Below are 144,179 nucleotides of genomic sequence, written 5' to 3'. Positions count from 1 at the left end.
ACTTTGAAACCGTACTTTTTTGCCCTGACGGCGTTATCTGCCAGTCACCGTTCACTTTGGGTCATTGAAAGCCTGATGATGATGCCACCGCCATGCATACATAACATGCTAACATATTACCATGATTAGCATGATGGTTTACTAGCATGTGCAGACATGAAATATGGCGTTTTTCAAATGCTTTTCAATATTCACTGTGCAAAATAATGCACTTTTCAGGCTTATCTTTCCATGCCATAATAAACTTTACATTTTTAGTTATGCATGCATGGTGGCGGCGGCATCATCATCAGGCTTTCAATGACCCGAAGTGAAGAGGTCTGCTGGGGTAAAAATTTACAAAAATTTGGTTTGAAAATCTTACATGAAAATAAATGTAATGAAAGTACATCAGTTTGTACAGTGAAATGTTGAAAAAAAAATTAAGAATATTGTATTTCATGTCTGCACTTGCTGGTAAAGCATCACAGTAACGTGTTAGTAGGTTACACATGCATGGTGTTGGCATCATCATCAGGCTTTCAGTGACCCAAAGTGAACACTAACTGGCAGAACGCCTGTCGGGGTAAAAGTTTGGTGTGAAATTCTTACATAAAAACAAATATGGCATTGACAGAAAATTAAAAAAAACGTGTGTAAGTTGGATAAACTGTGCAGAAACAAGCTGGAGATCATGTTGAACCAACCTGAAGCTTCCACACCAAAAACCCAACGAAGAGTCCATACACGCAGCTCTTGATAATCACAACAACGTAGGAGAGTTTGGCACCTTGTGTGATATTCAAATATTCCCCTGCAGAAAAATGAAGGAATAATTAAACTCAAATGTGCTTTGTGGAGACAGAATGTAGCGGCTATAAACTGTGGAATAACCTATTCACCTCTTGTTATGCCTCCTCCTTTGCCTGATAGAAAAACAGGAAGTGATTAGAAGAGAACAGATGATTGTTTACATGTATTTACACCAGAACTAGGATCAGTTTCCTGAAGAACAAACCTTTAACATCAAGTGTGTCATTGCGATAGATGGTTGTGTCTCCATCAAAGAAGCTGACGATGCACACAAAGGAATTATCTTGGTTTTCCCAAAGTGTAGCACTGATCTTTAACCTGCTGGTGATTCTGTAGGACTTGTCGACTGGTGTGGCAGCGCTGTCCGTCGCCACGCCAGTAGAAACGTCCTCACCGTTGAGTTTCCAGGAGACTGTAACATGGTCGGGGTAGAAATCAGAAGCCACACAGACCAAGGTCTTCTTTCTTTGCTCCTCTTTTTGGTTTTTGCACTCCTTTGGTGAAGGTCGAAAGATTTTTACTTTGGGTGGGGTGATTTGGCGATCTGGATCTGCAAGGATGAAGCACAAAAAGTACAACTTCACATGAGGCACCTTAACACCACGATTTAGACGGGAACAAAAAGACACACTAGAACTTTAACACCAAATGCAACATAATTACTGCAGGTTACAGAACTTTTAAATTATCGATCTTACCAAGAACTGTGAGTTTGATTCCTTCTCCAAAATAAGCAGGATAAGTGCCAGAGCACACTGATACCTCTCAGGCACAAAAACTATCAAACTGTCTTCTATAGTCACTATGGTGCAAGTTTTACCTTCAGTTTTTTTTAATGCAAAGAAAGCAAATACAACATTTTAGCAGCTGCTGGTTGTCAACTATTCTTAAAGATAAATTAACCTTTTTTCCTTTTAGCTCTCATAAGGATATTTGAACTTAGAGATTTTTTGCAACAGAACAGAGAATTTAGTCACAGTCTGTCATGAATTTTAAAGTTTTGAGTGAAAATGGGTAAACCAAGACTTTAAAATGGCAGATTTTTAAAACTTAGCATTAATTTTCAGTTTTAAATTCATAAAAAATAAACACTTATGTTCATATTTTTTCATTTTCTTACCCAAAACTGTCAGTTTGGTTCCTTTGCCAAAGTAAGCAGGACTGTAGTCGTTCACACTGATACAAGGCTGCAGGAAAAACTGCTCTAGTTTTCAGTACTGACACCTGTAGACTGACTTTGTGCTCTGTTTTAGATAAACCGAACAACTTTTGCACACAAAGCTACTTGCAAAACACACATTTACAGCCTAAGACTTACAAAAAACCAACAATGCATACATACTTTTACCAGTACATATGCGGTTCAATTTATTAGTAAATTTTTATTTATTTACTTAATTAACCATCAAAGTAGTTTCTAAAGTAGAACAAAGTCTTATCTCTGCACCAAATGTTGCAGATCTTATGTGAAATTTAGGCAACATGCCGACAGAGTGAACAAGACATTAAACCACATTAGTTACTGAACAATAATTTGTTTAATTTTTCATAATGTTGATTAAAAATGGAATTTTTCTCATTTTCTTACCCAAAACCGTCAGTTTGGTTCCTTTGCCAAAGTAAGCAGGTTCGTAGTTGGTCACACTGATACAAGGCTGCAGAAAAAACTGCTCAAGCTTCTGTCTTTCATGCACTTTTTCAGATAAACTAATCTACGTTTTCCCACAAACTATGCTCAATAAACACATTTAAGTTGAATTAAATTGGGCATTTATGACATTTAACTACTGATTTAAGGTCAATTTTAGAGCCTAAAGTTTAAGAAAATGCAATTATTGACAGTTTTGTTACTGCTACTAGCACAGATATAGTTCATTGTATTTTGTTTTTAAGTTCTTTTCTCCTCTATCACTTCAGTTTCAGTGTAAAATACATATTTTACTGCTTTAACTGAATGAATTACCTATTACAATGATTTATTAAGTTGAATCAAACATTGCTTTTCTACTGAATTGACAGATTTCTTACTTTCTACAATATATTTGACATTTTTCTCTACAGTATTGACTTCAAACCCACTCAACAATCATTGATTCAAATATTTAAACAAATTTACTGAACAGTTTTTTAGATTTACAGTAAGTAAGGCTCATAAAATCATATTTTTTAGAATTTTCTTACCCAGAACTGTCAGTTTGGTTCCTTTGCCAAAGTAAGCAGGATCGTAGTTGTTCACACTGATACAAGGCTGCAGAAAAACTGCTCTAGTTTTCAGGTCTGACACCTGTAGACTGTTTTTGTGCCGTTTTTATCAGATAAACTGAAGGTTTTTCCTCACGCGTGTAAAAATAAGAGACTGAAATTTTGCACTAGCAGCAATAAAGTTCAGATATAAGGTTAAATTATGTAGTTGGGATGAAAACCAATAAGTTTGCAAATACTTCCTGATGGGTATGAATTTTTTTTTTGGTGTTTTCTTACCTAAAACTGTGAGTTTAGTTCCAGCTCCAAAGTAAGCTTCGCTGGTGGAGCACAGAGACTTTAACTGGAACAAAAACTCGTCCTGCTGCCTCCTTTCTTCTAATTTTCTCTCTTTTTAAAACCTTTAGCCTGAAATTTACAAAATCCCTCAAAGTTTATTCTCACAGTTTAAACATGTATTACTGCTTTTGTTAACTATTATAACCAAAGATTATTTAATCTAGTCACAATTACAACCATGAGAGATTGTCTGTGTCCTGTAGATATCAAAACAAAACATTTCTCAACCATATTTAATGGACTTGAAAATGTTTTCTTACCTAAAACGGTTAATTTAGTTCCTCCACCAAAGTAAGCTTCACTACCACCAGAGTCACAGTGCAGCTGATCAGAGTAAAAACTGCTGAGATGCTGCTTTTACTTGGCTTGTTTGCTTTTTAGTTTTGTAATAAGTATAATTTCCCTTCAAAACTAACAACTGCAGCCTGTTTTTACAACATATTTGCAAAACAAACCTTTAAGTTAAGAGGTTTATTGAACGCTATTTTAACTTTTAAAAAGTCAGTTTGGTCCTTTGACCAAAATAAGCTTCATTCTTACAGTTTTTAATATTGTTTTTCATTTGTTTTAGTGTCTTACCTAAAACAGTTAGTTTAGTTCCTCCACCGAAGTAAGCTTCTGCAGCATTGGAGTCACAGTGCAGCTGATCAGAGTAAAAACAGGCTGGGATTCTACCTTTACTTCGCTGCTTTCCATTTTAGTTTTCGAATAAGTGTCATTTTCCTCCAAAACCAACAACTGCAGCTTGTTTTTCCAAAATATCTACAAAACAAACATCCATTAGCAGTTTGATAAATTTCATACTAGTTTGGTTCTTTGCCTAGAATAAGCTTCGTTCTGACACAGTTTTTAAGAACATGAAGCAATAAGCTGCATTTGAGCTGAATTTAGGAGTCAGAAACTCTCAGATTACAACCCTGTTTGTCATTTACCCAAAAACGGTTAATTTAGTTCCTCCACCAAAGTAAGCTTCAGAGCCAAAACCAGAGTCACAGTGCAGCTGATCAATGCTCAAAACTGCCCAAATAATGTAAATGGAATAAAGTAATTTTCCTTCAAATCCAACACCTGCAGCCTGTTTATATAAAATATCTGCAATACAAACCTCCATGATAAGCTTCATGAACTTCATTTTAACCGTTTAAGAATATTGAATTTGCTCCTTTTGCCAGAAGAAGCTTCATTCTCACACAATTTTTAAGAACATAGAACAATAAGCTGAACTCAGACTTGATTTAAGAGCTTCAAACACTCAGATTACATTTCTGTTTGTCATTTATTTTAGTGTCTTACCTAAAACGGTTAATTTAGTTCCTCCACCGAAGTAAGCTTCATAAGAACCACTGGAGTCACAGTGCAGCTGATCAGTGTAAAAACAGCCTGAGGTGCTGCTTTTACTGTCCTTCTTTGCTATTGAGCTTTCTAATACATGGACATTTTCTTTTAAACCATCAGCTGCAGCCTGTTTTGTAGCAAATGTCTGCAATACAAACTTCTCAACTAATGGGCTTATTATTAATTTTACCTTAAAAACCAACAGTTGGTTTGGTCTTTAGGCTGAAATAAGCTTCATTTTTTGAGTTTTTAGGAGCAAAACATTTCAGATCAACTCTCTGGTTACACAGCAGATTTTCATAGTGTTTAGTTCTTACCTAAAACTGTTAATTTAGTTCCTCCACCGAAGTAAGCTTCATTACCACCAAAGCCAGAGTGCAGCTCATCAATGCTAAAAACAGCCTGAGATTCTACCTTTACTTTGCTTCTTTTGCTTCTCCAATAAAACCACCATATTTTTACAAAATATCTGCAACACAAACCTCTCAGCTAATGAACCGTTATTCATTTTACCTTAAAAACAACAGTCAGTTTGTGTTTGTTTGACTGAAAAAAGCTCCATTCTTACACTTTTTAGGAGCAAAACACAATGAACAGAACCTAAACTGGATTTAAAAGCTAGAGACACTCCATTTCCAGTGAGGTTTGTCATATGTTTTATTTTCTTACCTAAAACGGTTAATTTAGTTCCTCCACCAAAGTAAGCTTCTGCACCACCACCAGAGTCACAGTGCAGCTGATCAGTGCTTAAAACAGCCTGACATTCTGCTTTTGCTTTGCTTCCTTGCTCTATAGTTTAGTGATAAATGTACTTTTTCTTTCAAATTAATGACTTAAGCCTGCTTTTGCAAAATATCTCCAATACAAACCTCAATTCGCAGCTGGTTACACTTCATTTTAACAGTTTTTTTTAATGCATTTACAAAGAATTGAGCTGAATTTAAACTAGATGATTGCTGCATGTTTAGTAAAGAAACTCAACAACTTCAAGTCTGTTTGTCATTTATTTTAGTTTCTTACCTAAAACGGTTAATTTAGTTCCTCCACCGAAGAAAGCTTCTCCACCACCAGTGGCACAGTGAAGCCATCAGTGTAAAAACTGCTCCACATTCTGCTTTTACTTCTGGTTTCTTTAAGATTCAGTCTCTTGTATTAATTATCCAACATCCAAATCCAACGTTTACTTCATTAGTGACTGATTTTTACAAGTTTAACATAAAATAATAGATTTATTCCCTTCAACAGATTTGCTTTTACTAGTTTTGCTTTTACAGATTCACTCATTAGAAGAAGTTTAGATGTTTTACTCACCGAGAACAGTCAGTTTAGTTCCCTGGCCGAAATAAGCTTCGTTCTGACACAGTGTTTGAGCTTCACGACAAAAAGCTCTGAGCTGGAGCTATGAAGAGCTTTAAGTTTGTCAAAGAGCTGCTCCAGTTTAAAGCTTTGTTTTCTCACCAGAGAGCCTTTTACAGACTGTTAAATAATATATTTCTTACCTAAAACTGTTAATCTTGTTCCTCCACCAAAGTGAGCTTCATAACCAGAGTCACAGTGCAGCTGATCAGAGTAAAAACATCCTGATGCTGCTTTAGCTCCACTTTATTAGATTTGGTTGGTTTTCGATCGTTTACTGTAATAAATATTACTTTTTCCTACATTTTAAACAACAATTGCTGCACTAAAGTTTGGATTTTATTCAAAAAATGATACTTTTCCCCCTTAAAGGACTGATTTAGTTTGTTGTATTTGTTTAAGAGCTGAAATAATCAGGAGAAAGTTCTACTCACCGAGAACAGTCAGTTTAGTTCCCTGGCCGAAATAAGCTTCATAGTTGGCACAGCGCTGAGGCTTAATAGCAAAAAGTACTGAGCTGAATATTAAATCAGGAATACCTAAATACTTACAGTAACTTTCTGCACTGCTTCAGCTACAGATTTTCTTACATTAGTTTAGTTTTAATGGTTTTTTTCTTACCTAAAACCGTCAGTTTGGTTCCTTTTCCAAAGTACGCTTCGTTGGCGTCACAGTACAAAAACACTGAACAGGAAACTGGTTCTCTGGCAGAATTTTCATTTTTAAGTTTTTACTCATTGTTTTGTCAACACTGAGGCTCCAAACTAAAGTACAGTCCATAGAAACATAGAATTAAAGTGAGATACTTACCTAAAACTGTCAGTTTGGTTCCTTTTCCAAAGTAAGCAGGCTGAGTAGAGCTCACAGTGCAAAAACACTGAACATGAAACAGTTTCTGTCTTTTAAAAGGCTTTTTACCATTTTTTTTATGTCAATGCTGAGGCTCAAAAAGAAATAGAATCCATCAAAACACAGAATTAAAGTGAAATATTTACCTAAAACTGTAAGTTTGGTTCCGTCTCCAAAGTAAGCAGGATCAGTGTTGGTCACGGTGCAAAAACACTGAACATGAAACTGCACTTTGAAACTCTTTTTAAACTTTTTTTTAACCAATTCTTCTGTCAATACTGGGACTCTAAACAGATGTAGAACTCTTTAAAATGCAGAATTAAAGTGAAATATTTACCTAAAACCGTCAGTTTGGTTCCGTCTCCAAAGTAAGCAGGTTGACCCTGGGTCACGGTGCAAAAACACTGAACATGAAACTGGTTTTCTGGTAGAATTTTCATTTTTAAGTTTTTACTGATTCTTCAATCATCACTGAGACTCTAAACTAAAGTAGAATCCATCAGAACACAGAATTTAAATGTAATATTTACCTAAAACCGTCAGTTTGGTTCCTTTTCCAAAGTAAGCAGGATCAGTGTAGGTCACAGTGCTCTGAATCAGTTAAATATTTCAGCTTTGTCATTAAAAACTGATTTCTCTTCAACTCTCACACCAACATTTCCTCTATTTGAAGTCGGATGCAGTGAAGTGAAGCTGTGAAGCTCCAACTTACCTAAAACTGTGAGTTTTGTTCCTTTTCCAAAGTAAGCTTCACTTCCAGTGTCACACTGAGGGCCTCCTTCAGCAAAAAGTCCCTAAACTTTCCATAATGCTGCTGTTCAGACACAGCTCAATAATCCAGAGGATGAAGACGCTTTAAACCTGCAGGCTGAGCTTCATTATGTCCACATTAGTTTGAGCTTTTTGAAGAAAAGTGAAGCAAGTTTTTGAAGGTTCCAACTTTGAACTGAAAGGTTTTAAAAACTTTTTTCATCATAATTTCTGCTTCTAAAGTAACTTTTCGGTGCCAAAGTGTGCCGGCATCCCTCCTGCCTTCAGATTGTTGATTTTTCTGCTCTCCACAGTGTTTTTAGCTGCAAGCAGCCGTCGACACAATGGAAGTGAATGGAGGAGGTTTTTGTACGACGGCTCTATGGAGTTGTATCACCGTGGCCCCCTGTCCCCACGGTGAAAAAGCCTCATACAAAAACCTGGTGCACTTTTCTCTCTGTGCCGTCTCCTTCCCCCACCCACAGCCTCCATATCTCAGCCTCCATCTCTGCGGCAGCAGCTGTGCAGCTCTGACGCCTCAAACCGACGGCTGCTATTTCTGTTAGAGCTAAGAAAAGACGCAAGAAGGAAGAGAAAGCTGCTTTTAGTTTGTAGCTGCTCAGAGGAGGAGACGTCTGTGCTGGTCACAGATCTTTATCCAATCAGATACCAGCAGAGAAACTCACTGTTACTGACTGACGGGACTGATGCTGCAGGTGATGATGTTCCTTCAAATCTGAGCGAACAAATGTCTTTAAAATGCAGTCGCATAAAGCAAATAATTCTATGGTCAGCAAATATGTGTGACAGTAAGACACATTTTTTGCCAATTAAATATCTGATGAAAAGCAGATAAAGTGTCATAGGAGGTATTTTATCATGCTGTATGTTATCTTTATGCATAAAAAGTAAACAATAATGTCACACGACTCAACTTCTGTGGCAAAGAAAAATCATGTCAGAGTTCACTCATGACCCAACAGGTTCTAATTCATGTCACTATTTATTTTACAATAATATAGCTACTACCATACAGTAGTAGGCCCTCGTGAAATATGATGGAATAGAAACCAGCAAGTAAAAATAATTATCTTTCTATACGGAATGTCTAAACCAAATGTAAAGGTGCTACAAGAGGGGAAAAAAACATTAAAGAAGGCAATACAACACATTAGAAAAGATATTTTAATTGTGCGAGACAACAATAAACCATCAGAAAAACATATTAAAAATGCAGGATCAGGCAATAAAACATCAGAAAAAGCATAAAAACATCTAGGCAATCCATTAAAGCCATCAAAAGATAATAAACCATTTGGAAAAAATCAAAAACATCCAATAAGGCATTAGACAAGGCATCTGAAACATTACAAAAGAGAAAAAAACCATTAGAAAGAATAAGATCTGACGATAAAAACCCATCAGAGAATACATTCTAAACATCAAAAATGCCAATAAACCATCAGAAACATTATAAATAATAGTTAAGGCAAAAAAAAAAAAACCCATCAGAGAAGACAAAAACATCAGAAAAAGCAACAAGCATTAGAAAGACATTAAAAACATCATAGGATACATTATAAACATCAGAAAAGCCAATAAATCAGTGAAAAACAAATGTTAAACACATCTAAAAAAAAAAAAAAAGCAATGAAAAGACATCTTAAACATCAGAGAAGACAATAAGTCATCAGAAGAGATAAGATCAGACAAACAGAAAATACATTCAAAGCATAAGAAAAGACGACGAACCATTAAACATGAAAAGCATTAGATAAGCAGGAAACGTTATAAAATACAACAAAAACATCAGATAAAGTAATAAATCATCTGAAAATACATTAAAAACATGAGATAAAGCAGTAAAAACATAAGACCATTAGAAAAGACAATTGGCATGCTCTTACTTTTAAATTCCATTTAATGTCTACTAAACTGGTCCAAACTAGAGGCTTTTCTATGACAGAATAATAGTTGCTCTGCAGAGGAGATGTTATGTGGAAATTGTACCTTATTTGGATTAAATCTTTTGTATAATTATTTTCAGTCTGACTCCCAACAAGCACAAGCTGTTTTTTTTTATAATTTTTTTTATTTGAATGTAGTCTCACATCAACCCAGCAGAGGTCAGTGTGTGATGACTCTTAAATTTGATCTTCATCTTATCGAGCTGGATGCAGAATTACAGCAAAAATCAAGACTGAAGCAGATGAGAAGCTGTTCATGACAGTAAAACTGCAAGAAACACAAAACCTCCACTGTGCTACTGACACCTGCTCACTTATCTGAACAGATCAGCTTTGTGGTGCTGCAGGAATGTGACTGAACCGTATAGAGGCAGTTCTTCTCAGGGGTGAAAGTAGTTTTAAATTCTTGCCAGAACGTTCCGGCTTACTTTCACCCCATTCCGTCGATGCTAACCATTGTAAATCCTGTTGAAAGTTTTTCAGCCAATCACAAGAACGTGTGGAATTTCACGTGTAATTTATTGCTCGTCCCAGTGCAATAAATCAAGCGCACCTATTTGCTATTGGCTGCTACTGGCCAAAACAATCGCTATGTTACGGAAGTAGACACACATGCGCACTCACGTACTGCTGAGTGAACTCCGGTCGATATCTATGAATAGCAGGCAGGCCGGGCGGCGTACCGGCGTACCCATAGATACCGGTGGAAGAGCGGCGTACCGCCAGCAGATCTTTTCCCGGAACTGTGTTCCGCCACCAGATCTTTTGCCGGTACGCAGTTCCGGACTGTTCCGGCTTACTTTCTCCCCTGGTTCTTCTACCTTTAAACAAATCAATAAATGTTTAATATTAGTATTTTACAATAAAGGTTTTTTCTCGTTTTAATGTCAGCTTAAAGAGTTTGCACACTTTAACCTTCTTCTTTCATTTCTCGTCCTCATGTTCACTTCCTGGTTTTCTCTTCAGGTTGTTGTTCAGCTACTGAAGGTTTCTGAGCCATTGTGGTCCTGTAGATGCACAATAATAAACAGCCGAGTCTTCAGCCTCCACTGGGTGAATCTGCAGGCTGGTATCAAGCAAAGAAGGCCGGGACATGGTGTACTTTTGTCCGGTTTTGGCGCTTCTCATCTCTAGTATGTTGTGGGACACTCATTGAGACTATCTGAGCCGGTCAGTGTGGGGCAAAAGCACATTAGGGTGGACTTTGACGCGGGGGGCCAGCTGCTCCATACTTTTCACTAGCCGAGCTGCTAGCTGAGCTGCTAAGCTGCCTGCCTGGCTAAATACTGGAGCTATGTCAAAAATTCATTTCTCCATCACTCACATGTATGAAATTACATATGGAAACAGACCCCAGGTTGAAAAAAAACGAAGTTCTGCTTTAAGTACAATTTTTGGCTACTCTTCCCACCTCTGATCCCTGCATTAGAATATAAAGCAGTTATATAATTTGGTGTGTTTCAAATCTGGTATGCAGTTAATATATAACTGAAATTCCAAGTATTCTTTTGCAAATTATAATATTTTTGAGAACTATTGCAATAAGATATTTTCTTCTTAATCAGTTCATCCATGAAAAAGGTCAAAAGGTCAGATTTCTGTGAGTCCAGCTTCTTCAAACTGAATATTATTTTGCTTCTTTGCTCCTCTATCACAGTAAACTGGATTAAACTGAATATATTTGTGTTGTGGACAAAATAAGACCTTTGGGAAAACACGGATTTATATTTTCCACCATTCAAGAAAAGTCCTTAACACCAAAAATAATCCGTAATCACACTTAATAAACAGCAGAACATCTTCAACTCTGTCATGCTTCAAGCCACCAGCAGCTGCCATTGGTTTGCTGTAGCAGGTTTTTGGTGAAGCGGTGGTATTAAACCACATCACTGTGTGCTTGCAGCGCAGAAATACACTGCCGAGTCTGACTGATTCACTGTGTTGATGATCAGGGATCCATTCTTTGTGTTGACTCTTGTCAGCTGGAATCTGTCTTTAAAATCGTTCTCAATGACTGGTTTACCCTGGAGCACTATGTACCCGATGAGTCTCATAGAACGGCTCTGCTGCTGTTGGTACCAAAGCATTACTTGTAAGCTACTGTCATCGTGACTGCAGTCAGTCTTCAGCTCCTTAGTCCCTTCTTTTACAACTAGAGGAGAAGACTGTTGAAATGTAACACTCTCCACTTTTCCTGTAAAAGAAAGTCGATGCATTAGAGGTAAAGTTTGAATTCAAGCACTATAAAACAGCAAAAAATCTAAACAGAAGCTTACTTATGAGCAAAAGCAACCAAAGTCCAAATATGCAGAATGCTGGAGACATTCTGGGAACTCAAATGAAAATGTGCACAAAGAAAAAGTAACTTAAAGCTGTTTTCATATCAAATTTACACTGATATTAAAATTTGAACTACAGTATTGGAAATGAAACATCAACAAGCAGCTCCAGTCTGACAAATTACACGTATTAAATTAAATATAACCTCCCTTTTCTCGACATTGCTCCTCCCCTTCCTGCTCTCTCCCTCTGATGGCAGCTGATCATGACAAAAATATTTTAATCTGCCTGCTTCTGCTTCCTTGCAGCACTTCTTTCTCTAAAAAGAAATGGTCATTGAAAATGGTGTGCTAAAAATAAGTCAACAGATTTAGAAAGTTGAAAAGCTGCCTAGAAGTCCAGAATTATGAAAAGTAATTCTTTATGTGGTTAGATTTTTAGACTGATTTTACCATATATTCTTCATTTAAATGTTTTGTGCAGAAAATACATAAAACTAACAATTTGGTATTCAAAGCTCAAAATTCCCCCATCTCAAGTCAACATAAGATATGATTCATTGGATCAATTTAAATCACATGCTAATGTGATTGGATGAAACGCTACTAATGCTGTAACATGATTGGTCCATTAAATGCGGACATTGCTCCGCCCACTGCCGGTAGAAAGTTCTTGGTCGAAAATTTCTGAAAGCGGCTAATTGTGGGATTTAATATAATTAATCGCCAGTTTAATTTAATTGTAAAGCCTAAATGACACTTTCTACTCTCTTTAGCATTTCGGACGAAAGCTACAGTTTTATGAAGTTGCTACAGGAGGGATGTGCGGAGGACTTACGGTTCTGTTGAAGCAGCTGCTGATTGTTTCGACTGTCGGCCACAAACGCGCCCTTCATGACTGGATTTGAGTTCTCTTGACCTTGTTTTGGGAGCTTGGAACTCTTCTAGGATGTTGTTCTTGTTACAAACGGCAGAAATCACTTTTTCGGCCTACTAAGGTAAGAATATGCTGATTTAGCTTGAGCTAACATGCACGGCTAGTGGTCGATCTCGATGTTTGTGTGCATGGCTAAGCTAACGGTTAGCATCTTTGGCTCAGGCTGCTGGCTAACTAGCCTTAGCTTCTCCTCCCCTGTCTTGTGCTTGATGTAATATTGCCTGGGTGCTGGACGCTTTTATTATTTAATGAGCTTTTTATGTTTGAATCTGAGTTTTCTGTCTCTGCATTTGTTTTCTTAGGACCCTTAAAAAGTTTCGTCTTGTCAGAGATGCAAGGAATTACAAAATCACCTATTTAAGATACCAAAGAATACTATTAAATTTGTAGACATTGTGTTCACAAATGTTTAATATATACAGTTAAAAAAAAAACTCCAATCATCAGGGCCTGTCTGCTTGACCTGCTCTGATTTGATTGAGATGCTGTTCTCATAAACTACAAATATTTAAAATGGAATCTTCGACATTTTAGATTGCTATATCAAGTACTTAAAATAGAAAAATTGCAGTTGAACCACTTTCTGCACGTTATTTTTGTACAAATTGAAATTTAAGTCCATGCTTGAAAGACAACATCTCAGAAAATATTAAAGAATTTCTTTTCTAATTCTGTCATTGATTGAGAATCTTCAATATTGGACAAATAAATGTAAAAAAATTCTGAGAAGGATGAATCGAAATATGAAAAAAATTAAAGCCGTTATAGAAAGTCCCATCTTGAAGCAAACGAACAAAAGAGAATCATAATATAAGTTGAGTCAGCTATTTTTTTCCTGAACTATACATATGTGCATGTCACAATAATACAAAACGAAAATATGTATGTTTGGTCACAACTAGGGCTGGCCCGAATAGTGGTTTCTGGCCTCCGAATATTCGGGCCCTATTAAAGACGAATATCCGAATATTCGTTCCGCCCGTAACGTCTGACCGGGGGGCGGGGCTCAGTAGTGGTGGCGCCGGTGGCTTGTGTGTGACACAGACGGCCCGAAAATTCGGATCCTTTTTCATTTTTAGAAAGTTCTTGCCTTCGTTTTGTCTTCAGCAGAGGTCTTTGGCATCTTGTCTTGTGTTTATGCAATGAAGTGAAGCGCAATGTCAGAGTCGGCAGCCACCCGGCTATTCGGGTGGTGTTTACAAACACCAATGCAGGAGCCGAAATGAGCCAAAGAACACGGCGGGATGAGCCGAAGTGGGCCGAAGGCGCAGGGAAGAGATGAGCTCCGAATATTTTCGTCTGGGGCAAGGAGGGGGGGATCACATAGACATATATGTATATGTTATAGACATATGTCAGTCTGCGCGAATGGGCACAATTTATTACTGGACCGTGGACCAGTAAACCGTAATTTTTTACTGGACCGAATATTTTATGCACAAATGTACCAAAAGTTGATGTATAATTTAATTTTAATAATTGCTATACAAATTTACTACTTTATTAATTATGTTTGCAGGTATGTATGAAATCATGGGCGAAGAGAAATTACCGTTTTTATATAGAATAAACCATACAAAATTAACTATTGGATAAAGAAAAGCACTCATTTGAGATCAAAACATAAATCATGTACTCTACCATGCTAGAAGTACCATAAATCACAGAGCAATGTGGCTGGGTCAAGCAGAGCGACCTTGTAGAAGCGAAATGAGGTGTGGTTTATTTATTTTCTGTTTATATCATGCGTTTTTATCGCGTGATATCGCTGTTCACACGAGAGCCTCTCTGAGGAGCAGCCCTCCCCATCCGGACGGCGCGCCGCTGCGCTGCGCTTGCAGTGTGCTTTGACTTTCGGAGCAAGACGGCGGCGCTTCGTTCCGTTGCGCGGCGCGGCGCGGCACGGTCGCATTATGTGGAACTTCGGGGTTACAGGAAAAAAATTGCACCGGACATGAGACCGGTAATGTAGTAAGTTTTACCGGACTTTTGGTACACAAATCGGATTTGACCGATGGTCCGACGTCATTGGCGCACACTGATATGTGTATATGTTTATGTGATCACATGATGAGATGAGCAAGTGCCGATGTGGGCCGAAGGCGGAGGGAAGACAGTAAGGCAGCATATTCTTTCTGCCCGGTAACGTCCGAGGGGGGTGGGGGGGTGGGGGAGGCGAATATTCGGATACCAAATTAATATCCGGATAGTGCCGTAGTGAACGAACGAATATCCGGATATTCGGGATACTCGGGTCCAGCCCTAGTCACAACAAACGAAAAGAAAGTTGTTTAATTTTCATAGCTGGTTGAACGGGTATGGAAACTACCACAAACACGAAAATGTTGTGAGAAAGCTTAATTCAAGTAGAACAGAATTGTGGAGTTTCAAAATTTTTCTCCAAATATAACTAGTGACTTAGTCTAGTTATTAGTATGTTTAGGAAAAAACTGATGTAGTTTTGTATTATTGTGACAAACAACTACATATGGTTCAGAAAATATCAGTAGTTGACTTCTACAATATATTTTTTTGGTTAATTTGTGCTCAAAAGAGAACTTTTCATAACAGCTTCATTGTGTTTTCATATTTCCCTATGGTCAGACTATTTCATCTGCTTTTACAGTGTTACAGTATCGAACTCAATCAGTTTCTGGCATTCGTGTCAAGGCAGTATCTGAGCTGGTTTGAGTCACATTCCACTAGAATGGGAGGAAGTTTTTTTGTGATGAGGTGACGGTAAACCACATCACTGTGTACTTGCAGCACAGAAATACACAGCTGAATCTGATAAATCCACACTGTGAATATCCAGAGATCCTGTGTAGACATCTTTTCTTGTAATCTGAAACCCATAGGTAAAGGACGTCTTGTAGAAGGTCTTGTAGAAGGTGTCTGCCAGGGTAGTTGCTTCCTATCAGGTTAATCAAACTGCCTTTTTGCCTGTACCACAGCATCAAACGGAGGCTGCTGTCCTTATGACTGCATGTAATTTCTACCCTGGCTGCTTCACTGACTATTCGGGGATGAGACGGTTCAAATGTAAGATTCATTGCATGATCTGTGGAGACAAAAACCACAAATTAACAATCGTCACATGGAAAGAAACAAATGGAACTGCAGTATGTAATTAATGTGATCCTTTTTCAGCTTTACTTGACTAACATGGAGGAAAAATTAGAAGAAATATGATCACAACTGGAGACATCCTTGTGTGATTTGCTCTGCTGGAGGAGAAACGCAGCTTTGTCTAGTGAGTAAAAGAGAGATGAGGTTTTTCGTGAGGGAGTGGTGTTAAACCACATCACTGTGTGCTGGCAGCGCAGTAGTAAACACCAGAGTGGGACAGGTTTGCGCTGTGAACAGTAAGTGTTCCTGCAGTCATGCTTTGTCTTCTCAGCTGGAATTGCTCCTCCAACCGACCCTCGTTGGTTGGTTCTGCAGTTGCGTATCCAAACCCAAGGAAGGTCATAGACAGACTGCCTTTTCTTTGCTGGTACCAGGACATGAGTGGAAGGTTTGCATCGTCGTGACTGCAGTTAATCTGGACTTCAGTTTTCTCCTTTACTACCTGAGGAGACTGCTGAAATGTAACCGCACTCACCTGACCTGTGGGAAAGCAGATTTTAAAAAGTGTTACTGGTGACAAACAAAGCCATCAGAGTATTTATTTTAAGCAAGATTGTTAAGCCTGTCATATAGTTAAAAATCTAAACAATGATGACATTTTACAGAAGACATAAACACCGTACAGTAAAACATATGAAGAGAAATACTAAGGTTTGCATAGATGGAGACATCGTCAGGTACTGATGTGAGACAAGTGTTGCTCTGAGGATGACGAGCGTGAAGTAGGATGTCGGTTTAATTCCTCACCACATCCTCATGATAAAAGCTGCATACCATGTGCTGTGCCTCCACCTGTCGGCTGAATTTGTTTAATCCTGACTTTGCTGTGCTGTATTTTGAATTTTTAGGACCTTTATTACTCTGTTTACTCACAATTTTAGGAAATATTTGGTTACGTTTAGCCAGCACAACAGTTTTGTTTGGTTTAGAAAAGTAGAGTAAGAGTCCACCAATGTGTTGTTGGTGTTACTTTCTGCCTAACAATGATCAGAAGCAAGAAATAGTAGCTAGTCTAACTTAATGATTATGGATTGCAAGTGTTGGCTGCACATTTCCAGTGGTTTTAACCTTCCCTTTCTGCTATCTGCATGGTACTTTTTTGAAACTCCACTGACTATGGGGAAAACCATCACTTCTGGGTGAGCAACCTACCACACTGAAAATTTCAAGTTTTTCAGACTGCTTGAACTGGTCGACCGTTATCTGTCAGTGAAATGACTCTGTATAGACTCTGTAGCATATTCATGAATGACTAAATCTTGTGACTTTTTCTGTACGGTGGAGAAAGCAGAGCAGTTAAAGATGACTTTATGTGAGTCAGTGATCTGTAATCATATCACTTTTCACAAACCTTTGTACATTGTCACACTTGATAAGTTTATTTATTTAATCTTTATTACCATCTTTTACTTTCTAGTTGTTATTGGTGGCAGTTATAATGAAAACTGTTAAGGTTTAAAACTGTAAAATGCAGGGATGGGAATTTCGACCAATTTCCGAACCGACTAGTCGCTAATTTTATTGGCGACTAGTCGGTTCGGAAAACTTGCAATTTAACCCTTTAAGCGCCAAAGTCGCAATATTGTGACAAGCAACATTGCTGAACATAGCAATGAAATATATTTCATTTTGGTTGATGGCTATGACTGATATTTATATTGTAAGTGACAATTTTGTGGTATTTTCTAAGATTCACAAGCGTCATGGTACTTGTGTCCAAACTTATGGCCATGGCTGTAGAGCTGCATGGCGGCGCCCGGTCGGGGCCGCGAAGCGTGGCTGTGCCGGGGGGGCACACTAGCGTTTAACCGACTAGTAAAATACTAAACGTTTAATAAATGAGTAGGCGGTTAAACGATTAAACGACTAGTGGCGCACATCCCTAGTAAAATGGTTGTATTTGTATAGCGCTTTTATCCAAAGTGCTTTACATGATGCATCACATTCACCCATTCACACACACTACATGCAAGGCGCTAACCATGACCCACCAGGAGCAATTAGGGGTTCGGTGTCTTGCTCAAGGACACCTCGACATGAGCTCGGCAGGCCTCTGATCGAACCGGCAACCTTCCAGTTACAAGACAGCCACTCTACCCACTGAGCTATGCCGCCCCCTGTCACATGTTCTCAGTGGTTTCCTGTCTGGTTGCCGTTATCTACTGGATTGTTACAGAGGTTTTTGTACAGCAGCAGTCACAATCTTTATCACTGTGCATACGTGCTGCTCCAAAATATTCTCCAGTATCTTCAGGGTGTTTCAGGTTTAGGAGGTGAAGATAAACAGTTTTCTCTCCATCTCCACTCACATTGAAGCGGCCTTGAAACGCCGGCTCAACAGTACGACTTTTATAGTACATGTAGGCGATCAGCTTCAGTGAGGTGTCTCCTGTTGAGCGCTGATACCAGAGGATCGTGTCATAGCTCTTTATTTGATGCGTTAAGTTTAGTTTGACTTCATTCTTTGGTGTCCATAACAGATCGGCTGGTGACTGAAACACTAGTTTTTCGTTACCGAGGTAAACCCCTGTGAAGAGATAGAGACAGCATAAATTAGTGTTGTAATGTATTGCCACTGGATAAAACCTGCTCTGTGCTTGGACTGGATTTTGGCAAGTCAGCAGTAAGAAATAAGCAATCAGTGGAGGTGGATGTAAGTATTCCACTTCTGTGTTTTAGGGTTTAATTTACAAATTAAATGTAAAAAGTAGCTTCAATAATGACTGCTACCTTTAATCCAGAAGACTGTGATGATGGTGATGATGAGATGAGATGGCTTCATGTTGAGAATGGAGAAAAACCTGAGTCTTCACGGTGCTTTGTGAATCAGGAGGAGGGACAGGAAGTGATGTAGTTGTCAGAGCATATGTTGGCACTGAGATAACTCTAAAAAGGTGGTGATGAAGGTCTAGCTGTGAATCATTAAACCCCTTTTTATTTGAAGCATTTATTTCCCTCACAGCATGTGATGAATATTCGTCTTTTCAATTCGCTCGACGTGTCCACCATTGGATGTTACGGTATGAACCGATCCTAAAAACGTTACGAACCAAGCCGAATACTCAGCTCCTTCCTCCATTTGCCCACCGCGTCGGATGTTACGGACCAAACTGAATATTTGACTCGTTCCATCGTCCGTCTGGCCGTCCATCCGCCCCCCCCCCCCCCCCCGCCCCCAGTCGGATGTTACAAAGCAGCGCTCGATTTAGACGGTCGCCAGGTCGCTGCGAGCGCCGGGAATCATGGAAGTTTGATGACATCATACAAACTGGCTGCCTCCATGAAGAAAACATGATAGGCGGTTCAGCTCGGTCGAGCGCTCGATTTAGATGGTCGCCAGGTCGCCATTTGCGACGTTGTTAGTCGCAAATGGCGACCGTCTAAATCGAGCGCTGCAAAGCGAACCACATATTCGGATATTCGTCTTTAATCAGGGCTGAATATCTGAAGCTCAGAAACCGCTGTTAAGGTCAGCCCTACACAACACAGACATGCTGCTAATGTTCACAACAAATCACACCATTGTAAAGATCAGCCATGAACAATATTTTGATATCAGACTGCTGTAAAGAGACAAATAACATTACAGGTTATGTTTTTGTGGAGTGCAGCTTGTTTACTATGCATTTTATCTGACCAGCTGCTTAGTTCTGCTTTTTTGGGATATTTAATTTACAGTTTTATTTGATGTGAACTTGATCTTCAAAATCCTGATGTACCCTAGTCAGTGATGGTTAAAAATGGGTTTGTTGTTCAAAATCCGTATCCTGACTGTCTAAAGTGTGAAAGGGAAGTGCAACTTGATAAACAGTAGTGATAAGCTGTCAAATCAGTAAAACCACAAAACATCACATGATTGTTGAGGGGATGACTTGGTGCTTAACCTACATTCAGAGGTTAGATAAGAGAGGCGAGCGAGGAGGAGGTTTTTGTTAGGAGCAGATGGGTGTTTGCTGTACTGTGCTTCTCTCACTGCACAAAAGTATGTCGCGCTGTGCTGTTTTGTCACGTTGACTATGGAAAGTGAGCCATGCATTATATTTTGTCCGTTCAGATCTCCAGCTAATTTGAAATCTTTCCTGAAGGCCTCTTCCACGCTGTTGTCGTCGAACTGTCCATATCCGTATCCGAGGAGTTTCAGGGCCTCGTCTCCAGGTGACTTTTGGTACCACAGCATCACTTTGTAGTCTGTTCGATTATGTGTGCAGAGAAGCTGAACTTCATCACCCTCCTTTTTTAAGATCGCAGAAGGAGACTGGTTTACCTGAACGCCCAGAGAAAAACCTACAAAAACAGACAAAACTGAGCTTTACTTCAGCAGTGAAACAAAATAAAACCTTCTTGATCTTGAGAAGAGTTGACATTACCTGCAAGCTGACAACAAATTAGAAGAAGAATCATTTTGTGATTTTTCTCATGCAGATGTGAGTTAAGAAGGAGGGTGTAATGATAAAGATGAAGGCTTTGACTGCAGACGTAAAACCCCGGCAGGAAATGACGTAGACGTCACATGACAGTCTGAGAGCAGCTGGTTGGCTGGAAGTTGATAAAAGAAGTCTAGTTTTTGTACAGTTAATCTGCCTCAGTGTGTGTACCGACCAGCACAGTAATACACGGCACTGTGTTTAGACTCTTTTACATCGTCTATAAACAAAGAGCCGTTCTTTGCTGTGTCACTACCTAAATCTCGAGTGATATTAAAACGCTTTTTGTATGATTCTTCATAGGTAATTCTGGCATAATCCACTTGCCTGGAAAATCCAGACTGACTTTATTTATGTATTAATATAAATACAAATAAAGGCAGTCTGGCATTGTGATGACAGGAGACGATTTCAAAAAGGAGGGCTAACGAATGCAGCTTGAACGAGAAAGAACCAATCAGCGTAACACGGATGTGACGCACAAACAAATCGACCTTGTAGTCCAAACAACAATGGCATGCAGCCGAGAAAGCGTCGCGGTGAATGATTACTGCCGTTTTTGTCACAAAAATCTGCAAATACACGGGGTACTCTCAAGTACAACACTTATTTTTGAAAAGGCTACGCAACAAAAGAGTCCTTCCGAACGATTAGCGGTGTTAGGAATAACTTTGTTAATGTTTGTGTTTGGTTACGGGAGGTGCGCAGGTGTTTTATGGGTAATCCAGGCGCTGAAGATGATGCAGCATTAACTCCTGCCTCCCGTGCTATGATTGGTCGTACCAAACTTTCCCGGGAGGGAAACGCGATTCAATTTGCCCAATGCCAAACTGACTCTCCTGTATCTCCTAACATGGAAATAGGCGATTACATGGAGATTCAGTTTGGATTTTCCAAGCTAATAATCCACATATCCGATGAGTTTCAGAGCCATTTCTCCAGGTGACTGCTGGTACACAGCATCACTCTGTAGTCAGTTTTTTCATGTGTGCAGATCAGCTGGACTTCTTCACCCTCCTATTTGCTCACAGCAGAAGGAGACTAATTGACCTGGATTCCCAGAGAAAAACCTGCCGTGAGCAAAGTTGGACAGATTATTGGTTGAAGGCATGAAGCTAAAGACGGCATATTTCAGTTCACAGTGAAGCAGCTGTTACTTGTGAGGACATGGCAAATGAGAAGTCTAATCATCATGCTCAGATCTGACATGACAACTAAATTAGTCATTACATGCTATATTTACGTTCTTCTGGGTCTCTGCTGTTTGTGTTTTCTCTCTATTGAGTCTGATTTAAGGAGGAAGTAGAGGGGATGTAGACAGAGGAGGAGTGGCTTCATATAATTTATCTCTACATGCTCTTCCTTTCGTCTGATTAGCTCACACAACCTGATATGCTCTTTGCTTCTTTTTTGAATATATGTATTTTTTACTTTAAGGTTTTTGTATGAGGCAAGAACTGAAATGGACTTCTTGACAGACTAGACTAAATAGACTCTAAATCGGCACAGAAGCATTTAAGGACCATTAGAAAGCAGAAAACCAGACTTAATTGAACCAACAGGTTGGGTTGTGTCTTCCTGATGCTCATAATAATTTTACCAAACAGACAGAATGTTCACATAAACAATATTATACAAACTTAAAAAAAAAATGTCCTGTTTCAGCCTCATAGTAGAAATAGCTATCATAAATAATGTCAGCCTAATCATCTGTGGTAGGTATTTCAGGTCATAACTACTTTCTCTGAATAAATTTCCCACAGGCTGCACTTAAAATCTGTAAAAGATATTCAGCATTAGAGGCAGGGCACTGAAGTACCAGATCTGTAGTTTTAACCCTTTAAGCTTCAGTGTACCGCCGGCGGTACACCTACTAATTTGCATAGGAATTTCAAGAATGTCCGACGGCCGCAAATGCGCTTATACAAACACTATACACCGATGGAAAGCTTAGATTCTCATGAATCTGCCGGTATAAAACACTTTCAGATGCGATTACCACAGCGGGTGAGAAAAACACATTTGTCCGACAAAAACAAATATTCATCCATCCGTTCTCTATACACGGCTTCAACGCACACAGCGCGACTCACATTTCCGGGTTCATTATTATACACAAAAAAAAGATTCCACAAAAAACGGCCATAATCCAACCTTTTACATCCAGACGACACAAGCCAGGAAACTATTTTGTCCAAAACATGTCCTGAAGTCGGTATAAAATCCCCGAATCGGTCCTTTTCAAGGAAATGCACCTCGCGATGCCCGTCCAATATTCCCCGTATTTTTCGTAATTTTTTTATTTAAAAATAGAATATTAGCGATTTTTTTTGTACTGAAAACGGCTGGAATTGACTGAAGCTTAAAGGGTTAATGGAAGGTCCAGGCAGAATAATCTTTCTTTTTCTAAAATAATAATGGAAACAACAAAAATATGTTTGTGTGTCCAGCAATTTTCCGCTTTTGACAAATTTCATTACATATTAGAATCTTTACAAATACACAAAACTGAAACAGTTGTTTATTTACCTAATAATATAGATTTGACTGGCTTATTCTTGTATGTCTCTGAATGAGCTTTGTATGTAGTTATATGCATTTTATTGTTAGGGGTGTGGCCTATTGCATAAGCCCGAATGGGTTTCTGTCACACTCCATCATATTGTTTTTATTTATGCATTTGTATTTCACAGAAGCGGGCAACTTCTCTGCTCTTTTTTTTATGTGAAATAAAATGAAATGGAAAAAAAAAACAGCTAACAAAAAACCCCCAAAAACAGTCACATTAGCCAAAGTTGATATGATTAAATCATAGATTTCTGGAAGATGCTAGGAATATGCCCCTCTTAATAATTAAAAAAATATGCATTTGTTCCCCCAATAAAAATAACAAAACTAAAAAATGTATGTAAAAATGTTTTGATATTTACACAATGCCTCTGAGAGGGGCGGGTCTTTACTCATACTTTATTAAAGTCCCCAGATTCACAATTTAGTTGAGATTAGTCAACTTATTATTGACGGCGAAAGATTCCAGCTTCACATTTAATGAGGTTACTGTCCCTAACAAAAAACAGAATACAGAAGAATAAATCATAGCTACTGTATGTGTGTGTTGAATCAGCTTGGTTAGTATTCTAATTAAAAGATGATCAGCACAAGAATAACTATTTAACAACCATATAAAAGTGCCTCTGAGACTGAGTGCATCATTTTCCATTATATCTTGCATTGTCGCCTGGTATTTGCATTTCTGTAGCATAAAATGTGTGTTGTGCATCAGCAGAGGTATTATTAAATGAGAAAAGTTGATCTTCAGGAGGGCAAATAATGAAAAGCATTTCAGAATCCCAAAATAGAGACAGATTCACCATAAAGTGATGCAACAGTGGCTTAAATTGGTGCATAAAAACTCTCCAGAATGCAGGAAATGAAGTGTTTAATGCTCAGAATCTCTTTCCATGGATTATATCAAACCATGACATGACCACAAAAGCAGGTGTCTGAGAGCGGTTCATTCTGTCGTGCTCAAACCACTGATGATTAAGGTGCAGTTTTTGTAAAGTTCAGAGAGGATTTTTGTCATCGTGCTTGACTTGCTGCACAGTAGTAAACGGCGCTGTGTTTGTGTTCTGCGAGTTCGACTATAAGAGAGACGTTCTTTGCTGTGTTGCCACCCAGATCTCCAGAGATATTGAGAAAGTCCTTGCTGTATGACTCTTCCATTTGGACGTTTTTATAGTTCAAATATCCAATGAGTTTCATGGCTGTGTCTCCAGGTGACCGCTGGTACCAGAGCACCGTCCTGTAGTCAGTTTTATTGTGGCTGCAGAAAATCTGCACTTTGTCTCCTGGTTTGGTGATGATTTCAGAAGACTGACGGACCTCAAGACCCAGACTGACACCTGGACAATAAACAAAAATGGACAAATTTAACCACGTCGAAGGAAAATAATGTTTGCGCAGACATTTTAGCAAATTCAGTTTGATGAGGTTTTTACCTGCCAGATGGAGGAAGAGGAGAAAACGGATCATTTTTGCTTCCTCAAACCTTATTTGGCATGTCAGACTTGTTCCATCAGCTCACAATGACTGTGATCTTTGCAGTATCAGGGATTCCTCTATTGAGCTGTTTTTCAAGAGGAAAAGGAAGTGATGAAGAAACACAATCGCATCGAGTTAGCTGACAAAGATGAAGGCTTCCAAGAAAATTCAGGTGGCTGGGAGGGGTCTGTTTAAGGTCTACAGTAGAAGCATGAATACTGATCTGGTTTTGTAGTTTGTGCATAAATGAGCATGAAACCTGTCTTGATTGCTCAATTGCAGTCTACTCAAGTCCTTTTATTGGGACTGTAGGAGAGCCAGTCTGTGCATTACTCCCATCTAAATTAATGGTCTGAAATATCTTTATATGGTGCTAGCATTGAATTGTCACCAGGTCAGTGTTATGTGTCTGTAGCAGTCAGCTGCATTCAGGACCACAGTTGTCGGATCGTTGTTCATCGCCCTATTGCTGTCAAGGTTTATGCTGCCCATATTCATCCAAATAGTACTTTCCAACTAAGAAGTTATGGTTTAAACTTGTATTTCACCCAAACAGGACTTTAATTAACAAGTTATGGGTTTAAAGGTGCATTTCACCCAAATACTTTCTAACTATTGAACCTATGAGGTAAAAAGCTTATGTTGTCCCCAAAAAGCTCTTTCAAGGAAGATGTGAAAGTTTTAAAGGCTTTTTTTTAATACCCAAATAGTGCTTTCTCACTCACAAGGTATCTGTTTAAAGGTGCATTTCATCCAAGCAGTACTTTTTCTAGCAGGTTATGGATTTAAAGGTGTATTTCACCCATAGAGTACCTTTTTCTAATAAACAAGTTATTAGTTGATATACTTATTTTACCCAAGTAGTACTTTTTAACAAGCAAGTTATGATTTTAAAGGCATTTTTCCCCCCAAATAGTGCCTTTTCTCACTGACTAGTTATGATTTTAAAGGTGTGTTTCACCTCAATAATACTTTCTAATAAATAACTTACTGTTTTAAAGGCTTATTCCATGTAAAACTGTAACTTTTTTTCTCCTTTTGGTCAGTGTGAATTGGTTACAAAGTTTGCCTCGCCTTTGGAGTAAACTAGTAGTTGTCATGTTTTTCAACTCAGAAAAGAATTAGTGAGAGTTGATGTCCAATAAATGCAGTCTCACATCTCAGTCCTGAAAACGTAGGTACAACACAGGCACACTGCACGTTTATGATGGCGGCAGAAAATCTGCACTTTGTGATGCAGATCGGACTTCCTGAATTATGAAAGAAATTGCTGATGAGCCAAGATGGTAAGAATAATGTTGTTTTGTTGACGTCCTGTCTGACTGAACAGATTCTTTTTTCAGTCTCCTCCTATTTAATCTACACCAGCCACATCATATTTCATAGTGCTGCATGTGAAGCTGAAGCATTTCTTGAGCCCTAGTGCCACCTATAGGATAAATATTTAAAACACAATCTTTTTTTTTTTTGATGCAACCACTTTATTGGCAAGCAGTTTTTGTTCAGCTGCTCGTTCTTCTCACGTCACTGTGATCGCCGACGGCACAAAAATACACTCCCCTGTCCTCAGGCTGCAAGTCTTTCACAATTAGAGCCCTGGTCTCGAATGATTCTCTTCTGACTGTGTGTTTAGTTTGAGACTCTCCACAGTAGTCCGACTGCCCACCATCAGCATGTGTAGACGATGCGGGTCATGGTCTCCCCTGGACGCTGCCTGTACCAGTACATCTGGGTGTAAGTTATGTCCTTTTTGTGGCTGCAGCCCTTTCTGCAGATTTGGATGCAAAGCTCCAGCTGATTTCAGGGGACTGGGTCACATCCTGGCAGCACACTATGATGCAAAAAATCTAATATTTAAACAGGATTTTGTACATAAAAAAAATAAAACATTTCACAGCTTTCAGTATTCAGTAATTGAGTATTTTCATGGAGTATTTTCTTTTTCATGAGCAGATATTTTGTATTTTTTTTTATAAAGTGTTTTCCTCCTTCTAGTCCTTACTGAAGACATGATCTGCTGTTGAAATTAGCATTTAACAAACAAAGTCTGCACACCAGGAGTAAAGCAGCAAAGATCTATACTCCAAATAAATAGACAATAAATGAACAATTAATCCAAATATTACTGCAGAAATCACAATGTAGTGAAGTGCGATATCCAAATCTAAGAGCTGCAGTTTTGTGATGAAGGTAAAAATCACAAAATCCTACTATAAATGAAGCATTGTCGAGCTATAGACATGCCCCGGCCTGCAAATCATGTTCTTCAGACTTAAAGGAGCTCTTCAGCAGCAAAAATCACATCAACTTCAAAAGTCTTCAGAAGTCTTCTTTTTGTTGTTGTTGTTGTTGTGGAAAATAGATACAAGCTTTCCTGCTCAAATTTCTTTTTTTGCATACTGTTCAGCCCCACTTTCTGCACATTTTATTAGAAAAGAAATCAAATATTAATTAACTGGATCCACCTTGAATCCAGAGAGTGGAGACTGCAAAGGTGATGAGAAGTTGAGTCATCATTGCGATCCTTTATCATGCCTCCTCACATGTGCTGAATATCAGAGGAAGGTTAAATACTGTAGCCTCACTGAAGGAACCTCCCTTTGAAAGAGGAAACACACTGTTGATTAGAAAGCGTTCAAACAGGTGCACAGGACTCATATCTGTAAGGAAAGCAGCACAGACAAGGAGGTTTTTGTAGTGAGGAGCAGTGATATGTAGCAGTGTGCAGACTAACAGCACAGAAATACACCGCACTGCTGTTTGGGCTGAGTGCTTTGACTGTTAATGTACAGGTCTGGTCTTTGCTCGTGCTCCCTTCTATCTTCACATCCAGTCCAGGCTCTGGACTTGCTACGGCCATGTACGCGTATCCCAGAAACTGTAGCGGGCTGTTCCTCATTTGCTTGTACCACAGGATTCGGTCGTAGCCCTCAATACTGTGCGAACAGTTAATCTGGGCTTCTTCTCCGGGTGTTTTACAAATGTGGTCTGGAGTCTGAGAAACTCGGTCACTCAGAGAGGAACCTGTGGAAAAGACAAGAAAAACAACACACAATAAACAGCATAACCACGGCAAGGATGAGTCCTCAAAAATAGAAAAGTGCCCGAGTGCTGAATGTAGCTGGACTGAGATGGAATTTGAGTAAGATCACAGTGCCAAAAGTATGAGCAAAGAAAAACCAGCGCACCAAAATCTTATTGTGCAGCTGAGGTACACAGCAAATGTCTTCCATGCATAAATATGCCTTTTTTTTGGCCTTCAGTAGGCACTTTAACTGCACAAAACTACGCTTTTTTAATGCACAAATTCTTCAAAAGACTGCGTTTTACCTGAAACCAGAAGAAAATTCAAACTCATGCACAAGGAAATGATCATTGTGGTGTTTTTTTCTGACCAAAGTACTGTTTTCACCGCAGTTTTCGCTGGCAGACTGGCTTCTATCAGGAGAATAAGAGCTGAATTTTTTTGTGGTGGGTGGTGTCAGTGACTCCCCCTTTATTTATTTAGCCTTAAAACCAACAAGCCACCACACACTGCTGCCTCTGTAAAGAAACGCTGCCACTTTATAAAAGGAGGGAAAACAACACAGAGCTGGAATAAGCAAAGCTGCGTACAAGGCAGTGTATTTCCAAAAAGAATTAATTAAAATTAAAATCACAAAGTATTATTTTGCTGACTGTAGAAAACAAACAAAAATGAAAAGAATCCTGCTGGTAATTCTCTTCTTTCACAATATTTGACTGTAAACTCACACTTTATGTATTTAAATTAGCTCAATATATCATTATTTTACACATATTTGCTGTTGTTTTTACACTTTGTGAATGTTGTAGTATTTCTTTTGCATGTTTTTCTGGACATGCTACCAGATTTAAACTGTTTCTTCATGTATTTTTTTGTGTTCCAATGCAGTTTATAGTGCACAGAGCTTTATCCCACCATTTTACTAGCAGGGCTTTTTCTGCATATAGGAGTATTTAGGTAATAAAGGAAAATCGCAATCACCAAAAATTAAAAGACTTAAGAATAAAGACAGCAGTTAGATTTTCTCAACAGTTTTGCTAATTGGGGTTTTATTTACTCGAGCATAATAGACATTTCTTCTGGAAATGTAGCCTTAAATATCTGTTGATTAATTTCTGAATCATAGATTATATTTGAATTTTAATGATGGCGCCGTTCTTTCTTTTTAATCAAATTCACACCATTATGAAGGTTAACATATTTTTAATTTATGAGCTGTGGACACGAAACTGGAACACCAAAATTAAACAGATCTGAAATATTTTGACTTGTCAGTAAAATCCTGGTGAAATAAAATCCAGTGCAGGCGTACTGGAGCTCTGGGGCTGCTGTTTGTGAGAAGCACATAAGGAAACTCCCATTTTTAATGTCTGATCTGGATGAGACGGCAGACTAATAATGTCTGGATGGGGTCATACAGGTGCAAGGAGCTGTGAGCTGCTAAACAGAGATGAAAGAAATCTGCTGTCGGGAGGTTTTTGTATTGAGGATCAGTGATATGCAGCACTGTGTCGACTAGCGGCACAGAAATAAACTCCACTGCTGCTCAGACTGAGGTTTTCGATGCTTAATGTGCAGGTCTGGCCTCTGTTTGCTCCTCCATCAATCTTCACATTCATTCCAGTCTCTGGGTATCCCTTATTTACATTCATGTATCCCAGGAGCTGCATCTGATTGTTCTTCAGCTGCTTGTACCAGAGGATTCGGGTGTAGTCTTGAATGTCGTGTGAACAGGTGATTGTGGCTGTTTGTGCAGGTCTGCTGCACTTTTCTGCAGGTTTCTGGTCGACTTTGTCGCTCAGAGAAGAACCTGTTGAAAGTATTTCGACAAATGAAAATGCATGATGTGAGAATGATTGCAAACAAAAAATCTAAATTTGACTTGTTTACCTGAAACCAGCATAACATTGAAGGTTATACAGAAGAAGATGATCATGATGTTGCGTTTTCTGTCTGGTTTTAACATCAGTCGATTTGATACCGTTTCCATAGCAGTGTGTGCTGGTTGTCTCCACCTCCTCGTCCTATTTTTAATCCTTCCATCAGTGATGTAAACACAACCTCTAAGGTGAATCTGTGTCTTCCTTCTTTTCTAAACTCTGTACCCAATCAGCTGCCACCACACATCACTGGATCAGTGAAGATGTACTGCCCTCTTATGAAAGGAAGCAACGCAGCAAATAGCTGCTACAATTCCATCCACCGTTTGTTTCATATGAAAGGTGTTAAAATAGGCAAATAGGAGATGAGTAGTTAAGATAATAAAACATGCATGAATAATGATACAAGCAATATGAAATACATTAAAAAGAAACTTATAAAATAAATAAATCTGTTTTAGAACAGCTGTAAAAAGAGAGTAAAATAGAATTAGATAAATGATAATGGTGATTAAAAAATCCTATTAAATATCAAAACCATGAACTTAAAGAACATTTTATCAAAGCTGCCCTGAATGTTTTTTTTTTTTTTTAGTTTGCAACTTACAGTAAAAATTTAATTATAAAGTTAATGCATTCATTATTGTAAAACTATAAAATGTTAAAAGAATGTTGTAAAATGAAAAATAAAATAAATGTTCTAATGCCAGAACTGTAAAAATACACTTCACGAAGGTCGGACTGAATAGTTTTTTTTTAGATAGTTTAGGAGGAATTACAATGAAAATGCACTTATGAAGTAAATAAATTGATTTTTGTCAAACTGTGAAATTAATAATAAAATTAAATTTCATATGTATAAATACCAAAACCATAAAATTATGCATAAAATAGATAAAATATAGGGTTTTTATAATGAAACAGAACTGATTAAATATTAATGATTATGATAAACAAATACAGTAAAATATGTAAGAATACCTAAACCATAAAATTATCTAGCACTACATAAAGTAAATGTACAATGTTGTATAAATAAAATAGAATTACATAAATAAGAATGATAATTAAAGAGCAATTTAATATATATAATACCAAAACCATAAAATTATACAAGACTATAAAATAAATGTTTTTAAAATAAATGGAACTGAATAAATATTAATGATGATTAAAATGCTATTTATTTTGTATAAATACCAAACCCATAAAATTGTAGAACACTGTATAAAATAGATGTACAATAACATTAAAATAAGTAGAATTAAAAAAACATAGATAAAAAAATTTCAATAAATTGTGTGAATACCAGAACACGTCATAACAGTCAGAGTGAATGAATGGGTTTTTAATTTACTCCGAGTAAACTCAAATTAGTACGTGAGAATTTTATTTATTGCATTGATGGTGTAGAAATGAGACATCAGAGGTTGCCTTTTATAGTCCGATGTGACACGTTAAATGTTTACTGCTGCGTTTTAGAATTATATGATCTGATCTTTGTGAGACCAACATTGGTTAGAGCGGCTTTTTCCAGGTGCAAACTGTTCTGCAGGCGTGAAAATGGTGAGATGAGGTTTTTGTACTGATGATCAGTGATATGCAGCACTGTGCAGACTAGCAGCACAGAAGTAAACTGCACTGCCGCTCAGTTCGAGTTTTTCAGTCGTTAATGTGCAGCTCCGGCCTGGACTTGCATCTCCATCTATCTCCACATCCAGTCCAGCCTCTGGATTTCCATTGTTATAATCTATATATCCCAGGAGCTGAAGCCGCTTTTCTGACTGTTTGTACCAGAGGATTCGGTAATAGTTAGGGATATTATGTGAGCAGTCAATTTTGGCTCTTTGTCCTCGTCTTTCGTAAATGTTAGCCGGAGTCTGACGGATTTGGTCACTGAATGAAGATCCTGTTAAAGAGATATAAGGCAAAATGTAAAAAGAGCAAGCACTGATAGATTCAGTAATGTAATAAAACAACAAATGATAATCTAGATAAAGCTGAATTAGCACAACTGTAGAGTACTGGCTGCCAACAAAATATAAGTGGATAGTGATGAAAACTGTATTAAAATTTATATTAGTATTACCTGAAACCAGAATAGTGCTAAAATGAAAGAAGAGGAATACAACGATCATGGTGTCTTTTTGTTGTTTGATAATAGCGATACTGTTGATATGAAAGGTTTTCTGAGTGCATCTGCAGTTGTACTTCCTTTTCTTCATATAACCTCCCATCAGGAAGCTGTCACAAGGTGGGAGGAGTCTTATTTTATCCTCAGCTTGTTAATATGACAATCAAATCAGAGTAACGTCTACTGCCACCTAATGAGAGGAGGTAGTAAATCTGCAAAAGGGGAAATATGGCGACTGAGGTTTTTATACTGAGGATCAGTGATATGTAGCACTGTGGTAGCTAGCAGCACAGAAGTAAACTGCACTGCTGTTCACACTGAGACTGTTGATTGTTAATGTGCAGGTCTCGTTTTGATTTGCACCCCCGTCCATGTTCACGTCCACTCCAGGCTCTAGATATTGACTGTTAACAACAAAGTATCCCAGCAGCTGCATCTGATCGTTCTTTCGCTGCTTGTACCAGGAGATTTGATCGTAGTTTTGAATGCTGTGTGAACAGCTGATTTGGACTTTTTCTGCAGATCTGTAGTAGATTTCAGCTGGTGTCTGGTGGACTTTGTCGCTCACAGAGGAACCTGTTGGAAAAGTTTCAATGGAAAAGTATGTTCAAAGAATGGAGGGAAAAATGAAGGCACAGCAGACGACGATGATGATACAATATGAAAATGTTCTACTTTCTGATTATATAAATGTACTTTTCTTAAATCTCTGGTTGCACAAGGACACATTTTTAATGTTTATAAGGTTGATATGGCGCTCATGAACTGGAAGTCAACAGATTATCCAGAACTTTTGATCACTATAGGTGGACTCTGGTATACTATAGCCACACAGAGATCTGTTAGGAGAATGGAGACACAGATGAAGGTCAAGATTCAAAGAACAAAACACACTAACTGTTAGATCAGTGGCACTTACCAAAGGAACAGAGCAGAGTTAGACAGCAGAGGACACAAACACAGGCCATAATAGCTGCATTGAGATCTCAATCTCAGGTGAAGAATGACTCATTTATGTGGAAACTGTATAAGAAGTTGAAAAAGCCCCTCCCTTCAGAGACAGGAAATTTGTCATTGGAGCTGTATCCAAAGAAGAAAAACTGTAGATTACTGTATTAACTGGTGATCTCAGCACAGGAACCACTGAGGAAGACGGGACACAGTTAAAGGTAGACTACTCTCTCTGTGTTGGTCGTTGAGCTACAGTTTACAAACTGTTGTTTATTCTCGATTTTGACCGTCTGTTTTAACAAAATCCAGTCCAACGGTCTCCATTTTTGGCATAGAATCAGTTTGTTTATAGCTTAGTTTAAATAAATTAGACCAAACAATTTCTGTGAGGTTGGGTGAGTTTGAAGATGTGAAAATACAGCTGGTCTGTTCCTCCCACAGACCTGTTTACCTCCCGCATTCGGCGTAATAAATTCCGCAATTCAGTGTCTTATTACGCAATTACGCATATCTGTAACTAATTACGCTTTTCAAAACAGATAAACTACGCATTTCGGACTCGGTGTCATAAAGAGTTAATTCTGTAATTCTGTTCGTTTTTCAGCCCGCTTTCACATTATTTTCACTCCAAAAACTCATAAAGAACTCAAAAAAAGCGCTTCAGAGCAGCTCCAGTGTGGATCAGACACGGAGGGGGAGAGACAGGCTGCAGTTGCAGCCGGAGCGAGATGTGAAAAGTCACACAACCCTGCTAGCAGAGGCTGTATTTATATTCCGGTATTCAGCAGCTCATTGGCTACCAGGCCTGTCAGTCAAAAGCTTTCTCCGACGTGATTTGCTCAGAATTTACTGACGAAATTGAGGTAGGTCCAGATCTGTCAGTCTCGGCGACGGTTGGCTGTTTAGGCCTCGGAGGCAAGCCAGAGTCACTTGATTGGTTGAAATGCGGCGTAAACCAAAATGATACAGTTCAGCCGCCATTTTGACTCGCTTCATAAAAATATGGACAGAAACACAGTGAATATGAAACGCGCAGCGCCATTATGCGCAGCGTGCGCGCGCACGGAGTAGAGCTATTTGTGGATTATTTACTTATTTCAAGACTTGTTTTGAAAAAATATTATACTTGATAGTGTTGTCTGGATGCCAAAGCTTGGATTCTGGCCGGTTTTTGTGGATTATTTTCATCTTTGACCAGTAATAGAGCATCCAAATGTGAGTTCTGCCCTTTAAATGTTTTGTTGTTTGTTGGAGAAATGTGTTTATATTACCCGCTGTGGTAGTCACATCTGAAAGTAGTTTATACCGGCGGATTCATGAGAATCTAAGTTTTTCATGAGTGTATAGTGTTTGTATCATCGCATTTGCAGCTAAAAATGCTTATGCAGATAAACTTCAGCAGCCCGTATTCGGGCCGATGCAGCTTTAAACATTTTTCAAACATTACTTCACCTGCATTCAAGTTATGTGATTTGAATGTCCGATTCCTTTTATGTTTGAAAATGGTAGGTATTGTGTGGTTTGTGAAGAAATTGGTCAGCGATACATTACACGTTATTACACATTCCCTTCTCAAGATTACACATTTTGACTTAAAGGCTACACATTGGTGTCTGGAGGGGTAAACAGGTCTGCTCCCATCCGAAAACAACAGATTAATCCTGGAGGAAGATGAAAGTAACATGGATGACTGTCAAACTTGTTTGAACAACGGCGTGTTGAACAACCAGTCGACCAGTTTGTCACAACAATATCTTGTGCATAAGCTGCTTTTTGTGAAATTAAGTAAAGAAAGTTCAGACTTCCTCATTCCCATAATGAAGAGAAGAATCTCTTTCATTCTAGTGATCTGTAGCTCATATTTTTTACTAAAATTAGACACATCAGTATTAAATATTGTGTACTTTTACTTATCTGTATAGATGAGAGCAGGATAGTTGTTTTTCATGTATGTTATATTAGTAATGAGTCACACAATCTGCAGAGAAACAGTGCACCCTAAAGGATAAAACCAGAACGTAGCTGTGTCACAGTGAAGCAGCTGTCTGATCCGTCATTCTCATGTGGTTTATTTGTTGTTCACGTTGTTATCAGCAGGTGAATGATTGTTGCTGTCTGCATTAGAGGAGGTTTTTGTTTAACAGAGAGGGTTTGTGCAGCACTGTGCTCTACTGGCAGCACAGAAATAAACTGCGTTGTCCACAGACTGCCTCAGCTTTAGAATACGAAAAGACGACAGACTGCTCCCGCTGCCAGTCACATCGTAAATCCCTCTGAATTCATCTTCAACGACTAGAGAAGTGAATCGTGCATAGCCAAGTAGAACCATGTAATTTTTTCCTGGAGACTGTTTGTACCACTGGATCATATCAAAATCAGTGTTTGAATGGTTGCATTTAATCTGGATTTCTCCTCCAGGAGTTTGAATCAGGGCAGCGGGATACTGATCAACTCTGTTTTTAGAGATTTCTGCTGAAAACAAAAAGAAATGAACAGCTTTAGAGATGAGAAAAAAACTTGGCAGATCATTTTTAGAACAATTGTTGTAGATGAAATGATTGAATATTACCTGATAAACAGAATGACAGAGCTGCTAAGTGTATGAAGAGTGTGATCATGATGAAAACAAAAATATAATGATGACTTCAAACTGAGCCGAGCTGTCTGGATGTGGAGGAGGAGGAGAGGTCCACATTATGGGCGTCTCATTGTCATCAGTGGGTTTCTACAGGATCCTGCTGGGAGGTTTAACACAGGAAGAGTCTGTTTTAATGCTGATATCGTTGCTGATTTCCTGCCTGAGTCACAGGTGTGGATTCCTTCGGTGTGGATTTATGTGGTGGTTTATCAGAGAGGGTTTTTGTAGAGGAGAGAAGGGATCTGAGTCACTGTGTCTACTAGCTGCACAGTAATAAACAGCGCTGTCTTCTGTGTTGAGTTTGAGCACTTGAAGCTCAGATTTCGATGATCCATCTCCACTCATAGTGAAATGTTTTTGGAATTCGCCTTCATAGGTTGGATTAGTGTAGACAATGTATCCAATCAGTTTTAGGGCAGAGCCACCGTTCAGCTTCTGGTACCACAACATCGTTTCATATGAGCTAACTGAATGGTTGCAGCTGAATTTCACTGGATTTTCAGGACTTTCTAATATTGATGGTGGATCCTGATGGACTTTGGTGCTCAGTGAATGACCTGTGAAAGAAAACAAACTTTAAGATGACAGAAATAGTTATAAAGCTGCGAGTAATCGGTTTAAATGGAAACCTACAAAAACAACAGAAAAGCAGAAGAGTGATGCTGTTGAAGTTTCTCATGATGACGTCTTGATCTTCCTCTTCATCTCTGCATTGACTGACTGGTTGAACTCATGATTTGGGCTCAACCTGAAGGGGAGGAGACAGAAAGTCATAAAATTTGAGCAGGTTTCAGTTTGCTCTCAGGCTTTATTTACTCTTTAAAGAAATGTCTTTCTTACCTTTCTTGGAAATTTATGAGGTCTAAGGAAATTCCACACTTTAGTTGTATGTTTGGTTTTGGTTGTGCCTTGACTAGCTTTACTCGTGTGCAGTTTCTCCAATTCGTACTTTGTGTGTAAATAATTTTGTGTTTCCTGGTTTTCTTTTTTTTGCCAGTTTCGTCGTTACTTTGTGTTTCCCTGCCTGAATTCTTCCTTGTGTTCCTCAGCTGATTCTGGTTTGCACAATTCCCCCAAAACCTTGACAGACTCACAGGTCTACAGCTCCCCCTACCGGTCAGTCAACACTGATGCCTTCAGTTCACTTGTGAGTATTTGTACAGCTGTCTGAGTCACCTGTATCACTGTGTTGACTCACAGAACAGAAATAAACTCTGCTGTCTTCAGGCTGCAGCTTCAACACCGTCAGAGATCCAGTCAGAGCATCTTTCTTAGTGGCTGGAAATTTGTCCTTGCTGAAACCATTTTCATACTGATGTGGAGGGGTTGAAGTTGTGTAAACAATTTGCTTCATCGTCTCCCCTTTCAGCTGTTGATACCAATACATGTGGTAATAAGTAGCCCCCTTGGTGTGACTGCAGTTGATTGTGGCAGATTGACCCTTGAAACTCCATAAAAACGGAGTCTGAGTAACATCACTTCCATCAGTTAGACCTGTGGGGTTTAAAATCACATCATGATACAGAACCTCCAACAACAAGAAGTTAACAGAATGAATTTAAAGTAGCAGCTTCTCCTGTTAGTCCTCAGTGTCATTAGTACAGTACCTCCAATGCAGATGAGAGCTGCAGAGAGTTTGATGAGAGCTGCTGTGATCATTGCTGTGCTGTGAATAAAATGAACATAAAATCAGTGTCAGTGCTCATGATGGAGGTCTGACGTTATAACAGAGAGGAGGAGTCACGTATGGGAGAGTCTGTGTTGAGCTGTTTAACATTTAACAGCTGAATTTTACTGTTTGAAAATTACAGATATGATGCTTCACTTGGAGTCAAACTCTGTAAAGAATAGACATTTTTAAACAGATTTAAAAATAAAACATGGTTTAATATTTATTCAAATTTTGAAAAATGACAATGCATTCATTCACATGTTAACCCTAAAATCAACATGACAAACCTGTAAATAACATCCAGATCAAATTTTTGTATTTTTCAAATTGTAGTTTGTTCTTCTACAATGTTTATTCATTAAAGTTCAGAAATGAATTTATTTAAATCCACTGTAAGGTATTTTAGATACTTTCTGTTGTTTCAAAGGAACAACATGATTTCTTAACATAGAACTATATCAGCACATGAATTATGGAGAATATAACACAGACAAGAAAACCCCGTGTTTTTAGATGAACTACCATGTTGGTAGTTGAGCTGAACAGCTGTTTACACTTTTGATCGTCTGTTTCTATAAAATGTAGTCATACCGTCAATGTTTTTTTTGACATGGTGTTGGTTTGGAGCGGACTTCAAGCAAACATTCAGTAAATGTTAAATAAGTTGGACCTCGCAGTCTCCATTGGGTTGGGTGAGTTCAACTCTGGTTTTTGAGATTTTTATCGACAAATAGTGAGAAAAAACAGGTTTAAAGGTGAGAATAAATGTGAATATTACGTGTTAAACTAAGCGACAGAGCTGATAAATGTATGACGAGTGTGATCATGATGTGAACTCAAATGAAAACAAAAACATACTGATGGCTTCAAACTGAGCCGAGCTGTCTGGATGTGAAGGAGGAGGAGAGGTCCACATTATGGGCGTTTCATTGTCATCAGTGGGTTTCTACAGGATCCTGCTGGGTGGTTTAACACAGGAAGAGACTGTTTTAATGCTGACATCATTGCTGATTTCCTGCCTGAGTCACAGGTGTGGATTCCTTCAGTGTGGATTTATGTGGTGGATTATCAGAGAGGGTTTTTGTAGAGGAGAGAAGGGATCTGAGTCACTGTGTCTACTAGCTGCACAGTAATAAACAGCGCTGTCTTCTGTGTTGAGTTTGAGCACTTGAAGCTCAGATTTCGATGATCCATCTCCACTTAGAGTGAAATGTTTTTGGAATTCATCTTCATAGGTTGGAATAGTGTAGACAATATATCCAGTAAGTTTTAGGGCAGAGCCACCGTTCAGCTTCTGGTACCACAACATCGTTTCATATGAGCTAACTGAATGGTTGCAGCTGATTTTCGCTGGATTTTAAGGAATTCCTAGTATCCATGGTGGAAACTGATCGACTTCAATACTCAGTGTATGACCCGTGAAAGGAAAAAAAAAACAAAGTTTAGGAAACCAGAAACGTCTTTAAACTGCGAGCAATCGGTTTAAATTGAAACCTATAGAAACAACAGAAAAGCAGAAGATTGATGCTGTTGAAGTTTCTCATGATGACGTCTTGATCTTCCTCTTCGTCTCTGCATTGACTGACTGGTTGAATTCATGACTGGCTCAACATAAAGGGGAGGAGACAGAAAGTTTGAGCAGGTTTCAGTTTGCTGTCACGCTTGTATTTGACATTTTAAAATAGAACTATATAAGCACATGAACTATGGAGAATACAACGCAGACAAGTTATCTCAGTGTTTTTAGATGAACGGCCATGTTGGTTGTTGAGCTGAACAGTTTTGGCTGTTTGTTTTAAGAAAGTTATGGAATGGTGGACCAGCTCTTTACTCTTGCGAAGCTGCTGAAGGGGTCATGGGTGTTTGACTTTGACCTGCCAGTCCACATGGATTTTGTGGATCTGGAGAAGGCCTATGACTGTGTCCCATGAGGGGCTCTATGGAGGGTACTGTTGGAGTTTGGGGCACCAGGCTCCATAATACGAGCCTTTTGGTCCCTGTACAATCAAAGTGAGAGCTGTCTTCACATACTGGACACCAAGTCAGACTCGTTTCCAGTGGGTGTTGTTCTCCGCCGGGGCTACTTCTTGTCTCCAGTCCTGTTTGTGGTGTTCATGGACAGGATCTCAAGGTGCAGTCAGGGTGAGGAAGGTGTTTGGTTTGGGGGCCTCAGGATCGCGTCTCTTCTTTTTGCAAATGATGTGGTTCTGTTAGCTTCTTCAGATCGTGACCTTCAGCATGCATTGGACCGGCTTGCAGTCGAGTGTGAAGTGGTGTAGATGCGGATCAACACCTCCAAGTCCGAAGGCATGGTTCTCTGCTGGAAACCGGTGGACTGCTCCCACTGGGTTGGGAGGGAGTTGCTTCCCCAGGTCAAGGAGTGACAGTATCTCAGGATCTTGTTCACGAGTGAAGGGAAAATAGAGTGTGAGATGGATGGGTGGAATTGGTGCAGCGTCAGCAGTAATGTGGGCGTTGTACCGAACTGTCATGGTGAAGAGGGAGCTGAGCTGCAAGGCAAAGCTCTGAATTTCCCATCCATCTACATTCCAACCCTCACCTATGGTCATGAGTTCTGGGTTGTAACTGAAAGAATAAGATCATGAATACAAGTGGCTGAAATGAGCTTCCTCTGTAGGGTGGCTGGACCCTTAGAGTTAGGATGAGGAGCTCAGACATCTGGAGAGAGCTCGGAGTAGAGCCGCTGCTCCTTCACGCTGAATGGAGCCAGTTGAGGTAGTTTGGACATCTGATTTGGATGCCTCCGGGGAGACTTCCTTTAGAGGTTTTCTGAACATGTCTGCCTGGGAGGAGACCCCGGGGCAGACCCAGAACATGCTGGAGGGATTGTCTATCTGAGAACGCCTCGGAATCCCCCAGGAAGAGCTGGAAAGCGTTGCTGAGGGGAGGGACGTCTGGAACGACCTGCTTCATCTGGTGCGTCCGCGACCCGACCCCAGATAAGCAGAAGACGATGGATGGATGTTTTTTGAAAATGCAGTCATACCGTCAATGTTTTTGACATTTTGTCAGTTAGTTTTGAGCTGATTTCCAGCAAACATTCAGTGAACAGAATGTTCAGGAGAGGTCTACACTATGGGTGTCATGTTCTCCTCAGTGGGTTTCTACAGTAGAGAAACAGTGCACCCTAAAGGATAAAACCAGAACGTAGCTGTGTCACAGTGAAGCAGCTGTCTGATCCGTCATTCTCATGTGGTTTATTTGTTGTTCACGTTGTTATCAGCAGGTGAATGATTGTTGCTGTCTGCATTAGAGGAGGTTTTTGTTTAACAGAGAGGGTTTGTGCAACACTGTGCTCTACTGGCAGCACAGAAATAAACTGCGTTGTCCACAGACTGCCTCAGCTGTAGAATACGAAAAGACGACAGACTGCTCCCGCTGCCAGTCACATCATAAATCCCTCTGAATTCATCTTCAACGACTAGAGAAGTGAATTGTGCATAGCCAAGTAGAACCATGTCATTTTTTCCTGGAGACTGTTTGTACCACTGGATCATATCAAAATCAGTGTTTGAATGGTTGCATTTAATCTGGATTTCTCCTCCAGGAGTTTGAATCAGGGCAGCGGGATACTGATCAACTCTGTTTTTAGAGATTTCTGCTGAAAACAAAAAGAAATGAACAGCTTTAGAGATGAGGAAAAAAACTTGGCAGATCATTTTTAGAACAATTGTTGTAGATGAAATGATTGAATATTACCTGATAAACAGAATGACAGAGCTGCTAAGTGTATGAAGAGTGTGATCATGATGAAAACAAAAATATACTGATGGCTTCAAGCTGAGCCGAGCTGTCTGGATGTGGAGGAGGAGGAGAGGTCCACATTATGGGCGTCTCATTGTCAACAGTGGGTTTCTACAGGATCCTGCTGGGTGGTTTAACACAGGAAGAGACGGTTTTAATGCTGATATCGTTGCTGATTTCCTGCCTGAGTCACAGGTGTGGATTCCTTCGGTGTGGATTTATGTGGTGGTTTATCAGAGAGGGTTTTTGTAGAGGAGAGAAGGGATCTGAGTCACTGTGTCTACTAGCTGCACAGTAATAAACAGCGCTGTCTTCTGTGTTGAGTTTGAGCACTTGAAGCTCAGATTTCGATGATCCATCTCCACTTAGAGTGAAATGTTTTTGGAATTCGCCTTCATAGGTTGGATTAGTGTAGACAATGTATCCAATCAGTTTTAGGGCAGAGCCACCGTTCAGCTTCTGGTACCACAACATCGTTTCATATGAGCTAACTGAATGGTTGCAGCTGAATTTCACTGGATTTTCAGGACTTTCTAATATTGATGGTGGATCCTGATGGACTTTGGTGCTCAGTGAATGACCTGTGAAAGAAAACAAACTTTAAGATGACAGAAATAGTTATAAAGCTGCGAGTAATCGGTTTAAATGGAAACCTACAAAAACAACAGAAAAGCAGAAGAGTGATGCTGTTGAAGTTTCTCATGATGACGTCTTGATCTTCCTCTTCATCTCTGCATTGACTGACTGGTTGAACTCATGATTTGGGCTCAACCTGAAGGGGAGGAGACAGAAAGTCATAAAATTTGAGCAGGTTTCAGTTTGCTCTCAGGCTTTATTTACTCTTTTAAAAAATGTCTTTCTTATTAAACTGTGTCTTTATGTTGCTTTTGTTCTGCTCCTGTTTTGATATTTATTGGAAATAAAAAAAAAAAGTAATACCTGTTCTGTCTGTGCGTATGGTCTAACTTTCCTCTGCTTTATTTCAGTTTATTAACACTCCAACTCTCAAAGATTGATAGCACCATGGACTTCAAGGCCGTGTGCATGCACTGGTGGTGTCCTTTCCCTATGGTTCCTGGGGTTGCTCTCTGGCTCTGTGGAGTTGGGATGGCTTGGGCCCCTCTCCCTGGGGGTGGATGTCTCCGGTGTCTCCCCCTTTGAGCTCTGGGTCTGCTGGGTCTGCACGCTCTCCCGGGGCCTCGGGGGTGTCGGCGGCTGGTCTCCTCTGGGGCGCCTGGCTGTTCCTGGTGCTTGGGGTGGATCGGCCCCTCCGTTGCTCCCCTGTCCCTTCCTGCTCCGCTTCCCTCCTCCTCCCTCCTCTCCTGCCTGCCCGCTCATCCTCGCCCCTCTCCCTCTCCTGCGGGGGGCCGGTGGCCCTCTGCGGGCGGGTGGTCTGGCGTGGGGGCTGGGTGATCTCTCTGGGGGGTGGCTCTGGCTCACCTGGGCACAGGCCTTGATCCTGGCCTGTGTGCTGCCACTGGAGTCCAGTTTCTGCTGGCTGGGGGCCTCCGTCCGGCCCTGGTGCTGTCCTGGGGTGTGTTGGGGTGGGTGGGGTCTCGGGGGCGCTGCAGGCTGGGCGCCCTGCGTCCTTGTCGTGCTGGCTCCTGGGTGGGCGTGGCGGCTTGTGGCCCTCGCTTCCTTGTGGCGCGGCCTGGTGCCCCCTTCGGGGTGGGGTGCTACGTGCAGCTGGCCTGTGTTGGGGCTGTGGTGCCTGCCGGGGCGCTGCTCTGATCTGGAGCTCCCAGGGGGTTGTTGTGCCGGCTGGGCCAGTTGGTTCGTGTGGGCCCTCCTCGCTCCCTTGCCTCTTGGCTCTGGGGGCGGGCGGGCGGGCCCCCTGTCGGCTTGGCCCTGCATTGCTGTGATGGCTGTTCTAGGCTTCGGGGTCTTTCACACTTGCATGTGCATGTTTGCTCAGGTCCCACCAGCTCCTGTCGAGTTCCGCTATTGATCAGTGATGGGACCCGCCGGAATGTGCTGAGACTCTCTCCAGAGTCTAATCTCACACTAAACCCACTCTCCTTTTCTCTAGTATCTTCCTCTAGTATCTTCTGGCCTATTCCACTCTATACTAACATGACACCCACAACTATGGTGTTCAGTACTGTCTGGCTAATTATTCATTCATTTATTTATTTACTTGTTGTTTGTTTGGTTTTCTGTTCTCTTGTGTTTGTGTTTGTTTGTTTGTCTCATTGATGGGTAATTATTAGTTGGGAATAGCACAACACCTGATATTCTTCAGATGCAATAGCACCGCTTGCTAGTCCCTGTCCCTGTCCGTCCCCTCTCGTCCTGTCCACCCCTTTGTTTCCCCTCACAGCACCACTGAGGTGTAGCACTGCCCTCCCTGGCTCTTAACAGGGAAATGTAATAAAGAGTGTCAGCTTAGCTTTCAGGGAGTGCTGGTGATGGTCACACACATGCACTAAATAATAAAATATTTGGCTGCAAGACTAAAATATGCATTAATCTCATAAAGTGTTGACACCCCTTCCATGGAGTTAAACAGTGAGAATAAATGCAGACAAAAAAAAAGGAAATTTATGAGGTCTATGGAAATTACACACTTTTGTTGTATTTTTGGTTCTGCTTTTGGTTGTGCCTTGACTAGCTTTACTCGTGTGCAGTTTCTCCAATTCGTACTTTGTGTGTAAATAATTTTGTGCTTCCTGTTTTTCTTTTTTTTGCCAGTTTCTTTGTTCCCTTGTCTTTCCCTGCCTGAATTCTTCCTTGTGTTCCTCAGCTGATTCTGGTTTGCACAATTCCCCCAAATCCCAGACTGACTCCACAGGTCTACAGCTCCCCCTACAGGTCAGTCAACACTGATGCCTTCAGTTCACTTGTGAGTATTTGTACAGCTGTCTGAGTCACCTGTATCACTGTGTTGACTCACAGAACAGAAATAAACTCTGCTGTCTTCAGGCTGCAGCTTCTCCTCCGTCAGATCCAGTCAGAGCATCTTTCTTAGTGGCTGGAAATTTGTCCTTGTTGAATCCACTTTCATACTGATGTGGAGGGGTTGAAGTTGTGTAAACAATTTGCTTCATCGTCTCCCCTTTCAGCTGTTGATACCAATACATGTGGTAATAAGTAGCCCCCTTGGTGTGACTGCAGTTGATTGTGGCAGATTGACCCTTGAAACTCCATAAAAACGGAGTCTGAGTAACATCACTTCCATCAGTTAGACCTGTGGGGTTTAAAATCACATCATGATACAGAACCTCCAACAACATGACGTTAACAGAATGAATTTAAAGTAGCAGCTCCTCCTGTTAGTCCTCAGTGTCATTAGTACAGTACCTCCAATGCAGATGAGAGCTGCAGAGAGTTTGATGAGAGCTGCTGTGATCATTGCTGTGTTGTGAATAAAATGAACATAAAATCAGTGTCAGTGTTCATGATGGAGGTCTGACGTTATAACAGAGAGGAGGAGTCACGTATGGGAGAATCTGTGTTGAGCTGTTTAACATTTAAAAGCTAATTTTAGCTGTTTTTTTATATGCTTTTTCACTGTGATTAAGTTGGGTGGAACTGGATGAACTGCAGAGATCTACAGCTGAGGTGGGAGAGTCTGTCCATAGGACAACAATCAGTCGTACACTGCACAAATCTGGCCTTTATGGAAGAGTGGCAAGAAGAAAGCCATTTCTCAAAGATATCCATAAAAAGTCTCGTTTAAAGTTTGCCACAAGCCTCCTGGGAGACACACCAAACATGTGGAAGAAGGTGCTCTGGTCAGATGAAACCAAAATGGAACTTTTTGGCCACAATGCAAAACGATATGTTTGGCGTAAAAGCAACACAGCTCACCACCCTGAACACATCATCCCCACTGTCAAACATGGTGGTGGCAGCCTCATGGTTTGGGCCTGCTTTTCTTCAGCAGGGACAGGGAAGATGGTTAAAATTGATGGGAAGATGAATGGAGCCAAATACAGGAGCATTGTGGAAGAAAACCTGTTGGAGTCTGCAAAAGACCTGAGACTGGGACGGAGATTTATCTTCCAACAGGACAATGATCCAAAACATAAAGCCAAATCTACAATGGAATGGTTCACAAATAAACGTATCCAGGTGTTAGAATGGCCAAGTCAAAGTCCAGACCTGAATCCAATGGAGAATCTGTGGGCAGAGCTGAAGACTGCTGTTCACAAACGCTCTCCATCCAACCTCACTGAGCTCCAGCTGTTTTGCAAGCAAGAATTTCAGTCTCTCCATGTGCAAAACTGATAGAGACATACCTCAAGCGACTTGCAGCTGTAATTGCATCAAAAGGTGGCGCTACAAAGTATTAATGCAAGGGGGCCGAATAATATTGCACGTCCCACTTTTCAGGTTTTTATTTGTTAAAAAAGTTTAAAATATCCAATAAATTTCGTTCCACTTCACGATTGTGTCCCACTTGTTGTTGATTCTTGACATAAAATTAAAATTTTATATCTTTATGTTTGAAGCCTGAAATGTGGTGAAAGGTTGAAAAGTTCAAGGGGGCCGAATACTTTCACAAGACACTGTACTGGAGCATAAGCTGTCACTGCTCAACTTCATTTAAATCAGCTAAAAATAGAACTTTAAAGATATTTACTTGTACTATTTTTGCAGATTTTGAACATTACAGCATTGTAGTGTAGGATTTCTGATATATGTTTTGATATGTGTTTAAATTGTTTGTAAGGGTTTTCTCCACCAATTATAACCGTAAGATTATAATAATGTTTCTCCACCAATATTAATGTAGGGATGTTTGCTCAAATGGGATTAAGGTTTTTATACAGAATTATTATATAGTCTACCTGATATTCGACCAGCGAAGTATTTAGATTAGACAAATATAATAATTAGCCTATGAAACACTTCTTGTTGCGCTGTCAAGAAGAGCTTCAGGAATCAAAAGGGGAATTATTTAGCTTGAAAGGTTATGTATAAAATTGAGGTAGCTGGAATCTATACAAGTTAGGGACCAAGATGTGAACAACAAAACAATTGAGGCACTGAACTTATATTTATGTACATTTATTACACTAAACTAAACAATAACAACAACAATAACACACATTAAGACGAACAACAACAACACAAAACGAATAAGATGGCGAGGTGTGAATGATGGGAAAAGGAAGGAAGAGAACACAATATTTCAATGTAACACTGGGATTAATATTACACTTAAAATATAATGTTCTGAAGGAAAAGGGATCAATAGACCACACCTGAAAGCAGCCGTCAATTTGATAGTTGGCTAATTTGTTAGCCTGTCAATATTATCTTTGAAAAGATAATTTGAGAAAGTTGCACCAAGTTCCAGTGACTGAAAGGTACTTGCGTGCCGTGATGATGATGATGATGCTGCCTTGGTGGATGGTCCGGTCGGCCTTGGTTGATGTGGGTCGGAACAACGGTGGACAGAGTGGGGCCTCAGAGTGATAGATAGCAAGTCAACTTCCAAATTCAGGAGAACTCAGAGTGGTGCTTTCCGGAGAACTCAAAAGAACTCTGAGTGATGGAGGACTCAAAATGGTGGTTTCAGATGTGGTCTTTTAAAGGGGTGACTTTGCATATCATTAACTCAGCAGGGGTCTGGTACATCCCCTGTCAGGGAAGGCTGATGTCCAGATGTCCCACAGAGTTACATTTTCAGGAAATTTCTGTAACTTTCCAAAATATTAAAATTTGTTGAACATGGTTTATCTAGGAGCATTACTGATAGATAGCTGATTAAAATGACACCAAACATGCTCATAGGTGATCGGCAGACATGTTAAAAATTATTACATTGATACTAATCAGGAGGAATAAAATATTAAAGGTAAGACAAGAGGTAGATTAATCACAAAGTCATTGAAAAGTTCCCTTGTTTGGTGAAATGGATGTACATAAAAGGAGTTTTGTCCAGAATTAGGAGATGATTGTCTTTGTTAGCTTTGAGATGAGTCCAGGGTTCCTTTGTTTGTGAATGGAATGTCTTTGAAGTGATCCTCCAGGTTTCTGAGCTTCCCCTCTTCTGTGATTCAGGAATCAGTCAGAATTTTATTGCCCTCAATTTGGTTCCTTTGAAGGCTTGGTGGTACTTGGGTGTTTTGAGCCAGTCTCTTGCTAAGACAGGTCCAATGCACATCCTGGAGGTCTGTATTGGGGGGGAATCCTTTAAAGTCAGCTCTCGGCCTCGCTTCCTGCTGACTTGGTTCTTCCCACATCCATGCCAGTCATGTCCCACATCTGGCGTGGTGTCCTGGTGTCCCTCTTGCTTCGCTGATCAAAAGGGGAGCCTCATCTCCACCGTGGTTGTGAAGGTGTTAAATCTGTTCTTGTCATGTTCCACTGTTGATAATGCCTGGTCGATCCTACAGTAGCTTATATATGTAATTTTTTTCCTTGCATCCCTGAACTGTTTTTGTAGCTTTTTCTTAAAGTTTAGTTAAACTGTTTCTGTCAGATGTTATTTCATTCTGACTAGTGTGCATATATGTAAACTTGAAGGAACTTTCTGGAGCCCTCGTACCTCCGACGTTTAAAAAAAGAATTGCACTTTCTTCCATTTTCAAAGACCACTTATTAAAAATGTCAATTCTTCTGTAGTCAATCAGTGATTTTGTTTGGCTGTAAACGTTATCTTCTGTGTCCAAACCAAATTCCATGGCTGTTAGTTTTAATTCTGGAGATATTGAACTCTTAAATGGCTTCATAGTGAACGTGTTTATTTTAAGAATGAAAATGCAAAAATTCCAAGATGTGAACAAAACAAACTCTAAATTCTTTCAAAATTCTGCAAAAAATATTTTAGAAGAGCCTAGTTTTGGGTCCCACATGAATAAATAAAGAAACTCTGAACAAAATCTGAAATGGATCTGAGATTTTTCTGAGCATAAATCTGAAAAATCAAAGCTCTGAGGTTTCCAGATGTGACTGGCTGCTGTGTTGCAGGTTTCTCCAGCAGAGGGCGCTCTCCCCCCATTACTTTCCAGCTGAAGTCTGCAGAGTCTGATGTTTTCACAGGATCCGCCTCCACTCAGTACAGCTACAGTCTAAGGTGAGTTTTCATCACAACATGTTGAATACGAGGACATTTGGATCAAGTCAGCATGTAAACAAATGAAGATAAAGAAGTCTCTGCTGGTGGTTACAGTGTTTTAAAGTTGCCAAATCAGTCTTTTTTTCTTAATCTATTCAACAGTTCGACTTTTAAGCTTGTTGCTAATTCTGTCTGTTTATTCTCATCATAAATCATTTTTATGTAATTATAAGACAACAAAACTTTCTAAATAAGCCCTTGTTTGCTCTGATTCTTGTATAGAAATACTAAACAATACGATGACTTTATTAATCCCTGAAGGGAAATTCAATAAACAGGACTTTATATTCAGTTTGCACCACAAGAGGTCGTTCAGCATCACAAAACTCTCATTCAGATGCTCAGACGGAACATGTGGGTGGTTCTAGTTGGTAGAGTATGTTAACCTACTGCTGGGAAATGTTCACTATAATCATGTCTGCTGTTTCTTATTGCATTTGAAGTTCATTCAGCTCAAACAAATGTCATCTGTTCACATGAAGTTTAATATTGTTTAACTAAAAACCCTTCCAGTCTGGTTTTCTTCTTCACTGACACTTTGCTCTTAGTGCTCTTAATATCTCTCAGTTGTTTTTATATTTACTTTCTTGTACATGTTGATTTTATCTGCCTTTCTTTGGTGTTTTACATTTATTTGACTTTGCTGTATAAAATATTTGAAGGGGTTTATTCCTATTTATTTTCTCATTTTCTTGTTTTAGTATTTTAATATTTTACATGTGTGTTTATTGTTGTTTTTTGCACTTTAAATTTTTTTCTGTTTTGTGTTACAAATATATATTTTTAAAAATTTTATCACATTTTCTTTGTTGCTTTTTTTGTATTTTATATTTATTTTGCTGTAGAAATAGATTTCACAAGTTTTTATCCTGGTCTATCTTGCTTATTTGTTAGTATTTTATATTTATTTACCTTTGCAAGTTCATGTAATAAGGTTTATGATCTGTTCTTTGTTGCTTTTTTATTTGCTAAATTTATTTTATTTTGTTTTTAGATTGATTTTTGATTTGTGTTTATCCTGTATTTTATTTCTAAATTAATTTAACAAGATTTTCTGTCTTGTTTTATTGGGTATTTTATATTAATTCTATTTCTTTTTTCAAAACATTTTTTTGTTTTTATGCTATTCTGTTCTGCATTATTTAGTATTTTACATTTATTTTACTGTGTTCTACAATTATTTTTATTTTTTTAAGTGTTTGTCCTGTTTTCTGTTTTGCTTTTGTGCACGTTTTTGTTTTTTTCTCTTCCAGCATGTGCAGCACTGCCACTTTTAATGTGTGCTATAAGAATAAAGCTGATTTGATTTAGTGTTTTAGTTTCCAGTAATAATGTACTTCTGTGGTTATTTTTATTATCTCCAGGCATGTTTTCTATTTTGAGTTATCAGTCTTCCTCTTATTAGGAGGTTGCTGTGTTGGTAACAGCCAAGAATAATCTGTATTCTTGTGTTGCAGGTGTGCAGCACAACTCATTGTTACAGATAAGAAATTATAAATAGTTTGTTGATGTTTAGCCTTACACAACTTTAAAACTATTGAAACATCAACTTTTATTTCTTTGGAAGCTTTCAAACGGCCAATATGAGAAGGAAAAAGTTATCTGTCTGCTTCTTTTCATGTTTTTATTTTAATCTTAACGAGTATTTCCATAAACATAAATGTTCTAAAGATGGTTTAATACACAAGCACAGGATTGTAACTGAAAACACGCCCCTTCAGTGTGCAGTTTGTGCTGCAGCAGCTTTGTTGTTTCATCCATCTTTTGTTTGGTTTAACAATCATCATTATGAAAATGTCAGATTTAGGATGGAGTTTCTTGGTTTGAACATTGAACTGTTCTATTAAAAATTATTGGATCTTTTTTGCTGATCTTTTACATTAGTTGAGTATGAGCTTTTATTGTGAGCCCATGAGGAGATAATATTTAAATTTACTGTTTTTTTTCTTCTTGTCTGACTTAGAAGTAAAAACATATGTACAAGTGACCTTGTAAAGATGAGGGTTTGCTGGAGCAGATGTACACCCCTGTCAAAAGTTTTAGGATGCTTTATCATTCAAATGGATGAGAAAGTGTCGTAAAACTTCTGACAGGGGGTGTAAATCTCCTCCTCACAGATGTCAGATGCCACACATTTCCGTTGCTGCCTCACAGATGTTGACCTGACTTAGTCTGCACAAAAACAGGGTTTTTAAGGACACAAAAGATATTTTCCTCAGTCTGTGTCTCACTGGGGTTTTGACAAAAACATATAAGATACTGGAGCACACTTGAAACCAATGAACTGAAGATAGGGTTCAAATCGTTATTTATTGTCTTACTGTATTCACTCTGTTTTTTCAAAATATTTTTAAGTCATTTGTTGTAACACGACTAGTGTTTTAGAGATTTGCCCTGTTTTGTTGTTTTATTACTGATATCAGTTAAAAATCAAAGAATCATTTACGTGCTAACTGTAAACACACAACTCAAGCTGTAAATGTCTGCATAAAAATGTTTATTTTTATCATTGGTCAGTCATTTTAAGACAACTTTTCACAGTAAAAGAACACTAGTTTTTATTTTAATTTTTTGGTTGTATTTAAACAGGCAAAGAATATTATTTTACAGGTCACCTGAAATGTTGTAAAAACAACAAAAAATTTCTATTAAGAATTGAAAGGAAACTAATTTTTATTGTAATATTTAAAAAAAAAATTGTTATTTTACTGATTTCTGTGTTTTGTTTAATTACAGGTAATATCTTGTAAAATTGCAGAAAAACTATCAGTTTACATGGTAACTGCATAAACCCCCCAGACTAAAATGGTCCATATCTAAAATCTGTTGTTTTTTTTTTGTTTGTTTTTTTACAATGTGTAGCTGTAAAACTTGACTTGTTACCTGTATATTTTTATGTAAAATGTAGTTATCCACATGAACATGGCTTACGAGGGAGACTGCAATGAAGCACCTTCACACATTTATGTAATTGTTTTATTGTAGATAGTTGCTTCTATACTGTTTAATTCTCTGCAACATGAAAACATTCAACTGCAAATTTGTGCACCAGACCTCAGTAAACAGCTGCTGTTTGTCACATAACACTCACATGTTTATTCAGTGGCTTCAGTTGACACACAAGTTGTGTTTTTGTGCAGCTGTGTGCTCAGAGATGTTCAGAGTGGGTGCAGAGCTGCAGGTGCAGCCGGTGAGCCGGAGGTTGTGGTGAAGTGGAAGGTTTCACCTCCGTCGTTTCTCAGCACAGACGACGAGCTGCAGGCTGCTCTGAAACCACATCCTCTGTTCTGCTGTTTGTCACCAGCAACAGCTTTGACCTCCTTCTGCCCACAGACGAGCTGACTTCCTGTCAGATGAGGCAAGCTCACACTCTGACATTTAGTTTCCTACTGACGATGTTTTATGCGTAAAGACAATGAACAGTAATAAGCTTCTCTTGTTTTGTGCAAAGTGGAAAAACTAGATACGACTTAAAGCATCGGCATCACAGTTATCCATTCAGTTAAACACTGGCTATCAGAAAACTTGAGTCACCTCGTTCTTCTTAGCAGAGATATTTCAGGAATACGTAGGAGAAAAATAAGCGACTTCTCAGAAAACATGCAGATAAGCGAGCAGCTAAAAATACCTCAAAGCTATCTGTGGAAAAACTGATGGTGGGTGCAGATATGAGAGCAGAGAGGGGGAGAAAGATGAGGCAGAAGTCAGAATGAAAGCTCTTTTTACATGCGTTTATTGAGAGGAAAGTGAAGCATTCAGTGCACACACAAAAACATCAGTCATACAGTAGCTTTACTATTGAATATGCATAAAACTATATATTGTTAGCTTGATTGAATTGGCTCATTTATATATGAATACAACAATGTGCTGCGGTGTTTTATTTACACAAAGACGATCCATGTCGGGTATCAGCTCAGCTCTCAGTGGTGTTTCCTGGCTGAACCCTGCAGCACAGAGAAAGAACAAATGGTCTTAATGCAATGAGACATTTTTACTTTTGTGTTAGTTCACATAATGAAACTACAGATGCTAGATACTGGATTTTTTTCTAATAAGACAATATAAGGGAAACAACCAAAATGTGCAAGAAACATCAGTAGAAAATGAAAATAGACAATAAATATATCTAAGTACAACATAATATCTGATAGGCTGAGGTTTCCCAGCTGATCTTGGCTGATTATTTATGCTAATAATAATTTATATGTAGATTTTTGCCCCCACCAAATGTTGTTTAATGGACTTGACATATTACTATGATTATCATGATGGTTTGCTAGCAGGTGCAAATGTGAAATATGCTGTTTTCCACAAGATTTTCAACTAAATAATGTACTTAAATGCCATATTTATTTTCATGTGAGAGTTTCAAACCAAGCTTTTGTGATTTATTTTTTTTTTGTCTGTCGGTGTTCATGTGTGTTCTGGTTCAGCTTTAACTAAGTGCTACGCTAAGCTGCATTTTAATACAGTATAATAAGTCATTGGATATGTAGCACAGTTATGGAAATGACAACAGTTAGGACTAACACTCACTGGATTGTTGTTTAACTGGGTTGTAAAAGTTGATTTCAGTTGTGCAGCTGCAGTTTCCCGCATTCTAGTTTGATTCATTTTATTTAGTAGTCATTTAAAGCCTGATGATGATGCCACCACCGTGCACATGTAAGTAATATTGTTAATTTTTTTTCTATGGCAAAGACCGGTAACAAAATATATGTGTAAGTAGGATGAATTGTGCAGTAACAACCAACCTGAAGCTTCCACACCAAAAACGCGACGAAGACGCCGTAGAAGCAGCTCTTGATGATCACAACAACGTAGGAGAGTTTGGCACCTTGTGTGACCTTCAGATATTTCTCTGCAGGGAGTTCATAGAGGAAATGTTTAGGGCACAATTTTAACACCACATTCAGAATCATTTTAGAGCTTCAGTGTGGTGACTTTAAAGAGTAGAAAATCATGTTTACCTCGTGTTATGCCTCCCTCTGCTTTACCTGAGGAAACGATAAACGGGATTAGACGAGTTCAGGGAGTACGCTTTTTCAGATGTCTGTGTTCCAAAATGAAATACCTTCAATGCCGTAAGTGGAGTTATCATAAGGTATTGTGTCGTTTCCATCATAGAAGTTGACAATGCAGGTGAATGTGTTGCTGGCTGTGTGGTAATCTTTAGCAGGGACTCTCAGTCTGCTGGTGATTCTGTAGAACTTGTCGACCCTCGTGGCAGCGCTGTCCGTCGCCACGCCATCCTTGGCCTCGTTCCCGTTGATTTTCCACACGACTCCAACATGGTCGGGGTAGAAACCGGAAGCCACACAGACCAGGGTCTTCTTCCTTAATTTCTTGTCCTTCTGGTTTCTGCACTCGTTTGGCGAAGGTGGAAATATTGTTACTGTTGGTGGTTTGACCTCACTACCCGTTTCTGCAAAGACGAAAGAAAAAACAAAACCAAAGCTGCATCAAAACATGAACAGTTTCACTTCTAATGGCAACAACAGCAACATGCTCTCTACATGTTTTGTTAAGGTTGCTTTCTTTGAATAAATGTGTGTTTTTGGAGAAGTTACTGCAGTGATCTTACCAAGAACCGTTAGCTTGGTTCCTTCTCCGAAATAAGCAGGATAAGAGTCAGAGCACAGCGCTGACTGACATGGAAAAAACTCACTACACTTCCACCAGCTGACTGATTTCTGCTTTATTCTTTAGTTTTTTTTCACTTTTACCAACACAAATGCAACAAAATCAAGATTTACACCCTCTGTCAAAAGTATCGAGACACTTTCTCATTCGAATAAATTAAAAAGCGTCTCATTACTTCTGACAGTTACTAACCCACAGGACTTAATGGTTAATGAAAGAAAAAAAACCCACTAATGAGACACTGTTGGAGCTAGTCTTTTTTAGCACTGACAGCTATAGATTGTGCTTTTTCTCAGACTAACCAGGAAACAAGCAAGTTTACAAATTCAATCACAAATTAATATCATGGTCTTATTAAACTGTTAATTCAAGGACTTTTTAGAGTCTACAGTGGAAAAAACACAAACACTGCAACAGTTTTTGTTCCTACTGCTACTGGTACACATAAAATTCAATGTACTGTGTGAGTCTTAGCTTCATTTCATGACTGAAGAAAGTTTTAATGTTTTGTAAATGAAACAATGATGGATCTCGTGACAGCTGCATTTTGCTCTTTTCTTAGATGAACAAAGCAAATTTTGCACATAAAAACATATTTTAGCAAATGAAATCCCAAATTCACATGTCTGCTGATTTAAAGTCCATTTTAGAGCCTCTTAGAGTATTTCTGTTACTCTATATCTTTACAGTTCAATGTACTCCTTTTACTTTTCTGTCTGATGCAAGTAAAAATACTGTTTTGCAAATGAGACGATTTTGGATCTTGTGAACAGTTTTAGTTTCACAGCTCAGTTTTTAACACATCTCTAGACTGTTTGTACTTTTTTGCACATTAACTAAACAACTTTTGCACACAGAATACAAAGTATGCACAAAAAGCACTTAGTTAAATCAGATTTGATGATATTAAAGTGCTGATTGAAGATCTATTTTTAGAGTTTAAGGTTTAAGAAAACACAAATACTGACTTTTTTTTTTTTTTTTTTTACTGCTACTAGTACAGATAGGTCACTTTCTAAGGTTTTTTTTCACTTCATGACTAATGTTACATGTATCCCAAATACTGTTTTGCAGATGAGACTTTTGGTTAGTTTTAGTGCAAAGGACATATTTTACTACTTTGGCTGAATAAATTATCACACCGATTTATTAAATACAACAAAATCTGGGCCTCAAATCAAACATTTTTCTATTGAATCAACAGATTTGTCTTATTTTGTTCAACAAATTTGACATTTTCCCTGCAATTTTACATCAAACCTACATATCTATCACTGATTAAAACATATTTACTAAACTTTTTTTTTTTTTTAAATTTGCAGCAAATAAAGCTCCTAAAAACCTCATATTTCTAGAATTTTCTTACCCAAAACTGTCAGTTTGGTTCCTTTGCCAAAGTAAGCGGGTTCGTAGCCGTTCACACTGACACACAGCTGCAGAAAAACTGCTCTAGTTTTCAGGTCTGACACCTGTACACTGTTTTTGTGTTGATTTTTAGATAAACTGAACAACTTTTGCACACAACTACATGTAAAACATACATTTAGAGCCTAACATTTCAAACAAAACTTTTACCAGCTCATATAAAATTGAATTTACTAGTAAACTTTTACTTCCTTGTTCCACTTACATCATTGCAGAGTTTTTTAATGAAGTTATCGATCTTACCAAGAACTGTGACTTTGGTTCCTTCTCCAAAATAAGCAGGATAATTGCCAGAGCACACTGATTCCTCACAGGCACAAAAACTGACAGAGCTTTGTGACTTTCACAGTGACTAAATTACATTTTAAATTAAGTTTTACCTTCATTTTTTGATGGAACAAAAGAAAATTCAACACTTTTCGCGTCTGTTGAGCTGCTGTTAGCAAAATAAGACAAATTAGCCTCTTTCACAGCTTAGAACTGAACTTAATGTAGATATTTTAGCCACAAAACGGACCGATTTAGTTGAAATCTATCATGAATTTTACCCTTTGGAGTTTAAGATTTAGAGCAACAGATGGTGTCTCTGGGAAATGGCTAAACTGAGACACGAAAATAGGAAACTTAATATCAACTTTCAGATTTAAATTCCAAAGTATAAGCATGGATGTTTAGATTTTTTTCATTTTCTTACCCAAAACTGTCAGTTTGGTTCCTTTGCCAAAGTAAGCAGGAGTGTACTGGTCCACACTGATACAAGGCTGCAGAAAAACTGCTCTAGTCTGACAGCTGTAAGCTGTTTTTGGGCTGTTTTTTCACATAACACAACCAAACATTTGCACAAAACAACATAAATTTAGAGCCTAAGTATTGGGGAAAAAAAACATAGTTTTACCACCACAGATACAGCTGAATTTACTGGTAAACTTTTACTGTTTCGTGTTGACGAATAATTCCAAATTCCACGTCTCTAACATGAATTAATTGTCCCAATAGTTTTTTTTCAGTGAAACAAAATCTTGTTCCTGCACCAAATATTACCAGTTTTACATAGATTTTAGATTTTTTATTCCTACACAGTAAAACAGACCACAGACTTAGAACAATGTTTTTTCAGATTTAGGGTAAAATACACTAATAAAAAACATGATTTTTAAAGCCTTTCTTACCCAAAACTGTCAGTTTGGTTCCTTTGCCAAAGTAAGCAGGATTGTAGTTGTTCACACTGACACACAGCTGCAGAAAAACTGCTCTAGTTTTCAGTACTGACAGCTGTAAACTGTTTTTGGGCTGTTTTTTCACATAAACTGACCAAAATTTTGCACAAAACAACACAAATTTAGAGCCTAAGTATTGGGGAAAAAAACATAGTTTTACCACCACAGATACAACTGAATTTACTGGTAAACTTTTACTGTTTCATGTTGATGAATAATTCCAGATTCTACGTCTCTAACATGAATTAATTGTCCCAATAGTTTTTTTCGGTGAAACAAAGTTTTGTTCCTGCACCAAATATTACCAGTTTTACATAGATTTTAGATTTTCATACCTACACAGTAAAACAGACTCAGACCACAGACTTAGAACAATGTTTTTTCAGATTTAGGGTAAATTACACTAATAAAAAACATGATTTTTAAAGCCTTTCTTACCCAAAACTGTCAGTTTGGTTCCTTTGCCAAAGTAAGCAGGATTGTAGTCGTTCACACTGATACACAGCTGCAGAAAAACTGCTCTAGTTTTCAGCACTGACAGCTGTAAACTGTTTTTGTGCTCTGTTTTAGATAAACTGAACAACTTTTGTGCACAAATACACAAATTTAGAGCCTAGAAGTAATGAAATGAACACATACTTTTACCACTACAGAAACAGTTCCATTTACTTTTGCTGTTTTGTGTTGAATACTTTCAATTTAAATTCCACATCTCTAACACAATGAGTTAATTGTCCCAACAAAGTCTTGTTCTTGCACCAAATATTACCAATCTTATATAGATTTTAGATTACAACAGTAATTTTTTTTTCAGATTTAGGGTAAATTCGGTGAATAAAAAACATGATTTTTAAAACCTTTCTTACCCAAAACAGTCAGTTTGGTTCCTTTGCCAAAGTAAGCAGGATAGTTGTTGTTCACACTGATACAAGGCTGCAGAAAAACCTGTTCAAACCTTCAGTACTCACTTCTTTTTGTGCTCCTTTTTCAGATAAACCAAACAACTTGTGCAGAAAACTACAAATAGAAGACACATTTAGAGCCTAAGATTTAAAAAGCACACGACTATTGCAGGTAAATATGAGATAGTTTTTGCAAATTGTGATTACTTTAAATGCAAAGTCTGCATTTCTCAACTCTAATTAGCCTAGAGGGAGTTTCTAAAGCATAACAAAGTCTTGTTCCTGCACTGAATATTGCAAATCTTATGTAAGTATTACGTTTTCTTACACAATTTAGACAGCATGGCTGCACATTAATAAGATACTAAAACATTTTCCTTTACTGAACAACAACCTTTCAGATTCAGTGTGAATGAAATTCATCAAAAACATCATATTTTTAGAATTGTCTTACCCAAAACTGTCAGTTTGGTTCCTTTGCCAAAGTAAGCAGGATCATAGTTGGTCACACTGATACAAGGCTGCAGAAAAACTGCTCTAGTTTTCAGGTCTGACACCTGCAGACTGACTTTTGGTGGTTTTCAGATAAACTAAACAACTTTTGTATGCAAAACACACATTTGGAGCCTGAAACACATCCTCCTGAAGGGGTTTTCCACTTTTATCACTACATTTATAGTTCAATTAACTTGTAAACTCCAATGCTTATGTCCCAGTTACTTAATTACAGAACTTTTTAATGAAGTTATCGATCTTACCAAGAACTGTGACTTTGGTTCCTTCTCCAAAATAAGCAGGATAAGTTCCAGAGCACACTGATTCCTCACAGGCACAAAAACTGACAGAACTCTGAGCCTTTTACAGTCACTAAATCACATTTTAAATAGGGTTTTACCTTCATTCACGTAAAAGAAAGATACTTTAACAAATCACCTTTTAGCAAGCTGCAGATTTAAGGTTCAAGTTTTCAGGTCTGACATCTTTTTATGCTCGTTTTTTAACAGATAAACTAAAGTTTCGCACAGAACACACAATTAGAGACTAAGACAGGTAATTATGAAATATCAATTTGCAAATTGTGATTACTTTTAATGCAAAGGTCAAATTTCTCAGCTCTAACACTTCTACAGAATAAGTCTTGTTCTTGTGCTAAATGTTGCAGATCTTATGTACAGTTTAGATTTTCTCCTACTGTTTGGACAGCATGGCTACACAGTAAATAAGACATCAAACCATTTTCCTTACTGAACAATAACTTTTCAGGGTAAATACAGCTCATAAAATAGATATTGTTTATACTTTTCTTACCCAAAACTGTCAGTTTGGTTCCTTTTCCAAAGTAAGCAGGCTCCAAGTTGCTCACACTGCTACACAGCTGCAGAAAAACTGCTCTGTCTTTCAGTTCTGACACCTGTACACTGTTTTTGTGCCGTTTTAAAGATGAACGCAACAGCTTTTGCACACCAAACTGAGTGCAGAACACAGACACTTTAAGAAATCTCTCATTTTAAAGTTAATTTAGAGTTTTCAAATCAGACCCTTTTCTGTTGCATCGTCATGTATTAGATGAGTTTATAGTGAATATGAAGAGGCTTTCTTACCTAAAACGGTGAGTTCAGTTCCAGCTCCAAAGTGAGCCTCTGACTGATAGTACACAGTGTTTCATAGCGCTGATAAGAACTGACAGGAACTGCAACAGTAAGAATCTGGGCTTAGAGCCAAATGTTTTACCACTTTTACTCTTGTTACAGGCTCCAACTAACTTCTGCTTTCAGGCTTTACATGTTCTACAATCCGTATTAACTATATTCTAAATGTTTCCTACAATCCCAGCATATAAACCTGAGAATCAAGCTGAGATCAGATTGTTTTTGCAGGTTTTCTTACCTAAAACTGTGAGTTTAGTTCCAGCTCCAAAGTAAGCTTCGGTGTTGGAGCACAGAGACTTTACCTGGAACAAAAACTCTTCCTACTGCCTCTATTTATCTGAAGAAGCATAAAATTACCCCAACTTTGACACACACTGACAAATACAGACTGAAATTTGATCCACTTTAGCATTTAGAGTTTCAGAAGCATCATTTCTAAATGATATTTAAAGATCCGTAAATGTTTTCTTACCTAAAACGGTTAATTTAGTTCCTCCACCAAAGTAAGCTTCTGCACCAACAGTGGCACAGTGAAGCTATCAGTACACAAAACCATCAGAGATTCTGCTTTTAGTCTCTAAAATGTAGTCTCTTCTTTAATTTATCCACCCCCATTCCAACATTTGCTTCATTACTGACTGATTTTTTACAAGTTTAACAAAAAATACAACATTTTTTCTATTCAACCTTTTTGCTTTTACTAGTTTTGCTTTTACAGATTCACTCATTAGAAGAAGTTTAGATGTTTTACTCACCGAGAACAGTCAGTTTAGTTCCCTGGCCGAAATAAGCTTCGTACTGACACAGTGTCTGAGCTTCACGACAAAAAGCTCTGAGCTGGAGCTATGAAGAGCTTTAAGCTTGTCAAAGAGCTGCTCCAGTTTAAAGCTTTGTTTTCTCACCAGAGAGCCTTTTACAGACTGTTAAATAATATATTTCTTACCTAAAACTGTTAATCTTGTTCCTCCACCAAAGTGAGCTTCATAACCAGAGTCACAGTGCAGCTGATCAGAGTAAAAACATCCTGATGCTGCTTTAGCCTGAACTTTTCTAACAAATGTAGTTCTCCTTTAAAACCAACAACTACAACCTGTTTTTACAACATATTTGCATACCAGCCTCAATAAGTAGGCTTATTAGTGTGTTGTTTTAACTTAAACTATAGTCACTTTGATCCTCTGGATAAAATGAAAACAAAAAGAGCAATTAGCTGAACCTTATCTGGATTTAAGAGCTAGAAACTCTCAGATTGCATTTCTGTTTGTCATTTCTTTTAGTTTCTTACCTAAAACGGTTAATTTAGTTCCTCCACCGAAGTAAGCTTCTGCAGCATTGGAGTCACAGTGCAGCTGATCGGTGTAAAAACAGGCTGGGATTCTACCTTTACTTTGCTGCTTTGCTTTACAGTTTTGTGACAAATGCAGTTCTCCTTTAAAACCAACAACTGCAACCTGTTTTTACAACATATCTGCAATACAAACCTCCATTATAAACTTGTTTTAGGCCAGGTAGTTTGGTGCTTTTGCCAAATGAAGCTTCAGTTTTTAAAAACATGAAGCAATAAGCTGAACTCAGACTTGATTTACTCAAATTACATTCCTGTTTGTCATTTATTTTACTTTCTTACCTAAAACAGTTAATTTAGTTCCTCCACCGAAGAAAGCTTCAGAGCCAAAACCAGAGTCACAGTGCAGCTGATCAGTGCTCAAAACTACCCAACATTCTGCCTTTTTGCTGCTTAATTCTGTCATAAATGTGATTTTTCTTCAGAACCAACAGCTGTAATTTGTTTTTACAAAACATCAGCAGCACAAACCTCCATTATAAGCTTGATAAACTTCCTTTTAGCCTTTTAATAACAGTCAGTTTGCTCCTTTTGCCAGAAGAAGCTTCATTCAAACATAGTTTTTAAGAACAAAGAGCTATGAGCTCAACTTCAGCTGGATTTAAGAGCTAGAAACACTCAGATTACATTCCTGTTTGTCATTTCTTTTAGTGTCTTACCTAAAACAGTTAATTTAGTTCCTCCACCGAAGTAAGCTTCATTTGCACCACCAGAGTCACAGTGCAGCTGATCGATGTAAAAACAGCCGGAGGTGCTGCTTCTGTTTTACTGATTTAGTTTTTAGTTTTGGAATAAATGCAGCTCTTCTTCAAAACCAACAACTTCAGGCTGTTACTACAAAACATCTGCAGTACAAACCTCTTAATCAGCAGCTTTTTAATCTTTGTTTTACCTCATAAGAACTCTGTTTGGTCCTCTGGCTCCAATAAGACTCATTTTGGCTCATTTTTAAGATGAAAAAAACGTCACCCTGAAGTTCAGCTGGATTTATGATCAAAAACTCTGCAATTACGATGCTGTTTTTTTTAGTTTCTTACCTAAAACGGTTAATCTTGTTCCTCCACCGAAGTAAGCTTCAGCATTAGTGTCACAGTGCAGCTGATCAGAGCAAAAACTGCTGAGATGCTGCTTTTACTTTGCTGCTTTTCTTTGTAGTTGTTGGTTTTCTGATTTTGCAGCCTGTTTATGTAAAATTTCTGCAATACAAACCTCTCAATTAAAAAGCTTATTAAGCTCTATTTTAACTCTAAAAGAAGTTGATCCTGAGACTGAAGTTAAGCTTCAGAGCCAAAATCACCGACCTTCATTTAGGATCTGGAAACAATGATACTGTTTATTTTATTTTCTTACCTAAAACGGTTAATTTAGTTCCTCCACCGAAGTAAGCTTCTCTCGTACCATCAGTCACAGTGCAGCTGATCAGTGTAAAAACAGCCTGACATTCTGCCTTTACTTTGCTGCTTTGATTTTTAGTTGTTCAATAATTATAACTCTCCTTTAAATCAACAGCTTTAGTCTGTTTTTACAGAATGTCAGCAATTCAAACCTCCATTAGAAGCTTGTTAAACTTCAGTTTAGCGTTATAAACAATCAGTTTGCTCCTGTGGCTAAAATACACTTAGTTATGACACAATTTTTCAGAACACAAAGCAATAAGCTGGATTTAGGATCTAGACAGACTACAGTTATGATGCTATTTCTGATTTCTTTTAGCTTCTTACCTAAAACGGTTAATTTAGTTCCTCCACCGAAGTAAGGTACTGAGCCTGAACCAGAGTCACAGTGCAGCTGATCCATATAAAAACTGCTCAACATTCTGCCTCTGTTTCTTGCTTTTTAGTTCTGTATTAATGTAATTTTCCTTCAAAACCAGCAACTGCAGTTTGTTTTTACAAAATATGTACAGTAAAAACCTCAATTAGCAGCTCGTTAAACTTCATTTTAACCTTCCAAGAACAGTCAGTTTGCTTCTTTGGCTCCAATAAGCTTCATTCTGACACAGTTTTTCAGAACAAAGAGCTGTGAGCTGAACCTGAACTGGATTTAAGAGCTAGAAACACTCAGATTACTTTTCCGTTGTCATTTATTGCATTTTCTTACCTAAAACGGTTAATTTAGTTCCTCCACCGAAGTAAGCCACTGAGGTTGAACCAGTGTCACAGTGCAGCTGATCAGTGCTCAAAACTGCCCAACGTTTGGCTCTTTTCTGCTTTTTAGTTTGGTAATAAGTTCATTTTTGCTTCAAAAACAACAACTGCAGTTTGATTTTACAAAATATCTACAACACAAACCTCCATTCTAAGCTTCATAAACTTCATTTTAAACAGTCAGTTTGGTCCTCAGAGCAAAATCTGCTCCGTACTGTCACAGTTTTTAAGAACAAAAAGTTATGAGATGAACTTGAGCTGGATTTAGGATCTAGACAGACTGCGGTTACGTTTCTGTTTGTCATTTATTTTAGCTTCTTACCTAAAACAGTTAATTTAGTTCCTCCACCGAAGTAAGCTTCAGAGCCTGTACCAGAGTCACAGTGCAGCTGATCAGTGCTCAAAACTGACCAACGTTTGGCTCTTTTTTGCTTTTTAGTTTGGTAATAAGTTCATTTTTACTTCAAAAACAACAACTGTAGTTTGATTTTACAAAATATCTTCAACACAAACCTCCATTCTAAGCTTGTTAAACTTCATTTTAAACAGTCAGTTTGGTCCTCAGAGCAAAATCTGCTCCGTACTGTCACAGTTTTTAAGAATAAAAAGCTACGAGATGAACTTGAGCTGGATTTAAGATCTAGACAGACTGCGGTTACGATGCTGTTTTTGATTTCTTTTATTTTCTTACCTAAAACGGTTAATTTAGTTCCTCCACCGAAGTAAGCTTCTCCAACACCACCAGAGTCACAGTGCAGTTAATCGATGTAAAAACAGCCTGAGGTGCTGCTTTAACTTCACTCCTTTATGTACTAAATATATGTTTCAGTTTAAAACCAACAACTGCAGCCTGTTTTTGCCAAATATCTGCAATCCAAACATCAATTGTGAGCTTGTTAAGCTTCATTTTAAACTCCAAGAACAGTCAGTTTGCTCCTTTTGCCAAAAGAAGTTTCATTCTGACACAAATTTTAAGAACAAAAAGCAATGAGCTCAACTTTAGCTGGATTTAGGATCTAGAAACACTTCAGTAATGATGCTTTTTTTTAATCACAAGATTTGGTTTCTTACCTAAAACGGTTAATTTAGTTCCTCCACCGAAGTAAGCTTCATTGGCACCAGTGTCACAGTGCAGCTGATCAGAGTAAAAACAGGCTGAGATGCTGCTTTTACTTTGCTTCCTTATTTTTGGGTCATTTTATGTTTTCATCGTTTTAAATACCACTTTATTTAAAACATTTGTTACACTACCATCCGTTTTTTACAACTTTGATGCAGCACTAAACTAAACTATTTTCTCTAAAACAAAACAAGTTAAATCAGGATTTTGTGTGTCTTTGTTGAATGAATCAGTATGAAGGAGTTTTGAAGTTCTACTCACCGAGAACAGTCAGTTTAGTTCCCTGGCCGAAATAAGCTTCATAGTTGGCACAGCGCTGAGGCTTAATAGCAAAAAGTACTGAGCTGAATATTAAATTATGAATACCTCAATACTTATAGTAACTTTCTGCACTGCTTCAGCTACAGATTTTCTTACATGAGTTTAGTTTTAATGGTTCTTTTCTTACCTAAAACGGTGAGTTTGGTTCCTTTTCCAAAGTACGCTTCGTTGGCGTTGTCACAGTACAAAAACACTGAACAGGAAACTGGTTCTCTGGCAGAATTTTCATTTTTAAGTTTTTACAAATTCTTCCATCAACACCGAGGCTCTAAACTAAAGTAGAATCCATCAGAACATAGAATTAAAGTGAAATATTTACCTAAAACCGTCAGTTTGGTTCCTTTTCCAAAGTAAGCAGGATTAGCCTGGTTCACAGTGGAAAAACACTGAACATGAAACTGGTTTTCTGGCAGAATTTTCATTTTTAAGTTTTCACTCATTCTTCCATCAGCACTGAGACTCTAAACTAAAGTAGAATCCATCAGAACACAGAATTTAAATGTAATATTTACCTAAAACCGTCAGTTTGGTTCCTTTTCCAAAGTAAGCAGGCCGAGCGTCGGTCACAGTGCAAGAACACTGAACATGAACATGAACTGAACATGCTCTCTGTCACAATTTTCATTTTTAGGTTTTTGCCAGTTCTTCCATCAGTACTGAGACTCTGAACTAAAGTAGAATCCATCAGAACACAGAATTAAAGTGAGATACATACCTAAAACTGTCAGTTTGGTTCCTTCTCCAAAGTAAGCAGGTTCAGTGGTGGTCACAGTACAAAAACACTGAACATGAAACTGGTTTTCTGGTCGAATTTTCATTTTTAAGTTTTCACTCATTCTTCCATCAGCACTGAGACTCTAAACTAAAGTAGAATCCATCAGAACACAGAATTTAAATGTAATATTTACCTAAAACCGTCAGTTTGGTTCCTTTTCCAAAGTAAGCAGGAGTAGTCTGGCTCACGGTGCAAAAACACTGAACATGAAACTGGTTTTCTGACAGAACTTTCATTTTTAAGTTTTCACTGATTCTTCAATCATGACCGAGGCTCTAAACTAAAGTAGAATCCATCAGAACATAGAATTAAAGTAGAATATTTACCTAAAACCGTCAGTTTGGTTCCTTTTCCAAAGTACGCAGGCTGAGTGTTGGTCACAGTGCAAAAACACGAAGCATTAAACTGTTTCTCCCAGAATTTTCATTTTTAAGTTTTCACTAATTCGCTTGTCGACACTGAGACTCAAACAGAAGTAGAACATCAGCAGGACACAGAATTAGAAAGAAATCTTTACCTAAAACCGTCAGTTTGGTTCCGTCTCCAAAGTAAGCAGGTTGACCCTGGGTCACGGTGCAAAAACACTGAACATGAAACTGGTTTTCTGACAGAATTTTCATTTTTAAGTTTTAACAAATTCTTCTATCAGCACTGAGACTCTCAACTAAAGTAGAATCCATCAGAACAAAGAATTAAAGTAGAATATTTACCTAAAACCGTCAGTTTGGTTCCTTTTCCAAAGTAAGCAGGATCGTTGTAGCTCACGGTGCAAAAACACTGAACATGAAACGTTTTCTCACAGAATTCACATTTTAGAGTTTTCATTATTTCTTCAATCATCACTGAGACTCTAAACTAAAGTAGAATCCATCAGAACACAGAATTTAAATGTAATATTTACCTAAAACCGTCAGTTTGGTTCCTTTTCCAAAGTAAGCAGGATCAGTGTAGGTCACAGTGCTCTGAATCAGTTAAATATTTCAGCTTTGTCATTAAAAACTGATTTCTCTTCAACTCTCACACCAACATTTCCTCTATTTTAAGTCGGATGCAGTGAAGTGAAGCTGTGAAGCTCCAACTTACCTAAAACTGTGAGTTTTGTTCCTTTTCCAAAGTAAGCTTCACTTCCAGTGTCACACTGAGGGCCTCCTTCAGCAAAAAGTCCCTAAACTTTCCATAATGCTGCTGTTCAGACACAGCTCAATAATCCAGAGGATGAAGACGCTTTAAACCTGCAGGCTGAGCTTCATTATGTCCACATTAGTTTGAGCTTTTTGAAGAAAAGTGAAGCAAGTTTTTGAAGGTTCCAACTTTGAACTGAAAGGTTTTAAAAACTTTTTTTCATGTTAATTTCTGCTTCTAAAGTAACTTTTCGGTGCCAAAGTGTGCCGGCATCCCTCCTGCCTTCAGATTGTTGATTTTTCTGCTCTCCACAGTGTTTTTAGCTGCAAGCAGCCGTCGACACAATGGAAGTGAATGGAGGAGGTTTTTGTACGACGGCTCTATGGAGTTGTATCACCGTGGCCCCCTGTCCCCACGGTGAAAAAGCCTCATACAAAAACCTGGTGCACTTTTCTCTCTGTGCCGTCTCCTTCCCCCACCCACAGCCTCCATATCTCAGCCTCCATCTCTGCGGCAGCAGCTGTGCAGCTCTGACGCCTCAAACCGACGGCTGCTATTTCTGTTAGAGCTAAGAAAAGACGCAAGAAGGAAGAGAAAGCTGCTTTTAGTTTGTAGCTGCTCAGAGGAGGAGACGTCTGTGCTGGTCACAGATCTTTATCCAATCAGATACCAGCAGAGAAACTCACTGTTACTGACTGATAATGTAGGAGATATTGTAGATTATTTACAGTTTTTTTTTCTCTAATTTTACAGAATTAAATATACATTGTAAAAACACATTCAAAGCTTCAAGGTTTTTAAAACAAATTATTGGTGTTTAAAGGATTTCCCCCTTCTGTTAAATTACAGATAATATCTGATAAAATCACAGAAAAAATATATTATCATGTTGACTGTCAACAAACAGGCCACAACTATAAAAAAAAGAAAAATAAATTTAGTAGTATTTTATAGTAATTTGTTATTTTCCAATGTTTGGCTGTAAAATTAAGCTGTTCTTACTCTCTTTAAATCAGCAGAAAATATTATTTTACAGGTTTAGAACACTTGTGGGCTATTGAAAAAATGTTACATATATTTAAATTTTTCTAAAGTAGATAATCAAAGAAATTCAGCTTTTGTTGTTTTTTATTTTAATTAATTTATAGGAGACTTTTTGAGTTGTCTCTTCTTCTTATCAGGATTTTATATTGTCGTGAACATGAGTCCACATTGAGGAGAAATGTGACAGGAGCAAAAAAAAACAACCAGAATGTAAATGACAATAACTTCACTTTAAACCAGTATAATATGTCATATTTACTCTTTATTATGGCAGATACAGAATTTACTTCATACATTTTCCGCTATAACTCCTTTTTCATGCAGACCTTATTTTCAGCTCCAACTCCAAACTGTAATCTCACATGAACCCTGCAGAGGTCAGTGTCTGCTAACCTCTTAAAGCCGATATGTTTTTAACCTGTCAGGCTGCACCCAGATTTATTTGACATCAACATTTTCAGACTTGTGCCCAGACTGACACAGTTAAGACGCTGTACAGGTTGATCATGTTTCATGGAGCGATGAACCCGACTGAACCCGACACCTGCTCACTTATCTGCCCACATCAGCTCTGTGGTGCTGCAGAAGCTAAACGGTAGAAAACAAACGACTTGTTGTTCCTTTAATAATCTTCCACAATTCACGATGCGCGTGTTCTGTTTTTAGATTCACGTCTTGTTTTAACGTCGCTTTAGTGCCACACCTCGACTCAATCCGTCTCAGGGCCTCTCAGACTTCCACACATCACAGTTTGTCATTAATTCCTCCTCCTGGTTTCCTCTTCGGGTTGTTGTTCAGCTGCTGAGGCTTTCTGAACCACTGTGCTGTACTGGAAGCGCAATAATAAACAGCCGAGTCTGCAGCCTCAGCCTGGTGAATCTGCAGCGTGGAACTGAGCAACGAGGGCCGCGACATGCTGTACTTGGATTTCTTTGAATCATCTTCAATGCTCCAGTTGTCTTTACCAACAGAAAACACTATGAGCTCTATTTTCCCTCCGTCTTTTTGCCTGTACCAGAACATGTAGTAGTTCTGACTATTGTCTTGTTCACAGTCCAGAGTTATAGTCTGATCTCCTTCACGGCTGAAAACTGCCGGAGGCTGCTGGATTTTCAGACAGAAACAGAAATCTGGAAATACAAAAAGAAAGGCAACACATAAACAAAAGGTATCTTGAGCAGAAAACTCTTCAGTTAATAAAAATGTTCTTACTGGAGAAGATTAAAACTGCAACCAAGAAGACTTTCATTGTCACAGCAAATTCAAAACCTTCTATCAGTCTCCATTAAGCCTTTTGTCAGACTGAGCAGTACTTCCGCTATCTAAACTTCTGAAATAACTTCACTTCTTCGCCCTCCTCCTCTTCTTTTACCATCAACTCTGCCCACTTTCATGTTTCACAGGTTCCTACATGTACAGTATCAGTCTCCTGGTGGACGCTGAGCAGCAACTGCAGGTTCAGGTCCTCATTCATGAGCATCCAGAAGCCATTTCTGCAAGATTTTAGACTCTACAGGAACTTTAGCTTCAACAAGGTAAGACTATTTGATGTAAAGACTAAACAGGTTTAAAGTTGACTGAAAGGAATTGCCTCTCATTACTGCAACTCTGAGCTTTAGAAACTCATCAGTTCTGCTTAAGTTGCTTTTTGTATGAAGTGGAATCTGCAAACGCTGATATAGCAGGACATAAAGTCTAGCTGTAGTCGAGGATATCCGGTACATTCTGTGGCCACTCTATTAGCTACACATTTGAATGTAATCCAGCACAACTTTGCATTCAGATTGTACTTTTTCTCTACCCCTGTATTATTCTCTGTTGCCCTCCAGGCCCTATCTATCCATCCAGCTCTTATAAAAAACATGATAAATAGATATTTACAATAGTACAAAAACTAGGGATTAAGAAATACTGCATTAGATTTCATCAATATGCAGATGACACCCCGTTTCATGTATCTATAAAGCCAGACGAAACTAATCACTTAGAAGGCTTAAAACCATAAAATCCTTAAACTTAAGTCACTTAATACCTCAGAAACAAACAGTCTAAGCAGATAATTACTCTGAATGACTTTTCCTTTGTCTAGTTCTACTGTGAGGAACTTTTCAACCAGGGTTTGTCCTTTAACGGACATGAAGAAAGTCTGTAGGACGGACTTCTTTCACCTTCACCACACTTGTCTTGAGTTTTTTAATGTTATTTCATAAAGATGTCTGTCCTTGTATGTCTCTTGTTGTTATATGTCCTCCCTTTGTCTCTGTTTCCCTCCTTTTCGATTCCCCTGATGAGTTTTACCTGTGTCTTCCCCCTCTAATCACTTCTGAGTGTATAAATAGTATGGTCTTTGTTAGTTTGTCTTATTTGTTCTTCTATCTCTCATACTCCAGCGTGACTTTCTCCTTGCGCTCCACATGTTCCTCGTATTAACCAGGTTTGTGGTCTGTATTTTACTGAGGATTTCTGTTTTTAGTTTTTTGTGGATTGGTTCCTTTTTATATCCAGCTTTCTTTGGTACTTTTCTCTGCCTGTCTGTGGTGTCTGCTTTCTTGTCTGACCCTGTTAAGCCATTTGGCAGCAATATCGAAATCAAAAAAGTTCGGAAGGCAGACACCCTCTCTACTTTGAAACTTTCCTTCTTGACAGAGCTTATGGTTATACAGTAGCTGCTTGGATGACCCTGAACTGTCCCTTAATTATGCTGCTGTCGGTTTAGACTGTTGAGGGACTCCCATGATGCACCTCTCCTCTCTCCATAAACCACCATTACATGTCACTAAGTAGTTTGTGTTTTGTCCTTTTCACAGGTGTCTCTGAATGTGGAGCCCCACACCGCTGGACTCATCGATCTCCAAAGTGTTCATTGTTCTTTTATTTACAGCAATTCTAACATTTGGTTTAATATCTTTTGGTCATTTTCACCTCAGTTTTCGTGGCCTGTAGCAGCTTGTTTTTTGTAAAAGATGTGATTACACGTTTCATTGAAGTATATCCAAACTTTTGTTCACAACGGTACTACTAATGCAAATCACGAAATGTGTGTCTTATCTGCAGTTTGTGTTTTGTCCTCTGAATGTGGAGCTACACACCACTGGCCTCACTGACTTCCTAAATGTTTGTTGATCTTTTATGTACACTTTTAAACGAAAGTCTACAGACACTTGTGAAGATCACGTATATCATGGCAGTCTTTAGTTTGCAATGACTCCTATAACTCTGAATTTTGAAAAAAAAACACCTGTCTTTGTCACAGACTCATGCATTTTGTTTCTTTCATTGATTTATTAAAGGTCTTCTGAAAATATGATGAAATCTGTTCAATCAAAAATATACACAGTTATTGAAATATTTGGTTAAATGTCCTTTGGCCATTTTCACTGCAATTTTAGTAGGGTGAAGTAGCGTGTTTGTTGTAAAAGACAGATGTATTTTAATGATTTAAAGAAGTATGTACATATTGGATAAGCTAAGATAAACTTAATTGATCATGTTCATGTTACAGCAACTGGATACAGATACAGACAGAAAGAAATACAAGAATTACAGAAAGGACAACAGGGCTAAAAAATAAAGATAGAATAATAGACAGTATGCCAGGCATGATAAATCTACGTTTGGATATGTACATTATGACATAGTGAAATTTACAGACAGATGAGGACAGTTAAGATTGAGTTTCTATATGGATAAATATACATACGACTAGGACTGGCCCGAATAGTGGTTTCTGGCCTCCGAATATTCGGGCCCTATTAAAGACGAATATCCGGATATTCGTTCCGCCCCGTAACATCCGACCGGGGGGGCGGCCCGAATAGTCGGATCCGTTCGTCTGGTCTCCCAGGTCCTCATTTTGCCCTCGTTCAGTCTTTAGTTAAACTGAAGAATTCCCAAACACCGGTCTTCAGCATCTTGTCTTGTGTTTATGCAACGAAGTGAAGCGTGACGTCAGAGTCGGCAGCCACCCGGCCATTCGGATGGCTGCCGACCAAAATTAATATCCGGATAGTGCCGTAGCGAACGAATATTCGGATATTCGGAATATTCGGGTCCAGCCCTACATACGACATGATGAATTTACACATATGTAGGTCCAGCATGGAGGATAATTTACCCACAATTCAGTCATTGCAGTCAAAGCACTTTATAAGCAGAAAAGACAGGTGGTTAATATGATATTAATACACATTAAGAGCTGTAAGAGAACATGTCTTCTCTTTGTAGTTTGTGTTTTATCCTCTCAGCAGCAGGTATCTGCAGATTTTTACAGATTCTTGCACTGCTGCACAACCGATAGCCCCTCATGGACACGTAAAATAACTGCTATGTTCGGTTAATCTTAGCCAGTGTGTCTTAACCTACTTTCCTCTGCTGGATCAAACCCAGACAAGCCACAGCTCCTTCCTGCCATCTGTCGTGTTATTTGTATGACTGTCTGCTGTGTTTGCATCACTGTGACTGGCGGCGCAGTAGTAGATGCTGCTGTCGTCCACAGACAGCTCAGGAACTTGAAGAGTGAAGCTGTTTTTGGCTGTATCGATCGACGACTTGAAGCGTCCCGAACCGTCGTCGTACTCTTTGGTCAGAAACTCTATCTGGGCTCCGTGGTGTTTCTGTCGGTACCAGAGCATGGTGTAGCTGCTCATGGAGAAGCCTTCACCCAGGCTGCACTTCAGCAGCAGAGGGTCTCTGGGGAGACTCATCAGATCTTCAGACTGAAGAACGACGACGCTGAGACCTGCAGCACATGAAGGATGACGTTTTATGGTCCCACAAGTCGATGAGCGACTCCAGGAAATCTGATCTGATGCTTGTTTGTTAATACACAGAACTCACCTGAATGTAACAGAAGAGACAGAAATACTGTGAGGAGCATGTTGGTGATGAGCCGTCTTCAGCTGAATGAGTCAAACATCAGTGTTCACAGGAAAGAGGTCACATGATCACATAACCAGAACCTAAGACTGACTCTTAGTTCTCATTGGCTGATTAGAAATGACAGTTCGGAGAGTATGAAAGATGTTTTTTAGGACGACTGATGCCGGAAAAGCCTTATTTCAATCAGATGCTCTTCCACCTTTAATACTTCTAAGAAAAATCACAATACACATATGTTGAGTGACTTTTGTCTGCCCTTATTGATCTTTATGTTTCTCATATAATTACTGTTTATCTATTATTGTTTTATTTAGTTTTTTACTAATTTATTTTCCAGTTTTTTCCTGTCTTGAGGTTAACTGTAGCCAATTGTCCAATTCACTTTGCTGTGTGCTTTGTAACCTATTTATTGGCTTCCATTAACCCTCCTGTTGTTTTCATTTATGGACACCAATAAATATTGTTTCCTTGTCTGAAAAAAACCCCCCAAAATTCAGCAAAAAAATCCCCCAAATTTCTGAAAATTTGTAAAGCCTACAAAATTCCAATAATTTATTAAAAGTTTCCCTTAAAAGTTTGATTTTTTTTTAAATTCCCCCAAATTTGGCAGGAAAATTCTTGTAAATATTTTTTAAATGAATAAAAATCTTTCAAAAAAATCCTAAAAATATCTAAAGTGATTACATGTATATCAGTAAAACCTCTAATATTTTCTTTAAGAACTTATTTCGCTGGATTTTGGTAGATTTTTTTGTGAATGTTCTTAAGAAACATTTTTAACATTTCTTTTTTTCCACCAAAAAAATGTTAAAGATTTCTCAAAATGTTGAACAGTGACAGAAGTTTGACTGTCAAAATATATATTTTTTCCAATATTTTCGAACTTTAAAACAGATCAATTTTGACCCACAGGACGACATGAAGGTTAAGCCTAACGAGACATCCGTTGTGGTTAAACTCTCTTCTTGTGTTTTATTCTATCACTCACCTACTATTAAAGTTTTCATTCATCTAAATGGCTGCTATACAGAATGTCAGGATTTGCTCTGAATTTGGCGACTGTCTGCTTTTCGATGTTTGGAGTAACTGTCAGAACAAATAAATGATTTTGTCTCAATGCGAGCGTTCAAAGCTCTGATCAGATGTGCAATTTCTAATCCCATTTTTAATGTCTTTTAATAATGTTGTTTTAATTTACTCGTTTTTCTCCCGTCTCTTGTCTTCATGCTTGATTTGAGTGTTGTTTTGTAACTTTATAATGGTGTGTGTTCGTGATCAGAAAAGAGTTTTGGATAAAGCTGAACTAAAATAAATAAAGGCTGTCTGTACATTCTGTCCTTTATGAATGATTTCGATAAATCCCCCAACTTTGTTTTTGTTGGGGAGGATAATCATCTGCAGCAGCATTTCACATGATGATTATCAATCTATGTTCTACTATCAAACTGAGACTGGTGTTTTTGGTATCTCTGATATTCAGTCATAAAGATAACCTGGAATGTATGAATGCATTTAGTTTGAGAATGAATTTAAAGCCATTAAATGTAAAAATACACTTCCATTTAACACAATACTTGTAAATTATTATATTATACAGGTCCATTAACCAGTGAAAAATGACTTCCTTGTTCATTATTTCCTTCCTCTGACATCATGAAAAATGACTAATTATTGAAATGATGTTATATTTAGTTTGACATATGATAACTGTTGATAATGTAGCTACAGAAATATCTTTAATATCACAATTTTTGTCCAATAAAGTTTTTTTTAATTGTTTTTGGTTGATTATTCCATCTGTAAATTAACAGAAAACTGACTACAGTTTTGAGTAATGATTACTGGTTGGAGTAATTTTCCTTCTATCTCAATAATAAAGATTTGTCTTTGCTTTCTATCTCTGTAAGTTCAGCATGCCCTTTACAAAGTTTTTCTTTCTTTTTTGTGTGCCTGTGACCAGTATTTTCTGATTAACGGAGTGATCTAAAGAAATAAAGATCCACTCAATAAAAACTTCTGACTGGAATATGTCCACAAAATGAATCAAGCTGCCTTTATTCAGTATTTACATGTAGCATTATGGCATTTTTAGTTAGATAATAAGTCATCTGCAATTTTAGAAAACCTTATTGCTAAATAAATGAAATATGGTAAGAAAACAGATGGGAAAGGTTCGTGATGGAAAATAGAAAAGTACATTTAGAAAAATTACATAATTTATCTATACGTCATTTATAAAAAAATAAAAGCGTAACGTTTTGGGTTCCATTTTCTACAATATGAAGATTTGTTGTCATTACAAATTATCATTGAGAAACTACAAAAATGGATCCAACAGCACAAGTTTTATAATTCGCACTTCTTCCACGTATACGTCCTATGAGCGACTTTCATTGGTCGACAGGAGGCGCTTTAACGTCAATCACATAAATTACCCAATAGCTGCAGCGGTTATGTCGAAAGCCGAGCGTGATTGGCCAGCCTTGATAAAACGCCTCGCCCACTGATTTACTACCACAGGTGCTTCAGACTTAATTATTGATGAGTTCGAACAATTCAGTAATTCGGTGGATTAAACCTGGAGGGAAATAACTAAAAAAATATTTTTACAATTTCTGTTGCTCTTTAAAAAACAAAAAACAAAACTTGTTTGCCGTCAACAGCCGAGTTTTTCCGGTACAGGAAGGCAGATTTACCCGTTTCCTGCTACCATTGGAGCACATGTCAGTCGGAGACGCTGCCAGTTTGTTACCTGTCACAGTTTCTGAGTTACTATAACGGTTTAAAACTCTTCCAGAAGATTACCTTGACTTCATCAAGGTAAGAATGATATTTTTTCGTCCTAGCATGTATTAGACTTTAGCTCTGTGTCTGCTTAAACTGTAAGCTAACGGCTAAGCTAATGAAGACGCTCTCTGCTGTGTTGTGTTTGAGGTCTTGGACTCATTTTTGTCCAAATTGTTAGATGTGAGGGGAGATGAAGGAGATAAATCCACCTTAAATACTGCCTCTCAACCCCATAACACTAGGGTTGTGTGTTTCCTATTACAATAACAGGCGTTTAAACCAGAAATTGATGCTGAAAACACGCAAAATGGCGTGGAATCCAGGAAGGTACACACGTGGACAAAATTGTTGGTACCCCTCAGTTAAAGAAGGAAAAACCCACAATTCTCACTGAAATCACTTGAAACTCACAAAAGTAACAATAAATAAAAATGTATTGAAAATGAAATAATCAAAAACAGCCATTACTTTTGAATTGTTGATTAACATAATTATTTGAAAAAACAAACTAATGAAACAGGCCTGGACAAAAATGATGGTACCTCTATAAAAGATTGAAAACTATTTGACCAGAGTGACATGATTAACTCAGGTGTGTCATTTAATTGACATCACAGGTGTTTCCAAACTCATAATCAGTCAGTCTGCCTATTTAAAGGGAGACAAGTAGTCACCCTGCTGTTTGGTGAAAAGGTGTGTACCACACTGAACATGGACAACAGAAAGCGAAGGAGAGAATTGTCCCAGGACATCCGAAAAAAAATTATAGACAAACATCTTAAAGGTAAAGGCTATAAGACCATCTCTAAACAGCTTGAAGTTCCTGTGACAACAGTGGCTCATATTATTCAGAAGTTCAAGACCCACGGGACAGTAGCCAACCTCCCTGGACGTGGCCGCAAGAGGAAAATTGATGACAAATTGAAGAGACGGATCGTCGGAATTGTATCCAAAGAGCCCAGAGCAACCTCCAAAGAAATTAAAGGTGAACTCCAAGGCCAAGGTACATCAGTGTCAGATCGCACCATTCGTCGTTGTTTGAGCCAAAGTGGACTTCATGGGAGACGACCAAGGAGGACACCACTGCTGAAAAAAACTCATAAAAAAGCCAGACTGGAATTTGCAAAAATGCATGTTGACAAGCCACAAAGCTTCTGGGAGAATGTCCTTTGGACAGATGAGACCAAACTGGAGCTTTTTGGTAAGGCACATCAACTCTATGTTCATAGACTCAAAAACCAAGCATACGAAGAAAAGAACACTGTCCCTACGGTGAAACATGGAGGAGGCTCAGTAATGTTTTGGGGCTGCTTTGCTGCGTCTGGCACAGGGTGTCTTGAAAGTGTGCAAGGTACGATGAAATCTGAAGACTATCAAGGCATTCTGGAGAGAAATGTGCTGCCTCGTGTCAGAAAGCTTGGTCTCAGTCGCAGGTCATGGGTCTTCCAACAGGACAACGATCCAAAACACACAGCCAAAAACACCCAAGAATGGCTGAGAGAAAAGCGTTGGACTATTCTAAAGTGGCCTTCTATGAGCCCAGATCTGAATCCCATTGAACATATGTGGAAGGAGCTGAAACATGCCATTTGGAGAAGACACCCATCAAACCTGAGACAACTGGAGCTGTTTGCTCATGAGGAGTGGGCCAAAATACCTGTTGACAGCTGCAGAACGCTCATTGACAAATACAGAAATCGTTTAATTGCAGTGATTGCCTCAAAAGGTTGTGCAACAAAATATTAAGTTATGGGTACCATCATTTTTGTCCAGCCCTATTTCATTAGTTTGTTTTTTTTAAATAATTATGTTAATCAACAATTCAAAAGTGATGGCTGATTTTGATTATTTAATTTTCAATAAATTTTTATTTATTGTTACTTTTGTGAGTTTCAAGTGATTTCAGTGAGAATTGTGGGTTTTTCCTTCTTTAACTGAGGGGTACCAACAATTTTGTCCACGTGTGTAAGTGCTCAAAATTTACCACAGAATGAAACCTAAACCGTGGATAGTATATACAAAAGTGAGTTTTATGCATCAGTCTATATATTGAGGATGCAGTGATGTGTACAGTAGGTACAGCCAGCCCAAACCTGACTATAAAACTGTGTTTGTTTTATTAAACTGATGCAAATGCAAAGAAAACCAGACTTGAGATCCTTCCTGAGCTGGCTCCCAGTCTTTACATATTACCAGCATTCAAACTTTAGGCAGGGACATGACAGAACAAGTATCTTTCTACACTGTTAAAATAAATAAAAATTACAAAAAACATAAACTGTATATAATTAAAAAAGTTCATTAAAACCAGTGAAAATCTAGCAGCTAGTGTACTGAACTGCTACAGTAAACTGGAGTTCAAATTGTTAGATGTAATCTTAATAGAAAATTTTATGGATGATGAAGCAAATGCGGACTCTTAAATATTGTCCTGTCCCTTAAATTTTGTGTTTTCCTTTATATAAATAGACATTTATACCATAAATTAATACAGAAATGGCAGACATTGGTGCCGAATGCAGAAAATTAGGTTCATTTCCTACAGAAACTTCCAGACTTCTGCCTAACGCGTCCCTCAAATACTGAAATTAAACCTAACCGATGGTCAGAAAATGCACATTTTGGTGTTGGTTTTTCAAGACTTTCTGTCTGCGAGTGTAGGTTTAGATTATAAGACACATCTATTAAAGGGTGTTTTTTCCTTCCACTCTGGGACAGAAATTTCCTCTTCAGGAGCACCTTAATACACCAAACGTTCCAGTTTTATTCCCCTGTCTATATTCTGAAAGCATTTACAGGCAGGCTTGTTTATCTGTCTGATTATAGAACAATATTTAACCTATTGTGCTTTTTTTTTTTTAATTCTTGCACTCTTTCACTGCTTAAATTTGTAATAGTATTCTTTAACAAGAATTTATTACTAAACAGGCAATAATGTTGTTTTTTTCATTAATTTGCTAATTTTAAGATTTGGGGATGTTTAGCTTTCGATAGCATGATTTCTTTCATACTTTTAGAAGAATAAGAAATGCACTTTTAGGTGTTTATTCCACTACACTTTGTCTGTTTGTATGTGTAGGCTCCAATTACAAAACGCATATTTAAAGGCCATAAATTTCTACTTCAGGAGCACCTATGTAAGAGAAACTTTCCTGTATTTTTTTCCCTACGTATATGTATGCTAAAGGTTTTTACTTGTGGGTTTTGTTCATTTATAGCCTGATTTATTGGAAGAGTTTTTAACTAATCACGTATTTGTGTTTTTTGAAACTTACCGTGAACAGCAGCTATCTGCCCTGCATATGTTGATTTCACTTAACGTCTTTTTAGTTTTCTTAAATAAGATTTTTATGCTTTTTTTCCCCCGCATTTGGTAATTTTCAGATTTGGGAATATTGGGCTTCCATAACATGCTTTTTTCAGACTAGTTTGTTTTACTGCTCTCTGTCTGTCTGCATGTGTAGATTTAAACTGTAAAACACACCTTTGAAAGCCTAAATTTTGCACTTCAGAAGCAGCTATGTAAGCTCAGCTTCACTGTTTTATTGTACTGCAGGGTTTGTTCATTTGTCATTGTTTCATAGAATATTTAAGATTAAGAAGCTTTATTGTCATTGCAATAAGTACAATGAAATTCCATTCTGTATTTTTACCTTTTCATGCTGTGCTTATTTTTGTACTCTTGCACTACTCCCTGACATGAATTTGTCAATTTTGAAATATTTTCTGTGGATATTTTTTATTTACCTTCCATAACATGCTTTCTTTCAGACTAGTGGAAAGAAAATACACATTCAGTTACTTATTACTTTTACTTTTCCACTGCTCTAAATATGTGTAGTGCATCCTAACAATCTGTCCTGTAAGTAACTTATTTAACTGGATGTCTGTGTTGTATTCTCACATGAAATCTGCCCCTGTGCGTGAACAGTGGAAGTTACTGACGCCTACTGTTCTGTGGTGGGATCCTGCAAACGACGTCATGAGAGAAGCAGGTTTTTGTTGCTGCGATCTCATTAAACCACATCACTGTGTACTGCCAGCGCAGAAATACTCAGCCGAGTCTGACGCTTCCACGCTCTTAATAACCAGGCCTCCATTTTGGACGTTTTCTCTGGTGATTTCAAACCGGTTTACAAAATCCTTCTCGTAGTTGGGATCGCCCGGATAGTAGCCAAATCCAATTAGATTCATCGTCCCGCTCTGTGTTTGCTGGTACCAGAGCATCACATTGAGAGCACCATCATCGTGGCTGCATGTGAACTCCACTCTTTCCTTGTTGTTGGCAATTTTTGGTTTAGTTTCCTTAAAAGTCACGCTCTCGGTTTGATCTGTGGGGGCAAAACAAAGATTTTTAAAAGCAGTCGATGCATGAGAAGACGGTTAAAGTGCTGTTAATTGCTTTGAAAATTACATGGAAGCAGGATGAGGATGAACCCGATCACAGTGAGGGACATCCTCCAGGTTTGAGCTGCTGCCTCAGTGAGAATCTGCAACGAGAAGCGGTTTCAGTTACAGGAAAGGTTTGAGGGTTTTTAGTCAGCGAGAAGCATTGAACCACATCACTGTGTGCTGGCGGCGCAGAAGTAAACAGCCGAGTGCGACTGATCGGCTTTCTTTATAGTCAGAGCTCCTTCTGTCACGCTTTTTCTTGTCAGTTCGAACTGTTGCTGAAAGTCGCCCTCGTAGGTTGGGGAATTTTCGTATCCGAACCCGATGAGGGTCAGAGACGTGCTGTCCTGTTTTTGTTGATACCAGTACATTATTATAAGGGAGCTGTCATCATGGCTGCACTTAATTTGAGCCTCAGTTTTCTCCTCCACTATCTGAGGTGGAAAATGCTGAAATGTGACGGCGCTCACCTGACCTGTGGAGAAAACAGCAGCAGACGTTACAGAATTTACATCAACAGCCAACGCTCAGCCAGTCCAGGGTGGAATGTGAGATCTTACATGACGACCAGATGAAGAGAAAAACAAAGGTTTGCGCGCGTGGACACATTGCAGAGCAGTGATGGAAGGAAAAGCGTTTCTCACAGAGTAATACGGCTCAGGGGGAAGAGGGAAGGAGTTGAGTTTGTGGTTTTAATTCACCACCACTCCCTCCTGATGGAAGGCGTCTTGCTGTGAGCTGTGCCTCCACCTGTTGGTCACATCTGTCCAAGACGGTTGGGAAAAGCAGGAAGAAAGGGCAAATGATGGCAGCTTTTTTTTTTTATCTTGGAGAACAATTTCTTACTTAATCCCCTTTTCTTTGTAGCAGTTGCTGGGTATTTTTTGTTCCTGTCACATTCAGACCCACTGTGGGCTCATTTTTTACTCTAATATAAAATCCTGAACCTCTATGGAAACAGAACAACCTGAAAAGTTACAAATATTTTTAAAAAAGGTTAAATTCTTTTATTTATTTTCCAAAAATGGAACAAATAATGGAATCAAGCCTTTTTCCAAAGGCCCACGTGTGTTACCAATGCTGAAAAAAGCGATGGCTCGACTACTTATATTTTTATAACCTCTACAAGTTCTAGTACTTTGCATATCAGAAAGATATTTCACCATGCTGTATGTATCTGTTTTAATTTATTCTCAATGCTTTGCTTTCATCCCGCCTTATTTTTTTCACTCCTTTCATGTGCAATCTTAATTTTTGATGCTTTTAGTATTTCATTTGTATCAATTGGCGGTTGTTTTTTGCATTTATTTATATTGAAATCCTTTTTTTAACTTCATTTTTTCACCTTTTTTCTTTCTGTTTGGCCTGACTGGCTTTTTGATATAATATTGTCTTCCTAAGTATTCTCTTTTTTTGGCTTCTCTGTCAAAGTGCTCCATAAACTCAGTTTTTAAAGTTGCAACATAAATAAAATTATTATTATCTTCCAGCAACTTACTGACAACTTGCTCCTTTTATAGTATTTTTGGAGCCATGCTGCATTAGTTTTGTTGCTCAGGTATGTTTACTTCACTCTTAGTCTCTTTGTTTTGTCAAACACTGCCTGTACTTCAGCTGAAAGGCCACAGAGTTTTCGTCACGTGTCTCTCAGTCGCAGCTGAATCTCTAATGACTTCAGGGTTGCATAGAGGAAGAGACCATTTTTAGTTTTTTGCAGAACCTGCATAGTGTAAATGATTCATTTTTTGCCATTTTTTTTTTTAGATGAGATGTTTAAAATAAAGCAGTTTTGATGAAATGTCAGTTTCAGACAGAGATGAGTAGTTCAAGGACAATTGGAACATTGAAAATCTGTGAATTTTTCAAGTTTTTACAGTTTTAGGCTCTGGTAAATGGTGTGATGTTGATCCTGCTGGTGGGTTTTGGGGTTCAGAAATGTGTTTAAGAGTTGCTGATATTATCTCCTCCTCGTGAGTCAGGTGTCAGAACAACGAACCTTTTCTCTGCTGTATGTTTTTGTCACAGTCCTGAGGTTTGCCACAGCACCGTGTAAACTGGTAGCGCAAAAATAAACAGCCTCGTCTTTCTCCTCCACGCTGGATATCTCCAGGTTCAAAAGCTTCCCTGTGGCTGCTGCCTTAAAACCAGATTTGAATCCGTCTTCAAATTGTGAAAGGCCAGTTACTACAACCACCATCAGCTCTAAAGCTTTTCCTCTCTGCTTTCTGTACCAGTACGTATACGAATGATCCGAGTCGTTCTGGTAGCACTGAATTTCTGCAGGGCTGCCGGGAAGGCTGGAGATGTAGCGAGGCCACTGAGTGATCAGAACGGACTCAGAAACACCTGAAACACAAAGGATTTTAAATGTGAGACTCAAACGCTAAGTATCATACAGAAACGCAAATATTTATCTTAGCAATTCTGTGAGTGTTTTCATCTTTATGGTTATTATTTTACCTGCAGCCCAGAATATAAAGAAGGTCAAGGTGGTGATGCCAGGAGTCATTCTGACTGTAAAAGAGGAAATGAAATGAACACCAGCTGAGATGTGCAGGGAGGAAACGCCGTCAGTTTGTCTGTGACGTAAAGTCATCACAGCCTGTAGTTCAGTCAGAAAGTCGCTGATTTTTTATCACGTGACTTTTAGCTGCAGCCAAACCACTGATGGCTTCAGGGTGGCGTCAAGGAGTGCAAAATTTTTAGCTTTTTACAGAATCTAGTTTGTGCAAACAGTTTATTTTTTGTCTTATTTTTAGATGTGCTGTGTAGAGGCATATCTCCTTTAATGAGAGGTTTGCAGAATTCTCCCTCTGCAGTGCCACAGGCTGATTGCCTCCACGTTTGTAGTAAAGGAAGAGGAGGAGTTTCCCTCCATGTGCATGTCGGTGCTTCATCACTGCTCTCTGCTGGTCAGTGTGTTCACTGTGGTTCAAGCAGAGCAAACATGAAGCATTTATAATAACTCATATCCTAGAACAGAGAACGCTGAATCACGTAAAGTAATAATAATCTGTTATTGTGAGGAGTTATATATGAATATTAGTCTGTTTTTTTTTTTTTAGCTGTATAATCTGTCTGTTCTTGTAGAGATTCAGGAAACGGAATATAGCAGAGGCATTTTGTGTGAACTCCATGCAGTTTTCCGAAGAAAGCTGATTTTTACATGAATAATTTGTTTTGAGTCAGGCTGAACAGATGTTTTACCAACTGTATTAACTTTTATTTACTCTACTGAAAGCTGAATGTTCAGTCCAGCCATTTGTTTAGTTGATTTTAGTGAGGTTGAACTGGACTGGGTGATGTAAAAAAAATCGCTAGAAGATGTTTTAGTTCAATTATATTGATAATTGTTGATCATTTTTAAGTAAAGACATGGGGAATAAATGTTTATTTTGAATTTAACCACTTAAGCCTATTTTTTTTAAGGTGCACAGATAATATTTTTGATCAATTAATCAGTCAAGCAGACTTTATCGCTTTTCATACAAATAAAATGTCACAACGTGCTTGATAGAGCTAAAGGAATTAGTGTAGAGTAGAAATGCTTTATTGATACTCAAAGAGAAGCTGTTGTTACAGTAGCCGGCAGAAAGAGTAAAGTGACCACCACTACAATAGAAAAATAAAAACTAGAAATACTAAGATACAAAATGCACAATAATACTATGAATAAAGATGCACTAAACTGACCAAAAAATAAAATGTCAACTGCTAAAAATAATAAAAAACAGTGAATTAAAAAACAAAACAAAAAAGCAACACACCCCAACCCTAGCAGCAAGTAAAACCAGGAGGTGGCTCATTTCTGTGTTTAATTTTAGTGGATTTTTTAAAATGATTCTTGTAAAAATCTGCTTTCTTTTATAGAAAGTTTCTGGTAATTGCTCTGCTAATCTCTGTTTCTCTAAATCTTTATAACAGAGCTGAAGAGCACAAAACCTGGAGCACAATAAACACATAAATATGCTGGAATTCTTCTTTTAAGATCTCTAAAGTGTGAAAATACAGAATAGTGCTTTATTTTAACAGAAACCCCCACTTTAATTGCATTTATTTACCCCTAAAGCTCCTCTTTGTAAGTATATTATGCAATCGTCTTCAGAATTTTCCTTCACTTTGTAAATGTGCACATTCAAATAAACTTTAAAATATATTCTAATGTACCACAGTGCTGTTAAGTGTGTACATTTTTGCTGCTGTCGCATGCTCTCAGAGGTTTCCTGTGTGGTTGTCGTTATCTGCTGGATCATCGTGGAGGTTTTTGTACGAGAAACTCTCTGTTTTTATTACCGTGCATACTCGCTGCTCCAAAATATTCTCCGGTGTCTTCAGGGTGTTTCAGCTGCAGGAGCTCAAGAAAAACTGCTTTCTCTCCGTCTCCGCTCACATCGAAGCGGCCTTGAAATTGCGGCTCAACTGTTGGATTTTTATAAGACACATAGGCGATGAGCTTCAGCGCGGTGTCTCCTGGTGAGCGCTGATACCACAGGATCGTGTCGTAGCTCTGGATGCGATGCGTTAAATTCAGTTTAACTTTATTGTCTGGAGTCCAAAACAGATCAGGTGGAGACTGAAACACTTGTTTTTGTTTATCGAGGTAAACTCCTGTGAAGAGATGAAGAAACGCAGTGGGATTTGGTGCGAGAGTTAGCAGAAAAATGAAGTAAATACTGAGATCTTTTAGAGTGAAGTGATACCTTTAACCCAGAACACGCTGATGATGCAAACGATGAGGTGAGACGGCTTCATGTTGAATGTCAGGAATCAACTGGAGTCTTTGCTTTTGAATCAGGAGGAGGAGCAGGAAGTTTGGTTTATCAACTAGTTTGTGAGTGAAAAAAAATGACATATGGACCTCTGAAAACTATTTTTGTGATGTTTATTGCATGGAAGTCTTGCAATGAAGTATCAGATTTGTGCCCAGTACTTTTTCAGCCAAAATTCTTCGCCACAGATGAAACATTTTAACCCTTTATCAGTTCCCGTCTCGTGTCCTTTTTGCCCGTTATATGTCATGTTTTTAGCCCTGTGTGTCTTATTTATATCAGGTTGTAATTTGTGTTTTGTTTTTCTTTTTTCTAACTTTTGTCATGCTGTATCTTGTTTGTAGTGTTTTCTACCCTCATTTTTGTAACTTTGTGTCTCATTTTTGTTCAGTTGTGTCTTGTTCATGCTCTTTTTGTGGCATTATGTCATGTTTTTGGTCCTTTGTGTCTTATTTATATCAGGTTGTGTCGTTTGTGTTGTTTTTTGTCACGCCATGTCACTTGTGTCTCATTCGTGTTGTTCTGTACCTTTTTTTTTTTGTCATTTTGTGGCTGATTTTTGTCGTTTTATATTGGTTTTGCCATAAGATGTCTCATGTATATTTGTCTTGTTTGTGTCATTTTTGGCTATCAGATGCCACGAGTTTAGCCCTATGTGTGTTATTTATATCATGCTGTCATTTGTGTTTTGTCTCATTTTTGTCATGTTATATCTTGTTTGTGGTGTTCTCTACCCTCATATTTGTAACTTTGTGTGTCATTTTTATTACGGTGTGTCTTATTTGTGTATTTTTGTGTCTTTTTCATGCCCTTTTTGTGGCATTATATGTCACGTTTTTACCCTTTCTTTCTTATTTATGTAATGTGTGGTTTATGTTGTTTTTTGTCTCATTTTTGTCGTGTTTTATCTTGTTTGTGGTATTTTCTACCCTCATTTTTGTAACATTGTGCCTCATTTTTGCCTAAGTTGTGTCTTATTTGTGTAGTTTTATCTCTTTGTGTCGATTTGTGCCCCTTTTGTGTAGTTTAATGTCTTGTTGGCTTCCATTTGTCTGACTTTTAGTTTGTTTTTGAAAACAAGCATGATTAATCCACATATAGTTACACTTACTTGACAATATTTATGCATTTTTCTGCTATTAAAAATAAAAATTATCAACAAAAATCTCGATTATGCTTGAGTAAATAAAACCCAAACTACCAAAATTGGTTAGCAATGTGAATATATTTAATTTAATCTCCATTGTTGTCATTTTGTCACGTGTGATTTCCCTTTAATGTTGACAAAAAGCCTCTTTGTCTGTGCAGGAGAAAATGTGGATAAACATGACAAATAAGCCCGAATAATCAGTCAAACCACTGAGCTGTCTGAGAAGTAATTTACCCTTTAACACTCATCGAGAGCAGAGAGAGGAAGAGGTTTTTGTGACGAGCAGATGGCTGATTGAGGCACTGTGGCTGACTGGCTGCACAGAAATACGTTGCCGTGTGTTCTCGTGCTTTCAGGTTGACGATGGAAAGCGAGCCGTTTTTCTTGTCGCTCGTCAGATCTCCGGCAAGTTTAAAATCTTTTCTGAACGGCTCTTCCACGCCGTCGTCTTTGAAATCGACGTATCCGTATCCGATGAGTTTCAGAGCCGTTTCTCCGGGTGACTTCTGGTACCAAAGCATCATTCTGTAGTCGCTTTTTTCATGAGTGCAGAAAAGCTTAACTTCGTCATCCTCCTTTTTAAAAACAGCAGGAGGAGACTGATCGACTTGAAGCCCCAGAGAAAAACCTGCTGTGAGCAAAATTGGGAGGATTAATTGATTTAAAATAGAAAAGCGGTACATCTGACTTGACTGAGAAGCGAGTGTTACCTGTGAGGAAACCGCAAAAAAGAAATCTAATCATCGTGAATAGATGTGACTCGAGCACAGAGATAAAGTCATGGATGAAATGCGGTGTTTAGGTTTTTACAGGGTGTTTCCTTTTCGTGCTTTCATGTGTTGTTTCAGGAGGAAGCTTTTGAGAGGAGGAGGAGTGGCTTCTTATAGCTGTACACTGAGCTGTTTATTGTTTACTGCACTCTACAGTACAATATGAGGCTGTGCAGTTTAATGTGTGATTTTGTCCCTTTGTGTCTTATTTTTGTGTAGTTGTTTGTGTTTTGTTGTCTGGTTTAATCCTCTGAACCCCAAAGCCCACCAGCAGATTTGAAATTTCCTTTTTTTTCAGTGACCAAATTAAACTATTTATCTGAGCCAGAAATTGAAAAAATAGCAAAAATAATGATATCTTCAACTTTGTAATAGTCCTCAAACTCATCATTTGTGGCTTTCTGTTTTGTTGGGAAAAACAAGCAGATCTAAGCTTAAAATTTTAATAATTAGTCAAAATCTACATGTCTTTTAAATAGTTTTCTGAAAGTACAGATTTGCATTAACCAGATTCTGCAAAAATCTAAAAAATCTGCACTTGTTTGCGCTGAGAAACTTGATGGGACTCAGCTACAACCATCAGTCTTTACTAAAATCCTGAGCCTTTTTGGCTGAACTGCAGGCTGTTTGTACAGAGCAGAAATTGTAAAACATCTATAGTATGTAGAGTTTTTTTTTTTTTTTTTAAAGATTTATGACATTATGCCTTTTTCGTTTTAATACTGCACGGAAGAAATTTCTGATTTCTCTCTACTAATTAGGGCTGGACCCGAATATTCGTTCGCTACGGCGGTATCCAGATACACACGTGGACAAAATTGTTGGTACCCCTCAGTTAAAGAAGGAAAAACCCACAATTCTCACTGAAATCACTTGAAACTCACAAAAGTAAAAATAAATAAAAATTTATTGAAAATTAAATAATCAAAATCAGCCATCACTTTTGAATTGTTGATTAACATAATTATTTAATAAAACAAACTAATGAAATAGGGCTGGACAAAAATGATGGTACCCATAACTTAATATTTTGTTGCACAACCTTTTGAGGCAATCACTGCAATTAAACGATTTCTGTATTTGTCAATGAACGTTCTGCAGCTGTCAACAGGTATTTTGGCCCACTCCTCATGAGCAAACAGCTCCAGTTGTCTCAGGTTTGATGGGTGTCTTCTCCAAATGGCATGTTTCAGCTCCTTCCACATATGTTCAATGGGATTCAGATCTGGGCTCATAGAAGGCCACTTTAGAATAGTCCAACGCTTTTCTCTCAGCCATTCTTGGGTGTTTTTGGCTGTGTGTTTTGGATCGTTGTCCTGTTGGAAGACCCATGACCTGCGACTGAGACCAAGCTTTCTGACACTAGGCAGCACATTTCTCTCCAGAATGCCTTGATAGTCTTCAGATTTCATCGTACCTTGCACACTTTCAAGACACCCTGTGCCAGATGCAGCAAAGCAGCCCCAAAACATTACTGAGCCTCCTCCATGTTTCACCGTAGAGACAGTGTTCTTTTCTTCGTATGCTTGGTTTTTGAGTCTATGAACATAGAGTTGATGTGCCTTACCAAAAAGCTCCAGTTTGGTCTCATCTGTCCAAAGGACATTCTCCCAGAAGCTTTGTGGCTTGTCAACATGCATTTTTGCAAATTCCAGTCTGGCTTTTTTATGAGTTTTTTTTCAGCAGTGGTGTCCTCCTTGGTCGTCTCCCATGAAGTCCACTTTGGCTCAAACAACGACGAATGGTGCGATCTGACACTGATGTACCTTGGCCTTGGAGTTCACCTTTAATTTCTTTGGAGGTTGCTCTGGGCTCTTTGGATACAATTCCAACGATCCGTCTCTTCAATTTGTCATCAATTTTCCTCTTGCGGCCACGTCCAGGGAGGTTGGCTACTGTCCCGTGGGTCTTGAACTTCTGAATAATATGAGCCACTGTTGTCACAGGAACTTCAAGCTGTTTAGAGATGGTCTTATAGCCTTTACCTTTAAGATGTTTGTCTATAATTTTTTTCGGATGTCCTGGGACAGTTCTCTCCTTCGCTTTCTGTTGTCCATGTTCAGTGTGGTACACACCTTTTCACCAAACAGCAGGGTGACTACTTGTCTCCCTTTAAATAGGCAGACTGACTGATTATGAGTTTGGAAACACCTGTGATGTCAATTAAATGACACACCTGAGTTAATCATGTCACTCTGGTCAAATAGTTTTCAATCTTTTATAGAGGTACCATCATTTTTGTCCAGGCCTGTTTCATTAGTTTGTTTTTTTAAATAATTATGTTAATCAACAATTCAAAAGTGATGGCTGTTTTTGATTATTTAATTTTCAATAAATTTTTATTTATTGTTACTTTTGTGAGTTTCAAGTGATTTCAGTGAGAATTGTGGGTTTTTCCTTCTTTAACTGAGGGGTACCAACAATTTTGTCCACGTGTGTATTAATTTTGGTATCCGAATATTCGCCCCGCCCCGCGGAACGAATATGCGGCGTTACTGTCTTCCCTCTTCCTTCAGCCCACATCGGCTCATATCGGCTCATCCTGTCCTGTGATCACATAAACATACACACGTCTATAACATATACACATATGTCTATATAATCACCCCCTTCTCCCCCCAGACGAAAATATTCGGAGCTCGTCTCTTCCCTTCGCCTTCGGCTCATCCCGCCATGTTCGGCTCATCTCGGCTCCTCCATTCGTTTTTCTTAGCACCGCCTGAATGGCCGGGTGGCTGCCGACTCTGACGTCATGCTTCACTTCATTGCATAAACACAAGACTAGATGCTGAAGACCTCTGCTGTTTGGGAATTCTTCAGTTTAACTGAAGACAAAATGAAGGCAAAATTTGCACCCCGGAGACCAGACGAACGGATCCGAATATTCGGGCCGTCGCCCCCCTCCCCACCCACCCCCTACCCTTAAGGGGCGGAACGAATATCCGGATATTCGTCTTTGATAGGGCCCGAATACCGGAGGCCAGAAACCACTATTCGGGCCAGCCCTACTTCTAATCATGGTTTTGCTGCTTCAGAGGTGCAGAACTTCATATTGCAGTAAAAATGTCAAACGCCCAGAAACTCTTGGGGTTCAGAAGGTTGTTTAGAATACACAAAGACAATTTTAGCACAATACCACTGCCTTGTGATGGCTTGAAACCAACATGAAACCACAAAGGCAGGTGTCTGACATCACTTTATTCCGATTTGTATTCAAAACCACCGATGCAGTTTTTGTACAGTTCAGGGAGGATTTCTGTCACCGTGCTTCTCTGGCAGCACAGTAGTAAACCGCACTGTGATCTTGTTCTGCTAGTTTGATTATAAGAGATCCATTTTTGGCCGTGTTCTGACTCAAATCTCCAGTGATGGTAAAATCCTTTTGATCCGGGTTTTCCATTGTGACGTCTTTTCGGTACAAATATCCGATAAGTTTCATGGCTGTTTCTCCGGGTGGTCGTTGGTACCAAAGCATCACTCTGTAGTCAGTTCTATCATGGGAGCAGAAAATCTCCACTTTTCCAGGTTTGGTGACGATTTCAGAGGGAGACTGACCGACGTCAAGACCCAGACAAACACCTCGTAAAAGTAAAAAAAGAGAACATGCTTTTATTATGTAGGTGATAAATAAAAATGTTCACATCCAGTGGGATAATTCAAATGATTACCTGTCAGGCTGAAAATTACAACGAAGATCATTTTGTCTTTTGTCAACATCGAACAATCTGTCAGAAACCTTTAGATGGCAACTGAAATTGTGAATTAGAGGTTTTTGGGTGTTAGTTGCTGGAATCAGATCACAATAAATGAGAATCATTACATGACTGTGAGCTGACAAGACTGAGGGTTAAAGAGGAAAAGGGAGGAGACGAAGAAACATCACATTACAGTTGAATATGCAGCTTTCTGGGAGGAGTTTGCTTAGTTGTGGTGCATTCTAAACTAGACATTGTAATAAATAACATGGGTAAATATTGTTAGGCTACACTACAGACAGTGTTGAGTATAACAGTGAACTTTGGCTAAATAATATCCTTTATTATGTTGGAATCTATTTGCTAATGTTTGATCTGACAGTGATTATTTTTCACAAACATTACAATAATTTCTGTTCGTACAGGAAAACGGTTTGAAGAATACCACTAATTTCCTTTTCCAGTCATTATTCCCACTTTATTTCCCACTGACATCTCCGTCTGCAGTGGTTTAAATGCACCAACTGTTTACCTCGAGTTGCTTCACTTCTAATTTTATCATTAAATTTGTGGATTTAGTTCATTGTTAAACACCACAGCGCTGCTTTAGACACATTTAGGTTTTCAGATAATTGAAAACTGAGTCAAATAACTCAAAGGAGGCAATTTGTTGAATTTCTAGCAAAATGATGGTGGTTCAAATTGATAATACCACTCATCTGAAGCAGACAGAGGCATAAAAAAATTACATACATAATTTAATTTAAATTATTTGTATGGCAATCTCATAAAGTAAAACGTCATGATTGTGACAAATTGTGGCTTCTAGTCAGACTAGACAGCCTCTATAAAAAATGTAAATTACAGTATTTAATAGACATATCAGGGTTGACTGCTGTTGTTTTTTTTCTGTGTCAATGACAGACATAGAGAGTTTCCTTCCTGAAGGGGAGACAGCAGCAGCTGAGCTACATTTAAAGCTGCAGACAGTGAAACAAGCTTTTAGAGCTGGAGTTATGCAGTCATGGTGAAAGACTTCAATTGTTTTTTTTAAAGGTCACAATATGGGACCTTTAAATAGCATACCAAGTTAAAATGGACTGAAACAAAGTTATTTCTGATACTGAAGCTTTAAACCAACATGTAACCACAGAGGCAGGTGCTCTGCAGCTTCTCTGATCAAAACCGCAGATGATAAAACAATGAGTGTAGAGTTTTTGTCATGTTCAGAGAGGATTTTTGTCACTGTGCTTTGCTGGCTGCACAGTAATAAACTGCTCCCTGTTCAGGTCCAATGACGTTTATCTTCAGAGAGGTATTCTTTTTTGAACTGCCACTCAAATCTCCAATCAGTTTAAAATTATCTTTATACTGCTCTTCCATTTTAGGATCACTGACGTACAAATATCCGATAAGTTTCATGGCTGTTTCTTTAGGTGACCTCTGGTACCAAAGCATCTGCATGTAGTCAGTTTTATCATGGCTGCAGTAAATCTGCACTTCAGCTCCAGGATTTATGACAAAATCAGATGGAGACTGACTGACTTCAACACCCAGACTAACACCTGGACAAAGAAAAAAGAAAACATTTTTACATTTTGATAGACGATCGAAAAATAAACAAATCCATTTTAAAGGAATTATTAAGTGATTACCTGTCAGGCAGAGAACTAGGAGGATCATTTTGTCTTTTTCCAACATTGATCAGTCTGTTTAAAGCCTTTAGATAGCAGATAAAACTGTGATAGAGTTGTGAAGATGTCAGCTACTGGAATCAGATCAAACTAAATGAGAATCATCATGATTGACCTGTTCAGACTGAGGGTTAAAGAGGAAAAGGAGGAGATGAAGAAACATCACATCACAGAATATGCAGCTTTCTGGGAGGAGTTTGGTTTTTAGTAGCGCCTTCAAAACTAGGGAAACGCATAATAGAATAATTTATTACAATTTTTATGGCCATTATCAATTAACATTTCATGATTGTGACAAAATTGTTGCTCCTCCTGCACAACCTCTATAGAAAATGCCTATTACAGTACATAATCGGCTTATCAGTGTCGCCTGATGAATGTGTTTCCATGTTGTCCATCGCAGACAGTTTCCTTCCTGAATGAAGCAGCGACAGCAGCAGCTCTGCTACATTTAAAGTTACAGACACTAATACAAGCTTTTTGGAGCTGGAGTTATACAGTCACGGTAAAATGTACCATCTTTTCCAGTAAAATTTGAACACAACTGACAGAATTCATTTATTCATTTGTTGGATTTGAAATGCCAGATAATAGGATTGGAAAACATGTGGGATGACTTCAAATTATTTGAAGCAGAATGTAGCCCCTACATCATTGCTGCAACCTGTGCCACAGCGCTACAGCCATGCACAGTAGGCGTCTTTGTGTTACCATGGCGATGACGTCTTCCGTTTTCCGGTGAGGCGACAGGGTGTCCCATTCCTGACGATCGTATTTATACCCTCCCCCTTCAATTAAAGTGCCCTCCACAGCTGCGAGTGTGACTTCTTTTGGAGTGACACTCGGTAGTGTAGGGGGAGTGTGTAGGGGGCGGTTTGGGATTCAGCCAGAGAGTGTTTCCTTCCTGAAGGAGGCGGGGACAGCAGCAGCTCTGCTACATTTAAAGTTACAGACACTAATACAAGCTTTTTGGAGCTGGAATTATGCAGTCATGGCAAAATGTACCATCTTTCCAGTATTACGAGCTGAAAAAGTGAAAGACTTAAATACATTTTTTGAAAAGAAGTGCAATACAGGACCTTTACCTAGCATACCTGGTAAAAATGGATCCAAACAATCAGATGTGAATTCAACAAACCAACATGTAACCACAGAGGCAGGTGCTCTGGAGCTTCTCTGATCAAAACCACTGATGATAAAACAATGAGTGTAGAGTTTTTGTCATGTTCAGAGAGGATTTTTGTCACTGTGCTTGGCTGGCTGCACAGTAATAAACTGCTCCCTGTTCAGGTCCAACAACTTGGATCTTCAGAGAGGTATTCTTTTTTGAACTGCCACTCAAATCTCCAATAAGTTTAAAATTATCTTTATACTGCTCTTCCATAGTAGGACTGCCGTAGAACAAATTTCCGATAAGTTTCATGGCTGTTTCTCCAGGTGACCTCTGGTACCAAAGCATCAGAAAATAGTCAGTTTTCTCGTGGCTGCAGAAAATCTGCACTTCGGCTCCAGGATTTATGACAAAATCAGACGGAGACTGACTGACTTCAACACCCAGACTGACACCTGGATGAACAAAAAAGGAAAACAAATATTTAGATTTTGATAGATGATCAAAAAATTAAAAAAAAAAATCCATATTGAAAGGAATTAAGTGTTTACCTGTCAGGCAGAGAATTAGGAGGATCATTTTGTCTTTTTCCAACATCGACCAATCTGTTTACAGCCTTTAGATAGCAGATAAAACTGTGATAGAGTTGTGAAGATGTCAGTTGCTGGGATCAGATCAAACTAAATGAGAATCATCATGATTGACCTGTTCAGACTGAGGGTTAAAGAGGAAAAGGAGGAGATGAAGAAACATCACATCACAGAAAATGCAGCTTTCTGGGAGGAGTTTTCTCTCACTTTACTGTCATGTTTGATGTTTCTGTGACTTTTAGCTCTGAATTCATATTTATGCCAAAGCTGACATTGTAATGAGTAATAGATTTACTGGTAGACTACACTACAGATAGTGTTGAGAATAAGACTGAGCTTTGGCTAAATAATATCTATGAATGTGTATATACAGTGCCTTGTGAAAGTATTCGGCCCCCTTGAACTTATCAACCTTTCGCCACATTTCAGGCTTCAAACATAAAGATATAAAATTTTAATTTTTTGTCAAGAATCAACAAGTGGGACACAATTGTGAAGTGGAATGAAATTTATTGGATATTTTAAACTTTTTTAACAAATAAAAAACTGAAAAGTGGGGTTTGCAATATTATTCGGCCCCTTTACTTTCAGTGCAGCAAACTCACTCCAGAAGTTCAGTGAGGATCTCTGAATGATCCAATGTTGTCCTAAATGACTGATGATGATAAATAGAATCCACCTGTGTGTAATCAAGTCTCCGTATAAATGCACCTGCTCTGTGATAGTCTCAGGGTTCTGTTTAAAGTGCAGAGAGCATCATGAAGACCAAGGAACACACCAGGCAGGTCCGAGATACTGTTGTGGAGAAGTTTAAAGCCGGATTTGGATACAAAAAGATTTCCAAGCTTTAAACATCTCAAGGAGCACTGTGCAAGCAATCATATTGAAACGGAAGGAGTATCAGACCACTGCAAATCTACCAAGACCCGGCCGTCCCTCTAAACTTTCACCTGGAACAAGGAGAAGACTGATCAGAGATGCAGCCAAGAGGCCCATGATCACTCTGGATGAACTGCAGAGATCTACAGCTGAGGTGGGAGAGTCTGTCCATAGGACAACAATCAGTCGTACACTGCACAAATCTGGCCTTTATGGAAGAGTGGCAAGAAGAAAGCCATTTCTCAAAGATATCCATAAAAAGTCTCGTTTAAAGTTTGCCACAAGCCACCTGGGAGACACACCAAACATGTGGAAGAAGGTGCTCTGGTCAGATGAAACCAAAATCCAACTTTTTGGCCACAATGCAAAACGATATGTTTGGCATAAAAGCAACACAGCTCATCACCCTGAACACACCATCCCCACTGTCAAACATGGTGGTGGCAGCCTCATGGTTTGGGCCTGCTTTTCTTCAGCAGGGACAGGGAAGATGGTTAAAATTGATGGGAAGATGAATGGAGCCAAATACAGGACCATTCTGGAAGAAAAGCTGTTGGAGTCTGCAAAAGACCTGAGACTGGGACGGAGATTTATCTTCCAACAGGACAATGATCCAAAACATAAAGCCAAATCTACAATGGAATGGTTCACAAATAAACGTATCCAGGTGTTAGAATGGCCAAGTCAAAGTCCAGACCTGAATCCAATGGAGAATCTGTGGGCAGAGCTGAAGACTGCTGTTCACAAACGCTCTCCATCCAACCTCACTGAGTTCGAGCTGTTTTGCAAGGAAGAATGGGCAAGAATTTCAGTCTCGATGTGCAAAACTGATAGACATACCCCAAGTGAGTTGCAGACATGCAATGGACATGCCATTAATGACTGCTGCTGTTTTTTTTTTTTTCTGCGTTGTCAATCACAGATACGGGGAGAGTTTTATTCCTGAAGGGGGCGGAGACAGAAGCAACTCAGCTACATTTAAAGGTAAGACACTGAAACAAGCTTTGTGACACTGGAGTTATACAGTCATGGTAAAATGAACCGTCTTTGCATTATTTTGAGCTGAAAAACACTGAAAAACTTTTTGTTTTTTGAAAGAGACACAATACAGGACCTTTACCTAGCATACCTGGTAAGAATGGATCCAAACAATCAGATGTGAATTCATCAAACCAACACGTAACCACAGAGGCAGGTGCTCTGGAGCTTCTCTGATCAAAACCACTGATGATAAAAACATGAGTGTAGAGTTTTTGTCATGTTCAGAGAGGATTTTTGTCACTGTGCTTCACGAGCTGCACAGTAATAAACTGCTCCCTGTTCAGGTCCAACAACTTGGATTTTTAGAGATTCGTTCTTTTTCTTATCTCCACCCAAATCCCCAGTGATGTTGAAATTGTCTTTGTATTGCTCTTCCATAGTGGGAGTTTTGAAGTACAAATATCCAATAAGTTTCATGGCTGTTTCTCCAGGTGACCTCTGGTACCAAAGCATCTGCCTGTAGTCAGTTTTATCGTGGCTGCAGAAAATCTGCACTTTGTCTCCAGGTTTGGTGAAGATATCAGACGGAGACTGACGGACTTCAACACCCAGACTAACACCTGGACAAAGTAAACAAAAGAAAAAAAATTAGATTATGATAGATGATCAAAAAAAGAAAAAATTCCATATTTAAAGGAATTATTAAGTGATTACCTGTCAGGCAGAGAATTAGAAGGAGGATCATTTTGTCTTTTTCCAACATTGATCAGTCTGTTTAAAGCCTTTAGATAGCAGATAAAACTGTGATAGAGTTGTGAAGATGTCAGTTGCTGGAATCAGATCAAACTAAATGAGAATCATCATGATTGACCTGTTCAGACTGAGGGTTAAAGAGGAAAAGGAGGAGATGAAGAAACATCACATCACCGAATATGCAGCTTTCTGGGAGGAGTTTTCTCTCACTTTACTGTCATGTTTGATATTTCTGTGACTTTTAGCTCTGAATTCATATTTATGCCAAAACTGAGATTGTAATAAGTAATAGATTTACTGGTAGACTACACTACAAACAGTGTTGAGAATAAGACTGAGCTCTGGCTAAACAATATCTATGAATGTGTATATATATATTTATTACTTACTCCACCTATTGGCTATTATTTGATGTCACAGTGATTGTTTTTCATAACTGCTATAATAATTTCTATTCATCTGTATGAAAACAGCTTCATGAAACTCACACAAATGTCATATTTCAGTCATTAATATCAAGTTATTTTCCACTGTTTGTGACATCTCCTTTAATAAATGCACCAAATGTTTATCTGAAGTCACTTAATTGTAATTCTAACATTAATTCCATGCATTTAGTTCAGTGTCAAACACTGCAGCACTGCTTCAAGCACATTTAAGTTTACAAATAATTGGAAACAAGGAGCCAAATAACTTGGAGGAGGCAATTTGTTGGATTTTTTAGCAAAGAGATGTTTGTCAAATGCACTCATACTACTCATCTGAACCTAACAAAGATATGAAATGAACAGAAGCACACAGTTAAATTTTAAATTACATTAATTCATGACAATTATCAAGTATAGTTTCATGATTGTGGCAAATGTTGGTTACTCAGACCGCACAACCTCTATAGAAAATCAAATTGCAGTCTTTGATGGACATGCCATTAATGACTGCTGCTGTTTTTTTGTTTTTTTTTTTCTGCGTTGTCAATCACAGATACGGGGAGAGTTTTATTCCTGAAGAGGGTGGAGACAGCAGCAACTCAGCTACATTTAAAGGTAAGACCCTGAAACAAGCTTTGTGACACTGGAGTTATACAGTCATGGTAAAATGAACCGTCTTTGCATTATTTTGAGCTGAAAAATCTGAAAAACTTTATTTGTTTTTTGAAAGAGACACAATACAGGACCTTTACCTAGAATACCTGGTAAAAATGGATCCAAACAATCAGATGTGAATTCATCAAACCAACACGTAACCACAGAGGCAGGTGCTCTGGAGCTTCTCTGATCAAAACCACTGATGATAAAACAATGAGTGTAGAGTTTTTGTCATGTTCAGAGAGGATTTTTGTCACTGTGCTTTGCTGGCTGCACAGTAATAAACTGCTCCCTGTTCAGGTCCAATGACGTTTATCTTCAGAGAGCTATTCTTTTTTGAACTGCCACTCAAATCGCCAATGAGTTTAAAATTATCTTTATACTGCTCTTCCATAGTAGGACTGCCGTAGTTCAAATTTCCGATAAGTTTCATGGCTGTTTCTCCAGGTGACCTCTGGTACCAAAGCATCAGAAAATAGTCTGTTTTCTCGTGGCTGCAGAAAATCTGCACTTCAACTCCAGGATTTATGACAAAATCAGACGGAGACTGACTGACTTCAACACCCAGACTGACACCTGGATGAACAAAAAAGGAAAGCAAATGTTTAGATTTTGATAGATGATCAAAAAATTTTAAAAAATCCTTATTGAAAGGAATTAAGTGATTACCTGTCAGGCAGAGAATTAGGAGGAAGATCATTTTGTCTTTTTCCAACATCGATCAGTCTGTTTAAAGCCTTTAGATAGCAGATAAAATTGTGATAGAGTTGTGAAGATGTCAGTTGCTGAAATCAGATCAAACTAAATGAGAATCATCATGATTGACCTGTTCAGACTGAGGGTTAAAGAGGAAAAGGAGGAGATGAAGAAACATCACATCACAGAATATGCAGCTTTCTGGGAGGAGTTTGGTTTTTAGTAGCGCCTTCAAAACTCGGTCGACACATACTAAAATACTTCACTATGATTTTTATGGCAATTATCAATTAAAATTTCATGATTGTGACAAAATTGTTACTCCTCCTACACAGCCTCTATAGAAAATGGTAATTACAGTACATAATCGGCGCATCAGTGTCGCCTGATGAATGTGTTTCCATGTTGTCCGTTACAGACACAGAGTGTTTCCTTCCTGAAGGAGGCGGGGACAGCAGCAGCTCTGCTACATTTAAAGTTACAGACACTAATACAAGCTTTTTGGAGCTGGAATTATGCAGTCATGGCAAAATGTACCATCTTTCCAGTATTACGAGCTGAAAAAGTGAAAGACTTAAATACATTTTTTGAAAAGAAGTGCAATACAGGACCTTTACATAGCATACCTGGTAAAAATGGATCCAAACAATCAGATGTGAATTCAACAAACCAACATGTAACCACAGAGGCAGGTGCTCTGGAGCTTCTCTGATCAAAACCACTGATGATAAAAACATGAGTGTAGAGTTTTTGTCATGTTCAGAGAGGATTTTTGTCACTGTGCTTGGCTGGCTGCACAGTAATAAACTGCTCCCTGTTCAGGTCCAATGACGTTTATCTTCAGAGAGGTATTCTTTTTTGAACTGCCACTCAAATCTCCAATGAGTTTAAAATTATCTTTATACTGCTCTTCCATAGTGGGACTGCCGGAGTACAAATTTCCGATAAGTTTCATGGCTGTTTCTCCAGGTGACCTCTGGTCCCAAAGCATCAGAAAATAGTCGGTTTTATCATGACTGCAGAAAATCTGCACTTCAGCTCCAGGATTTATGACAAAATCAGAGGGCGACTGACTGACTTCAACACCCAGACTGACACCTGGTCAAAGAAAAAAGAAAAAACATTTTTACATTTTGATAGACGATCGAAAAATAAACAAATCCATATTAAAGGAATTATTAAGTGATTACCTGACAGACAGAGAATTAGGAGGATCATTTTGTCTTTTTCCAACATTGATCAATCTGTTTAAAGCCTTTAGATAGCAGATAAAACTGTGATAGAGTTGTGAAGATGTGAGTTGCTGGAATCAGATCAAACTAAATGAGAATCATCATGATTGACCTGTTCAGACTGAGGGTTAAAGAGGAAAAGGAGGAGATGAAGAAACATCACATCACAGAATATGCAGCTTTCTGGGAGGAGTTTGGTTTTTAGTAGCGCCTTCAAAACTAGACAGAATAATAAGTAGAATTAGTAAATAATGTGTAGACTACACTGCAAACAGTGTTGAGGAGAACATTGAGCTTTGACTAAATTATATTTATGAATATCTTTATCACACAGTCATCTGTTTGCTATTATTCGCTCTGACCCTAATTGTGTTTCATTACTGGAAAAATTCAAATTCTCTTGTATTAGAACAACTGGATGAAGCTAATGCAAATGTCCCATTTCATAACAGCACCAAATTTTAATCTGAAGTCGCTTGGCTTCTTATTTTAATATTAACGTTGTTAATTTAGTTCAGTGTCAAACACCACAGCACTGCTTTGGACACATTTTAGTTTTCAGCTAACTGAAAAAAAGAATTGAAATAACTTGGAGAGCACGAAATGCACAGACACACATAGTTACATAATTTATTGCAATTATTTATGGGAATTATCAAGTAAAATTTCATGATTGTGACAAATTGTTGCTTCTGCTCGTGCTGCACAGCCTAGAAACTGTGAATTACAGGACTTAATAGATACTGTTTTAGTGACAGGAAATTGATACTTATTTGTATCAAGGCCAATACTAAGCTTATTATTCCAAATTAATGAATGAAACTAGCTTTTTTTTTCTTTGTTTGTGTTGATACATTGCTTAGCTTCCATTAAGCATATTTATATGAAAAATTATTTTGAATATGGATATTTTTGCACCATAACTTATGGATTTGTCTCGTGCCTGTTGCCATCTCAACAAAGTACACGTCCAGAAAGCCATATTGCGTGTAGTGACTGATTTCAGACACAGCCATAGAGGGTTTTCTTCCTGAAGGGGACGGGGACAGCAGCAGCTCACAGACACTGAAACAAGCTTTTGGTATCCTGAACCAAACTATCAGCAGTTATACAGTCATGATAAAATGAACTGAGCTGAAAAACTGAGACTTTAATTTTGTGAAAAGGGGCACAAATTGTTACTTTTAAATAACATGGCCTAATAAATATGGACTGAAACAAATAGATTCTGATATGAAAACATCAAACCAACATGTAACCAAAGAGGCAGGTGCTCTGGAGCTTCTCTGATCAAAACCACTGATGATAAAAACATGAGTGTAGAGTTTTTGTCATGTTCAGAGAGGATTTTTGTCACTGTGCTTTGCTGGCTGCACAGTAATAAACTGCTCCCTGTTCAGGTCGAACGACGTGGATGTTCAGAGAGCTATTCTTTTTTGAACTGCCACTCAAATCTCCAATGAGGTTAAAATTGTCTTCATACTGCTCTTCCATAGTGGGAGTTTTGTGATACAAATATCCAATAAGTTTCATGGCTGTTTCTCCAGGTGACCTCTGGTACCAAAGCATCAGATAAAAGTCAGCTTTATCGTGGCTGCAGAAAATCTGCACTTTGTCTCCGGATTTAGTGAAGATATCAGACGGAGACTGACGGACTTCAACACCCAGACTGACACCTGGACAAAGTAAACAAAAGGAAAAAATGTTTAGATTATGATAGATGATCAAAAAACAAACAAATCCATATTGAAAGGAATTAAGTGTTTACCTGTCAGGCAGAGAATTAGAAGGAGGATCATTTTGTCTTTTTCCAACATTGATCAATCTGTTTAAAGCCTTTAGATAGCAGATAAAACTGTGATAGAGTTGTGAAGATGTCAGTTGCTGGAATCAGATCAAACTAAATGAGAATCATCATGATTGACCTGTTCAGACTGAGGGTTAAAGAGGAAAAGGAGGAGATGAAGAAACATCACATCACAGAAAATGCAGCTTTCTGGGAGGAGTTTTCTCTCACTTTACTGTCATGTTTGATGTTTCTGTGACTTTTCGCTCTGAATTCATATTTATTCCAAACTGAGATTGTAATAAGTAATAGATTTAGTGGTAGACTACACTACAGACAGTGCTGAGAGTAAGACTGAGCAAACAATATCTATGAATGTATGTATTTATTACTTACTCCACCTATTAGCTATTATTTGATGTCACAGTGATTGTTTTTCATAACTGCTATAATAATTTCCATTCATCTGTATGAAAACAGCTTCATGAAACTCACACAAATGTCATATTTCAGTCATTAATATCAAGTTATTTTCCACTGTTTGTGACATCTCCTTTAATAAATGCACCAAATGTTTATCTGAAGTCACTTAATTGTAATTCTAACATTAATTCCATGCATTTAGTTCAGTGTCAAACACTGCAGCACTGCTTCAAGCACATTTAAGTTTACAAATAATTGTAAACAAGGAGCCAAATAACTTGGAGGAGGCAATTTGTTGGATTTTTAGCAAAGAGATGTTTGTCAAATGCACTCATACTACTCATCTGAACCTAACAAAGATATGAAATGAACAGAAGCACACAGTTAAATTTTAAATTACATTAATTCATGACAATTATCAAGTATAGTTTCATGATTGTGGCAAATGTTGGTTACTCAGACCGCACAACCTCTATAGAAAATCAAATTACAGTCTTTGATGGACATGCCATTAATGACTGCTGCTGTTTTTTTCTGTGTTGTCAATCGCAGGTATGAGAGTTTTATTCCTGAAGGGGGCGGAGACAGCATCAACTCAGCTGCATTTAAAGGTAAGACCCTGAAACAAGCTTTGTGACACTGGAGTTACACAGTCATGGTAAAATGAACCGTCTTTGCATTATTTTGAGCTGAAAAAACTGAAAAACTTTATTTGTTTTTTGAAAGAGACACAATACAGGACCTTTACCTAGCATACCTGGTAAGAATGGATCCAAACAATCAGATGTGAATTCATCAAACCAACACGTAACCACAGAGGCAGGTGCTCTGGAGCTTCTCTGATCAAAACCACTGATGATAAAAACATGAGTGTAGAGTTTTTGTCATGTTCAGAGAGGATTTTTGTCACTGTGCTTGGCTGGCTGCACAGTAATAAACTGCTCCCTGTTCAGGTCCAATGACGTTTATCTTCAGAGAGGTATTCTTTTTTGAACTGCCACTCAAATCTCCAATGAAGTTGAAATTATCTTTATACTGCTCTTCCATTGTAGGATTGTTGAAGTTCAAATATCCAATAAGTTTCATGGCTGTTTCTCCAGGTGACCTCTGATACCAAAGCATCAGAAAATAGTCAGTTTTATCATGACTGCAGAAAATCTGCACTTCAACTCCAGGATTTATGACAAAATCAGATGGAGACTGACTGACTTCCACACCCAGACTGACACCTGGACAAAGTAAAAAGGAAAATTTAGATTATGATAGATGATCAAAAAAACAAACAAATCCATATTCAAAGGAATTATTAAGTGATTACCTGTCAGGCAGAGAATTAGGAGGATCATTTTGTCTTTTTCCAACATCGATCAGTCTGTTTAAAGCCTTTAGATAGCAGATAAAACTGTGATAGAGTTGTGAAGATGTCAGTTGCTGGAATCAGATCAAACTAAATGAGAATCACCATGATTGACCTGTTCAGACTGAGGGTTAAAGAGGAAAAGGAGGAGATGAAGAAACATCACATCACAGAATATGCAGCTTTCTGGGAGGAGTTTGGTTTTTAGTAGCGCCTTCAAAACTAGACAGAATAATAAGTAGAATTAGTAAATATTGTGTAGACTACACTGCAAACAGTGTTGAGGAGAACATTGAGCTTTGACTAAATTATATTTATGAATATCTTTATCACACAGTGATCTGTTTGCTATTATTCGCTCTGACCCTAATTGTGTTTCATTACTGGAAAATTCAAATTCTCTTGTATTAGAACAACTGGATGAAGCTAATGCAAATGTCCCATTTCATAATGGCACCAAATTTTAATCTGAAGTCGCTCGGCTTATTTTAACAATAACGTTGTTAATTTAGTTCAGTGTCAAACACCACAGCACTGCTTTGGACACATTTTAGTTTTCAGCTAACTGAAAAAAAGAATTGAAATAACTTGGAGAGCATGAAATGCACAGACACACATAGTTACATAATTTATTGCAATTATTTATGGGAATTATCAAGTAAAATTTCATGATTGTGACAAATTGTATCTTCTGCTCGTGCTGCACAGCCTAGAAACTGTGAATTACAGGACTTAATAGATACTGTTGGAGTGACAGGAAATTGATACTTATTTGTATCAATGCTGATACTAAGCTTATTATTCCAAATTAATGAATGAAGACAACTTTTTTCTTTGTGTTGTAATACATTGTTTCGCTTCCATTAAACATACTTATATGAAAAATTATGTTGAATATGGATATTTTTGCACCATAACTTATGGATTTGTCTCGTGCCTGTTGCCATCTCAACAAAGTACACGTCCAGAAAGCCATATTGCGTGTAGTGACTGATTTCAGACACAGCCATAGAGAGTTTTCTTCCTGAAGGGGACGGGGACAGCAGCAGCTCACAGACACTGAAACAAGCTTTTGGTATCCTGAACCAAACTATCAGCAGTTATACAGTCATGATAAAATGAACTGAGCTGAAAACCTGATAGACTTTAATTTTGTGAAAAGGGGCACAATTTGTTACCTTTAAATAACATGGCCTAATAAATATGGACTGAAACAAATAGATTCTGATATGAAAACATCAAACCAACATGTAACCAAAGAGGCAGGTGCTCTGGAGCTTCTCTGATCAAAACCACTGATTACAAAAACCAAGTGCAGAGTTTTTGTCATGTTCAGAGAGGATTTTTGTCACTGTGCTTTGCTGGCTGCACAGTAATAAACTGCTCCCTGTTCAGGTCGAACGACGTGGATGTTCAGAGAGCCGTTCTTTTTTGAACTGCCACTCAAATCTCCAATGAGGTTAAAATTGTCTTCATACTGCTCTTCCATAGTGGGAGTTTTGTGATACAAATATCCAATAAGTTTCATGGCTGTTTCTCCAGGTGACCTCTGATACCAAAGCATCAGATAAAAGTCAGTTTTATCGTGGCTGCAGAAAATCTGCACTTTGTCTCCGGATTTAGTGAAGATATCAGACGGAGACTGACGGACTTCAACACCCAGACTGACACCTGGACAAAGTAAACAAAAGGAAAAAATGTTTAGATTATGATAGATGATCAAAAAACAAACAAATCCATATTGAAAGGAATTAAGTGATTACCTGTCAGGCAGAGAATTAGAAGGAGGATCATTTTGTCTTTTTCCAACATTGATCAATCTGTTTAAAGCCTTTAGATGGCAGATAAAACTGTGATAGAGTTGTGAAGATGTCAGTTGCTGGAATCAGATCAAACTAAATGAGAATCATCATGATTGACCTGTTCAGACTGAGGGTTAAAGAGGAAAAGGAGGAGATGAAGAAACATCACATCACAGAAAATGCAGCTTTCTGGGAGGAGTTTTCTCTCACTTTACTGTCATGTTTGATGTTTCTGTGACTTTTCGCTCTGAATTCATATTTATTCCAAAACTGAGATTGTAATAAGTAATAGATTTAGTGGTAGACTACACTACAGACAGTGCTGAGAGTAAGACTGAGCAAACAATATCTATGAATGTATGTATTTATTACTTACTCCACCTATTAGCTATGATTTGATGTCACAGTGATTGTTTTTCATAACTGCTGTAATAATTTCCATTCATCTGTATGAAAACAGCTTCATGAAACTCACACAAATGTCATATTTCAGTCATTAATATCAAGTTATTTTCCACTGTTTGTGACATCTCCTTTAATAAATGCACCAAATGTTTATCTGAAGTCACTTAATTGTAATTCTAACATTAATTCCATGCATTTAGTTCAGTGTCAAACACTGCAGCACTGCTTCAAGCACATTTAAGTTTACAAATAATTGTAAACAAGGAGCCAAATAACTTGGAGGAGGCAATTTGTTGGATTTTTAGCAAAGAGATGTTTGTCAAATGCACTCATACTACTCATCTGAACCTAACAAAGATATGAAATGAACAGAAGCACACAGTTAAATTTTAAATTACATTAATTCATGACAATTATCAAGTATAGTTTCATGATTGTGGCAAATGTTGGTTACTCAGACCGCACAACCTCTATAGAAAATCAAATTACAGTCTTTGATGGACATGCCATTAATGACTGCTGCTGTTTTTTTTCTGTGTTGTCAATCGCAGGTATGAGAGTTTTATTCCTGAAGGGGGCGGAGACAGCATCAACTCAGCTGCATTTAAAGGTAAGACCCTGAAACAAGCTTTGTGACACTGGAGTTACACAGTCATGGTAAAATGAACCGTCTTTGCATTATTTTGAGCTGAAAAAACTGAAAAACTTTATTTGTTTTTTGAAAGAGACACAATACAGGACCTTTACCTAGCATACCTGGTAAGAATGGATCCAAACAATCAGATGTGAATTCATCAAACCAACATGTAACCACAGAGGCAGGTGCTCTGGAGCTTCTCTGATCAAAACCACTGATGATAAAAACATGAGTGTAGAGTTTTTGTCATGTTCAGAGAGGATTTTTGTCACTGTGCTTTGCTGGCTGCACAGTAATAAACTGCTCCCTGTTCAGGTCCAATGACGTTTATCTTCAGAGAGGTATTCTTTTTTGAACTGCCACTCAAATCTCCAATGAAGTTGAAATTATCTTTATACTGCTCTTCCATTGTAGGATTGTTGAAGTTCAAATATCCAATAAGTTTCATGGCTGTTTCTCCAGGTGACCTCTGATACCAAAGCATCAGAAAATAGTCAGTTTTATCATGACTGCAGAAAATCTGCACTTCAACTCCAGGATTTATGACAAAATCAGATGGAGACTGACTGACTTCCACACCCAGACTGACACCTGGACAAAGTAAAAAGGAAAATTTAGATTATGATAGATGATCAAAAAAACAAACAAATCCATATTCAAAGGAATTATTAAGTGATTACCTGTCAGGCAGAGAATTAGAAGGAGGATCATTTTGTCTTTTTCCAACATCGATCAGTCTGTTTAAAGCCTTTAGATAGCAGATAAAACTGTGATAGAGTTGTGAAGATGTCAGTTGCTGGAATCAGATCAAACTAAATGAGAATCATCATGATTGACCTGTTCAGACTGAGGGTTAAAGAGGAAAAGGAGGAGATGAAGAAACATCACATCACAGAATATGCAGCTTTCTGGGAGGAGTTTTCTCTCACTTTACTGTCATGTTTGATGTTTCTGTGACTTTTCGCTCTGAATTCATATTTATTCCAAAACTGAGATTGTAATAAGTAATAGATTTACTGGTAGGCTACACTACAGACAGTGCTGAGAGTAAGACTGAGCTTTGGCTAAATAATATCTATGAATGTATATATTTATTACTTACTCCACCTATTAGCTATTATTTGATGTCACAGTGATTGTTTTTCATAACTGCTGTAATAATTTCCATTCATCTGTATGAAAACAGCTTCATGAAACTCACACAAATGTCATATTTCAGTCAATATCAAGTTATTTTCCACTGTTTGTGACATCTCCTTTAATAAATGCACCAAATGTTTATCTGAAGTCACTTAATTGTAATTCTAACATTAATTCCATGCATTTAGTTCAGTGTCAAACACTGCAGCACTGCTTCAAGCACATTTAAGTTTACAAATAATTGTAAACAAGGAGCCAAATAACTTGGAGGAGGCAATTTGTTGGATTTTTAGCAAAGAGATGTTTGTCAAATGCACTCATACTACTCATCTGAACCTAACAAAGATATGAAATGAACAGAAGCACACAGTTAAATTGTAAATTACATTAATTCATGACAATTATCAAGTATAGTTTCATGATTGTGGCAAATGTTGGTTACTCAGACCGCACAACCTCTATAGAAAATCTAATTACAGTCTTTTTATGGAAATTCCATTCACGACTGCTGTTGTTTTTTCCGCGTTGTCAATCACAGATATGAGAGTTTTATTCCTGAAGGGGGCGGAGACAGCAGCAACTCAGCTACATTTAAAGGTAAGTCCCTGAAACAAGCTTTGTGACACTGGAGTTATACAGTCATGGTAAAATGAACCGTCTTTGCATTATTTTGAGCTGAAAAAACTGAAAAACTTTATTTGTTTTTTGAAAGAGACACAATACAGGACCTTTACATAGCATACCTGGTAAAAATGGATCCAAACAATCAGATGTGAATTCATCAAACCAACACGTAACCACAGAGGCAGGTGCTCTGGAGCTTCTCTGATCAAAACCACTGATGATAAAAACATGAGTGTAGAGTTTTTGTCATGTTCAGTGAGGATTTTTGTCACTGTGCTTTGCTGGCTGCACAGTAATAAACTGCTCCTTGTTCAAGTCCAACAACTTGGATGCTTAGAGATTCGTTCTTTTTCTTATCTCCACCCAAATCCCCAGTGATGTTGAAATTGTCTTTATACTGCTCTTCCATAGTGGGAGTTTTGAAGTACAAATATCCAATAAGTTTCATGGCTGTTTCTCCAGGTGACCTCTGATACCAAAGCATCTGCCTGTAGTCAGTTTTTTCGTGGCTGCAGAAAATCTGCACTTTGTCTCCTGATTTAGTGAAGATATCAGACGGAGACTGACGGACTTCAACACCCAGACTGACACCTGGACAAAGCAAACAAAAGAAAAAAAAATTAGATTATGATAGATTATCAAGAAAAGAAAAACATCCATATTTAAAGGAATTAAGTGTTTACCTGTCAGGCAGAGAATTAGAAGGAGGATCATTTTGTCTTTTTCCAACATTGATCAGTCTGTTTAAAGCCTTTAGATCGCAGATAAAATTGTGATAGAGTTGTGAAGATGTCAGTTGCTGGAATCAGATCAAACTAAATGAGAATCATCATGATTGACCTGTTCAGACTGAGGGTTAAAGAGGAAAAGGAGGAGATGAAGAAACATCACATCACAGAATATGCAGCTTTCTGGGAGGAGTTTGGTTTTTAGTAGCGCCTTCAAAACTCGGTCGACACATACTAAAATACTTTACAATTTGTATGGCAATTATCAATTAAAATTTCATGATTGTGACAAAATTGTTACTCCTCCTACACAGCCTCTATAGAAAATGGTAATTACAGTACATAATCGGCGCATCAGTGTCGCCTGATGAATGTGTTTCCATGTTGTCCGTTACAGACACAGAGTGTTTCCTTCCTGAAGGAGGCGGGGACAGCAGCAGCAGCTCTGCTACATTTAAAGTTACAGACACTAATACAAGCTTTTTGGAGCTGGAATTATGCAGTCATGGCAAAATGTACCATCTTTCCAGTATTATGAGCTGAAAAAGTGAAAGACTTGAAAAGAAGTGCAATACAGGACCTTTACATAGAATACCTGGTAAAAATGATCCAAACAATCAGATGTGAATTCATCAAACCAACATGTAACCACAGAGGCAGGTGCTCTGGAGCTTCTCTGAGCAAAACTGCTGATGATAAAAACATGAGTGTAGAGTTTTTGTCATGTTCAGAGAGGATTTTTGTCACTGTGCTTTGCTGGCTGCACAGTAATAAACTGCTCCTTGTTCAGGTCCAACAACTTGGATCTTCAGAGAGGTGTTCTTTTTTGAACTGCCACTCAAATCTCCAATAAGTTTAAAATTTTCTTTATATTGCTCTTCCATAGTAGGACTGCCGTAGTGCAAATATCCAATAAGTTTCATGGCTGTTTCTCCAGGTGACCTCTGGTACCAAAGCATCAGAAAATAGTCAGTTTTATCGTGACTGCAGAAAATCTGCACTTCAGCTCCAGGATTTATGACAAAATCAGACGGAGCCTGACGGACTTCAACACCCAGACTGACACCTGGACAAAAGAAAAATAAAGTTAAAAAAATATATATTTTGATCGATGATCAAAAAAATAAACATTTCCATATTGAACGGAATTAAGTGTTTACCTGTCAGGCAGAGAATTAGAAGGAGGATCATTTTGTCTTTTTCCAACATCGATCAGTCTGTTTAAAGCCTTTAGATAGCAGATAAAACTGTGATAGAGTTGTGAAGATGTCAGTTGCTGGAATCAGATCAAACTAAATGAGAATCATCATGATTGACCTGTTCAGACTGAGGGTTAAAGAGGAAAAGGAGGAGATGAAGAAACATCACATCACAGAATATGCAGCTTTCTGGGAGGAGTTTTCTCTCACTTTACTGTCATGTTTGATGTTTATGTGACTTTTAGCTCTGAATTCATATTTATTCCAAAACTGAGATTGTAATAAGTAATAGATTTAGTGGTAGACTACACTACAGACAGTGCTGAGAATAAGACTGAGCTTTGGCTAAACAATATCTATGAATGTATGTATTTATTACTTACTCCACCTATTAGCTATTATTTGATGTCACAGTGATTGTTTTTCATAACTGCTATAATAATTTCTATTCATCTGTATGAAAACAGCTTCATGAAACTCACACAAATGTCATATTTCAGTCATTAATATCAAGTTATTTTCCACTGTTTGTGACATCTCCTTTAATAAATGCACCAAATGTTTATCTGAAGTCACTTAATTCTAATTCTAGCATTAATTCCATGCATTTAGTTCAGTGTCAAACACTGCAGCACTGCTTCAAGCACATTTAAGTTTAGAAATAATTGTAAACAAGGAGCCAAATAACTTGGAGGAGGCAATTTGTTGGATTTTTAGCAAAGAGATGTTTGTCAAATGCACTCATACTACTCATCTGAACCTAACAAAGATATGAAATGAACAGAAGCACACAGTTAAATTGTAAATTACATTAATTCATGACAATTATCAAGTATAGTTTCATGATTGTGGCAAATGTTGGTTACTCAGACCGCACAACCTCTATAGAAAATCAAATTACAGTCTTTGATGGACATGCCATGAATGACTGCTGTTGTTTCTTCTTTTTCCTGCGTTGTCAATCACAGATATGAGAGTTTTATTCCTGAAGGGGGCGGAGACAGCAGCAACTCAGCTACATTTAAAGGTAAGACCCTGAAACAAGCTTTGTGACACTGGAGTTATACAGTCATGGTAAAATGAACCGTCTTTGCATTATTTTGAGCTGAAAAAACTGAAAAACTTTATTTGTTTTTTGAAAGAGACACAATACAGGACCTTTACCTAGCATACCTGGTAAGAATGGATCCAAACAATCAGATGTGAATTCATCAAACCAACACGTAACCACAGAGGCAGGTGCTCTGGAGCTTCTCTGATCAAAACCACTGATGATAAAAACATGAGTGTAGAGTTTTTGTCATGTTCAGAGAGGATTTTTGTCACTGTGCTTTGCTGGCTGCACAGTAATAAACTGCTCCCTGTTCAGGTCCAATGACGTTTATCTTCAGAGAGGTATTCTTTTTTGAACTGCCACTCAAATCTCCAATGAGTTTAAAATTATCTTTATACTGCTCTTCCATAGTAGGACTGCCGTAGTTCAAATTTCCGATAAGTTTCATGGCTGTTTCTCCAGGTGACCTCTGGTACCAAAGCATCAGAAAATAGTCGGTTTTCTCGTGGCTGCAGAAAATCTGCACTTCAACTCCAGGATTTATGACAAAATCAGACGGAGACTGACTGACTTCAACACCCAGACTGACACCTGGATGAACAAAAAAGGAAAGCAAATGTTTAGATTTTGATAGATGATCAAAAAATTTTAAAAAATCCTTATTGAAAGGAATTAAGTGATTACCTGTCAGGCAGAGAATTAGGAGGAAGATCATTTTGTCTTTTTCCAACATCGATCAGTCTGTTTAAAGCCTTTAGATAGCAGATAAAACTGTGATAGAGTTGTGAAGATGTCAGTTGCTGGAATCAGATCAAACTAAATGAGAATCATCATGATTGACCTGTTCAGACTGAGGGTTAAAGAGGAAAAGGAGGAGATGAAGAAACATCACATCACAGAATATGCAGCTTTCTGGAGGAGTTTGGTTTTTAGTAGCGCCTTCAAAACTCGGTCGACACATACTAAAATACTTCACTATGATTTTTATGGCAATTATCAATTAAAATTTCATGATTGTGACAAAATTGTTACTCCTCCTACACAGCCTCTATAGAAAATGGTAATTACAGTACATAATCGGCGCATCAGTGTCGCCTGATGAATGTGTTTCCATGCTGTCCGTTACAGACACAGAGTGTTTCCTTCCTGAAGGAGGCGTGGACAGCAGCAGCTCTGCTACATTTAAAGTTACAGACACTAATACAAGCTTTTTGGAGCTGGAATTATGCAGTCATGGCAAAATGTACCATCTTTCCAGTATTATGAGCTGAAAAAGTGAAAGACTTAAATACATTTTTTGAAAAGAAGTGCAATACAGGACCTTTACCGAGCATACCTGGTAAAAATGGATCCAAACAATCAGATGTGAATTCATCAAACCAACATGTAACCACAGAGGCAGGTGCTCTGGAGCTTCTCTGATCAAAACCACTGATGATAAAAACATGAGTGTAGAGTTTTTGTCATGTTCAGAGAGGATTTTTGTCACTGTGCTTGGCTGGCTGCACAGTAATAAACTGCTCCCTGTTCAGGTCCAATGACGTTTATCTTCAGAGAGGTATTCTTTTTTGAACTGCCACTCAAATCTCCAATGAGTTTAAAATTATCTTTATACTGCTCTTCCATAGTGGGACTGCCGGAGTACAAATTTCCGATAAGTTTCATGGCTGTTTCTCCAGGTGACCTCTGGTACCAAAGCATCTGATAAAAGTCAGTTTTATCATGACTGCAGAAAATCTGCACTTCAGCTCCAGGATTTATGACAAAATCAGAGGGCGACTGACTGACTTCAACACCCAGACTGACACCTGGTCAAAGAAAAAAGAAAAAACATTTTTACATTTTGATAGACGATCGAAAAATAAACAAATCCATATTAAAGGAATTATTAAGTGATTACCTGACAGGCAGAGAATTAGGAGGAAGATCATTTTGTCTTTTTCCAACATTGATCAATCTGTTTAAAGCCTTTAGATAGCAGATAAAACTGTGATAGAGTTGTGAAGATGTGAGTTGCTGGAATCAGATCAAACTAAATGAGAATCATCATGATTGACCTGTTCAGACTGAGGGTTAAAGAGGAAAAGGAGGAGATGAAGAAACATCACATCACAGAATATGCAGCTTTCTGGGAGGAGTTTTCTCTCTAACTTTACTGTCATGTTTGATATTTCTGTGACTTTTAGCTCTGAATTCATATTTATGCCAAAACTGAGATTGTAGTAAGTAATAGATTTACTGGTAGACTACACTACAAACAGTGTTGAGAATAAGACTGAGCTCTGGCTAAACAATATCTATGAATGTGTATATATATATTTATTACTTACTCCACCTATTGGCTATTATTTGATGTCACAGTGATTGTTTTTCATAACTGCTATAATAATTTCTATTCATCTGTATGAAAACAGCTTCATGAAACTCACACAAATGTCATATTTCAGTCATTAATATCAAGTTATTTTCCACTGTTTGTGACATCTCCTTTAATAAATGCACCAAATGTTTATCTGAAGTCACTTAATTGTAATTCTAACATTAATTCCATGCATTTAGTTCAGTGTCAAACACTGCAGCACTGCTTCAAGTACATTTAAGTTTACAAATAATTGGAAACAAGGAGCCAAATAACTTGGAGGAGGCAATTTGTTGGATTTTTAGCAAAGAGATGTTTGTCAAATGCACTCATACTACTCATCTGAACCTAACAAAGATATGAAATGAACAGAAGCACACAGTTAAATTTTAAATTACATTAATTCATGACAATTATCAAGTATAGTTTCATGATTGTGGCAAATGTTGGTTACTCAGACCGCACAACCTCTATAGAAAATCAAATTACAGTCTTTGATGGACATGCCATGAATGACTGCTGCTGTTTATTTATTTATTTATTTTTCTGCGTTGTCAATCACAGATACGGGGAGAGTTTTATTCCTGAAGGGGGCGGAGACAGCAGCAACTCAGCTACATTTAAAGGTAAGACCCTGAAACAAGCTTTGTGACACTGGAGTTATACAGTCATGGTAAAATGAACCGTCTTTGCATTATTTTGAGCTGAAAAACAGCATACCTAGTTAAAATGGACTGAAACAATTAGATATGAAAACATCAAACCAAGAGATAACCACAGACACAGGTGCTCTGGAGTTCTCCTGATCAAAACCACTGGTGATAAAAGAAAAAAAAAGAGAGTTTTTGTCATGTTCAGAGAGGATTTTTGTCACTGTGCTTTGCTGGCTGCACAGTAATAAACTGCTCCCTGTTCAGGTCCAACGACTTGGATGTTTAAAGATTCGTTCTTTTTCTTATCTCCACCCAAATCCCCAGTGATATTGAAGAGACTTTTATGTCGCTTCCATAGTGGCATCACTGTAGTGCAAATATCCGATGAGCTTCATGGCTGTTTCTCCAGGTGACCTCTGGTACCAAAGCATCACCCTGTAGTCTGTTTTATCATGGCTGCAGAAAATCTGCACTTTGTCTCCAGTTTTAGTGAAGATGTCGGAGGGAAACTGATGGACCTCCACGCTCAGACAAACACCTGGACAGAGAAAGAAAATAAAATCAGATCACAGACATCAGAATCTGTTTTGTTGTAAACTAAGTTTTCAGATTTGAGGATGTGGTACAATACAGAAAAGAGAATTTTTGAAGAGGAATTTAAAAATAAAGCAAGTGTTGCACGTCAAATATACAGCAAGTGTAGGAAAACCAGGGAATTTTAAGTGATGATTAGATTTACTATGTGTAGAAATGTGCAAATTATTTACCCAAGTGTGCGATTTTACCCAGCATATGGTGTATTTACCTGTAAAGCAGTAGAAAAAGAGAAAATGAATCATGCTAATATCCACAAAAACACAAAACTATGTGCTGCAGAGTTTGAGGGATTAGATTTGCTGCGTTGTGACAGAAAATAATCCGTCTCCTGAGCTGGCTGAGGTTTAAATAGGAAAAGGAAGTGGAGACAGATAATGACATCAGATCCAGAGCAGCTGGCTGGAAGAGGCGTGTTCAGTTCTAATTTAAAACCATTGATTCTGATAAAAGTTGGCTCTGAGTTTTTGTATGAAGGGGAGGAGGTTTGCAGTCAGTGTGCATAGCTGGCTGCACAGTAATACACTGCACTGTGATCCGCCTTTAGGTCGACTATAAACAGAGAGCCGTTCTTTGCCGTTTCTCCGCTCAAATCTCCAGTGATGTTAAAGTTGCTTTGAAAAGGCTTCTCGTGTTCTGCGTTGCCGTAATTCAGGTGTCCAATGCGCTTCAGAGCTCGTTGTCCAGCGGGTTTCTGGTACCACTGCATCAAAGTGTAGTCGGTTTTGTCGTGGCTGCAGACCAGCTGGACTTTGTCGCCAAGTTTTTTAAGAACTTCTGCAGGAGTTTGTTTAACTTCAACACCCAGAGAAACACCTAGAAAGACAGAAAATGAGCAACCTGTGCAGAAACTAGAGAAGAAGTGTGATCCCTGGATGATTAAAGTGATTACCAATGAGCCCAAATAAGAGGAGCAACATGTTGACCTCCCGTCTGAATTAACGTTGAACACTGAGTGGTTCTAAAGCTTCACTGCTGCATTTACGCCCTCCTGTTTAAAGCAACTTCTTAGGGTTGAACTGAGGAGTATTTCTGGAGCTGCTGCACCACCTACTGGAAAGACATGAAAGTCATTTCTCACATCCATTCAGCAAATTAACCTTCTGAACTCTAAGCAGTTTCTGGGCTTTTTTTCCCCACTGTGGGCTCATTTTGTATGACAATATAAAATGCTGTACCTCAGTGGAAAAGGCAAAGTCATGGCTTGAAGTAGAGAGAACTCAGAAAGGTCTTGTTTTTTTTTTGTCTGCCAATCCTCTCAAAAATGACACCAACCACCCATGGCGTCATTACTTAAGCTTCATGCAATTTTTTTCTTCTTTGTGACTGTGACCATCACCTGCCCTCATGGCAAATTAACCCATCATGTTTATTTCAAGCTGTTTCCTACATTATGCCACTGAGGGCTGTGCACACCCAAGTGAAACATAAAACAAACACAGGACAGACAGAAAGGTGAGGCATAGACGGTGTTCTAAGAGAAAAGGTGCATTTTATTTATTTGTGCTCTTTAATTCACACCTTAAAACCATTTACAAATCTAAGACCCTTCACAGACACCAGATACGACAAAGTCCCAACTGGATCAATCATGAAGATGTCAGGAGGCCACAAGAAGGATAGATAGAGCAGAGTGAGATCCACAGACACTAACCCAGCAACCTCCACTGACTCAGCAACCGGAGGAACACACTCTATTGAGTTTTGGTAGGTGCCGGTGTGGTGGGTCTGGCATGCATGAAAACCTCCACCAAAAGGAGGGAGCTGTCCCCTCCAGCCCAAGGAGGTCCACGCCGCCCCCCCCACAGGAGCCACCAAGCGGAGACCCAGCCCAGGAGCCCGGAGCGACCCCCACCGACACAGCCAGAGCCCCAAAGCCCGCGCAGCAGAACGGGCCATAGCAGACCCCCACCGGCCCACAGCCCCACCTCCCCCACGACCCCCCCCAACCCGATTCCCTCCGCCCCCCAGCCCGCAAACCCCCGCTCCCCCCCCCCCACACACACACACCCCTCCCCCACCATGCCGCCCCCCACAACCCACCCCCAACACCCCCCTGCCACCCTCCCCCCGCCAGGCCACCCGCCCTCCCCACCCATCCAGCCACACCAGCCACACCACCCACACCACCCACACCCCCAAATCCGGGAGGCCACCCGCTCGCCGGAAAACAGTGCCAAGGGACCAGGCAACAGCATTGCAAGGGCAAATGAGCCCAGCCCACCCCCCGTATTTATTTGATTCTCTCCTATCTGCTCGGTGTAAACGCTGTCCCTGAGCAGAGTCACTGATGGCTTTAAGGATGCATAAGAGAGCAGAATTTTTAGCTTTTAACATAACCTAGTTCAAGCAAACACTACATTTTTATGCTAATTTTTAAATGATTTTGAGGAAATAACACAAATTTAAGCTCAGATTTGGTTCATTACCAGACACATGATTACTTGAAGGACTGAAGTTTGAATAACAGATGATTTTCTCTGTTTTTACATTTTCTGGCTGATAAATGGTGTAATTGTGTTTTGTTTTTTGCTTCCTAGATAACATGCCTCTCAAACCCACTGGTGGTTTTGAGGTTCAGTGCATTTTTTGGCAAATAGTTTTTGTTCAGCTGCTCGTACTTTTCACATCACTGTGTTGCTGACGGCACAAAAATACACTCCGCTGTCTTCAGGCTGCAAGTCTTTCACCGTTAGAGCCCCGGTCTGTACCGTTTCTCTTCTGGCTGTGTATTTGGTTTGAGACTGTCCAACGTAGTCCGACTGCCCACCATAAACTGTGTAGACGATGAGGCTCATGCTCTCCCCTGGACGCTGCCTGTACCAGTACATCTGGGTGTGACCAGCATCTTTTCTGTGGCTGCAGTTCATCTCTGCTTGCTGGGAAACAAAGCTCCAGCTGATGTCAGGGTGCTGGATCACATCCTGGCAATCAACTATGAGAAGAAAATTCAACATCATTTGTAGTTCTTTAAGAAAATATGACTAATTTGACATCAGTTTCCATCAGAATAATAGCCTGAGTAGGCTGCACATCTCTAACACTTTTCTAAATTCTTTCACCTTGAAGCCACAAAGACAAGACAATACATGTGATGAGTGTTTGAGCCACCATGGTGATATTTTCCAGTGAGATGCAGCCACAGCTTGACACACTGCTGCTATTTATAAAGGGAGGAGGGAGGTTAGAGTCATTCAGGACCTCCCATTCCAGCCCTCCCTGATTCTAAAGATGAGAAAAACCAACGTAGGTTAGAAGCAGGTGCAACCAGCTGTAAGTTGGAATTACAGACCTCAGTGACTGTGAGGTTTTTGTATTGAGGATCAGTGATATGTAGCACTGTGGTAATTAGCAGCACAGAAGTAAACTGCACTGCTGCTCTCACTGAGACTCTTGATTGTTAATGTGGAGTTCTTGTCCTTATTTCCATCTCCTTCTATGGTCACATTCAGTCCATCTTCAGGATATCCAGTGTTTACATTCAGGTATCCCAGGTACTGTAGTTGTCCATTTAATTGCTTGTACCAGAGGATTTTATCATAGTTGTCTATTTTATGTGAACAGTAGATTATGGCTGTTTGTCCTTGTTCTTTATATATGTCAGCTGGAGTTTGGTCGACTTTGTCACTGAGTGAGGAACCTGTGGACAAAGAATAAACAAACAACAATTTACGACCAAGAACAATAAGATTGAATCCCCAAAAGAAGGTTTTGTTCCTTTACCTGAGACCAGTATGATGTTAAAGATTAAGCAGAGGCCAGTGATGATCATGTCGTGTTTCATGACTGAATTTGAAAACATCTCTTGTTCCTGCAGCTATGTTTTTATAACTTTATATGTACTTCTACTGATTATTCACGCCACATTTCTGGGTAAACCCTCCCATCGAGAAAACAGCTTTTTATTTTTCAGGTGGGAGTTTCTCTTCCTGAACTGCTGCTATAAAATACAGACACACTGCCACCCACTGAAAGAAATTAAAATAACAGTTTTAAAAAAAGATAACAGTACAATACTGTAATTTTTTTGTGTGAGTGTGCAGCTCACTGTCTGAAAATTTCAGCACCCTTCATGAAGTTTTAATTGGGGATTTTATTTTGCAGTATAAAAAATATCTGATATTTTCCCCAAACAACTTAAATAATGCTGTTTAAGAATTAGTGTTTATTGCATGATTAGGGTGTTTTAGTAGATAAGTACACCTCCACAGAAAACAAAAAAATGGTTTAAAAAGGCTTGAAAATCTGTTTAATGTAAAGACTTTTTTTTAAAATGTAAACCATTTGAAACCTTTCTAATGTAATGTAGAGTACCAGTAAAAAGTCTGGACACACCTTCTCTTTTTATGTTTTTCTTTTAATCTTCATGACTACTTACACTGTAGATTCTCACTGAAGACATCAAAACTATGAATGAACACAAGTGGAATTATGTAGTAAAAAAAAAGAATGCAGTTAGTTGCATTGCTTTATGGGGTGGCAACAATTTGTAGACACTGCAATAAATAGTACCTGTTTTTAGTGAACATTATTCTTTTTGCCACTCAAATATTTCCATAAAAATGATAATCAGATGTATTGATTAATTCTGACGTCATAATTATTCATTGTTTTTCGTGGCAACATTTAGAGCATTTTTTGCTCCTGTCACATTTTTTTATTCACTGTGTTCGCTCCTTTTTTTTTTTTTTTTTTACTGCAATATCAACATGACTAGAATTAATAAGAACTAAAATCTGTGCTTTAATTTATAATACTAAGAATCCTACAAACAATGAGAAATGTAAAGTTTAGTTGAATTTCTCTAATTATTTCACAAAAATTGTGAAAATCTATATTCAACATTGTTTTTTCAGCAAATGCCCAGAGGTAAAATGGACATTCCACACTTACAGATATTTTTATTTTGCTTCCACACTTGTCTCTTCTGTTCTGTGTAAACACTGCCCACAATTCAGCCAAAAAGTCCCTGAATTTTTGTCATGTGGCTGTTGGTCGCAGATGAACCCCTGCTGGCTCCTCTGCTCCATCGAGGAGAGTAGAATTTATTTTATTTATTTTTTTTTTTTACAGAATCTGGCGAAAGCAAATACTTTGTTTTTGGCCAACTTTCAAATGAGAGATGTAGAATAAAGTGATTTGGGTAAAATGTGATGATTTCAAGATCAACATGAATTCCAAGGACTATCTGAAGGTTGAAATTTTTTTAGATTTTCTCTGTTATTACAGTTTCTGGCTGAGAAATGGTGTAATTTTGACATTTTATTCTTTCTGAGATAACATCATTTGTAATTCTTTTAGAAAATATGACTAATTTGACATCAGTTTCCATCAGCATAATAGCCAACTTAGTAGCCTGCACATCTCTAACACTTTTCTAAATTCTTTCACCTTGGAGCCACAGAGACAAGACAATACAAGTGATGAGTGTTTGAGCCACCATGGTGATATTTTCCAGTGAGATGCAGCCACAGCTTGACACACTGCTGCTATTTATAAAGGGAGGAGGGAGGTTAGAGTCATTCAGGACCTCCCATTCCAGCCCTCCCTGATTATTATCATGAGAAAAACCAACATAGGTTAGAAGCAGGTGCAACCAGCTGTGAGTTGTAACACAGACCTCAGTGACTGTGAGGTTTTTGTATTGAGGATGAGTGATATGTAGCACTGTGGAGACTAGCAGCACAGAAGTAAACTGCACTGCTGCTCTCACTGAGACTGTTGATTGTTAATGTGCAGGTCTTGTCCTTATCTGCATCTCCTTCTACCTTCACATCCTCGACCACTTGACTGTCTTTATATTCAGTAGTTAGATACATGTATCGAACGAGCAGAAGCTGTTTGTTCTTTGGTTGTTTGTACCAAAGGATAACGTCGTAGCTGTCTATACTGTGTGAACAGCGGATTTTTGCTGATTCTCCAGGATTTTTAAACATATCCGTTGGATCTTGGCGCACTTTGTCACTGACGGAAGAAACTGTTGAAAAGAGAACAAAGCATCAGATAGAATACAACACAAACACTGAATACTGCAAATCTAAAAAAAATAGTAAAAACTGTTAAATAATGTAGTATTGCAGCTGAAATAGCAAATCTATAACCCAGTTTTGTTGAACATGTAAATAAAATGCTGATGGTATCACCTGAAACCAGAACAGAGTTAAAAGTAATGCAGAGGAAGAAGACGATCATTTTGTTTATTGTTTGGTTGTGTTGAAGAAAATCAGATAAAATTAAGGTTGTTTAGTTTCATCAGTGAATAAAAGTGTTCCAGTGAGTGTTTCCAGTCTTCTTATTGAGTAAACCCTCCCAGTTATTATGTGGGTGGTGTCTCTGTGTGTCCTCCCATTATGAAAAACTATAAGTACAGAATGATTTCAACTAGTTGATGTAGACCAGAGACTTGAAGATCCAGATAATGATTGAGTGAGGAAGGAGTGCAGGTGCTGGAGGCTGAGAGCTGTTCCATGAGATGAAAGGAGTTTGAGGAGGAGGTTTTTGTATTGAGGATGAGTGATATGTAGCACTGTGGTAACTAGCAGCACAGAAGTAAACTGCACTGCTGCTCTCACTGAGACTGTTGATTGTTAATGTGGAGTTCTTGTCCTTATTTGCATTCCCTTCTATGGTCACATTCAGTCCATCTTCAGGAGTTCCAAAGAGAATGTTCAGGTATCCCAGGAACTGTAGTTGTCCGTTTTCTAGTTGTTTATACCAGAGGATTCTATCATAGTTGTCTATTTTATGTGAACAGTAGATTATGGCTGTTTGTCCTTGTTCTTTATATATATCAGTTGGAGTTTGGTCGACTTTGTCACTGAGTGAGGAACCTGTGGACAAAGAATCAATAAACAACAATTTACGATCAAGAACAATAAGATTGAATCCCCAAAAGAAGGTTTTGTTCCTTTACCTGAGACCAGTATGATGTTAAAGATTAAGCAGAGGCCAGTGATGATCATGTCGTGTTTCATGACTGAATTTGAAAACATCTCTTGTTACTGCAGCTGTTTTCATAACTTTATATGTACTTCTACTGATTATTCACGCCACATTTCTGGGTAAACCCTCCCATCTAGAAAACAACTTTTTTTATTTTTCAGGTGGGAGTTTCTCTTCCTGAACTGCTGCTATAAAATACAGACACACTGCCACCTACTACCAGGATTCAAAATAACAACAGACTTAAAAAAACAAAACAAAAACAGTACAATACTGTAATTTTTGTGGAAGTGTGCAGCTCATTGTCTGAAAATTGCATCACTTTTTATGAAGTTTTAATTGGTGATTATTTTTTGCAATATGAAAAATATTTGATATTTTCTCCAAACGACTTAAATAACGCTGTTTGTTAAGAATTAGTGTTTGTTGGATGATTTAGGGTGTTTTAGTAGATAATTACACCTCCATAGAAAATACAAAAAGTGTTTAAAAAAAGGCCTGAAAAATCTGTTTAATGTGAAGACTTTTTGAGTGCGAACAGTTTGGAACCTTTCTAATGTAACGTAGAGTACCAGTAAAAAGTCTGGACACACCTTCTATTTTCATGTTTTTCTTTATGTTTATGACTATTTACACTGTAGATTCTCACTGAAGACATCAAAACTATAAATGAACACACAGGAAAATATATTGTAAACAAAAAAATGCAGTTAGTTGCATTGCTTTATGGGGTGGCAACAATTTGTAGACACTGCAATAAATAGTACCTGTTTTTAGTGAACATTATTCTTTTTGCCACTCAAATATTTCCATAAAATGATAATCAGATGTATTGATTCATTCTGGCGTCATAATTATTCATTGTTTTTCGTGGCAACATTTAGGGCATTTTTTGCTCCTGTCACATTTTTATTCACTGTGTTCTCTCCTTTTTTTTTTTTTTTACTGCAATATCAACATGACTAGAATTAACAAGAACTAAAAATTGCCTTCTGTGCTGTAATTTATAACACTAAGCATCCTACAAACAATGAAAAATGTAAAGTTTAGTTTAATTTGTGACAAAAATTGGCAAAATATATGTTCAACATGTAAAATATTTTTGCAGCAAGTGCCCAGAGATGACATGGACATTCCACACTTACAGATATTTTTATTTTGCTTCCACACTTGTCTCTTCTGTTCTGTGTAAACACTGCCCACAATTCAGCCAAAAAGTCCCTGAATTTTTGTCCTGTGACTATTAGTTGCAATTGAACCCCTGCTGGCTCCTCTGCTCCATCAATGAGAGTAGATTTTTTTTTTTTTTACAGAATCTGGTGAAAGCAAATACTTTACTTTTTTGGCCAACTTTCAAATGAGAGATGTAGAATAAAGTGATTTGGGTAAAATGTGATGATTTCAAGATCAACATGAATTTCAAAGACTATCAGAAGATTGAAAAATTCATAGATTTTCTCTGTTTTAACAGTTTCTGGCTGAGAAATGGTGTAATTTTGACGTTTTATTCTTTCTGAGATAACATCATTTGTAATTCTTTTAGAAAATATGACTAATTTGACATCGGTTTCCATCAGCATAATAGCCAACTTAGTAGTCTGCACATCTCTAACACTTTTCTAAATTCTTTCAGCTTGGAGCCACAGAGACAAGACGATACATGTGATGAGTATATTTTCCAGTGAGATGCAGCCACAGCTTGACACACTGCTGCTATTTATGAGAGGAGGAGGGAGGTTTGAGTCATTCAGGACCTCCCATTCCAGCCCTCCCTGATTATTATCATGAGAAAAACCAACGTAGGTTAGAAGCAGGTGCAACCAGCTGTGAGTTGTAACACAGACCTCAGTGACTGTGAGGTTTTTGTATTGAGGATGAGCGATATGTAGCACTGTGGAGACTAGCAGCACAGAAGTAAACTGCACTGCTGCTCTCACTGAGACTGTTGATTGTTAATGTGCAGGTCTTGTCCTTATCTGCACTCCCTTCCATCTCCATGTCCACATCCAGTCCTGTCTCTGGATATCCACTGCCTGCTAGCATGTATCCAAGGAACTGTAGCTGTCTGTTCTCTAGTTGTTTGTACCAGAGGATTCGATTGTAGCTGTCTATACTGTGTGAACAGCTGATTTCAGCTGATTGTCCAGGATTTTTGACTATGTTGGGTGGTTTCTGGTGGACTTCGTCACTGAGAGAGGAACCTGTTCAAAAAAGAGAAAATGAACATTCATTAAATATTTGCAAAAAAATCCAGCTGAATTTGGAGTCGAGCTATATTTAAGCACATTTACTTTACAAAAACAGCTTTACCTGAAACCAGAATGGCCTTTAAAATAATAGCTAGTAACAAGATGAGCATTTTCTGATCTCTGAATGTTTGGTTCTAATGACGATTAAATGATGATGTCGTTAAAATTCATCTTTTCCTTCAGTGCATCAGTAGTTCTACTGAAGTGTTACAGTGAGTGTTTCCAGTCTTCTTATTGAGTAAACCCTCCCAGTTATTATGTGGGTGGTGTCTCTGTGTGTCCTCCCATTATGAAAAACTATAAGTACAGCATGATTTCAACTAGTTGATGTAGACCAGAGACTTGAAGATCCAGATAATGATTGAGTGAGGAAGGAGTGCAGGTGCAGGAGGCTGAGAGCTGTTCCATGGAGATGAAAGAAGAAGTTTGATGAGGAGGTTTTTGTATTGAGGATTAGTGATATGTAGCACTGTGGTAACTAGCAGCACAGAAGTAAACTGCACTGCTGCTCTCACTGAGACTGTTGATTGTTAATGTGCAGGTCTGTCCTTTATTTGCATTCCCTCCCATCTCCATGTCCACATCCAGTCCTGTCTCTGGAGTTTTGCTGCCTGTCAGCATGTATCCCAGGAGCTGTAGCTGTCTGTTCTCTAGTTGTTTGTACCAGAGAATTACATTATAGTTGTCTATACTGTGTGAACAGCTGATTTGGGCTGATTCTCCAGGATTTCTGTACATGTTGGATGGTCTCTGGTCGACTTTGTCACTGAGAGAGGAACCTGTTAAAAAAAGATAAAATGCAGTATGAGCATAAACATTTATAAAACAATGCAGGACTAAAATTTTCTTTAAAAATCCATCTGAAATTGGAGATGACCTGCAGTCAAGTACATTTACTGTACAATAAACAGCATTACCTGAAACCACAATGATGTTAAAAGTAACTATTAGGAACAAGATGAGCATTTTCTGATCTCTGAATGTTTGGTTATAATGAAGATTAAATGATAATGTCGTTAAATTTCATAGTTTCCTTCAGTGCATCAGCAGTTCTACTGATGATTTCCAGCCTCCTTTCTGAGTGGATCCTTCTTTCAGCAAACATTTATGAAGTCAGTAGATGGTTTAGTCATAGTTGATGTTCCTCCTCTAAACCTTCTGAACATTTCTACTTCCTGTTCATACCAGTGGTGAAGATATACTGCCACCTAGTGGGAAGAAGGAATCAGGACTGTGTGATATTTTGTTTGTAATTTGCAAAAACACAGGAATTTTCACCAGATTGCTTTCAAACTGTGCCTGGAAAAAATTCATCATTATATTATGATTTGGTGATTTAATACGGGGGTGCATATCTGCATAGAAAATACAGAATTATTTTGAAGAAATCTGGAAATTACCTATTATTGTGACAACACTGTTGGAATGTGAACTGGTTGCAACCTTTCTGATAAGGTGTAACACAGACAAAGACACTCAAGAATGCTTTTTTACTCCTCGATGCAGAGAATAATCAAAACTGTACCCAAAACTCATCACACAGAGTCTGTGGCAGGTGTTAGTTCAGCAGCTGTGCATAGAGAAGCCTCTAGTCTCCACTGAGTTACTGCAGGACAGCAGCTCGGAACAGAGGATTTTAAAAGTGAACATGTCTGTTGATTATGCTCTTTTTAATTATGGGAAGCCAAAATCACAATTGCCATTTTTTTGATAATTGTGCAGTCTCACAGCAAATATGGTGGGTTTTTTTCCAAATAAGTCTTCTTTTTCATTGATTCTTTCCTGTTCCTCGCTCATTTCACTGTCCCCATATGGAGTCTGTATGTCAACAAACTGTGTCTTGTAAATAACGTGAAACATAAAAAAAAAAAATAAAATCTTACGTCAACCAGACTTCTCTTCTAGGTTAGTCTTGATGAATTACAACCATACACGTTTTTCTTTTGTAGCAAGCAGTAAAAGTCCTTGTGGCATGATGTGTTTAAGTTTAATTGCTTTTCTTCACATTGCGAAGTCACTGCTGAGATGATTTATTGTTCAGATCTAGAAGGAATACAGGTGCAGGAGACTGATGGAGATGAAAGAAAAATTCTGCTGAGCAGGTTTTTGTATTGAGGATCAGTGATATGTAGCACTGTGGAGACGAGCAGCACAGAAGTAAACTGCACTGCTGCTCTCACTGAGACTGTTGATTGTTAATGTGCAGGTCTCTCCTTTATCTGCACTTCCTCCCATCTCCATTTCCATATCCAGTCCTTTCTCTGGAAATTTAGTGCCTGCTAGCATGTATCCCAGGAGCTGTAGCTGTCTGTTCTCTAGTTGTTTGTACCAGAGAATTACATTATAGTTGTCAATACTGTGTGAACAGCTGATTTGGGCTGATTCTCCAGGATTTTCGTACATGTTGAGTGGATTCTGGTCGACTTTGTCACTGACAGAAGAACCTGTTGAAAAGAGAACAACAAAACATCAGATAAGATACAACAGGAACATACAGGCTGCTGATCTGAAAGAAACAAATAGTAAAGTGTCAAATAACGTAATGTTGCAGCTGAAGTAGCAAATCTAAAACCTAATCTTGTTGAACTTGTAAATAAAATGCTGATATTACCTGAAACCAGAACAGAGTTAAAAGTAATGCAGAGGAAGAAGACGATCATTCTGTTTATTGTTTGGTTGTGTTTAAGAAAATCGGATGAATTTAAGGTCGTTCAGTTTCATCAGTGAATAAAAGTGTTCCAGTGAGTGTTTCCAGTCTTCTTATTGAGTAAACCCTCCCAGTTATTATGTGGGTGGTGTCTCTGTGTGTCCTCCCATTATGAAAAACTATAAGTACAGCATGATGTCAACTAGTTGATGTAGACCAGAGACTTGAAGATCCAGACAATGATTGAGTGAGGAAGGAGTGCAGGTGCAGGAGGCTGAGAGCTGTTCCATGGAGATGAAAGAAGTTTGATGAGGAGGTTTTTGTATTGAGGATCAGTGATATGTAGCACTGTGGTAACTAGCAGCACAGAAGTAAACTGCACTGCTGCTCTCACTGAGACTTTTGATTGTTAATGTGCAGGTCTCTCCTTTATCTGCACTTCCTCCCATCTCCATGTTCACATCCAGTCCTGTCTCTGGATTTTTACTGCCTGCTAGCATGTATCCCAGGAACTGTAGCTGTCTGTTCTCTAGTTGTTTGTACCAGAGAATTACATTATAGTTGTCTATACTGTGTGAACAGCTGATTTGGGCTGATTCTCCAGGATTTCTGTACATGTTGGGTGGTCTCTGGTCGACTTTGTCACTGAGAGAGGAATCTGTTAAAAAAGAGAAAATGCAGCATGAGCATGAACATTTATAAAACAATGCAGGACTAAAATTTTCTTTAAAAATCCATCTGAAATTGGAGATGACCTGCAGTCAAGTACATTTACTGTACAATAAACAGCATTACCTGAAACCACAATGATGTTAAAGTAACCATTAGGAATAAGATGAGCATTTTGTGATCCCTGAATGTTTGGTTATAATGAAGATTAAATGATAATGTCGTTAAATTTCATAGTTTCCTTCAGTGCATCAGCAGTTCTACTGATGATTTCCAGCCTCCTTTCTGAGTGGATCCTTCTTTCAGCAAACATTTATGAAGTCAGTAGATGGTTTAGTCATAGTTGATGTTCCTCCTCTAAACCTTCTGATCATTTCTACTTCCTGTTCATACCAGTGGTGAAGATATACTGCCACCTAGTGGGGAGAAAGTATTATTTATTTGGAAAGAACTCATCAGTCTAAAATGATTAGGTTGTTTTAGTTGGTGATTACATCTGATGACTTGTGATGACATTATTCAAGTTGAAACCGTTTAGAACTTTTCTTTGTGTAACACTGGAAAAGACATCCAATGTATATTTGCTGCTTTGGATTCTTTCAGATCTGACTTTAGACTCATTATACAGAGCTTTGTGGTGCTGTTTTAAATGGTCAAACAAAGTTGTTGTTTTTTTTTTCATGTAGTGTCAAGAATTGCAAGAAACTGGTGGCAAAGCACCTGTTTTTGCTCAACATCGTTCTTTATATTGCTGTAATACTTCTATAGAACTGACTAAGAATAGTCACGGTTACTTTATTCAGTTTACTGACAACATATTTTTGTTGCATGTTGACATTTGTATGAATCACTGCTTTCAGGTCCATGTTATGCTGCATTCCTGCTGAAATCTTTGTATGAACATAACACCTGTGTTGAAGTTCTCCGAGATAGAAAATACACATAAAATGACGCCCATAACTTCTCATTTGTTGACAGACTGCTTATTAATAGATGTTAAAATTTATTGTTGTTCTCTTAACTGCTCACATGCAGTCTGTGGTAGATGTTGGTTCAGCAGCTGTGCACAGAGAAGCCTCTAGTCCGCACTCAGTTCCTGCAGCACAGCAGCTTAGAGCATTTTAAATGTGAACATCACAGTTAGTTATGTTTAATTATAGGAAGCCTAAATCATAATGGTGATTGCAAATTACGCTGTGAAATTATATAAAGCCTAAACTAATGGCACATCAGCAAACTTGTTGCCATGTTTATAAAGGTAATCAAGCTTTGTGTATCCAAGACCTCTTCAACCAGACAGACCCCTGTTGTGGTTCATCTAAGAAAAAAAGGGAACAGGACAAGTTTCCTTTTTGTATCGCTCAACAAAGACACTTGTGGCATGGTTTGTTTGAGTTAAATTTTATGTACACCAATGGCTTTAAGATCCAGATAATGAATGAGTGAGGAAGGAGTGCAGGTGCAGGAGGCTGAGAGCTGTTCCATGGAGATGAAAGAAGAAGTTTGATGAGGAGGTTTTTGTATTGAGGATCAGTGATATGTAGCACTGTGGTAACTAGCAGCACAGAAGTAAACTGCACTGCTGCTCTCACTGAGACTGTTGATTGTTAATGTGCAGTCCTTGTCCTTATTTGCATCCCCCTCTATGGTCACATCCACTCCTTCTTCAGGATATCCCTTGCTCAAATACATGTATCCCAAGAGTTGTAGTTGTCCATTTCCTAATTGTTTATACCAGAGGATTTGATTGTAGCTGTCTATTTTATGTGAACAGTAGATTATGGCTGTTTGTCCTTGTTCTTTATATATATCAGCTGGAATCTGTTTGACTTTGTCACTGAGTGAGGAACCTGTGGACAAAAAATCAATAAAAACAACAATTTAAAATCAAATATTATGAGGATGAGTCCTTAGCAATCAGCCAAAATGGTTTTAATGCTTTACCTGAGACCAGTATGATGTTAAAGATTAAGCAGAGGCTGGTGATGATCATGTCGTGTTTCATGACTGAATTTAAGAACGTCTGTTGTTGCTGCAGCTATGTTTCTATAACTTTCTACATACTTGCATCACATTTCTAGATGAACCCTCCCATCAATCAAACTGCTTTTTTTTTTCCAAGTGGGAGGTTCCCTTCCTGACCTGCTGCTATACACTACAGACACACTGCCACCTAACGACAGGATTCAGATTAGCAATTAGATGAAACAGAAACAACAGAACAAAGCTGGTCTAACAACAGAATATTGTATTTTATTTTGCAGCTCTGTGTCCAAAAATTGCAGTTCAGCTTTAAAGAGGAACTTTGTTTTTTTCAACCTGGGGTCTGTTTTCATATGTCATTTCATACATGTGAGTGATGGAGAAATGAATTTTCGACATAGCTCCAATATTTAGTCAGGCAGGCAGCTCAGCTAGCAGCTCAGCTAGCGAAAAGTATGGGGCAAGAGCCCCCCCCGCGTCAAAGTCCGCCCTAATGTGCTTTTTTTTCCCCACACTGACCAGCTTGGATAGTCTCAACGAGTGTCCCACAACATACTAAAGATGAGAAGTGAACGAAAACCTCCACATTACCTGGAGATTGCTCTTTGTTGTGGTCTGTATCCAAATCTCAGGACGCTAGAAAGCAAATCTCATTCCGAAATCGCGCGATAGCCAAAACACCGGTTATGGCGGGAGCCATTTCTCCATCACTCACATGTATGAAATGACATATGAAAACAGATCCCAGGTTGAAAAAAACCGAAGCTCCCCTTTAATGGAAGACGCAGTGCAGCCTTTTCAAAGTCATGGGTTTTTTTGTGTTAATTTTGTTCAGATGTTTAAACTGTAAAGTTAAAATGTTATCATCAGCAAACCTAACTGTGGTATCACAGTCAAGCAAATAACATGTAGCTTTTATTCCTCAATATTCTCTGATGATTTACATCTCATAAAATAGCCATGTTGTTCATTCCATAATGTGTTACACTCCTGCTAAAATATTTGCGTTTAAATTAAGCATAATTTCACAGCATATCAACAAACTCTGTTATCATGTTTATAGAGTTAACATAACTCACTACATCCCAGAACCACTGGATTAGACAGACTTCTCTTGTAATTTAGTCATGAAAATTATGATCTGTGAAAGTTTAGTTTTTGTGTTAAGCAGAAAAAAATAGTTGTCATGATGTGTTCAAATTAAACCACTTTAATTCTTATCACAATGTTGTGCCGATCTAGAATGAATGCAGGTGCAGGAGGCTGAGAGCTGCAGTTGAGAGATGAAACAAACTGTTTGATGAGGAGGTTTTTGTATTGAGGATCAGTGATATGTAGCACTGTGGAGACTAGCAGCACAGAAGTAAACTGCACTGCTGCTCTCACTGAGACTGTTGATTGTTAATGTGCAGGTCTGGCCTTTATCTGCACTCCCTCCCATCTCCATTTCCACATCCAGTCCTTTCTCTTTGTTTTCATTAGTTTTATACATGTATCCCAGGTACTGTAGCTGTCTGTTCTCCAGTTGTTTGTACCAGTAGATTCGATCATAGTTGTCTATACTGTGTGAACAGCTGATTTTGGCTGATTGTCCAGGATTTTTGTACATGTCTGGTGGTTCCTGGTGGACTTTGTCACTGAGAGAGGAACCTGTTAAAAAAGATAAAATGCAGCATGAGCATGAACATTCATAAAACACATTAACACAAAATACTTCTTTAAAAGTCCAGATGAAATTAGAGATGAGCTGATATCAAGCACATTTACTGTAAAAAAAAAAAAACAGCATTACCTGAAACCAGAATGATGTTAAAAGTAATACTGAAGAATAAGATGAGCATTTTGTGATCTCTGTGTTTGATTATAATGAAGATTAAATGATAATATAGTTAAAATTCATTGTTTCCTTCAGTGCATCAGCAGTTCTACTGATGATTTCCAGCCTCCTTTCTGAGTGGATCCTCCTTTCAGCAAACATTTATGAAGTCAGTAGATGGTTTAGTCATTGTTGGTGTTCCTCCTCTAAACCTTCTGATCATTTCTACTTCTTGTTCACACCACTGGTGAAGATATACTGCCACCTAGTGTGTAGAACGTGTTATGGCCTTGTGATTTATTTATTTTTTTGGATTTTATCTTTCTAAAATGGTGTAAAACTGACTTTTTTGCTTTTGATTTATTCAGATCTGACTTTGGACTCATCATACAGAGCTTTATGTTGCTGATTTAAATGATCAAAGTAATTAGTTGTGTTGCTAAACGTGGTGGCAGCAGTTGCAAGACAGAGAACCTGTTGTTAGTGAACCACATTTGGGAAATGATCCTTTGTGTAGCTAAAACATTTCTTTCTTCCCAAATGATACCCCTCATAATTTTGGACAATATTAAGATGACCTTTTTTTGCAGCAACATATTTTTTATTACACTTTCACATTTATATAAAACACTGTTTTCAGTTCTATCTTGTGCTCCATTTACTCATTTGTTTTGCTTCACAATATGAGTACAATTAAAATTCTTGTTCACATGAATGTAGGTCATTACCTGGATGCAAAATCTAAACAAAATATCCCTAGAACTCTTGATTGTCCTGTTACATTAGATGCTAGCTCAGCAGCTGTGCACAGAGAAGCTTCTAGTCTCCACTCAGTTACTGCAACACAATTTTGAAAGTGAATATCACAGTTGATCATGTTTATTTGACTATGGGACATCAGTGTTGTTTTAGGGATAGTTATTCTATTAATTACTCAACCTTAGCAGAGATATTGAAACTTTATCTTTGCAAGGAAGTCTTTGTTTTATTGTCTCATGTTCTTTGCTCCTTTTGCTGTGCATGTAGGCGACTATATATCAACAAAGTATGTCTTAAAGTCAGCGTATTCAAGAATTCTTAATCTAAACAGGCTTCACTTGTATATTAGTCAATTAATGAGACCCCAGAAAGTTTGTCTTTGTGTTTAAACTGACAAAAATAGTTGTGGCATGATGTGGTTAGGTTAAGTCACTTGACTTGACTTTGCAATGTCTCCACTGAAATGATGTGTTGTGCAGATCTAGAATGAATGCAGGTGCAGGAGGCTGAGAGCTGCAGTTCAGAGATGAAACAAACTGTTTGATGAGCAGGTTTTTGTATTGAGGATCAGTGATATGTAGCACTGTGGTAACTAGCAGCACAGAAGTAAACTGCACTGCTGCTCACACTGAGACTGTTGATTGTTAAAGTGCAATTCTTTCCTTCAGCTGCATCCCCTCCTATGGTCACATCTTCATCCACTTCTTTCTCTTTGTTTTCGGTAGTTCTGTACATGTTTCCCAGGTACTGTAGCTGTCTGTTCTGTAGTTGTTTGTACCAAAGGATGACGTTGTAGCTGTTAATTCTGTGTAAACAGATAATTTTGGCTGTTTCTCTAGGATTTTTGTACATGTTGGATGGATTCTGGTCGACTTTGTCACTGAGAGAGGAACCTGTTGAAAAGAGAACAACAAAACATCAGATAAAATACAACAGGAACATGAAGGCTGCTGATCTGAAAACCTGAAATGTAATATAATATGTGTTAAAATAATGCAATATAAAGGCCAATGTAACAAATCTACAGATTTAGTTAAAAAATTGAATACTACTGTTGATGACATTACCTGAAACCAGAACAGAGTTCAAAGTAATGCAGAGGAAGAAGACGATCATTCTGTTTGTTTGGTTGTGTTGAAGAAAATCAGATGAAATTAAGGTCGTTTAGTTTCAACAGTGAATAAAAGTGTTCCAGTGAGTGTTTCCAGTCTTCTTATTGAGTAAACCCTCCCAGTTATTATGTGGGTGGTGTCTCTGTGTGTCCTCCCGTTATGAAAAACTATAAGTACAGCATGATTTCAACTAGTTGATGTAGACCAGAGACTTGAAGATCCAGATAATGATTGAGTGAGGAAGGAGTGCAGGTGCAGGAGGCTGAGAGCTGTTCCATGGAGATGAAAGAAGAAGTTTGATGAGGAGGTTTTTGTATTGAGGATGAGTGATATGTAGCACTGTGGAGACTAGCAGCACAGAAGTAAACTGCACTGCTGCTCTCACTGAGACTGTTGATTGTTAATGTGCAGGTCTCTCCTTTATTTGCATTCCCTCCCATCTCCATGTCCACATCCAGTCCTGTCTCTGGATTTTTACTGCCTGCTAGCATGTATCCCAGGAACTGTAGCTGTCTGTTCTCTAGTTGTTTGTACCAGAGGATTCGATCATAGTTGTCTATACTGTGTGAACAGCTGATTTGGGCTGATTCTCCAGGATTTTTGTACATGTTGGGTGGTCTCTGGTCAACTTTGTCACTGAGAGAGGAACCTGTTCAAAAAGAGAAAATACAGTATGAACATAAACATTTATACAACAATGCAGGACTAAATTTTTCTTTAAAAATCCATCTGAAATTAGAGATGAACTGTAATCAAGTACATTTACTGTACAATAAACATCATTACCTGAAACCACAATGATGTTAAAAGTAATAGTTAGGAACAAAATGAGCATTTTCTGATCCCTGAATGTTTGATTATAATGAAGATTAAATGATAATATAGTTAAATTTCATAGTTTCCTTCAGTGCATCAGCAGTTCTACTGATGATTTCCAGCCTCCTTTCTGAGTGGATCCTCCTTTCAGCAAACATTTATGAAGTCAGTAGATGGTTTAGTCATAGTTGATGTTCCTCCTCTAAACCTTCTGATCATTTCTACTTCCTGTTCACACCACCGGTGAAGATATACTGCCACCTAGTGGGAGAAAGTATTATTTATTTGGAAAGAACTCAGTCTAAAATGATTAGGTTGTTTTAGTTGGTGATTACATCTGATGACTTGTGATGACATTATTCAAGTTGAAACCGTTTAGAACTTTTCTTTGTGTAACACTGGAAAAGACATCCAATATATATTTGTTGCTTTGGATTCTTTCAGATCTGACTTTACTCATTATACAGAGCTTTGTGGTGCTGTTTTAAATGGTCAAACAAAGTTGTTGTTTTTTTTTTTTCATGTAGTGTCAAGAATTGCAAGAAACTGGTGGCAAAGCACCTGTTTTTGCTCAACATCATTCTTTATATTGCTGTAATACTTCTATAGAACTGACTGAGACTGCTGAAATATGACCATAAGAATAGTCACGGTTACTTTATTCAGTTTACTGACAACATATTTTTGTTGCATGTTGACATTTGTATGAATCACTGCTTTCAGGTCCATGTTATGCTGCATTCCTGCTGAAATCTTTGTATGAACATAACACCTGTGTTGAAGTTCTCCGAGATAGAAAATACACATAAAATGACGCCCATAACTTCTCATTTGTTGACAGACTGCTTATTAATAGATGTTAAAATTTATTGTTGTTCTCTTAACTGCTCACATGCAGTCTGTGGTAGATGTTGGTTCAGCAGCTGTGCACAGAGAAGCCTCTAGTCCGCACTCAGTTCCTGCAGCACAGCAGCTTAGAGCATTTTAAATGTGAACATCACAGTTAGTTATGTTTAATTATAGGAAGCCTAAATCATAATGGTGATTGCAAATTACGCTGTGAAATTATATAAAGCCTAAACTAATGGCACATCAGCAAACTTGTTGCCATGTTTATAAAGGTAATCAAACTTTGTGTATCCAAGAACTCTTCAACCAGACAGACCCCTGTTGTGGTTCATCTAAGAAAAAAAGGGAAGAGGACAAGTTTCCTTTTTGTATCGATCAACAAAGACACTTGTGGCATGGTTTGTTTGATTTAAATTTTATGTACACCAATGGCTTTAAGATCCAGATAATGAATGAGTGAGGAAGGAGTGCAGGTGCAGGAGGCTGAGAGCTGTTCCATGGAGATGAAAGAAGAAGTTTGATGAGGAGGTTTTTGTATTGAGGATCAGTGATATGTAGCACTGTGGTAACTAGCAGCACAGAAGTAAACTGCACTGCTGCTCTCACTGAGACTGTTGATTGTTAATGTGCAGTCCTTGTCCTTATTTGCATCCCCCTCTATGGTCACATCCACTCCTTCTTCAGGATATCCCTTGCTCAAATACATGTATCCCAAGAGTTGTAGTTGTCCATTTCCTAATTGTTTATACCAGAGGATTCTATTATAGTTGTCTATTTTATGTGAACAGTAGATTATGGCTGTTTGTCCTTGTTCTTTATATATATCAGCTGGAATCTGTTTGACTTTGTCACTGAGTGAGGAACCTGTGGACAAAAAATCAATAAAAACAATTTAAAATCAAATATTATGAGGATGAGTCCTTAGCAATCAGTCAAAAATGGTTTTAATGCTTTACCTGAGACCAGTATGATGTTAAAGATTAAGCAGAGGCTGGTGATGATCATGTCGTGTTTCATGACTGAATTTAAGAACGTCTGTTGTTGCTGCAGCTATGTTTCTATAACTTTCTACATACTTGCATCACATTTCTAGATGAACCCTCCCATCAATCAAACTGCTTTTTTTTCCCAAGTGGGAGGTTCCCTTCCTGACCTGCTGCTATACACTACAGACACACTGCCACCTAACGACAGGATTCAGATTAGCAATTAGATGAAACAGAAACAACAAAACAAACCTGGTCTAACAGCAGAATATTGTATTTTATTTTGCAGCTCTGTGTCCAAAAATTGCAGTTCAGCTTTAATGGAAGACGCAGTGCAGCCTTTTCAAAGTCATGTTTTTTTTGTGTTAATTTTGTTCAGATGTTTAAACTGTAAAGTTAAAATGTTATCATCAGCAAACCTAACTGTGGTATCACAGTCAAGCAAATAACATGTAGCTTTTATTCCTCAATATTCTCTGATGATTTACATCTCATAAAATAGTCATGTTGTTCATTCCATAATGTGTTACACTCCTGCTAAAATCTTTGCGTTTAAATTAAGCATAATTTCACAGCATATCAACAAACTCTGTTATCATGTTTATAGAGTTAACATAACTCACTACATCCCAGAACCACTGGATTAGACAGACTTCTCTTGTAATTTAGTCATGAAAATTATGATCTGTGAAAGTTTAGTTTTTGTGTTAAGCAGAAAAAAATAGTTGTCATGATGTGTTCAAATTAAACCACTTTAATTCTTATCACAATGTTGTGCCGATCTAGAATGAATGCAGGTGCAGGAGGCTGAGAGCTGCAGTTGAGAGATGAAACAAACTGTTTGATGAGGAGGTTTTTGTATTGAGGATCAGTGATATGTAGCACTGTGGAGACTAGCAGCACAGAAGTAAACTGCACTGCTGCTCTCACTGAGACTGTTGATTGTTAATGTGCAGGTCTGGCCTTTATCTGCACTCCCTCCCATCTCCATTTCCACATCCAGTCCTTTCTCTTTGTTGACAGTGGTTTTAAACATGTATCCCAGGAGCTGTAGCTGTCTGTTCTCTAGTTGTTTGTACCAGAGGATTACATTATAGCTGTCTATAATGTGTGAACAGCTAATTTCGGCTGATCGTCCAGGATTTTTGTATATGTCTGGTGGTGTCTGGTTGACTTTGTCACTGAGGGAGGAACCTGTTAAAAAAGATAAAATGCAGCATGAGCATGAACATTCATAAAACACATTAACTGAAAATACTTCTTTAAAAGTCCAGATGAAATTAGAGATGAGCTGAGTTCAAGCACATTTACTCTAAAACAAAACAAAGCAAAAAAACAACGACAAAAAAACGCATTACCTGAAACCAGAATGATGTTAAAAGTAATAGTTAGGAATAAGATGAGCATTTTGTGATCTCTGAATGTTTGATTATAATGAAGTTTAAATGATAATGTCATTAAATTTCATAGTTTCCTTCAGTGCATCAGCAGTTCTACTGATGATTTCCAGCCTCCTTTCTGAGTGGATCCTTCTTTCAGCAAACATTTATGAAGTCAGTAGATGGTTTAGTCATAGTTGATGTTCCTCCTCTAAACCTTCTGAACATTTCTACTTCCTGTTCATACCAGTGGTGAAGATATACTGCCACCTTATGGGAGCAGGGAATCAGGACTGTGTGATATTTTGTTTGTCATTTGCAAAAACACAGGAATTTTCACCAGATTGCTTTCAAACTGTGCCTTGAAAGAATTCATTATATTGTGATTTGGTGATTTAATACGGGGGTGCATATCTGCATAGAAAATACAGAATTATTTTGAAGAAATCTGGAAATTACCTTTTATTGTGACAACACTGTTGGAATGTGAACTGGTTGCAACCTTTCTGATAAGGTGTAACACAGACAAAGACACTCCAGAATGCTTTTTTACTCCTCGATGCAGAGAATAATCAAAACTGTATCCAAAACTCGTCACACAGAGTCTGTGGCAGGTGTTAGTTCAGCAACTGTGCATAGAGAAGCCTCTAGTCTCCACTGAGTTACTGCAGGACAGCAGCTCAGAACAGAGGATTTTAAAAGTGAACATGTCTGTTGATTATGCTCTTTTTAATTATGGGAAGCCAAAATCACAATTGCCATTATTTTTTTGATAATTGTGCAGTCTCACAGCAGATACGGTGTTTTTTTTTCCAAATCATCTTTTTCATTGATTCTTTCCTATTCCTCGCTCATTTCACTGTCCCCATATGGAGTCTGTATGTCAGCAAACTGTGTCTTGTAAATAACGTGAAACATAAAAAAAAAATTCTGACATCAGACTCCTCTTCTAGGTTAGTCTTGATGAATTACAACCATACACGTTTTTCTTTTTGTAGCAAGCAGTAAAAGTCCTTGTGGCATGATGTGTTTAAGTTTAATTGCTTTTCTTCACATTGCGAAGTCACTGCTGAGATGATTTATTGTTCAGATCTAGAAGGAATACAGGTGCAGGAGACTGATGGAGATGAAAGAAAAATTCTGCTGAGCAGGTTTTTGTATTGAGGATCAGTGATATGTAGCACTGTGGAGACGAGCAGCACAGAAGTAAACTGCACTGCTGCTCTCACTGAGACTGTTGATTGTTAATGTGCAGGTCTGGCCTTTATCTGCACTCCCTCCCATGTTCACATCCTCATCCAGTCCAGTTTCAATATTTTCTTTGCCCAAAAATAAGTATCCAAGGAGCTGTAGCTGTCTGTTCTCTAGTTGTTTGTACCAGAGGATTCGATCATAGTTGTCTATACTGTGTGAACAGCTGATTTCGGCTGATTCTCCAGGATTTTCGTACATATTGGGTGGATTCTGGTCGACTTTGTCACTGACAGAAGAACCTTTTGAAAAGAGAACAACAAAACATCAGATAAGATACAACAGGAACATACAGGCTGCTGATCTGAAAGAAACAAATAGTGAAGTGTCAAATAACGTAATGTTGCAGCTGAAGTAGCAAATCTAAAACCTAATCTTGTTGAACATGTAAATAAAATGCTGATATTACCTGAAACCAGAACAGAGTTAAAAGTAATGCAGAGGAAGAAGACGATCATTTTGTTTATTGTTTGGTTGTGTTGAAGAAAATCAGATGAATTTAAGTTCGTTTAGTTTCAGCAGTGAATAAAAGTGTTCCAGTGAGTGTTTCCAGTCTTCTTATTGAGTAAACCCTCCCAGTTATTATGTGGGTGGTGTCTCTGTGTGTCCTCCCATTATGAAAAACTATAAGTACAGCATGATTTCAACTAGTTGATGTAGACCAGAGACTTGAAGATCCAGATAATGATTGAGTGAGGAAGGAGTGCAGGTGCTGGAGGCTGAGAGCTGTTCCATGGAGATGAAAGAAGAAGTTTGTTGAGGAGGTTTTTGTATTGAGGATCAGTGATATGTAGCATTGTGGAAACTAGCAGCACAGAAGTAAACTGCACTGCTGCTCTCACTGAGACTGTTGATTGTTAATGTGCAGGTCTTTCCTTCAGCTGCACTCCCTCCTATGGTCACATCTTCATCCACTTCTTTCTCTTTGTTTTCAGTAGTTGTAGACATGTATCCAAGGAGCTGCAGCTGTCTGTTCTGTAGTTGTTTGTACCAAAGTATTACATAATAGGTGCTAATTCTGTGTAAACAGCTTATTTTGGCTGATTCTCCAGGATTTCTGTACATGTTGGATGGATTCTGGTCGACTTTGTCACTGAGAGAGGAACCTGTCGAAAAGAGAAAATACAACATGAGCATGACGGCTGCTGATCTGAAAACCTGAAATGTAAATATAATATGTGTTAAATAATGCAATATAAAGGCCAACGTAACAAATCTACAGATTTAGTTACAAAATTGAATACTAATGCTGATGTATTACCTGAAACCAGAACAGAGTTAAAAGTAATGCAGAGAAAGAAGACGATCATTCTGTTTGTTTGGTTGTGTTGAAGAAAATCAGATAAAATTAAAGTCATTTAGTTTCATCAGTGAATAAAAGTGTTCCAGTGAGTGTTTCCAGTCTTCTTATTGAGTAAACCCTCCCAGTTATTATGTGGGTGGTGTCTCTGTGTGTCCTCCCATTATGAAAAACTATAAGTACAGCATGATTTCAACTAGTTGATGTAGACCAGAGACTTGAAGATCCAGACAATGATTGAGTGAGGAAGGAGTGCAGGTGCAGGAGGCTGAGAGCTGTTCCATGGAGATGAAAGAAGAAGTTTGATGAGGAGGTTTTTGTAAGGAGGATGAGTGATATGTAGCACTGTGGAAACTAGCAGCACAGAAGTAAACTGCACTGCTGCTCTCACTGAGACTTTTGATTGTTAATGTGCAGGTCTGGCCTTTATCTGCACTCCCTCCCATGTTCACATCCTCATCCAGTCCAGTTTCAATATTTTCTTTGCCCAAAAATAAGTATCCAAGGAGCTGTAGCTGTCTGTTCTCTAGTTGTTTGTACCAGAGGATTCGATCATAGTTGTCTATACTGTGTGAACAGCTGATTTGGGCTGATTCTCCAGGATTTTTGTATATGTCTGGTGGATTCTGGTCGACTTTGTCACTGAAAGAGGAACCTGTTAAAAAAGAGAAAATGCAGTATGAACTTAAACATTTATAAAACAATGTATTACTAAATATTTCTTTAAAAATCCATCTAAAGTTGGAGATGAACTGTAATCAAGCACATTTACTGTACAATACAATAAACAGCATTACCTGAAACCACAATGATGTTAAAAGTAACCATCAGGAACAAGACGAGCATTTTGTGATCTCTGAATGTTTGGTTATATGAAGTTTTAATGATAATGTAGTTGAAATTCATAGTTTCCTTCAGTGCATCAGCAGTTCTACTGATGATTTCCAGCCTCCTTTCTGAGTGGATCCTCCTTTCAGCAAACATTTATGAAGTCAGTAGATGCTTTAGTCATAGTTGATGTTCCTCCTCTAAACATTCTGATCATTTCTACTTCCTGTTCACACCACTGGTGAAGATCTACTGCCACCTAGTGGGGAGAAAGTGTTATTTGGAAAGAATTCATCAGTCGAAAATGATTCAGGTGTTTTTGGAACCAAATCTGTTTTTCATTGTTACTCATCTGTTCCTGGTTAATTTCACTGTGCACATGTTGAGCTTTCATGTCAACAAACTGATTGCAAATAATGCTGTGAAATAAATAAAATAAATAAATCCTAAATTAAATGGCATATCAACAAACTCTGTTATGTTTATAAAGTTAATCAAACTCCATGTTTCCAAGAACCCTTAAACCAGACAGATCCCTGTTGCAGTTTATTTAAGAAAAATGACAACGGTGCAAGTTTTCTTTTTGTATCGAGCAACAAAGATACTTGTGGCATAATATATTTCAGTTAAAGTTTATGTACACCAGTAGGTTTAAGATCCAGACAATGATTGAGTGAGGAAGGAGTGCAGGTGCAGGAGGCTGAGAGCTGTTCCATGGAGATGAAAGAAAAGCCTGAGGAGGAGGTTTTTGTATTGAGGATGAGTGATATGTAGCACTGTGGAGACTAGCAGCACAGAAGTAAACTGCACTTCTGCTCTCACTGAGACTCTTGATTGTTAATGTGCTGGTCTTGTCCTTATTTCCATCTCCTTCTATGGTCACATTCAGTCCTTTCTCTGGATTTCCATTCATTACGTTCAGGTATCCCAGGTACTGTAGTTGTCCGTTTCCTAATTGTTTATAGCAGAGAATTTGATTATAGTTGTCTATTTTATGTGAACAGTAGATTATGGCTGTTTGTCCTTGTTCTTTGTATATATCAGCTGGAATCTGGTCGACTTTGCCGTTGAGTGAGGAACCTGTGGACAAAGAATCAAGAAAAACAACAACAATTTACAATCAAATATTGTGATGATGAATCCTTCGGTATCACCTACAAAAGGTTTTGTTCCTTTACCTGAGACCAGTATGATGTTAAAGATTAAGCAGAGGCCAGTGATGATCATGTCGTGTTTCATGACTGAATTTGAAAACATCTCTTGTTACTGCAGCTATGTTTTCATAACTTTATATGTACTTTTACTGATTATTCACGCCACATTTCTGGGTAAACCCTCCCATCTAGAAAACAGCTTTTTTTATTTTTCAGGTGGGAGTTTCTCTTCCAGAACTGCTGCTATACAATACAGACACACTGCCACCTACTGAAATTAAAGAAAATAACAACTCGATTAAAATAAAACAACAAACTTGTGTGACAGTAGCATATTGTACTTTATTAAGTCTTAAAAATTCAGTTAAAGTTTTCTAGAAGAGATAGCACATGTTTTTCAAAGTCATTTTTTTTGGAAGGTAAAATAGTGATAATGTTAATTCCTCTGTGTTTCACAAGACATAACAGAAAGTTCTTCATCACCTGAATTTGGGGCACCTTCTAATCACAAAATCCAAATGAAAATGTTCATAAAACCCTTTCCATTCAGTCTGTGGTAGATTGTAGCTTGTCAGAGAAGCCTCTAGTCTCCACTCATTTATTGCTGCAGAAAAAATTTAAACGTGAAATTCACAGCTGACCATGTTTTTTTTTTTTTTTAAATGGTAACAAGCCAACATGTCGAGCAAGATCTATTTCATAAATTATGATGCCTTATAGGTGACATTATTCTTCTTTTTTGCAACCTAATGATCTTTTTTAGTGTTTCTCTCTCATTTCTTGCTCATTTTGCTGTTCACATGTGGAGTCTGCATGTCAAAGTGTGTGTTGTAAATAACGCTGTAAAACTCAGTGTGTCCAAGAATCCTTGAATCTGACAGACTCCTCTTGCAGATTAGTCATGAAAAATGTTCACTGTTTAGGTTTTCTTTTGTATTGAACAACAAAAATAGTTGTGGCATAATTGAAGTTAAATTGCCTGACTTTGCATCACCATGTCTCTCCTGAAATGTTGTGTTGTGCTGATCTAGAATGAATGCAGATGCAGGAGGCTGAGAGCTGCAGTTCAGAGATGAAACAAACTGTTTGATGAGGAGGTTTTTGTATTGAGGATCAGTGATATGTAGCACTGTGGTAACTAGCAGCACAGAAGTAAACTGCACTGCTGCTCTCACTGAGACTGTTGATTGTTAATGTGCAGGTCTTTCCTTCAGCTGCACTCCCCCCTATGGTCACATCTTCATCCACTTCTTTCTCTTTGTTTTCAGTAGTTGTAGACATGTATCCAAGGAGCTGCAGCTGTCTGTTCTGTAGTTGTTTGTACCAAAGTATTACAAAATAGCTGCTAATTCTGTGTAAACAGCTAATTTTGGCTGTTTCTCCAGGATTTTTGTACATGTTGGATGGATTCTGGTCGACTTTGTCACTGAGAGAGGAACCTGTTGAAAAGAGAAAATACAACATGAGCATGACGGCTGCTGATCTGAAAACCTGAAATGTAAATATAATATGTGTTAAATAATGCAATATAAAGGCCAACGTAACAAATGTACAGATTTAGTTAAAACTTGAATACTAATGCTGATGTATTACCTGAAACCAGAACAGAGTTAAAAGTAATGCAGAGAAAGAAGACGATCATTCTGTTTGTTTGGTTGTGTTTAAGAAAATCAGATGAATTTAAGGTCATTGAGTTTCATCAGTGAATAAAAGTGTTCCAGTGAGTGTTTCCAGTCTTCTTATTGAGTAAACCCTCCCAGTTATTATGTGGGTGGTGTCTCTGTGTGTCCTCCCATTATGAAAAGCTATAAGTACAGCATGATTTCAACTAGTTGATGTAGACCAGAGACTTGAAGATCCAGATAATGATTGAGTGAGGAAGGAGTGCAGGTGCAGGAGGCTGAGAGCTGTTCCATGGAGATGAAAGAAGAAGTTTGATGAGGAGGTTTTTGTATTGAGGATCAGTGATATGTAGCACTGTGGAAACTAGCAGCACAGAAGTAAACTGCACTGCTGCTCTCACTGAGACTTTTGATTGTTAATGTGGAAATCTTGTTCTGATTTGCATCCCCTTCTATCTTCACATCCACTCCTTTCTCTGGATTTCCAGTGTTTACATTCAGGTATCCCAGGAACTGTAGTTGTCCGTTTTCTAATTGTTTATACCAGAGGATTCTATTATAGTTGTCTATTCTATGTGAACAGTAGATTATGGCTGTTTGTCCTTGTTCTTTATATATGTCAGCTGGAGTTTGATCGACTTTGTCACTGAGTGAGGAACCTGTGGACAAAGAATCAATAAACAATTTACAGTCAAATATTATGAGGATAAGTCCTTCAGTATCACCTACAAAAGGTTTTGTTCCTTTACCTGAGACCAGTATGATGTTAAAGATTAAGCAGAGGCCAGTGATGATCATGTCGTGTTTCATGACTGAATTTGAAAACATCTCTTGTTACTGCAGCTATGTTTTCATAACTTTATATGTACTTCTACTGATTATTCACGCCACATTTCTGGGTAAACCCTCCCATGAAGAAAACAGCTTTTTTTTATTTTTTTTTAATTTTTCAGGTGGGAGTTTCTCTTCCTGAGCTGCTGCTGTAGAATACAGACACACTGCCATCTACTGAAATGAATCGAAATAACAACTCGATTAAAATAAAGTCTTAAAAATTCAGTTAAAGTTTTCTAAAAGAGGTAGCACATGTTTTTCAAAGTCATTTTTTGGAAGGTAAAATAGTCATATTGGCAAGACATAACTGAAAGTTCTTCATCACCTGAATTTGGGGCACCTTCTAATCACAAAATCCAAATGAAAATGTCCAGAAAACTCCTCCCATTCAGTCTGTGGTAGATTGTAGCTCGTCAGAGAAGCCTCTAGTCTCCACTCAGTTACTGCAGCACAAAATTTTAAAAGTGAAATTCACAGCTGATCGTGTGTTTATTTTTAAATGGTAACAAGCCAACATGTCGAGCAAGATTAATATTTACTTATTTGTGATGCCTTATAGGTGAAATTATTCTTCTTTTTTTGCAACCTAATGATCTTTTTTAGTGTTTCTCTCTCATTTCTTGCTCATTTTGCTGTTCACATGTGGAATCTGCATGTCAGCAAAGTGTGTGTTGTAAATAATGTTTTAAAACTCAGTGTATCCAAGAATCCTTGAATCTGACAGACTCCTCTTGTAGTTTAGTCATGAAAAATGTTCACTGTTTAGGTTTTCTTTTTGTATTAAACAACAAACAGTTGTGGCATGATTGAAGTTAAATTGCCTGACTTTGCATCACAATGTCTCTCCTGAAATGTTGTGCAGATCTAGAATGAGTGCAGGTGCAGGAGGCTGAGAGCTGCAGTTCAGAGATGAAAAGAAAAATTCTGAGGAGGTTTTTGTATTGAGGATGAGTGATATGTAGCACTGTGGAAACTTGCAGCACAGAAGTAAACTGCACTGCTGCTCTCACTGAGACTGTTGATTGTTAATGTGCAGGTCTCTCCTTTATCTGCACTTCCTCCCATCTCCATGTTCACATCCAGTTCTTTCTCTGGAAATTTAATGCCTGCTTGCATGTATCCCAGGAGCTGTAGCTGTCTGTTCTCTAGTTGTTTGTACCAGTAGATTCGATCATAGTTGTCTATACTGTGTGAACAGCTGATTTGGACTGATTGTCCAGGATTTCTGTACATGTCTGGTGGATTCTGGTGGACTTGGTCACTGAGAGAAGAACCTGTTAAAAAAGAGGAAATGCAGCATGAGCATAAACATTTATAAAACAATGTATTACTAAATATTTCTTTAAAAATTCATCTAAAGTTGGAGATGAACTGTAATCAAGCAAATCTGCTGTACAATAAACAGCATTACCTGAAACCACAATGATGTTAAAAGCAATAGTGAGGAACAAGATGAGCATTTTGTGATCTCTGAATGTTTGATTATAATGAAGATTAAATGATAATATAGTTAAATTTCATAGTTTCCTTCAGTGCATCAGCAGTTCTACTGATGATTTCCAGCCTCCTTTCTGAGTGGATCCTCCTTTCAGCAAACATTTATGAAGTCAGTAGATGCTTTAGTCATAGTTGATGTTCCTCCTCTAAACCTTCTGATCATTTCTACTTCCTGTTCACACCACTGGTGAAGATCTACTGCCACCTAGTGGGAGAAAGTGTTATTTATTTGGAAAGAACTCATCAGTCTAAAATGATTCTGGTGTTTTTGTAACCAAATCTGTTTTTCATTGTTACTCATCTGTTCCTGGTTAATTTCACTGTGCACATGTTGAGCTTTCATGTCAACAAACTGATTGCAAATAATGCTGTGAAATAAATAAAATAAATAAATCCTAAATTAAATGGCATGGCAACAAACTCTGTTATGTTTATAAAGTTAATCAAACTCCATGTTTCCAAGAACCCTTAAACCAGACAGATCCCTGTTGCAGTTTATTTAAGAAAAATGACAACGGTGCAAGTTTTCTTTTTGTATCGAGCAACAAAGATACTTATTGCATGATATATTTCAGTTAAAGTTTATGTACACCAATGGGTTTAAGATCCAGATAATGAATGACTGAGGAAGGAGTGCAGGTGCAGGAGGCTGAGAGCTGTTCCATGGAGATGAAAGAAAAGTCTGAGGAGCAGGTTTTTGTATTGAGGATCAGTGATATGTAGCACTGTGGTAACTAGCAGCACAGAAGTAAACTGCACTGCTGCTCTCACTGAGACTGTTGATTGTTAATGTGCAGGTCTGGCCTTTATCTGCACTTCCTCCCATCTTCACATCCTCATCCAGTCCAGTTTCAATATTTTCTTTGCCCAAATATAAGTATCCAAGGAGCTGTAGCTGTCTGTTTTGTAGTTTTTTGTACCAAAGGATTAGGTTATAGTTGTCTATACTGTGTGAACAGCTGATTTGGGCTGTTTCTCCAGAATTTTTGATCATATCAGTTGGATGTTGGCGA

The 144,179-nt window shown here is 38.1% G+C and overlaps 2 protein-coding genes, 1 long non-coding RNA gene and 1 gene segment (V, D, J or C); 1 reads left to right on the top strand and 3 right to left on the bottom strand.

Moving 5' to 3' along the window:
* The window catches only part of LOC110945413 (M1-specific T cell receptor beta chain), a 21,046-nt gene extending 747 nt beyond the window's left edge, over positions 1 to 20,299 (bottom strand). Inside the window, exons 1-6 of the mRNA XM_051949445.1 lie at positions 20,249 to 20,299; positions 16,115 to 16,410; positions 6,835 to 6,884; positions 998 to 1,342; positions 882 to 905; positions 687 to 793 (exon numbers count right to left, since the gene is read on the bottom strand). Of these exons, the coding sequence (XP_051805405.1) occupies positions 687 to 793; positions 882 to 905; positions 998 to 1,342; positions 6,835 to 6,884; positions 16,115 to 16,410; positions 20,249 to 20,299 (873 nt within the window). The remainder of the gene's footprint in view (positions 1 to 686; positions 794 to 881; positions 906 to 997; positions 1,343 to 6,834; positions 6,885 to 16,114; positions 16,411 to 20,248) is intronic.
* Positions 20,300 to 33,381: 13,082 nt separating this feature from the next.
* On the top strand, positions 33,382 to 69,554 carry LOC127534400 (uncharacterized). Its single transcript, XR_007942513.1, has 5 exons — positions 33,382 to 33,608; positions 43,212 to 43,279; positions 47,390 to 47,495; positions 67,654 to 67,785; positions 69,058 to 69,554. It is a non-coding gene; the product is annotated as an uncharacterized LOC127534400 (long non-coding RNA).
* Positions 51,254 to 130,654, bottom strand: LOC110945276 (M1-specific T cell receptor beta chain-like). The gene is made up of 7 exons (XM_051949449.1): positions 130,606 to 130,654; positions 115,812 to 116,113; positions 59,128 to 59,174; positions 52,615 to 52,955; positions 52,511 to 52,537; positions 52,295 to 52,401; positions 51,254 to 51,484 (listed from the first exon to the last, which is right to left on the bottom strand). Exons 1-7 carry the CDS (start codon positions 130,652 to 130,654, stop codon positions 51,461 to 51,463), a joined length of 897 nt encoding a protein of 298 aa, XP_051805409.1. The 3' UTR covers positions 51,254 to 51,460.
* LOC110972869 (Ig heavy chain V region 6.96-like) lies at positions 69,678 to 71,182 on the bottom strand. The segment is given in 2 exon segments: positions 69,678 to 70,988; positions 71,087 to 71,182. Coding segments are annotated over 2 exon segments (402 nt in total).
* Positions 130,655 to 144,179: the final 13,525 nt, after the last annotated feature.

Source organism: Acanthochromis polyacanthus, chromosome 1, assembly GCF_021347895.1.
Source record: "Acanthochromis polyacanthus isolate Apoly-LR-REF ecotype Palm Island chromosome 1, KAUST_Apoly_ChrSc, whole genome shotgun sequence".
Classification (NCBI taxonomy): Eukaryota; Metazoa; Chordata; class Actinopteri; family Pomacentridae; genus Acanthochromis; species Acanthochromis polyacanthus.
The sequence above is the reverse complement of the archived record's forward strand: the minus strand, read 5'-3'. Positions and strand labels throughout refer to the sequence as shown.

Coding starts and splice junctions, on each gene's coding strand:
- LOC110945276 (XM_051949449.1), bottom strand. CDS start 130,654: ATGATCGTCTTCTTCCTCTGCATTACTTTGAACTCTGTTCTGGTTTCA. Junction 59,175..115,811: donor GTGCTGCTAATTACCACAGT/GCTACATATCAC, acceptor ACACTGTGTCAG/TACGAAGCTTATTTCGGCCA. Junction 52,402..52,510: donor AGAGGGAGGCATAACACGAG/GTAAACATGATT, acceptor AACTCCCTGCAG/AGAAATATCTGAAGGTCACA.